Source organism: Cherax quadricarinatus, chromosome 28 (genome assembly GCF_038502225.1).
Source record: "Cherax quadricarinatus isolate ZL_2023a chromosome 28, ASM3850222v1, whole genome shotgun sequence".
Classification (NCBI taxonomy): Eukaryota; Metazoa; Arthropoda; class Malacostraca; order Decapoda; family Parastacidae; genus Cherax; species Cherax quadricarinatus.
Genome location: NC_091319.1, coordinates 9,736,146 through 9,880,324, shown reverse-complemented (window position 1 = coordinate 9,880,324; position 144,179 = coordinate 9,736,146). Strand labels below are relative to the sequence as shown.

Genomic DNA, 144,179 nt, shown 5'->3' with positions numbered 1-144,179 from the left:
ACTAAGGCCATTCAGAGAAGGTAGACTCAAATATGTTTAGCATGATTAAAAGAGAATCAGAATTTCACTATTTTTAACCTAAAATTGGCAGATGTTCATATATATATATACTGGAATTTTAATCTCCGCCAGAGTTTAATTAGGAATCACTTTTTTTTAACGTTTGAGGATTTTGGAAGTTATCGGAGTCATTCTAGGATGGTGGGAATGGGTCGTACAAGTTAGTTTTGGTCACAGGGTGCCTGCACATGCCAAGTGTTCCTAGAATGTTTTTGGCCTAGTTGCTGCACACAAACGTTGAAAATCTGAAGCCGATCGGATGAGGCAGTCTCGTGTTATGAGTGAAATAAAAACGAAAAGTTAAAGGAATAAAATTAAAAAAGGAAAAAAAATCGGGTAACTACTCTAAGGTCCTTCTTCGAGGATGAATAATAATAATAATGATAATAATAATAATAATAATAATAATAATAATAATAATAATAATAATAATAATAATAATAATAATGTATGGATGACAGTTCAATTTCTATGGAGATGTTAGTCACATTAAAGTAATACATGGACGACAGAGTATGTAGATAGTGTAGAATCCACACACTAGATAACCTAACTGAAATTTTGACGTATCCAGCGTGAGTCGACGTAGTATGCCAGACATACTGTGATATATATATATATATATACATATATATGTCGTGCCGAATATGTAAAACTGGTCAATTAGCAAGAACTCATTTAAAATTAAGTCCTTTCTAAAAATTTCTCTTATACGTTCAAAGATATATTTTTTTCATTAATGTTGATGTAAAAATTTATAATTTTGCACCAAAAGGAACTTAGAAAACTTACCTAACCTTATTATAACAAGCGCAATTTATTTTAGCCTAACCCAACTGAATATATTTTAGATTTGTTTACAATAATTTAATACTAAACAAACACAGTGAATATATTTTTTTCGTTAGGTTCAGAATGAGTTTGGTGAAATTAATGCATACACAAATTTTCACTTGTCCTATATGGATGGCAAGATGAGCGTTGCTATTTAAGCCAAGATCACAAGTTCTGCCTATTCGGCACGACATATGTATATATATATATATATATATATATATATATATATATATATATATATATATATATATATATATATATATATATATATATATATATATATATATATATATGATGGGGTCCACCTCTGGTATATATATATATATATATATATATATATATATATATATATATATATATATATATATATAAGAAGAGCAGAGTATATGGAGAGTAAAAGAAAGGTGAAGAGAGTGGTGAGTGCAAAAGGAGAGCAGATGATAGAGTGGGAGAGGCACTGTCAAGAAATTTTAATGAAAATAAGAAAAAATTTTGGAGTGAGTTAAACAAGTTAAGAAAGCCTAGGGAAAGTATAGATTTGTCAGTTAAAAACAGAGTAGGGGAGTTAGTAGATGGGGAGAGGGAGGTATTAGGTAGATGGCGAGAATATTTTGAGGAACTTTTAAATGTTAAGGAAGAAACAGAGGCAGTAATTTCATGCACTGGTCAGGGAGGTATACCATCTTTTAGGAGTGAAGAAGAGCAGAATGTAAGTGTGGTGGAGGTACGTGAGGCATTACGTAGAATGATAGGGGGTAAAGCAGCTGGAACTGATGGGATCATGACAGAAATGTTAAGAGCAGGGGGGGGGATATAGTGTTGGAGTGGTTGGTACTTTTGTTTAATAAATGTATGAAAGAGGGGAAGGTACCTAGGGATTGGCGGAGAGCATGTATAGTCCCTTTATATAAAGGGAAAGGGGACAAAAGAGACTGTAAAAATTATAGAGGAATAAGTTTACTGAGTATACCAGGAAAAGTGTACGGTAGGGTTATAATTGAAAGAATTAGAGGTAAGACAGAATGTAGGATTGCGGATGAGCAAGGAGGTTTCAGAGTGGGTAGGGGATGTGTAGATCAAGTGTTTACATTGAAGCATATATGTGAACAGTATTTAGATGAAGGTAGGGAAGTTTTTATTGCATTTATGGATTTAGAAAAGGCATGTGATAGAGTGGATAGAGGAGCAATGTGGCAGATGTTGAAAGTATATGGAATAGGTGGTAAGTTATTAAATGCTGTAAAGAGTTTTTATGAGGATAGTGAGGCTCAGGTTAGGGTGTGTAGAAGAGAGGGAGACTACTTCCCAGTAAAAGTAGGTCTTAGACAGGGATGTGTAATGTCACCATGGTTGTTTAATATATTTATAGATGGGGTTGTAAAGGAAGTAAGTGCTAGGGTGTTCGGGAGAGGGGTGGGATTAAATTTTGGGGAATCAAATTCAAAATGGGAATTGACACAGTTACTTTTTGCTGATGATACTGTGCTTATGGGAGATTCTAAAGAAAAATTGCAAAGGTTAGTGGATGAGTTTGGGAATGTGTGTAAAGGTAGAAAGTTGAAAGTGAATATAGAAAAGAGTAAGGTGATGAGGGTGTCAAATGATTTAGATAAAGAAAAATTGGATATCAAATTGGGGAGGAGAAGTATGGAAGAAGTGAATGTTTTCAGATACTTGGGAGTTGACGTGTCGGCGGATGGATTTATGAAGGATGAGGTTAATCATAGAATTGATGAGGGAAAAAAGGTGAGTGGTGTGTTGAGGTATATGTGGAGTCAAAAAACGTTATCTATGGAGGCAAAGAAGGGAATGTATGAAAGTATAGTAGTACCAACACTCTTATATGGGTATGAAGCTTGGGTGGTAAATGCAGCAGCGAGGAGACGGTTGGAGGCAGTGGAGATGTCCTGTTTAAGGGCAATGTGTGGTGTAAATATTATGCAGAAAATTCGGAGTGTGGAAATTAGGAAAAGGTGTGGAGTTAATAAAAGTATTAGTCAGAGGGCAGAAGAGGGGTTGTTGACGTGGTTTGGTCATTTAGAGAGAATGGATCAAAGTAGAATGACATGGAAAGCATATAAATCTATAGGGGAAGGAAGGCGGGGTAGGGGTCGTCCTCGAAAGGGTTGGAGAGAGGGGGTAAAGGAGGTTTTGTGGGCAAGGGGCTTGGACTTCCAGCAAGCGTGCGTGAGCGTGTTAGATAGGAGTGAATGGAGACGAATGGTACTTGGGACCTGACGATCTGTTGGAGTGTGAGCAGGGTAATATTTAGTGAAGGGATTCAGGGAAACCGGTTATTTTCATATAGTCGGACTTGAGTCCTGGAAATGGGAAGTACAATGCCTGCACTTTAAAGGAGGGGTTTGGGATATTGGCAGTTTGGAGGGATATGTTGTGTATCTTTATACGTATATGCTTCTAAACTGTTGTATTCTGAGCACCTCTGCAAAAACAGTGATAATGTGCGAGTGTGGTGAAAGTGTTGAATGATGATGAAAGCATTTTCTTTTTGTGGATTTTCTTTCTTTTTTGGGTCACCTTGCCTCAGTGGGAGACGGCCGATTTGTTGAATATATATATATATATATATATATATATATATATATATATATATATATATATATATATATATATATATATATATATATATATATATATATATATATATATATATATATATATATATATATATATATATATATATATATATATATATATATATATATATATATATATATATATTTTTATTATCACACTGGCCGATTCCCACCAAGGCAGGGTGGCCCGAAAAAGAAAAACTTTCACCATCATTCACTCCATCACTGTCTTGCCAGAAGGGTGCTTTACACTACAGTTTTTAAACTGCAACACTAACACCCCTCCTTCAGAGTGCAGGCACTGTACTTCCCATCTCCAGGACTCAAGTCCGGCCTGCCGGTTTCCTTGAACCCCTTCATAAATGTTACTTTGCTCACACTCCAACAGCACGTCAAGTATTAAAAACCATTTGTCTCCATTCACTCCTATCAAACACGCTCATGCATACCTGCTGGAAGTCCAAGCCCCTCGCACACAAAACCTCCTTTACCCCCTCTCTCCAACCTTTCCTAGGCCGACCCCTACCCCGCCTTCCTTCCACTACAGACTGATACACTCTTGAAGTCATTCTGTTTCGCTCCATTCTCTCTACATGTCCGAACCACCTCAACAACCCTTCCTCAGCCCTCTGGACAACAGTTTTGGTAATCCCGCACCTCCTCCTAACTTCCAAACTACGAATTCTCTGCATTATATTCACACCACACATTGCCCTCAGACATGACATCTCCACTGCCTCCAGCCTTCTCCTCGCTGCAACATTCATATTATATATATATATATATATATATATATATATATATATATATATATATATATATATATATATATATATATATATATATATATATATATATATATATATACATATATATGCAAAACAACCACTGTGAAAGAATAGAGAAATTCCAAGCGCTTTCGTGACTACTCACATTATCAAGGAACTATGAAAGTAAAGCATCAAAGGAAGGTACATAAGGGGTCTGGCCAACACCTCACTATCAGATTCCACAACGGTTAAACACCTGACGCGCGCCGACCCAACTGGATAGGTCCTTTGCACAACTCACCAACAAACTATTTTATCCAAGAAAATTAAAAAAATTATTATTTGTCCAGTGTATTATTAAATTCTTCCCAAATTCTATTAATTATAAATGGATCTAATTTATATAAACCAAAGGAAATATTCATATTATTGTCAAAACTGCTTTTTATGAAACAAGATTCAATTATATTCCTGTCGACCATGGACTTGCTTGATACTACTTTCTCAACTTTTTGAAAATCAATTGGATGGTTAAAATCTCTTACATGAATAAATAGAGAATTGTAATCTTGTCCAGTTCTAATGCTATATTTATGTTGTTTTAATCTTAGTTCGAGATTTTTACCAGTTTGACCCTAATAAACTTTATCGCAAATTTTACAAGGAATCTTATTGACACATCCATCAGCATTTTGGGGGGAATTCTTTATCAAAAGTTTTTTTACTGTATCAAGATTTTTGAATACAACTTTAATATTAAAAGTCTTAAGAAGAGAAGGCATATCAACCAAGTATTAAATTATTGGAATTTCTCTATTCTTTCACAGTGGTTGTTTTGCATATTCTGAAATCACCTGTTTACTGTGATCTTATTGCATACACACACACACACACACACACACACACACACACACACACACAGACACACACACACAGACACACACACACAACACACACACACACACACACACACACACACACATATATATATATATATATATATATATATATATATATATATATATATATATATATATATATTACTCACCTTATAACATAGTATTTTAATATAGCGATAGAATTATAATAATATATTTTTAGATTCTGATGATGGCTAAAGAATCATTAGTATATACACCAAGAAGTATATGCCTGTCGGTGTATACTCACTAAGAGATTTATTAATCTCTATCTGGGGAATTACTAACAATGAATTCTTCAATCTATCCCATATCTCTTCAACCCCCCGTTTTTCATTACCTGTACTCTCCGTAGCCTACCTTTCTTCTAATAGGTACCTAAATCTTACCCTACCTTCTTTAATTTATTCACTTTCACTTCCCTCTTACCCACTTATGACATTCTCTTTGTACCCCGTTTACCTCTTACTCTCACAGTGTTAGATAAAAGGATTCAGGTGCAACTAATGTGACATTTTGTTGTGGCAACGTTCTTCTCTCTAGGAGCTTGTCAAGCCGCCACATAAGTTGCATCTGTGTCCTTTTAGCTAACATTCTGTCGGTAATTCTGCCACTATTATTCTATTCTCACTGTAGCTATCACTAAATAATGATCTGATTTATCTGTTGTCCCTCTAAAAATATGCACATCAAACTTTCATCTATTACTATATTGTCTACCAAACTGCTGTCATCATATTGTGTGTACTTATTTATTCACTTTTTCTTAAAATAAGCATTGCCTATTACCTAATCTTTTTATAAACATAATTCAGTTAAAGGCCCCCATTATCATTTGCCCCCAGCAACTTCAAATTTTCCTGTTACGCCTCAACAACAGTTTCTCCCACTTTAGCATTTAAGTTCCCCATAACAATTATTTTCTCACTTGGCTCGAAACTTCCTATGCATTAGCGTAATTCTTCTTAAAATTTCTTTCTTCTCTAAAAGTCTCTCTTCCTCAGGCGCACAATACTTACTATAATCCACTTCTCACAACCCACTCTTATTGTAGTCCATAGAGTTTTGGAATTAAGCATAGCCCCTCTTTTCCTTCCATAATTGATATATTTAATATTACTGCTACCCCATCTTCACTCTAATTCTTTCCAGTACACATCTTTCACCCTTCCCCCCATTAAAATTCTCCCACCCCTTTTAGCTTTGTTTCGCTTAGTACTAGGATATCTAGCTTCTTTTCATTCACAATATTATCAGTTAACTCTTCTCATCCGTTCTACACTCACGCATATACGAACAACACCCAATTTTGCTATTCCCTAATTTTTCTCTTCTCAGGATTTGATACAGAAGAGAGTTGCTGGCCCACTGCTCCCGGCATTTATTACGTCACCTTTTACGACACGCATTACTTACGAAGAATGGAATAATTCTCTTCCACTTCCCTAAGGGACTTAAAGGAAACACCGCAAGGACAAGAACTATTAAGAAATTAGTAGGAAACTCAGATGGACGTATGTTAACTTACATATACAGTGCATGCATAACCTCGTGTAATGTACAGCATGTACTGGGTGCTCACATACTGTCAGGAACTATAATGAGATACTATAATTAAGTACATATTATACTTTATTAGTAGATAACATACGTAACTACTAGGTACTGTAATTAGTGACCAGGTTCCATATTCAGTTAACAGGTACCATACTAAACTACGAGGTACCACGGGAATAGATGGAGAGGTTGCAAGAGCTAGTATTGTTAGGAGTCACCTGGCTGTGGTGCTCGGGGTTGTAACTAAGAGTCACCTGGCTGTGGTGCTCGGGGTTGTAACTAAGAGACACCTGGCTGTCGTGCTCGGGGTTGTAACTAAGAGTCACCTGGCTGTGGTGTTCGAGGCTGTAACTAAGAGTCACCTGGCTGTGGTGCTCGAGGTTGTAACTAAGAGTCACCTGGCTGTGGTGCTTGAGGTTGTAACTAAGTCACCTGGCTGTGGTGCTCGAGGTTGTAATTAAGAGTCAACTGGCTGTGGTGCTTGAGGTTGTAACTAAGAGTCACCTGGCTGTGGTGCTTGAGGTTGTAACTAAGAGTCACCTGACTATGGTGTTCGAGGTTGTAACTAAGAGTCACCTGGCTGTAGTGCTCGGGTTGTAACTAAGAGTCACCTGGGTGTGGTGCTCTGGGTAGTAACCAAGAGTCACCTGGTTGTGGTGCTCGGGGTTGTAACTAAGAGTCCCCTGGCTGTGGTGCTCGGGGTTGTAACTAAGAGACACCTGGCTGTCGTGCTCGGGGTTGTCACTAAGAGACACCTGGCTGTGGTGCTCGGGGTTGTAACTAAGAGACACCTGGCTGTCGTGCTCGGGGTTGTAACTAAGAGTCACCTGGCTGTGGTGTTCGAGGCTGTAACTAAGAGTCACCTGGCTGTGGTGCTCGAGGTTGTAACTAAGAGTCGCCTGGCTGTGGTGCTTGAGGTTGTAACTAAGTCACCTGGCTGTGGTGCTCGAGGTTGTAATTAAGAGTCACCTGGCTGTGGTGCTTGAGGTTGTAACTAAGAGTCACCTGGCTGTGGTGCTTGAGGTTGTAACTAAGAGTCACCTGGTTGTGGTGCTTGAGGTTGTAACTAAGAGTCACCTGGCTATGGTGTTCGAGGTTGTAACTAAGAGTCACCTGGCTGTAGTGCTCGAGGTTGTAACTAAGAGTCACCTGGGTGTGGTGCTCTGGGTAGTAACCAAGAGTCACCTGGTTGTGGTGCTCAGGGTTGTAACTAAGAGTCACCTGGCTGTGGTGGTCTGGGTAGTAATTAAGAGTCACCTGGCTGTGGTGTTCGAGGTTGTAACTAAGAGTCACCTGGCTGTCATGTTCTAGGTCGTAACTAAGAGCCACCTGGCTGTGGTGCTCGGGATCGTAACTAACCCCTAACTAAACTAACTATTGAGATATTTACCCAAAGAACTTTGTCATATCCACTTGCACTCAGCAAATTTAACTCACCTTAGTTTCCTGTTTATTTCCCAGGGTGACATATTTACGGTGGCTCTCCATGCATCGCTTGTCTTACACGCTTGAGAACCTTCCCAAATATATTGTTCCTTGATCGAGGGTAGATTAGCAAACAAGCAAATATATTACTCATGGTTCCTTAGCGTGCAAGCAATGGTGTCACGTTGGGTCTATCATCAGGCATTTAAAACTCTCTCCCTCTCCTCCTGAGTACGTCACACAAGTGGGGCGGCCTCAGGTACGCTAATAATATCACAAACACAACCCATCACATAGACATAACTTGTGCTCTATGCCATCCAAAATATTAGCCGCTCCTAGCCAGGGTTGTACCACCGCCAGGAGGAAGGGGAAAAATGTTCATGGGGGCCCAGTCCCTGGACCCATTACGTACCTCTGTAATCTGTATGTATCATCCCTCCGCTCGTCTTTTTTTGCTGATGGTGTTGTTTGAAATATGATTAATTATTTTGAGTCATTTAGCTAAGTAAGAATACGCGAAGCATTAGGGAGGAGTATGTAATAGATCAATGTTTATCTGAGCGTGAATCTAGAGCAGAGTACTAAATGGTGACCTAGAAGAATACTATTCATAGCCTCTCTTCCTCCTAGAAAATGTTCGGGATTAGATGCCGTTGTGCACTACTGCAATCATGCATGAAGTATGACGTCATTGTGGTGTCACTCATGCCAGAGGGTGTCGGAGGTACCATGTACCATGCTGTGCTGAGAAATACCATCATTTTATACATCGTCGACCTTAATGATAATATCCAGCTCCATCGCCGCAGACTTCCTCAGAACTCTACAGTTTCTGCGATGCGAAGATGTCTCAGTATATTTTAACATGCATGACGTCTAGGGAACATAAGATGGTCTATATTTTGAAGTCTGGCTGGCGTGCGAGAGAGACAGCTGAGAGATGCTTGAAACTTGGGGCCAGAGACGCCAGGAAGCAGTGATATGCCTGAAGAATCTCGTAAATCATTAGCACTGAGTAAACACCGTGGCTCGTGAACCCGTGTCAACCACGTTGGTGTCGCCTTAATTCTGGAAGCATGAATATATCTCCAAGTTTTTCGAGGCTTCCTGCCAAAACTTCCGAAATCGTGAGAGATGTGGTCTATTTACATCACCAGCGCGCTGTCTGCCTCCACACTTAAGAACGATGCTTTTCTTACATCTTTAAACAAACATCTCATTAACACACACCTCACAATTCATACAGACACATATTATACACAAACACACACACGCGCACACAAATACACCTTATATAAACACGCGAGCGAGCGCCTGATACACACACACATGCATCTTACATACACACTCGTGCCTCACATATATACACCTCATACACAACTTCTACACCCTAAACTCCACTCTGCACTTCACCAACACTTCTCTAGCTCCTCTCATCCTCACTACACTTCCCACAGTAATAATTTCCACTATTTTTCTTTTGAACACCTCACGGGCAAATATATTTAGTTTCCTTCTACAGCCAAAAGTCATCCTGGTTTAATTACAGAGTTCTTTTTCAGTTCTCATGCACTATGCATAACACTCACACAACTCAACGAAGGAAATGATTGCCTCGGCATAACAATTTTCTAACGATGACCACAGTGGAAGTTTTGACCAAGCGGCTGTAGGGCAGAGTTTAACCGGGATTAATAGGAAATCTAGCAGCCCTTTCTGGCAATAGAATATTATTATTATTATTATTATTATTATTATTATTATTATTATTATTATTATTATTATTAGTATTATTATCATCATCATTCTTCTTTATTATTATTATTATTATTATTATTATTATTATTATTATTATTATTATTATTATTATTATTATTATCAAAACTAAGCGCTAAACCCAACAGGTGTTGAGTTTGTTGAGTGTGATGAGTGTACTTAACAATGTTCACTCTGAACATGCTTAATGTGTTGAGTTTGTTGAGTGTGATGAGTGTAGTTAACAATATTCACTAATCGCTCCCTGGGTTTTCCGGTGTCTAAATTTAAATATAGAATTACAAACGATGGCAGGTAATACCCAGGCTGGCTGCTGCTGCCTGGCTGTGTGCCAACACCTGTGTTAGTGTGACGGCTGTGTGCCAACACCTGTGTTAGTGTGACGGCTGTGTGCCAACACCTGTGTTAGTGTGACGGCTGTGTGCCAACACCTGTGTTAGTGTGACGGCTGTGTGCCAACACCTGTGTTAGTGTGACGGCTGTGTGCCAACACCTGTGTTAGTGTGACGGCTGTGTGCCAACAACTGTGTTAGTGTGACGGCTGTGTGTCAACACCTGTGTTAGTGTGACGGCTGTGTGCCAACACCTGTGTTAGTGTGACGGCTGTGTGCCAACACCTGTGTTAGTGTGACGGCTGTGTGCCAACACCTGTGTTAGAGTGACGGCTGTGTGCCAACACCTGTGTTAGTGTGACGGCTGTGTGCCAACACCTGTGTTAGCGTGACGGCTGTGCCAACGCATGTGTTAGTGTGACGGCTGTGTGCCAACGCATGTGTTAGTGTGACGGCTGTGTGCCAACACCTGTGTTAGTGTGACGGCTGTGTGCCAACACCTGTGCTAGTATGACGGTTGTGTGCCAACACCTGTGTTAGTGTGACGGCTGTGTGCCAACACCCGTATTAGTGTGACGGCTGTGTGCCAACACCTGTTTGTGTGACGGCTGTGCCAACACCTGTGTTAGTGTGACGGTTGTGTGCCAACACCTGCGTTAGTATGACGGCTGTGTGCCAACACCCGTGTTAGTGTGACGGCTGTTTGTCAACACCTGTGCTAGTGTGACGGTGACGGTCAACACCTGTGTGTTATCACTTAGGTGGTAACATATGTGCTGAACAAAGTGAGCTGAGAAAATTATGTGTGGGCGGCCAGTGACGTTATCCAGCATGGTTGGCGTGGCGCCCACCTTCCCACCCACGCCCACACGCCCACGCCCACTCACCCACTCAGTGTTGACGTTAATGGCAATTTGTACGCCAGCAAATTCTACTTTTCTCTTGAAATTAATAATTTTACGTAAGAAATATATATATAAATAGGCCAAGTTATGGCAAAAAAATAAGCTTTATTATTATCATTATTATTATTATTATTATTATTATTATTATTATTATTATTATTATTGTTATTATTGTTGTTATTATTATTATTAGTTATTATATTATTATTATTATTATTATTATTATTATTATTATTATTATTATTATTATTATTATTATTATTATTATTATTATTATTATTACTGAAGGTGAATATGAGCAGGCAGCTTTAGTTAATATCACCTTTCACCTGCCTCTTCTTCATCGTCTTCTTCTTCTCCTCCTTCTTATCACTACTAGTTTTAAGATTTTATCACGCTGGGCGAGTTCGCTGGACAGTGCCAGTCATCCTGTGAGTGAACATACCACCATGATGACAGTACTGGACAGTGCCAGTCATCCTGTGAGTGAACATACCACCATGATGACAGTACTGGACAGTGCCAGTCATCATGTGAGTGAACATACCACCATAATGACAGTACTGGACAGTGCCAGTCATCCTGTGAGTGAACATACCACTATGATGACAGTACTAGACAGTGCCAGTCATCCTGTGAGTGAACATACCACTATGATGACAGTACTGGACAGTGCCAGTCATCCTGTGAGTGAACATACCACCATGATGACAGTACTGGACAGTGCCAGTCATCCTGTGAGTGAACATGCCACCATGATGACAGTACTGGACAGTGCCAGTCATCCTGTGAGTGAACATACCACCATGATGACAGTACTGGACAGTGCCAGTCATCATGTGAGTGAACATACCACCATAATGACAGTACTGGACAGTGCCAGTCATCTTGTGAGTGAACATACCACCATAATGACAGTACTGGACAGTGCCAGTCATCCTGTGAGTGAACATACCACCATAATGACAGTACATTAGCGACCTTAACTCCATCCTTGACCGTGTTAGAATCCCTGCATCCCTCCCTCAAGAACTAGAGTATCTTTATCCACAACCTTCACAAGGTTGTCATCCCTCCCTCTCTTGGAAGAGTTGAATTTACGAATTGCTTTGATGTACAAGATCATTCATCTCTTTTGGTAATACCAAGGTTATACACACAGAAAGGTTGTATATCTCTCGGTGTATATGCGCTGAGAATCTAACTTGAGATTTGTTTTTTTTTAAGGATTAAAGTATTCTTTACTGATGGTGTACAGGTGACGGGCTTCCTGTGCTCGATAGGCTTTAACTTGCAATACAAATTTCGTTGAAATCGGAGTATTAGAAAATAAATATCCAAAATATTTTTAACTTCGTCCCCTGAACTTCAAATAACGTCACGTGATTGAACGTCAGTAATATCAATGAACTCCCCCTTCCTCCCTCCCTCCCTCACCCTATGATCCATCTCAGTACTGGTGATAGAACGGTGCCACAAGGGGCCCTGACACCAGCTATGGCATTCCTGACTGCCAATTCTGTCGCCAAGACATGAGCGAGGGAAGGAAGGTGGAGAATGGTGAGAGAGTTATACCGGGGATGAACAAGATGCATTACTGACGTCAAGTGATGCGATGCCTTAGTGGAGAAGCCTGTGGATGGCACTGTAAGGTGATGTAGGTGACACTGTATTAAGTGGGTGGTACTGCATGGTGATGTAGGTGACATTGTATTATGTTGGTGGGACTGTATGATGTAGGTGACATTGTATAAAGTGGATGGCACTGTATGGTGATGTAGGTGACACTGTATTAAATGAATGGCACTGTATAGCGATGTAATTGGCACGTATTAAGTGGATGATGATGTAGATGTAATTGTAGTGAGTAGTACTGTATGATTATGTAGATGTCGCTGTATGGTGATGTAAACGGCACTGTAATCAGTTATTGGCACTGTATTAATAGGGTGGCACCAAATGGTGAAATGGATGGCACTGTAGTAAGTGATACTGTGTGTTGGAAAAGATGGCGTTGAAGTGGGTGGCACTGTATTAAGTGGGTGGTACTGTATTAAGTGGGTGACACTGCAGTAAGTGGGTGACACTGCAGTAAGTGGGTGACACTGCAGTAAGTGGGTGACACTGCAGTAAGTGGGTGACACTGCAGTAAGTGGGTGACACTGCAGTAAGTGGGTGACACTGCAGTAAGTGGGTGACACTGCAGTAAGTGGGTGACACTGCAGTAAGTGGGTGACACTGCAGTAAGTGGGTGACACTGCAGTAAGTGGGTGACATTATATAATAAAACTGCCTGGCTTTACCACACATTAAGAAAAGTCAATACAAAAGTAACAAATAGAAAAAAACTAGTCATTTGATTTTTTTTAAATATATTTGCAAAAAAAAATATTTGGAGGTGGGTGATGATGGATTACCAGACACGTGAACCAAAATATACATTGACAAAAAAAAAACTCTCAAGAAGTGAGTCCAGGTGTCGGTCATAGACCGAGTCAGGCCAGACATTTTTTTTATGTAGTCACAGGGAAGGAGTTCGTAGAGTGACTGTCAGATTGTGTCTACGTCCTTTGTGCTTCTATATAAACTACGCTTCGACTAGCCAATCTCTTTTTAAACCTTAATAATGCCCTCAGTTGATGCGTATGAATGAAGTTCCTTACTGATGCGTATATTATTGTTGTGTCTTATTGATGCTTATTATCCTTGTGCCTTACTGGTGCGTATGACTGAAGTTCCTTATTGATGCGTATTACTGTTTTGTCCTACCGAGGCGCATGACTGACGTTTTTTACTGATGTATATTATTGTTTTGCCTTACTGAGGCTTATGATTAATGTACCTTATTAACAGGTATTATTGGTGCACCTTATTTAAGGATATTATTCCGTATTACTGGTCAGGGTGGGAATCTGTGTAGAGTATCTGTCCAGTGAACCTGACCTCCAACACACATTTTACTCCCTCTCTCTGCCTTCTGTTTCTTATTTGCCTCTTCTCCCCTCTTTCTCTTCTGTTCCTCTTACCCCTTTTTATTCTCTCATGCTCCTCCTTTACCCCCAGTCTCCTGTGCCATATGTTGCTACCTTCATCCTCTTCCCTTCTCTACCCCTTCCTCCTTGTCATCCATTTTCTTACCCTGTTCATACGTTTCCTCCTCCTCCCCTTCTGCTAATACTGTTGGTGGTGGAAGTTGGAACACACATACTATTTTTACATGTGGTGGGGGATGCCAGCCTTACTTGCACCCCTCCTTTACTCTTCCTCACCATATATGGCATACACACACACACACACACACACACACACACACACACACACACACACACACACACACACACACACACACACACTCCCTTGCTATCTCACCTGGCTAATTCCTCTAAACCCTTTCTACACACACAACACATGTTATACAAAGAGTAGCAGTACACTGCAGATGTACCCAAGTTTCTTGAATAAGTCCCTCCCCCTCACTCAACCTCTCATTTGCTTTACTCTTCTCATCCACACATCAAAGCACACCCTCCCTTTACCTTTCTGGATGACCTCACACGCCCACAAACACACCTTCTAATTCTCACCTAGCCTCCTGCCTAGTTAACACCAAAGTCTAACGGGAGCTCGTGGGTCATTAAGACTGTATTTCATTTGTACACCATCCGTCAAGCTCAGTTTAATATTTAGAATAGCGATTAAAGAACTCTCCCAGGGCATATACACAGAGCGATACACACTTGTTGGTGTATATACTAAGTGCTGTCTGTTCTATTCCTACCTGTGTTGGCCTGTCCTAAAACGGGTTGTGAGGGCGGTGTGGCCGGCTGGAGCAATATGACCACATAAATGGTGCGTTTTGGGGGCCCTTACCTTCACTTCTGTCATGGTATCTTATTAATAAAAATTAAGAGCTAGAAATTTTGTCTTTGCCTCTAACACATGAAATATCTGTTGCATATATATATATATATATATATATATATATATATATATATATATATATATATATATATATATATATATATATATATATATATATATATATATATACATGTATATATATATATATATATATATATATATATATATATATATATATATATATATATATATATATATACATGTATATATATATATATATATATATATATATATATATATATATATATATATATATATATATATATATATATATATATATATAATATATATATATATATATATGTGTGTGTGTGTACTCACCTATTTGTGGTTGCAGGGGTCGAGTCCTAGCTCCTGGCCCCGCCTCTTCACCGGTTGCTACTAGGCCCTCTCTCTCCCCGCTCCATGAGCTTTATCAAACCTCGTCTTAAAACTGTGTATGGTTCCTGCCTCCACTACGTCATTTTCTAGGCTATTCCACTGCCTTACAACTCTATGACTGAAGAAATACTTCCTACTATCTCTCTGACTCATTTGTGTCTTCAACTTCCAATTGTGGCCTCTTGTTTCTGTGTCCCCTCCCTGGAACATCCTGTCTTTGTCCACCTTGTCTATTCCACGCAGTATTTTATATGTCGTTATCATGTCTCCCCTGACCCTCCTGTCCTCCAGTGTGGTCAGGCCGATTTCCCTTAATCTTTCCTCATAGGACATTCCCCTTAGCTCTGGAACTAACCTTGTCGCAAACCTTTGTACTTTCTCTAGTTTCTTGACGTGCTTTATCAAGTGCGGGTTCCAAACAGGTGCTGCATACTCCAGTATGGGCCTGACATACACGGTGTACAGTGTCTTGAATGATTCCTTACTAAGGTATCGGAATGCTGTTCTCAGGTTTGCCAGGCGCCCATATGCTGCAGCAGTTATCTGATTGATGTGTGCTTCCGGAGACATGCTCGGTGTGTGTGTGTGTGTGTGTGTGTGTGTGTGTGTGTGTGTGTGTGTGTGTGTGTGTGTGTGTGTGTGTGTGTGTGTGTGTGTGTGTGTGTGTGTGTGTGTGTGTTTGTGTGTGTGTGTGTGTGTGTGTGTGTGTGTGTGTGTGTGTGTGTGTGTGTGTGTGTGTGTGTGTGTGTGTGTGTGTACTCACCTAGTTGAGGTTGCGGGGGTCGAGTCCGAGCTCCTGGCCCCGCCTCTTCACTGATCGCTATTAGGTCACTCTCCCTGAGCCGTGAGCTTTATCATACCTCTGCTTAAAGCTATGTATGGATCCTGCCTCCACTACATCGCTTCCCAAACTATTACACTTACTGACTACTCTGTGGCTGAAGAAATACTTCCTAACATCCCTGTGATTCATCTGTGTCTTCAGCTTCCAACTGTGTCCCGTTGTTACTGTGTCCAATCTCTGGAACATCCTGTCTTTGTCCACCTTGTCAATTCCTCTCAGTATTTTGTATGTCGTTATTATGTCCCCCCTATCTCTCCTGTCCTCCAGTGTCGTCAGGTTGATTTCCCTTAACAGTGACAGTGTGTGTGTGTGTGTGTGTATGTGTGTGTGTGTGTGTGTGTGTATGTGTGTGTGTGTGTGTGTGTGTGTGTGTGTGTGTGTGTGTGTGTGTGTGTGTGTGTGTGTGTGTGTGTGTGTGTGTGTGTGTGTGTGTGTGTGTGTGTGTGTGTGCTCATCTAGATGTACTCACCTAGTTGTGGTTGCAGGGGTCGAGACACAGCTCCTGGCCCCGCTTCTTCACTGGCCGCTACTAGGTCACTCTTCCTGCTCCATGAGCTTTATCATACCTCTTAAAGCTATGTATGGATCCTGCCTCTACTACATCACATCCCAGACTATTCCACTTCCTGCCAACTCTATGACTGAAAAAATACTTCCAACTGTGTCCCCTTGTTGCCGTGTCCCATCTCTGGAACATCCTGTCTCTGTCATCCCTATCATCCCTATCTCTCCTGTCTTCCAGTGTCATGAGGTTGATCTCCCTTAACCTCTCCTCGTAGGACATACCCCTTAGCTCCGGGACTAGTCTTGTTGCAAACATTTGCACTTTCTCTAGCTTCCTTACATGCTTGGCTAGGTGAGGGATTCCAAACTGGTACTGCATACTCCAATATGGGCCTAACGTACACGGTGTACAGGGTCCTGAACGAGTCCTTATTAAGATGTCGGAAGGCTGTTCTTAGGTTTGCTAGGCGCCCATGTGCGCCTCCGGAGATGTGCCCGGTGTTATACTCACCCCAAGATCCTTTTCCTTGAGTGAGGTTTGTAGTTTCTAGCCCCCCTAGACTGTACTCCGTCTGCGGTCTTCTTTTCCCTTCCCCAATGACTTTGCATTTAGTGGGGTTGAACTCCAGGAGCCAGTTGATGGACCATGCCTGCAGCCTCTCCAGATCCCTTTGTAATTCTGCCTGGCCCTTGTCCGATTGAATTCTTCTCATTAACTTCACATCATCTGCAAACAGGGACACTTCGGAGTCTATTCCTTCCATGATATGTATGCAAGGGATGGGGTTCATCTCTCTGGGGCTGGAGTGGTTGCATTAACCAATCCGATTGAGGAGGTCATTGATGACTTGTCTAGGAATTTAAACTGATATATTATAGAGGTATGGGTGTTTGTTGGAAACAATCAGGCTGCAGTATTAGGGTTGAAAACATCAGATATAACCAGGATACCTCAGGGATATGTTTAAAGGACAATATTCAAAATAAAGTTGCTAGTAAAGGCAAAACAATTGTTTATCAAACAAAGAGAGATAGTAGAGGGCAACGAGTGACTAGCTCCCTTAAGCTTTACTATACAAATAGTAGGAGTCTAAGAAATAAGATGGATGAGCTAAGATTACTTGCAAGTGCAGGTAATATAGATATTATTGCTATAACAGAGACCTGGTTCAACTTGGAAGATAGAGAAATGCCTTCTGAATGCAACATACAGGGTTATAAACTATTCCACACTGATAGGGTCAACAGGAAGGGTAGTGGTGTGGCGATGTATGTCAGAGATAACTTAAATTGTTGTGCTAGACAAGATGTAAGATTAGAAACATCGGACACAGAATCTGTTTGGCTACAGTTTCTCGAAGGTCGTGAAAAATTAATTTTGGGTGTGATTTATGAGCCTCCATACCTTGATGGGGAGTGCAGTAGGCTGCTATAGGACGAAATTCATAAGGCGTCTAAATATGAAAATGTTGTGCTAATGGGAGATTTTAACTTTAGACAAATTGATTGGAACAATGTGACAGGAAATCTTGAGTCTAGTGACTTTCTTGATACGGTTCAAAACTGCTTTTTAAAACAGTGTGTGACAGAACCAACTAGAGGAAACAATCTGCTTGACTTGGTTCTTGCCAACAAAGAATCATTAGTTAATAATCTTGAGGTTAGTGATGAACTTGGGGAAAGTGATCACAAATAACTTAGTTTCAACATATCATGGAATTACCCAGATAAGTGCAATCAAGTCGCTGTCTCAGATTTCCACTTGGCCGACTTTATGCGTATGAGAAATTGCCTGGGTGGGCTAAATTGGAATGACCTTACTATGTGTCAGGTAGGTAGGGTTGGTTGCCAATATGACGTATTTCAGAGCATAGTACTAGCTGCCCAGACTTTTGTCCCGAGTATGGAAATCAGATCTAACAAAAATGATCCCAAATGGATAAACAATTGATTAAAACATCTCACTGGTCAAAAGAGAGGCATATAAAGGCGTATCAAAAGAGGGGATGGGCAGTTAAGAAATCAATATATTCAATTCAAGAGAAATAAAAAAAGGAATAAGAAAAGCAAAAAGGGATTATGAGGCTAAAGTCGCAAGGGATTCGAAGACTAACCCAAAAGGGTTCTTTCAGGTACACAGAAGTAAGATTAGAGACAAGATAGGCCCACTTAAGAGTAACTCTGGTCAGATCACTGACAGTGATAAGGAAATGTGTGAACTTTTCAATACCAACTTCCTCTCAATTTTTACTCGGATAATACTAGCGAAATTCCAGAAATAATAAATTATGTAGAACAGGACGATAATAAACTACGCACAATTAGGGTAACTAGTGACATGGTCCTCAGACAAATAGAGAAATTAAAACCTAACAAATCCCCAGGTCCTGATGAACTGTTTGCAAGGGTGTTAAAGGAATGTAAAGAGGAACTTAGCATACCTTTGGTTAATCCTTTCAGCATATCACTACAAACTGGCATAGTGCCTGATAAGTGAAAAATGGCAAATGTGATACCTATTAACAAGGCAGGTGACAGGTTCTTAGCTTCGAACTATAGACCAATAAGCCTAACCCCCATAGTTGGTAAATTTATGGACTCAATAATTGCCGAAGCTATTCGTAGTCATCTGAAAGGCATAAATTGATTAATGAATCTCACCACAGTTTTACAAAGGGGCGTTCCTGTCTTACAAATTTACTAACTTTCTTCACTAAGGTATTTGGGGAGGTAGATCATGGTATTGAATATGATATTGTGTATATGGACTTCAGTAAGGCTTTCGATAGAGTTCCACATCAGAGGCTACTGAGGAAACTTAAGGCACACGGAATAAGAGGAGAAATTTTTTCCTGGGTAGAGGCGTGGCTGACAAATAGGCAGCAGAGAGTTTGCATAAATGGAGAGAAATCAGAGTGGGGGCACGTCACAAGCGGTGTTCCGCAGGAGTCAGTGTGGGGCCCGTTGTTGTTCACAATTTACATAAACGACATAGATGAGGGAATAAATGGCGACATAAGCAAATTTGCTGATGACACCAAAATAAGTCATCTAATTAATTCTAATGAGGACATTAGAGCACTCCAGGATGATTTGAACATACTGATGCAGTGGTCGGAGAAGTGGCAGATGCAGTTTAACACAGACAAATGCAAAGTTCTAAATGTTAGACAGGAAAATAACCATGCCACATATAAGCTAAATAATGTAGAACTTAATATTACTGATTGCGAAATGGATTTAGGAGTTCTGGTTAGCAGTAATCTGAAACCAAGACAACAGTGCATAAGTGTTTGCAATAAAGCTAACAGAATCCTTGGCTTCATAGCAAGAAGTATAAATAATAGAAGTCCTCAGATTGTTCTTCAACTCTATATATCTTTGGTTAGGCCTCATTTAGATTATGCTGCGCAGTTTTGGTCACCGTATCACAGAATGGATATAAATGCACTGGAAAACGTACAAAGGAGGATGACAAAGTTGATCCCATGTATCAGAAATCTTCCCTATGAGGATAGACTGAGAGCCCTGAATCTGCACTCTCTAGAAAGGCGTAGAATTAGGGGGGATATGACTGAGGTATATAAATGGAAAACAGAAATTAATAAAGGGGATGTAAATAGCATGCTAAAAATATCTATATAGACAGGACTCGCAGCAATGATTTTAAATTGGAAAAATTCAGATTCAGGATTGATATAAGAAGGCACTGGTTCGGTAATAGAGTTGTGTTGTGGATGAGTGGAACAAACTCCCGAGTACCGTCATAGAAGCTAAGACGTTGTGTAGTTTTAAAAATAGGTTGGATAAATACATGAGTGGGTGTGGGTGGGTGTGAGTTGGACCTGACTAGCTTGTGCTACTAGGTCAGATGCCGTGCTCCTTCCTTAAGTGACGTGACTGAACTGACTAGGTCAAGGCATTGCCTTAAGCCGGTGGGAGAATTGGACTTGCCTCACATAGGCCAGTTGCATTGTTCCTTCTTTCTTATGTTCTTATGTAGTTCACAAATACCAGAAACAGCACCGGTCCTAAGGCTGACCATTGTGGAACCCCGCTCGTCACAGGCGCCCACTCTGACACCTCACCACGCACCATGACTCGCTGTTGTCTTCCTGACAGGTATTCCCTGATCCATTGTAATGCCTTCCCTGTTATCCCTGCCTGTTCCTCTAGCTTTTGCACTAATCTCTTGTGTGGATTTGTGTCAAACACCTTCTTACAGTACAAGAAAATGCAGTCTACCCACCTCTCTTTCTCTTGTCTTACTGCTGTCACCCTGTCATAGAACTCCAGTAGGTTTGTGACACAGGATTTCCTGTCCCTGAACCCGTGCAGGCTGTCCTTGATAAGTTCGTTCCTTTCTAGGTGCTCCACCACTCTTCTCCTGATAATCTTCTCCATGACGTTGCATACTATATATGTTAAGTGACACTGGTCTGTAGTTTAATGCTTCATATATGTGTGTGTGTGTGTGTGTGTGTGTGTGTGTGTACTCACACTTATCGCTGCTAGGTCCTCTCTCTCTGCTCCTTGAGCTTTGTCATACCTCGTCTTAAAGCTGTGTATGGTTCCTGCCTCCACTGCATCACTTGCTAGACTATTCCACTTCCTGATAATTCTATGACTGAAGAAGACAGAGTATAGGCTAGGTGGCCAAAGACTGCAAACCTCACTCAAGGAGAAAGATCTTGGGGTGAACATAACACCGAGCACGTCTCCGGAAGCACACATTAACCAGATAACCGCTGCAGCATACGGGCGCCTGGCAAACCTGAGAATAGCGTTCCATTACCTTAGTAAGAAATCGTTCAAGATACTGTACACTGTGTACGTCATGCCCATACTGGAGTATGCAGCACCAGATTGGAACCCACACCTGGTCAAACATGTCAAGAAACTAGAGAAAGTGCAAAGGTTTGCAACAAAGTTAGTTCCGGAGCTCAGGGTAATGTCCTACGAAGAAAGGTTGAGGGAAATCGGCCTGACGACGCTGGAGGACAGGAGGGTCAGGGAAGACATGATAACGACATACAAAATACTGCGTGGAATAGATAAGGTGGACAGAGACAGGGCCTAGTTCCTCGGTCTTTCGTGCATCCAGATTCCAGATGCTCTTGGGTTACTGTACACAGACTGGGTATGAGGTGCACAATCAACGAGCCGCTTCGCAAAACATCTTAGCCGCTTCGGCCCAAAATCTGATCTATTTTCAGTATATTTTTTTCTGTAAGATTTTCGAGTTTTGAGAATTGCTTGGTCACATCCGCCTTTACATTCCTTATGGACTCTACTGAAGTTTGTTTTATTTGCACCACTAAGGTTTGCGTTCTTAGGAAAGCTGTTGTTTGCATGTGTGTTAGGCTCGATATTTTCAGGGTAATTGAGGACCTAGGAGGTGTTGAGTTTTCTCACAGTTCTAGGAAGTCCTGAGGTAACCCAGGGTGCTAGGAGGTCCTAAGATAACCCAGGATCTTAGAGATCCTGAGATAACCCAGGGTCCTAGAGGTCCTCAGATAACCCAGGGAGCTAGGAGGTCCTGAGATAACCCAGGGCCGTAAGAGGTCCCGAGACAACCCAGGGTCTTAGAGGTCCTGATATAACCCAGGGTCCTAGGAGTGCCTGAGGCAACTCTGGCACTGTGCCAACTCAGCCAAGCCCAGCAAGTCAGGTATGAATGACCCCATCTTTTACTTTCACCCCTTTACCACCCCTCACCTCCTCCCCTTCTCTCTCACTCAACACTCTCCCCTCTCTCTCCAACACTACCTTCTCTCTCTCTCTCTCTCTCTCTCTCTCTCTCCAACACTTCCCCTTCCCACCCCCACTTCCTTCTACATCTCAGTGGTGGTCAGCTCATCAGGAAAGAGGACAGTGTCTCCTGACACAGCTCAGTTCCATGATGTTAGTTAAAAGGATACAAATGTAACCAATATGACATTTTATTGTGGCAACGTTTCGCTCTCCAGGAGCTTTGTCAAGCTTTGATAAAACTTCTGGAGAGTAAAACGTTGCTACAACAAAATGTCACTTTAGCTGCACTTGTGTCCTTGTAACTAACATATTGTTGGTAATTCCACCAATATTATTACAGACACATGATGACCCGTGTACTGGTTAAGCTTCTCCAGTACACTCACCAGTGCTTCAGTACCCCTCACCAGTTTCCCAGTACCCCTCACCAGTTTCCAAGTACCCGTTACCAGTGCTCCAATACCCTCACCAGTGCCCCAGTACCCTCACCAGTGCCCCAGTACCATTCGCCAGTGCCCCAGTACCCTCATCAGTGTCCCAGTACCCTTCACCAGTGCCCTAGTAACCTCACCAGTGCCCTAGTACCCCTCACCAGTGCCCCAGTACCCTCACCAGTGCCTCAGTACCCTCACCAGTGCCCTAGTACCCCTCACCAGTGCCCCAGTACCCTCACCAGTGCTCCAGTACCCTCACCAGTGCCCCAGTACCCCTCACCAGTGCCTCAGTACCGTCACCAGTGCCCCAGTACCCCTCACCAGTGCCTCAGTACCCTCAACAGTGCCCCAGTACCCTCACCAGTGCCCCAGTACCCTCACCAATGCCCCAGTACCCTCACCAGTGCCCCAGTACCCTCACCAGTGCCCCAGTACCCTCACCAGTGCCCCAGTACCCTCACCAGTGCCTCAGTACCCTCACCAGTGCCCCAGTACCCCTCACCAGTGCCTCAGTACCCTCACCAGTGCCTCAGTACCCTCAACAGTGCCCCAGTACCCTCACCAGTGCCCCAGTACCCTCACCAGTGCCCCAGTACCCTCACCAGTGCCCCAGTACCCTCACCAGTGCCCCAGTACCCTCAACAGTGTCCCAGTACCCTCAACAGTGCCCCAGTACCCCTCACCAGTGCTTCAATACCCTCACCAGTGCCCCAGTACCCTCACCAGTGCCCCAGTACCCTCACCAGTGCCCCAGTACCCTCACCAGTGCTCCAGTACCCCTCACCAGTGCCTCAGTACCCTCAACAGTGCCCCAGTACCCTCACCAGTGCCCCAGTACCCTCACCAGTGCCCCAGTACCCTCACCAGTGCCCCAGTACCCTCACCAGTGCCCCAGTACCCTCACCAGTGCCCCAGTACCCTCACCAGTGCCCCAGTACCCTCACCAGTGCCCCAGTACCCTCACCAGTGCCCCAGTACCCTCACCAGTGCCCCAGTACCCTCACCAGTGCCCCAGTACCCTCACCAGTGCCCCAGTACCCTCACCAGTGCGACAGTACCCCTCACCAGTGCCTCAGTACCCTCAACAGTGCCCCAGTACCCTCAACAGTGCCCCAGTACCCTCACCAGTGCCCCAGTACCCTCACCAGTGCCCCAGTACCCTCACCAGTGCCCCAGTACCCTCACCAGTGCCCCAGTACCCTCACCAGTGCCCCAGTACCCTCACCAGTGCCCCAGTACCCTCACCAGTGCCCCAGTACCCTCACCAGTGCCCCAGTACCCTCACCAGTGCTTCAATACCCTCACCAGTGCCCCAGTACCCTCACCAGTGCCCCAGTACCCTCACCAGTGCCCCAGTACCCTCACCAGTGCCTCAGTACCCTCACCAGTGCCCCAGTACCCTCACCAGTGCCCCAGTACCCTCACCAGTGCTCCAGTACCCTCACCAGTGCCCCAGTACCCCTCACCAGTGCCTCAGTACCGTCACCAGTGCCCCAGTACCCCTCACCAGTGCCTCAGTACCCTCAACAGTGCCCCAGTACCCTCACCAGTGCCCCAGTACCCTCACCAATGCCCCAGTACCCTCACCAGTGCCCCAGTACCCTCACCAGTGCCCCAGTACCCTCACCAGTGCCCCAGTACCCTCACCAGTGCCTCAGTACCCTCACCAGTGCCCCAGTACCCCTCACCAGTGCCTCAGTACCCTCACCAGTGCCTCAGTACCCTCAACAGTGCCCCAGTACCCTCACCAGTGCCCCAGTACCCTCACCAGTGCCCCAGTACCCTCACCAGTGCCCCAGTACCCTCACCAGTGCCCCAGTACCCTCAACAGTGTCCCAGTACCCTCAACAGTGCCCCAGTACCCCTCACCAGTGCTTCAATACCCTCACCAGTGCCCCAGTACCCTCACCAGTGCCCCAGTACCCTCACCAGTGCCCCAGTACCCTCACCAGTGCTCCAGTACCCCTCACCAGTGCCTCAGTACCCTCAACAGTGCCCCAGTACCCTCACCAGTGCCCCAGTACCCTCACCAGTGCCCCAGTACCCTCACCAGTGCCCCAGCACCCTCACCAGTGCCCCAGTACCCTCACCAGTGCCCCAGTACCCTCACCAGTGCCCCAGTACCCTCACCAGTGCCCCAGTACCCTCACCAGTGCCCCAGTACCCTCACCAGTGCCCCAGTACCCTCACCAGTGCCCCAGTACCCTCACCAGTGCCCCAGTACCCTCACCAGTGCCCCAGTACCCTCACCAGTGCTCCAGTACCCCTCACCAGTGCCTCAGTACCCTCAACAGTGCCCCAGTACCCTCACCAGTGCCCCAGTACCCTCACCAGTGCCCCAGTACCCTCACCAGTGCCCCAGTACCCTCACCAGTGCCCCAGTACCCTCACCAGTGCCCCAGTACCCTCACCAGTGCCCCAGTACCCTCACCAGTGCCCCAGTACCCTCACCAGTGCCCCAGTACCCTCACCAGTGCCCCAGTACCCCTCACCAGTGCTTCAATACCCTCACCAGTGCCCCAGTACCCTCACCAGTGCCCCAGTACCCTCACCAGTGCCCCAGTACCCTCACCAGTGCCTCAGTACCCTCACCAGTGCCCCAGTACCCTCACCAGTGCCCCAGTACCCTCACCAGTGCCCCAGTACCCCTCACCAGTGCTTCAATACCCTCACCAGTGCCCCAGTACCCTCACCAGTGCCCCAGTACCCTCACCAGTGCCCCAGTACCCTCAACAGTGCCCCAGTACCCTCACCAGTGCCCCAGTACCCTCACCAGTGCCCCAGTACCCTCACCAGTGCCCCAGTACCCTCACCAGTGCCCCAGTACCCCTCACCAGTGCTTCAATACCCTCACCAGTGCCCCAGTACCCTCACCAGTGCCCCAGTACCCTCACCAGTGCCCCAGTACCCTCACCAGTGCCCCAGTATCCTCACCAGTGCCCCAGTACCCTCACCAGTGCCCCAGTACCCTCACCAGTGCCCCAGTACCCTCACCAGTGCCCCAGTACCCTCACCAGTGCCCCAGTACCCTCACCAGTGCCCCAGTACCCCTCACCAGTGCTTCAATACCCTCACCAGTGCCCCAGTACCCTCACCAGTGCCCCAGTACCCTCACCAGTGCCCCAGTACCCTCACCAGTGCCCCAGTACCCTCACCAGTGCCCCAGTACCCTCACCAGTGCCCCAGTACCCTCACAAGTGCCCCAGTACCCTCACCAGTGCCCCAGTACCCTCACCAGTGCCCCAGTACCCCTCACCAGTGCTTCAATACCCTCACCAGTGCCCCAGTACCCTCACCAGTGCCCCAGTACCCTCACCAGTGCCCCAGTACCCTCACCAGTGCCTCAGTACCCTCACCAGTGCCCCAGTACCCTCACCAGTGCCCCAGTACCCTCACCAGTGCCCCAGTACCCTCACCAGTGCCCCAGTACCCCTCACCAGTGCTTCAATACCCTCACCAGTGCCCCAGTACCCTCACCAGTGCCCCAGTACCCTCACCAGTGCCCCAGTACCCTCAACAGTGCCCCAGTACCCTCACCAGTGCCCCAGTACCCTCACCAGTGCCCCAGTACCCTCACCAGTGCCCCAGTACCCTCACCAGTGCCCCAGTACCCTCACCAGTGCCCCAGTACCCTCACCAGTGCCCCAGTACCCTCACCAGTGCCCCAGTACCCTCAACAGTGCCCCAGTACCCTCACCAGTGCCCCAGTACCCTCACCAGTGCCCCAGTACCCTCACCAGTGCCCCAGTACCCTCACCAGTGCCCCAGTACCCTCACCAGTGCCCCAGTACCCTCACCAGTGCCCCAGTACCCTCACCAGTGCCCCAGTACACTCACCAGTGCCCCAGTACCCTCGCCAGTGCCCCAGTACCCTCACCAGTGCCTCAGTACCCTCACCAGTGCCCCAGTACACTCACCACTGCGTTTACTCACAAGTGAAATATTTATCTTTGGACTTCGTTAGGCTGGGAGTCGTGGCTAACCTCCTTCCCTTCCTTCTTCCTTCCCTTCCCCCTCCCTCCCTTCCCCCTTCCCTCCCTCCCCCCTCTTCTCTCAATCATCCCCCTCCTTCCATCCCCACTTTTTCTCATGTTTGCTTTTTCATTCTACCTATTACTACCTCCCTCCTCTCTGCTTCCATCTTTGCCATTTTGCATTCCCCTTTCTCAGCCCCTTTCATTACTATTTCCATCCCTTCAACCTTCCATTCTTCATACACACACTCATACACACAGGAGGCAGGATCCATACACAGCTTCAAGAGAAGGTACGATGATGCTCTTGGAGCGGGGAGAGAGAGAGTGGGCCTAGTAGCAACCAGGAGCTATGAATCGATTCCTGCAACCACATATAGACAAGTACACACGCCTATGTATACATTAAATCGTGGTATAAACCTTGGTAATAAATACCGACAAGTTGGTTTAGAAAGACACGTAAGCAAACACTATAACATATTTATTAGAAAACGTTTCGGTCCTGGGACCTTGATCACTTCTAACATACAGAGGTAGAAAGGCATTAAATCGTAAACAGGCGATCTTAACAATGCAGAACAAGTCAAGTGGGGATGGAAATCTTTAGCTCAAGATCTTTCACACTGTCGTGCGTCGTCAGGAGCTATGTAATGTTACTATATATATATTTTTAATTCATTAGCGTCGAGGAATACTGACAGGTTACCTTGTGAGCCAGGTAAAGTAGGACCAATTTACATTATATTATAGACAGGAAAGGTAAGCTTACTAATTTTGGTACAAAGTTAGGTATTAGTATAGCACGTTAATTACCCTATAGTATATTTATTAATGAAAAAAGAGAAAATATTCCAATATGTGTACTTGATGACTGGTTCAGCTTGTTCGATCCACTTAGACAAAAGAATAAGGAACGTCCAGAGTGTAAGACCCAGGCACTGAAGCTTTAAACCTTGAAGTTTTGAAGCTTTAAACCTTCAAGCACTGAAGCTTTAAACCCACGAGCACTGAAGCTTTAAAACCTTCAAGCACTGAAGCTTTAAACCCAAGAGCAGTAAAGCTTTAAACCTTCAAGCACTGAAGCTTTAAACCCACGACCACTGAAGCTTTAAAACCTTCAAGCACTGAAGCTTTAAACCCAAGAGCAGTAAAGCTTTAGACCTTCAAGCACTGAAGCTTTAAACCCACGACCACTGAAGCTTTAAAACCTTCAAGCACTGAAGCTTTAAACCCAAGAGCAGTAAAGCTTTAGACCTTCAAGCACTGAAGCTTTAAACCCACGACCACTGAAGCTTTAAAACCTTCAAGCACTGAAGCTTTAAACCCAAGAGCAGTAAAGCTTTAGACCTTCAAGCACTGAAGCTTTAAACCCACGAGCACTGAAGCTTTAAAACCTTCAAGCACTGAAGCTTTAAACCCAAGAGCAGTAAAGCTTTAGACCTTCAAGCACTGAAGCTTTAAACCCACGAGCACTGAAGCTTTAAAACCTTCAAGCACTGAAGCTTTAAACCCAAGAGCAGTAAAGCTTTAGACCTTCAAGCACTGAAGCTTTAAACCCACGAGCACTGAAGCTTTAAAACCTTTAAGCACTGAAGTTTTAAACCCAAGAGCAGTAAAGCTTTAAAACCTTCAAGCACTGAAGCTTTAAACCCAAGAGCAGTAAAGCTTTAGACCTTCAAGCACTGAAGCTTTAAACCCACGACCACTGAAGCTTTAAACTTTCAAGCACTCAGGCTTTAAACTTTCAAGCATAGAAGCCTTAAACCTTCAAGCACTAGCAGCTCTCAGTGTCAACAGAAGAGTTGTCCTCACATGCGCCACCTGGTGTCACAAAAAATGGGAATTCCTCAAAGCGTTTTCGGAGTGTTTAATTATATAGTTCAGGAAGGGTGTGGCCGCCACATCCCCGTGGATGTGACGGCCACATCCCTGTGGATGTGAGGGGCTACATTCCTGTGGATGTGCGGGCCACATCTCTGTGGACGTGAGGGCCACATCTCTGTGGACGTGAGGGCCACATCTCTACGGATGTGACGGCCACATCCCTGTGGATGTGAGGGGCTACATTTCTGTGGATGTGAGGGCCATATTCCTGTGGATATGAGGGCCACATCCCTGTGGATGCGAGGGGCTACATTCCTGTGGATGTGCGGGCCACATCTCTACGGATGTGAAGGCCACATCCCTGCCAGAAACATTAACCAGGCGGGGAGGTGCACATAAATCTCCGTAAGTGCACACACACACATACATAACCTAAGTAAAAACATTCATTCATTCACATACGTACATACCTTCGTCAGACCAAACCCCCCCCCCCCCCACCCACACGCATCGCGAAGCTCATACACAGTGTGTACGTATTGTGTATGCCGAAACAGTGTATACGCACACACATGTTAGATACCTTGCGTGAATTTCCAAGAAAAAGTGGCTGCTAGACTTCAACCCCAGTAAGCATTTGTTCATGGAAAAGGAGGAGCCCAGAAAAATGTTATCATATGGGAGATAAAAATGACCGAATTAAGCAACTATAACTATTTAGGAAATATCTTGTGTGTGTGTGTGTGTATACTCACCTAGTTGTACTCACCTAGTTGAGGTTGCGGGGGTCGATTCCGAGCTCCTGGCCCCGCCTCTTCACTGATCGCTACTAGGTCACTCTCCCTGAGCCGTGAGCTTTATCATACCTCTGCTTAAAGCTATGTATGGATCCTGCCTCCACTACATCGCTTCCCAAACTATTCCACTTACTGACTACTCTGTGGCTGAAGAAATACTTCCTAACATCCCTGTGATTCATCTGTGTCTTCAACTTCCAACTGTGTCCCCTTGTTACTGTGTCCAATCTCTGGAACATCCTGTCTTTGTCCACCTTGTCAATTCCTCTCAGTATTTTGTATATCGTTATCATGTCCCCCCTATCTCTCCTGTCCTCCAGTGTCGTCAGGTTGATTTCCCTTAACCTCTCCTCGTAGGACATACCTCTTAGCTCTGGGACTAGTCTTGTTGCAAACCTTTGCACTTTCTCTAGTTTCTTCACGTGCTTGGCTAGGTGTGGGTTCCAAACTGGTGCCGCATACTCCAATATGGGCCTAACGTACACGGTGTACAGGGTCCTGAATGATTCCTTATTAAGATGTCGGAATGCTGTTCTGAGGTTTGCTAGGCGCCCATATGCTGCAGCAGTTATTTGGTTGATGTGCGCTTCAGGAGATGTGCCTGGTGTTATACTCACCCCAAGATCTTTTTCCTTGAGTGAGGTTTGTAGTCTCTGGCCCCCTAGACTGTACTCCGTCTACGGTCTTCTTTGCCCTTCCCCAATCTTCATGACTTTGCACTTGGTGGGATTGAACTCCAGGAGCCAATTGCTGGACCAGGTCTGCAGCCTGTCCAGATCCCTTTGTAGTTCTGCCTGGTCTTCGATCGAGTGAATTCTTCTCATCAACTTCACGTCATCTGCAAACAGGGACACCTCAGAGTCTATTCCTTCCTTCATGTCGTTCACAAATACCAGAAACAGCACTGGTCCTAGGACTGACCCCTGTGGGACCCCGCTGGTCACAGGTGCCCACTCTGACACCTCGCCACGTACCATGACTCGCTGCTGTCTTCCTGACAAGTATTCCCTGATCCATTGTAGTGCCTTCCCTGTTATCCCTGCTTGGTCCTCCAGTTTTTGCACCAATCTCTTGTGTGGAACTGTGTCAAACGCCTTCTTGCAGTCCAAGAATATGCAATCCACCCACCCCTCTCTCTCTTGTCTTACTGCTGTCACCATGTCATAGAACTCCAGTAGGTTTGTGACACAGGATTTCCCGTCCCTGAAACCATGTTGGCTGCTGTTGATGAGATCGTTCCTTTCTAGGTGTTCCACCACTCTTCTCCTGATAATCTTCTCCATGATTTTGCATACTATACATGTCAGTGACACTGGTCTGTAGTTTAATGCTTCATGTCTGTCTCATTTTTTAAAGACTGGGACTACATTTGCTGTCTTCCATGCCTCAGGCAATCTCCCTGTTTCGATAGATGTATTGAATATTGTTGTTAGGGGTACACATAGCGCCTCTGCTCCCTCTCTCAATACCCATGGGGAGATGTTATCTGGCCCCATTGCCTTTGAGGTATCTAGCTCACTCAGAAGCCTCTTCACTTCTTCCTCGGTTGTGTGCACTGTGTCCAGCACATGGTGGTGCGCCCCACCTCTCCGTCTTTCTGGAGCTCCTTCTGTCTCCTCTGTGAACACTTCTTTGAATCTCTTGTTGAGTTCCTCACATACTTCACGGTCATTTCTTGTTGTCTCTCCTCCTTCCTTCCTTAGCCTGTGTGTGTGTGTGTGTACTCACCTATTTGTACTCACCTATTTGTGGTTGCAGGGGTCGAGTCTTAGCTCCTGGCCCCGCCTCTTCACCGGTTGCTACTGGGCCCTCTCTCTCCCCGCTCCATAAGCTTTATCAAACCTCGTCTTAAAACTGTGTATGGTTCCTGCCTCCACTACGTCATTTTCTAGGCTATTCCACTGCCTTACAACTCTATGACTGAAGAAATACTTCCTAATATCTCTCTGACTCATTTGTGTCTTCAACTTCCAATTGTGGCCTCTTGTTTCTGTGTCCCCTCCCTGGAACATCCTGTCTTTGTCCACCTTGTCTATTCCACGCAGTATTTTATATGTCGTTATCATGTCTCCCCTGACCCTCCTGTCCTCCAGTGTCGTCAGGCCGATTTCCCTTAATCTTTCTTCATAGGACATTCCCCTTAGCTCTGGAACTAACCTTATGGCAAACCTTTGTACTTTCTCTAGTTTCTTGACTTGCTTTATCAAGTGCGGGTTCCAAACAGGTGCTGCATACTCCAGTATGGGCCTGACATACACGGTGTACAGTGTCTTGAACGATTCCTTACTAAGGTGTCGGAATGCTGTTCTCAGGTTTGCCAGGCGCCCATATGCTGCAGCAGTTATCTGATTGATGTGTGCTTCCGGAGACATGCTCGGTGTTATACTCACCCCAAGATCTTTCTCCTTGAGTGAGGTTTGCAGTCTTTGGCCACCTAGCCTATACTCTGTCTGTGGTCTTCTGTGCCCCTCCCCCATCTTCATGACTTTGCATTTGGCAGGATTAAATTCGAGAAGCCATTTGCTGGACCAGGTGTCCAGTCTGTCCAGGTCTCTTTGAAGTCCTGCCTGGTCCTCATCAGATTTAATTCTCCTCATTAACTTCACATCATCTGCAAACAGGGACACTTCTGAGTCTAACCCTTCCATCATGTCGTTCACATATACCAAAAATAGCACTGGTCCTAGGACCGACCCCTGTGGGACCCCGCTCGTCACAGGTGCCCACTGTGATACATCATTACGTACCATGACTCGTTGTTGCCTCCCTGTCAGGTATTCTCTGATCCATTGCAGTGCCCTTCCTGTTATATGCGCTTGATGCTCTAGCTTTTGCACTAATCTCTTGTGAGGAACTGTGTCAAAGGCCTTCTTGCAGTCCAAGAAGATGCAATCAACCCACCCCTCTCTCTCGTGTCTTACTTCTGTTATTTTATCATAAAACTCCAGAAGGTTTGTGACACAGGATTTGCCTTCCGTGAATCCGTGCTGGTTGGCATTTATACTCTTGTTCAGTTCCAGGTGCTCCACCACTCTCCTCCTGATGATCTTCTCCATAATTTTGCATACTATACACGTCAATGACACAGGTCTATAGTTTAGTGCCTCTTTTCTGTCTCCTTTTTTAAAAATGGGAACTACATTTGCCGTCTTCCATACCTCAGGTAGTTGCCCAGTTTCCAGGGACGTGGAAACTTAGCTGTGTGTGTGTGTGTGTGTGTGTGTGTGTGTGTGTGTGTGTGTGTGTGTGTGTGTGTGTGTGTGTGTGTGTGTATACTCACCCATTTGTGGTTGCAGGGGCCAAGACTCAGCTCCTGGCCCGGCCTCTTCACTGATCGCTACTAGGTCCTCTCTCTCCCTGCTCCATGAGCTTTGTCATACCTCTTCTTAAAGGTATGTATGGTTCCTGCCTCCACTACATCACTTGCCAGACTATTCCACTTCCTGACAACTCTATGAATGAAGAAATACTTCCTAACATCCCTTTGACTCATCTGAGTCTTCAACTTAAAATTGTGACCCCTTGTTTCTGTGTCCCCTCCCTGGAACATCCTGTCTTTGTCCACCTTGTCTATTCCACGCAGTATTTTATATGTCGTTATCATGTCTCCCCTGACCCTCCTGTCCTCCAGTGTCGTCAGGCCGATTTCCCTTAATCTTTCTTCATAGGACATTCCCCTTAGCTCTGGAACTAACCTTGTGGCAAACCTTTGTACTTTCTCTAGTTTCTTGACTTGCTTTATCAAGTGCGGGTTCCAAACAGGTGCTGCATACTCCAGTATGGGCCTGACATACACGGTGTACAGTGTCTTGAACGATTCCTTACTAAGGTGTCGGAATGCTGTTCTCAGGTTTGCCAGGCGCCCATATGCTGCAGCAGTTATCTGATTGATGTGTGCTTCCGGAGACATGCTCGGTGTTATACTCACCCCAAGATCTTTCTCCTTGAGTGAGGTTTGCAGTCTTTGGCCACCTAGCCTATACTCTGTCTGTGGTCTTCTGTGCCCCTCCCCCATCTTCATGACTTTGCATTTGGCAGGATTAAATTCGAGAAGCCATTTGCTGGACCAGGTGTCCAGTCTGTCCAGGTCTCTTTGAAGTCCTGCCTGGTCCTCATCAGATTTAATTCTCCTCATTAACTTCACATCATCTGCAAACAGGGACACTTCTGAGTCTAACCCTTCCATCATGTCGTTCACATATACCAAAAATAGCACTGGTCCTAGGACCGACCCCTGTGGGACCCCGCTCGTCACAGGTGCCCACTGTGATACATCATTACGTACCATGACTCGTTGTTGCCTCCCTGTCAGGTATTCTCTGATCCATTGCAGTGCCCTTCCTGTTATATGCGCTTGATGCTCTAGCTTTTGCACTAATCTCTTGTGAGGAACTGTGTCAAAGGCCTTCTTGCAGTCCAAGAAGATGCAATCAACCCACCCCTCTCTCTCGTGTCTTACTTCTGTTATTTTATCATAAAACTCCAGAAGGTTTGTGACACAGGATTTGCCTTCCGTGAATCCGTGCTGGTTGGCATTTATACTCTTGTTCAGTTCCAGGTGCTCCACCACTCTCCTCCTGATGATCTTCTCCATAATTTTGCATACTATACACGTCAATGACACAGGTCTATAGTTTAGTGCCTCTTTTCTGTCTCCTTTTTTAAAAATGGGAACTACATTTGCCGTCTTCCATACCTCAGGTAGTTGCCCAGTTTCCAGGGACGTGGAAACTTAGCTGTGTGTGTGTGTGTGTGTGTGTGTGTGTGTGTGTGTGTGTGTGTGTGTATACTCACCCATTTGTGGTTGCAGGGGCCAAGACTCAGCTCCTGGCCCGGCCTCTTCACTGATCGCTACTAGGTCCTCTCTCTCCCTGCTCCATGAGCTTTGTCATACCTCTTCTTAAAGGTATGTATGGTTCCTGCCTCCACTACATCACTTGCCAGACTATTCCACTTCCTGACAACTCTATGAATGAAGAAATACTTCCTAACATCCCTTTGACTCATCTGAGTCTTCAACTTAAAATTGTGACCCCTTGTTTCTGTGTCCCATCTTTGGATCATCCTGTCTCTGTCCACCCTGTCTATTCCTCGCAGTAATTTGTATGTCGTTATCATGTCTCCCCTAACCCTCCTGTACTCCAGTGTCGTCAGGCCGATTGTGTGTACTCACCTAGTTGTGGCTGCAGGGGTCGATTCATAGCTCCTGGCCCCGTCTCTTCACTGGCCGCTACTGGGTCACTCTCCCTGCACTATGAGCTTTATCATACCTCTGCTTAAAGCTATGAATGGATTCTGCCTCCACTACATCGCTTTCCAAACTGTTCCACTTCCTGACTACCCTGTGACTGACGAAATACTTCCTAACATCTCTGTGATTCATCTGAGTCTTCAACTCCAACTGTGTCCCCTTGTTGCTGTGTCCCATCTCTGGAACATTCTGTCTTTGTCCACCTTGTCAATTCCTCTCAGTATTTTATATGTCTTCATCATGTCTCCCTATCTCTCCTGTCTTCCAGTGTCATCAGGTCGATTTCCCTTAACCTCTCCTCGTAGGACATACCTCTTAGCTTTGGGACTAGTCTTGTTGCAAACCTTTGCACTTTCCCTAGTTTCTTTACGTGCTTGGCTAGGTGTGGGTTCCAAACTGGTGTGTGTGTGTGTGTATCTGTCTCTCTATCTATCTATCTATCTATCTATCTATCTATCTATCTATCTATATATATATATATATATATATATATATATATATATATATATATATACATATATATATATATATATATATATATATATATATATATATATATATATATATATATATATATATATATATATATATATATGTATACATACTCAGGAGTATTTCTTACAGTAGGGGAACATATTGGTAACTGCACATTCTGACACATATATTTCCCGGTAACGGCACATAGCGGCACATATGTTCCAAGAAGGTAAAAGGGAAAAGGTAACGGGTGAGTCAGTGTCTAGGAATGTTGGCAGACTGGTCTCTAATATGCGCCACTGACAATGATCTCTCTTGATGGTTTTATCTCTTATTATATTATACCAGGTGTGACAATTATTTCCTTCCTCTCCCTCAGTTACGTAACGCTGGTCACAATGAACATTCCAACAAAAAAACGTTTTATGCAAATAGAGGAATTTGCAAACCCCGATGAAATCAGAAAGCCAAGTGGCTTGTTTACGATGGGTTACTTGGGTTCAGGAGGATGCGACGATTAAGGGGACACGTATAATAACATGTTCATTATTCCACTATAATCTACCTTGTTCATAATTACTATCGCATTTGTTTTATTTCGTAAGGTGAGGTCCAGGATCTCTCCTTAATTCATGGTATAACTTAACAAATCTTTGAGGATAATTCTGTTGTAGAGGTGTGAGCACAGTTCTGCAACACAATTATCCTCAGAGATTTGTTAAGTTATAAAATAAATTAAGGAGAGATCTGGACTTCACCTTATGAAAACAGACAAAGCAAATGTGATAGTAATTATGGACAAGGTAGATTATAGTGGAATAATGAACATGTTATTAGAAGACGAGGGAACTTACGTACCTCTTAACAGCAGACTGATACACAGGTAGGTAATAACAGCTATATACATGAATGGTATACAGTATCGATAAGATGATAAATTAGATACATGTACAACATCTGGGTATCTTATTTGTAAACAGGGGTTTATCAATACAAGAACATAATGGGAAGACTGTAGAACCATATATAAAAGACGAGGTAAACAGTCCCTCAGCCTTGAGGGATTGATTACCTCAAACGTTATTCAGCGTCATTCAGAGTGCTTGAGAGAAGTGCGTGTCATCTTCAGAAAGTAGAGGAGTAGGGTAACTTTGATATTCTTAATATTTTTGTGAGACATTTGCGTGCGGCCGGTAGTAACAGCTTGGCTGATAAGGTCCTGATCCACCGCAAAGCCTGGTCATGGACCGGGCCGCGGGCTCGTTGTACCCGAAACTCCCCTCCAGGTACAATCCAGGTATACTCCATGTATACTCTAGGCACACTCCAGGGATACTTCAGTCATCACACACACACACACACACACACACACACAACGAATATGCACAGATAAGAAGGGAGGCCCAAAGACAATATGAAAATGACATAGCAGCGAAAGCCAAATCTGACCCGAAACTGTTGTACAGCCACATCAGGAGGAAAACAACAGTCAAGGACCAGGTAATCAGGCTAAGGAAGGAAGGAGGAGAGACAACAAGAAATGACCGTGAAGTATGTGAGGAACTCAACAAGAGATTCAAAGAAGTGTTCACAGAGGAGACAGAAGGGGCTCCAGAAAGACGGAGAGGTGGGGCACACCACCATGTGCTGGACACAGTGCATACAGCCGAGGAAGAAGTGAAGAGGCTTCTGAGTGAGCTAGATACCTCAAAGGCAATGGGGCCAGATAACATCTCCCCATGGGTATTGAGAGAGGGAGCAGAGGCGCTATGTGTACCCCTAACAACAATATTCAATACATCTATCGAAACAGGGAGATTGCCTGAAGAATGGAAGACAGCAAATGTAGTCCCAATCTTTTTAAAAGGAGACAGACATGAAGCATTAAACTACAGACCAGTGTCACTGACATGTATAGTATGCAAAATCATGGAAAAGATTATCAGGAGAAGAGTGGTGGAACACCTAGAAAGGAACGATCTCATCAACAGCAGCCAACATGGTTTCAGGGACGGGAAATCCTGTGTCACAAACCTACTGGAGTTCCATGACATGGTGACAGCAGTAAGACAAGAGAGAGAGGGGTGGGTGGATTGTATATTCTTGGACTGCAAGAAGGCGTTTGACACAGTTCCACACAAGAGATTGGTGCAAAAACTGGAGGACCAAGCAGGGATAACAGGGAAGGCACTACAATGGATCAGGGAATACTTGTCAGGAAGACAGCAGCGAGTCATGGTACGTGGCGAGGTGTCAGAGTGGGCACCTGTGACCAGCGGGGTCCCACAGGGGTCAGTCCTAGGACCAGTGCTGTTTCTGGTATTTGTGAACGACATGAAGGAAGGAATAGACTCTGAGGTGTCCCTGTTTGCAGATGACGTGAAGTTGATGAGAAGAATTCACTCGATCGAAGACCAGGCAGAACTACAAAGGGATCTGGACAGGCTGCAGACCTGGTCCAGCAATTGGCTCCTGGAGTTCAATCCCACCAAATGCAAAGTCATGAAGATTGGGGAAGGGCAAAGAAGACCGCAGACGGAGTACAGTCTAGGGGGTCAGAGACTACAAACCTCACTCAAGGAAAAAGATCTTGGGGTGAGTATAACACCAGGCAAATCTCCTGAAGCGCACATCAATCAAATAACTGCTGCAGCATATGGGCGCCTAGCAAACCTCAGAACAGCATTCCGACATCTTAATAAGGAATCGTTCAGGACCCTGTACACCGTGTACGTTAGGCCCATATTGGAGTATGCGGCACCAGTTTGGAACCCACACCTAGCCAAGCACGTAAAGAAACTAGAGAAAGTGCAAAGGTTTGCAACAAGACTAGTCCCAGAGCTAAGAGGTATGTCCTACGAGGAGAGGTTAAGGGAAATCAACCTGACGACACTGGAGGACAGGAGAGATAGGGGGGACATGATAACGACATACAAAATACTGAGAGGAATTGACAAGGTGGACAAAGACAGGATGTTCCAGAGATTGGACACAGTAACAAGGGGACACAGTTGGAAGTTGAAGACACAGATGAATCACAGGGATGTTAGGAAGTATTTCTTCAGCCACAGAGTAGTCAGTAAGTGGAATAGTTTGGGAAGCGATGTAGTGGAGGCAGGATCCATACATAGCTTTAAGCAGAGGTATGATAAAGCTCACGGTTCAGAGAGAGTGAGTTAGTAGCGATCAGTGAAGAGGCGGGGCCAGGAGCTCGGACTCGACCCCCGCAACCTCAACTAGGTGAGTACAACTAGGTGAGTACACACACAAACACACACACACACACACACACACACACACACACACACACACACACACACACACACACACACACACAGTGTTTGCCAAGTAGCACAGATGTTTTAACAGCCACAACACTAACCAGCTGTGTCATCCAGATAGCAAGCAACACCCGCTGGCTCCCCTGTGAGTGTTGATAAATTAACTTTACACTCCAAGAATAAGTCACAATATACCCTGAGGGACTGACCACCTCAAATGCTTTTTCTCCAAGGTTGATGGACTGATCACACCATCTTCATTACTACACCTGCTGTCTCTGTGTCTGACTGAAGAAACCTACTGTGTAGGCGAAACGTGCCTTAATCATCACACTGAACCTTGGTTGATTGGTTGACAAGGCAGAAGCAGTGTTGACTTATTTTTGTGGTAACGTTTCGCTGTGTGGAGCTTTATAAAGTTAATGACGTTTACCATCAAATATATATATGGTTTATCGCCATATCTTTAACGTTTATCGACATATTTTAACTTTATCGCCATACTTTTAACGTTTATCGCCATGTTTTTAACGTTCATCGACATTTTTTAACGTTTGTCGCCAGATTTACAGTATATACCATCACAATGATAATGTTTATCGCCTTAAAGCAAAGTTTCAATAACAATTTTGCTTTATTTATTCAAAAGGATTATTTTTTTACTTTGCGTGGTATTGAATGCCAGTGAGTGTGAAATCTAATCATGTAAACACGAGTTATTTTTAGACCGCGTCGTGAGGTAAAAATTTTGACCCGGTTCCCGTCTGAGTCATCCTGGTAAGTTATTAGTGTGTGTGTGTGTGTGTGTGTGTGTGTGTGTGTGTGTCTGTGGTCACAAGAGCTGGTCACATCGTCTTAAATATCACGGCTGGATTAATAATCAGTTATTTGAAAAATTTTGCGTAATATTCTATATCTGGCAAAGAACATAATATTACGGGAAAATGGTTAGACCACAGAGCGGCTTTACTCCAAGGTGGTGTGATCCCGTTGTGGTCACACACCGTCTTGGAATAAAGAGTAAATCAGATTTGATCCATGGAAGGGAAGGGTAGCTCTAATTCCATGGATTAAGAGCCCTCCACTGGGCTGGAAAAGTCTACATCAGACCATATGCAGGAGTCACAGAGGGATGCTCAATGTCTGCCTTCGAGCACTCAGAATTGCATTTACACAGACATATATCCTTAGGTGTATATACAACGAGAAGTATATTTCAAGGTGTATACATGGTTTGTAAACAAGGCAGCCCAGCTTTTGAGGCATCTGTGGGCGAGTGGAATAGAGCGTCACTTGGGAACCTTGCCAGCCTTCCTGTCGTGACTTCGAATCCTGTTGACTGCAATTATTCTCCGTATATATATAAATATATATCAACACTGCACTAGCCAAGGAGTCGAACCCATGCTGTCTTGGCCCGGCTCATGGTGAGAGAAAATGCATGACGCTTTAGACCACTAGACCACACATTTGAGTGCGAATTTACTATTTTCTCCTTTACTATTTCCTCCTTTATAATAATATCTTTATTTACTACACGTACATGTATAAGGTATACAGGCCTAGCTGACATCAATGACGTACTACTATATAGAAAGCCCCTTGTTATGCAGAGCATTTCGGGCAAATTAGGTCAGTTTTGTCCCAGAATACGGCCCACACCAGTCGACTAACACCCAGGTACCCATTTTACTGATGGGTGAACATAGACAACCAGTGTAAGGAAACACGTCCGATGTTTCTACCCTTTCGCCCCGGGAATCTAACCCCGACCCTCACCGTGTGAAGTGAAAGCTTTTGCCACCAGGTCCCGGGGCACCTTAATGAATCTTTGATTCTTAGCAACTGGGTGAATTGTGGCTTTAAGGATTAATGAGGCGATTACGAGGCCTGTGTGAGCCCCGGGTAGTTATATACACAGAGTACTTATACCGAGACTGATGTCTCTTAGCGTATATGATATGAGATATGACCTTTATTCTGTATATGCTAAGATTACAGCGTCTTGATGCTGGTGTTCAGAATAATTTCAGCCTTAATGATCCAGGTGTAGCTGATAAGCTTCAAGTGTAACAAACTATAAATTCTTGACATCAGTGAAGTGTTCGAGGAGAAAAAAAGGAGGAAGTTAGAATTAGAAATGTGAATGTTGATGGAGTAAGTACAACCTCCCTGGTAAACACTTCAGCCTTCCTCATGCAAGGTTCCATAAGTTTTTATTTAAGTTAGCATACATAGCATACAAATATTTGTCTTTGCCGTAGTCTTGATGGCACTTATGTGATGGGCGCGTAACAGTGCATTAAGAGCTTCCGCGATGCTACTAAAGTTTACGGGAATGTTGTCTCCAGGTGGGTCGCTGACTTACACATTCTTCCCATATTTATCTAGCAGTAAATGTGTACTTTGGAGTTGGTAGTTGTGGGTGGCATCCTGGGGAAAATGACCGGAACACCTAAAGGGAAATAAGCCACTGGATTTCTTGAGTTGTTCTGGGTTGAAAATCCTCTGGGGTTAGTAATTCAAAGAGAATCTTCGTCATTAATGAATGTTGTGTAATTTTGTGATGTGGCTCACATGGCTAGCCTCCAGTGTTTCTTGTGTTACTGACGTGTATTGTGAGCTCACTCTTCCTGGTGCCCTCTCCACCCATCTGTCCCCCCTCTCCACCTATTTGTCCCCCCTCTCCACCCATCTGTCCCCCCTCTCCACCCATGTCCCCCCTCTCCACCCATCTGTCCCCCCTCTCCACCCATCTGTCCCCCCTCTCCACCCATTTGTCCCCCCTCTCCACCCATCTGTCCCCCCTCTCCACCCATCTGTCCCCCCTCTCCACCCATCTGTCCCCCCTCTCCACCCATCTGTCCCTCCCTCTCCACCCATCTGTCCCCTCTCTCCACCCATCTGTCCCCCCTCTCCACCCATCTGTCCCCCTCTCCACCCATCTGTCCCCCCTCTCCACCCATCTGTCCCCCCTCTCCACCCATCTGTCCCTCCCTCTCCACCCATCTGTCCCCCCTCTCCACCCATCTATCTCCCTTCTCCACCCATCTATCTCCCCTCTCCGCCTAATGAATGAAGCTACAGGAAGAGAGGAGAGTGACTTCCTGTATAGTTAGCAGTCCTGTACCTATCACTGTAAGCCTAGTTTCTCTATTTAATGTTCTTGTAAATAACTCATTTCACTTTATTCCTATCATACCTCTTTTTACTATAATGATTTTCAAGCGGTTAATTTACTTAGCTGTTGAAATTTTTAATGTTATAATCAGGATGACTGTTACTGTGCCATACAGCTAGGCTTTAAATAACAAGATATCAAAAGGACCTCGGTGGAAATAAGTTACTGACTTTTCTGGACTATCCTAGTGGGTAATTTATAAATATGTACTATAAAGACCATTGTACCGTGACTGGAACAATGGAAAAATAACCAGCACATAGGAGACAGGTTACAACGACGTTTAGGTCTGATATGGATAATTGTATTCACCTAAATTTGTGTAAGTGTATTTAAGTGCACCTAAACCTAAATAAGCTTACCTACTTACTTACCTACATTTATCTCCCCTCTACACTTCTCCCCTCTCCCTCCCAGATGCCTTGCCGGTAGCTCTCCATATAGGTCACGCCCATCACCCTCAATCTCTCCCCTCCCTCCCCCTCCCCTCTCTATCCTCCTCCACCAATCACAACCCTCCAGCCTGGTGGTGTCTGGCGTTAGAGGGAAGAGGGGAGTGGGGGATGGGAGATGAGGGGAGTGTAGGTGGTGTAGGCGCGGGTATAAAGAGAGGGGTTACAGGTGGAGCCGCGCCTCTGTAGCCCTTATAGACCAAGAGGACAGGAGCCATGGTGAGTATAGGCCATGGTAGTTCTCCTTGTGTTACTGCTAAGCCGAGTGATTCTCAGAAAATCTGTGTTGAGTAGTGTTCGTTTTGGTGACCTTCCGTTACAGGGACTCAAAACCTCCGTTGCAGGATTCCAAAACCTTGTTACAGGATTTCAAAATCTCCGTTACAGGATCCAAACCTTCGTTGCAGGATTCCAAACCTCCGTTGCAGGATTCCAAATCATCGTTACAAGATTCCAAACCTCCATTACAGGATACCATAACCTCCATTACAGGATTCCGAAGACTCCTTGCTTATTAAAGTAACACATTAACCGAAGTTTGTGAGGGGCGAGGATGTCCCCTCACTCCAGCCCCGGGAAGCCAGCAGTCACTGCCGTGCCCAGCTGTAGTAGTGCCCAAAGACACCACCATCTGATCGTGCCCCCGCTACAGTGCCGGCACTGCTAGTGAGCGGGTCATTTTGTGACTTTAGATTTTGCCACCGAAGTGGTTAGCTTATTGTGCACCCCATATCCATCCTGTGGAGGGGGAGGGTCGCGCAAGATCATATGGATTCACAAAAGGTCTAGGAAGTAGGCCCCAAAATGGTTAGCAGGGGTACATCTGAATTTATATCTACAGGGCCTGTTTCAGGTGATTTTTATCCTGACGATTAAACCAATAAGAAGAAACGAAAAGATTAAACTCCTGACGCACATCGATGGAGTGGATTGCTAAACATGACGAGCGAAGCTTACGTCGTCTTCCCTAGGACACCCTACCTGACGATAGTCAGGGGAATCATAACCATCCTTGCGGCTTGATCTCAAACTAGGCCTCAAGTCAGCCAGGCTCTTCGTACTAGCTGCCCACAATCTGATGCAAGCACCACAGTGACTCTTCAGGGAAGTGGTGTTTCCAGCGAGGCCACTGACTCCTCTCTACGAACTCTCTCTCTCTCTCTCCATATATATATATATATATATAAATATATATATATATATACATATATATATATATCGCAGTATCCAGTCCGCATATATATATATATAGAGAGAGAGAGAGAGAGAGAGAGAGAGAGAGAGAGAGAGAGAGAGAGAGAAAGAAAGAGAGAAAAATAATGACGCTGCTCCTTGCAAGATCCTGCAGTGTTTTCCACACACTGTTGTACACAATGCGAAAATATTTTAATTGCAAACTTTGAAAGATTTTCTTTTGCGGTCACTCGCTGGTTGTGGTTGCGCTGGATTTATAAAGTGGTCACCTGTGTGTATAAGTGGTTACATGTATATATAAGTGGTCGCCTGTGTGTAGAAGTGGTTACCTGTGTATATAAATGATTGTCTGTGTATATAAGTGGTCGTCTGTGTTTATAAGTGGCCATCAGTATATATAAGTGATCACTTTACGTATACAGGTACGACGGACCAACCGCACACTACATTACTGAACATTAGTCACTGTCTTCCATACTTTACTGAACATTAGTCACTGTCTTCGATACATTACTAAACATTAGTCACTGTCTTCCATACATTACTAAACATTAGTCACTGTCTTCCATACATTACTGAACATTTATTTTCTCGACGGAACCTAGTTTATTAGTGAGACAGCAGGTATGGATCCACAAGCCGTTTTCTTACACTCTCAGTGTAAATAAGAGAAAATGTAACTTATTTGCATGAGTAAATTTGTCACACATACACACACACACAAACTCACAACCACAAATAGGTGAGTACAAATAGGTGAGTACACACACACACACACACATACACACACACACAAGCACACACACACACACACATACACACACACACATACACACATACACACACACACAAGCACACACACACACACACACACACACACACACACACACACACACACACACACACACACACACACACACACATATACACACACACAAACACACACACACACACACACACACACACACACACACACACACACAGTGAAGAGGCGGGGCCAGGAGCTGAGTCTCGACCCCTGCAACCACAATTAGGTGAGTACAATTAGGTGAGTACACCTAGGCGGGGCCAGGAGCTCGGACTCGACCCCCGCAACCTCAACTAGGTGAGTACACACACACACTCACACACACACACTCAGGCCAGGAGCTGAGTCTCGACCCCTGCAACCACAATTAGGTGAGTACAATTAGGTGAGTACACACACACACACATAACTGCTGCAGCATATGGGTGCCTGGCAAACCGGAGAACAGCGTTCTCAGGTTTCGTTCAAGACACTACACCGTGTACGTCAGGCCCATACTGGAGTATGCAGCACCTGTTTGGAACCCGCACTTGATCAAGCACGTCAAGAAATTAGAGAAAGTACAAAGGTTTGCGACAAGGTTAGTTCCAGAGCTAAGGGGAATGTCCTATGAAGAAAGGTTAAAGGAAATCGGCCTGACGACACTGGAGGACAGGAGGGTCAGGGGAGACATGATAAAGACATAAAATACTGCGTGGAATAGACAAGGTGGACAAAGACAGGATGTTCCAGGGAGGGGACACAGAAACAAGAGGTCACAATTGGAAGTTGAAGACTCAGATGAGTCAAAGGGATGTTAGGAAGTATTTCTTTAGTCATAGAGTTGTCAGGCAGTGGAACAGCCTAGAAAGTGACGTAGTGGAGGCGGGAACTATACATAGTTTTAAGACGAGGTTTGATAAAGCTCATGGAGCAGGGAGAGAGAGGACCCAGTAGCAACCAGTGAAGAGGCGGGGCCAGGAGCTAAGAATCGACCCCTGCAACCACAAATGGGTGAGTACACACGCACACACACACACACACACACACACACACACACACACACACACCAGAGTGAGCCCATGGTTTACCTAGAGGTGCAGAGAGGCCAAAACTAAGTGTGCTAGAACATAGAAAATGTATAAAAGGCCAAGAACTTAGGAAAACAAGTAAAACCGAAGAGCCAGAAATGAGTGTGCGTGGATAAGAAGGAAGGCTCAACGGCACTTTGAGTATGACATAGTAGCGAAAGCTAAATTTGGCCCAAAGTTGTTTACATAGCCACATCATGAGGAAAACAGTCAGGGACCACGTAATCATACTGAAGATGGAAGGTGGGGAGCTTACAAAGGATGACCTGGAAGTCTGTGAAGAGCTCAGCAGGAGATTTATAGAGGTATTTTCAGAAGAGACAGAAAAGTTTCCAGCAAACCGAGGTGGTAGAGTGCACCAGCAAGTGCTGGACACAATACACAAAACCGGGGAGTGAGTGATGAAACATTTATGTGAATCTGATACCTTGATATCTCCCCGCGTGTCTTGAGGGAGGAAGTAGAGGCATTGTGTGTGCCGCTAACAACAATCTATCGAAACTGGGCAACTGCCAGAGGTGTGGAAGTCAGCAAATGTAGTCCCAATGTTTAAGAAAGGAGACAGACAGGCAGCATTCAACTAGAGACCAGTGTCACTGACATGGGTAGTATGCAAAGTTATGGAGAAGATTATCAAAGGAAAAGAGATGGAGCACCTAGAAAGGAATGGGTTCATACACGATAAGCAGCACGGATTCAGGGATGGAAAATCCTGTGTCACAAACCTACTGGAGTTATGCAACAAGGTAACATAAATAAAACAGGACAGAGAGACAGGTAGATTGCATTTTCTTGGACTACAAGAAGGTTTTTAACACAGTACCGTACAAGAGACTGGTACAAAAGCTAGAGAAACAGACAGGAATAACAGGAAAAGCATTTCCTGACAGGAAGGAAACAACGAGTGGGGTTCCATCAACATCAGACCTAGGGCCGGTGTTGCTGTCATGTCATTCGTGAATGACATGACAGAAGCGATAGTCAGCGATATCCCTGTATGCAGATGACATGAAACTAATGAGGAGAATACAAGCGGACGAGGACCAGGAAAGGTTACAAAGGAACTAGACAGGCCGCAGGCCTGGTCTGACAAATGCCTCTTGGAGTTTAACCCCACCAAGTGTAAAGTTATGAAGCTTGGGGAAGGTCAAAGAAGACAGCAGACAGAGGACAGGCTAGGGGGCCAAAGACTGCAAACCTCACTAAGAATAGCGTTTCGACATCTAAGTAAGGATTCATTCACGACACTGTACACCGTGTACGTCAGGCCCATATTGGAGTATGCAGCACCAGTATGGAATCAACACCTTATCAAGCAAGTCAAAAAATTAGGAGTAGAAAAGTTTGCAACATGATTAATCCCAGAGCTAAAGAGTATGTCCCGTGAGGAGAGGTTAAGGGAATTCAGCCTGATGACACTGGAGGACAGGAGGGATGGAGAGGGGGGCATGATAACGGCGTATAAAATTCTGAGAGAAATTAACAATGTGAACAGTGCCTGAATGTTTCGGAGATGGGACACAGGAACAAGAGGACACAACTGGAAGTTGAAAACGCAGATGAGTCATAGGGCTGTTAGGAAATAATTCTTCATTCTTAGAGTGGCCAGGAAGTGAAACATTCTGGAGAGTTAAGTTGTAGAGGCAGGATCCATACATAACTTTAAGAGCCGGGAGAGAGTAAATCTAGTAAAGGCCAGCGAGGAGGAGAGGTTAGGAGCTGTGAATGGACCCCTGCAACCAGATATAGGTGAATACATACACACATATATCCTTTAATAACGTTCTAACACAGAAATATTGGAAGGATCTGGATATACTTCTGGTATGTTACACATTTAGATCATTCTAAAACATTTTTACTTCTATATTTTTTCCTGCATCTTTCGTTTTTTTTTTTTTTACGAATTCCTGAAAGTGAGCGCAAACAGTCATTATTCCAATTTACGAGTGATTGGCAACCACTCGCTCTCACAGCTGCAACTACGCACCTTTACATCTCATCTCCTTTTACTTTTCCTGGGAAGTAGTTACAGTTAACTGACTTGTTGCCTGAGGTTAACGATGAAGTAACCTATTGGTTGTAGGCTATTTCAACAATTTAATGTGCCCAGACTAGGCTCTGGATTATTATTATTATAATCAAAAAGAAGCGCTAAGCCACAAGGGCTATACAGCGCTGACTAGGCTCTGGAATTTTTCCAGATGTTGCTCTCTGACAAGACCTTACAATGATAAGAACTTTTAACCCAGCATACAGTGTGTATATTTTACATGATATGAGGCTATTATTATTATTATTATTGTTGTTATTATTATTATTATTATTATTATTATTATTGTTATTATTATTATTATTATTATTATTATTATTATTATTATTATTATTATTATTATTATTATTATTGTTGTTGTTGTTGTTATTGTTATTATTATTATTATTAGAATTATTATATTTTAAGTATTATTATTATTATTTAATTACTATTGTTGATTTTATGGGAAGCTCTAAATCGGTATGGGGTCATTTAGTGTAAGGAGTGCTGGAGGCTCGATCCTGTCAGCTTAAGCTACAATATCTGTAACAGATTATTTCAGCAATGATGACTTAATGCAGTGTGATTCACGCTGATTTCATGGCAAGTGGTGTGGGCGTGGGTGGCATGAGGTGTGGGCGTGGGTGGCACGAGGTGTGGGCGTGGGTGGCACGAGGTGTGAGCGTGGGTGGCACAAGGTGTGGGCGTGGGTGGGACGAGATGTGGGTGTAGGTGGACGAGGTGTGGACGTGGGTGGCACGAGGTGTGGCCGTGGGTGGCACGAGGTGTGGGCGTGGGTGGCACGAGGTGTGGGCGTGGGTGGCACGAGGTGTGGGCATGGGTGGCATGAGGTGTGGGCATGGGTGGCACGAGGTGTGGGCATGGGTGGCACGAGGTGTGGGCATGGGTGGCACGAGGTGTGGGCGTGGACAGTCACAATTCGTAATAACGAAATCTATATTTAACTCTACAGGAAACTCCGATGCTGACACACCCTCCATTTGGGCGTGAGGGAGTAGGGGGAGGGGCGGGCAGGGTAGGTGAGGAAGTGGGTGGAGGGGCGGGGGAGGGCAGGTGAGGGAGTGTGTCTGTGTTTGTATTCACCTGTGGTTGCAGTTGAATCACAGCTCATGGCCCCGCCTCCATGAGCTTTATCATACCTCTTCTATATCACTTTACAAATTATTCCCCTTCCTGACAACTCTATGGCTGAAGAAGTGCTTCCTAACAGGGGGTCTTGCAGCTCCTTAAGAATGGGGAAGGGAATCAGGTTTGATCCCAGGAAGGGGACAGTAGTTTCAGTATCTTCATTCAAGAGCCCCTTCCCTAATATCAAGGCGGTTCCCCCTTGAAGGGTTTTCCTGGGGAGAAGGAAAGGAGCATATAAATTAACCACTGAGTAAACTTTACTTAAGGCTTGTTTAGAGTCCTCAGTTACGTAGCCACAGACTGAGGAATATCTGCACACGCCGTCACTTCTTTGTTTCACATCTGGGAATCTTTTTGACTTAAACAGAGGTACTAACATATACCAGACATTTTTTTCAAAGCTGCCTCATTCAATGTTGAGATTCATACATTAGGCTTATAGTATTACTAGTCTATGCGTACGTTCAACACACATCTTGTTATTCTTTATTAAACCTTACTATAATATTCTATATGACTGCATGTCAGCTTCTGTTCTCCAGAAAAATGGCGAATTGCCGACATTATGGTGAGGAAGACATTGATTGCATAGGAGTCTTTATTGTACCTTTATTTTAAAGATTCTTCCGCAATCAGTGTCGTACTGATCAGCTACAGTACTGTTATTCCTTTTGCTGCTGTTATTTTCTGCTTCCCCTGTTATCCTTGCAGTCATTTATAGCAATTCTATTTTGTTCTCTGTTGCTGCTATCTTTCTTTTCTGTTTGTTTTTATGTCCTCTTACATAGAGCCATCGTGACCATGGTCTCGATGCACAGAAGTAACGCAGAAATATAGAGTAGTATAGGGTAGGTAAAACGATGACAGACTGACATGGTGACATACCTTGTCTGTAATACACACGGTTAAAAGTTATGCTACATGGGGAGATATGTTAACTACTGTCCAGTGTTCCTCAAACCAATAACTTCTTTACAGAACTACTGGAATAAAGTTTTGAACTAGCCCAGGGTTCGGTGCAAACTTCTAATACGCTTTTAGATATTTTTTCTTCTTTTACACTGACATACTAAAGGACACTAGTAAGTAACTTTGTATGTTGCACAACTGAATATACCATGGCATGAAGAGACGTAACGGGGTCTGTAGATACTAGATGAGGCAGGATGTACTATAACAATCATAAAACATGCGACATTTCACAATGTGTGACCAACTGAGCAAGGTTATCTATAGAAAGTTTGCTAACAAACATTGATATTCCCTCCCACAATCCAAAAGACGGACGAAAAGAAGGTCAAGAAGAAGAAGAAGAAGGAAGAGGAGCCCGCTGCCGCTCCTGCTCCTGCTCCAGCTCCTGAACCAGACCCTGAGCCTCCTGCGCCTGCGCCCACGCCAACAGTTACTCCCGCGTCGTCCAAGCCCGCCTCCAGGAAGTCCTCCTCCAGGAGGGCGAAAAAGACAGGATCCAATGTATTCGACATGTTTACACAGAGGCAGGTGGCGGAGTTCAAGGAAGGTTTCCAGATGATGGACAGAGACAAGGATGGCATCCTCGGCAAGAGTGACCTTCGACAGGTAGGTAGTATTCACAGAAAAGCACTAAAGCCGTAAGTGTCAATCAGAGCCTAGGGAGTGGGATGTGATTTAGTTTGATCCAAATTATAGCTACTCTCCGGTAGCTATAATTTCTAGGATTAAGAGACCCCTCACCAGCATCAAGGCAACTTCCCTGAAGGACATTCGACAGGTAATTCACACACTGGTGTCAGCCATGTTGGCCAGTGTTGCTGCAGTAGACACTATAAAGTTTAAGAAAGAAAAAAAAAACGCATGTTGGAGAACAAGTTTTTAATAGTACAACCTTTTGCTCTGTTTAAAGCTTTATCAAGTCAAGTTTGATAAAGCTCTATGCAGAACGAAATACTGTGCAAATGCAATCTCGTTCTGGAACGTGTTTTTCTTCACTATCGTCTGTAATACACCACTTAGACCAGCTTTTAATGTAGGAGACACTAAAGGATGGCGGAAACACTGATGATGCTAGGTACAACGCACCTATAAGGGACACTGTAAATGCTGTTGAAGAGGTTATAGGTAGAGGAGGAGGTCTCACAAGTACTTGTCACCAGTACATCTTACATTCTCAAACATCACCATTATTATTATTATTATTATTATTATTATTATTATTATTATTATGTGTTATTATTATCAGTTATTACTGAATCCCTTGGAGTCATACAGCGCTTGGGGAATGGGTAACAATTAGCCTTAATTTAAGGAAAGCATTTCTTCCCTTCCTTGCATGGACCATGCAATATAAGAATGCTAGCTTGAGAGGTGGAGAGCTTACCTTGCATCACTGTGGCAGGTGTTCGACGAAGTGGGCAGGATCGCCACAGACAAAGAGCTGGACGACATGTTAAACGAAGCGCCCCACCCCATCAACTTCACCATGCTGCTGCAGATGTTCGCTGAGAAAAACACCGGCACCTCTGACGATGATGAGGTCGTTGCTGCTGCCTTCAACGCCTTCAGTAAGGACGGCTGGATAGATGGCGACATGTAAGTGTCTGCTGGGGTAGTTATTATTATTATTATTATTATTATTATTATTATTATTATTATTATTAATTCTCCTGGAAGCGCTAAACTGATAATGATCCTTGTGTAGTCTATATTATTATTATTATTGTTATTATTATTATTATTATTATTATAAAAAAGAAGCGCTAAACGTGTAGCCTATAGGTTTTAAATCCTAGTAACTAAACAACCACTACTTCCTGCCACAATACGTATCATTACAGGCGTCCTGCCACGACCTAAACATTCTGCCACCACACCTGACATGATCTGAACTTCCCGTTATAGCCTAAATATTCCACCACAACGCCTACCTTGACAATCTTTCTACCATGAACTTCTTGCCACAGGTTCCGTCACGCCCTCATGACCTGGGGCGACAAGTATACTGCCCAGGAGGTCGAAGATGCCTTCGACCAGTTCGAAATGGACGACCAGGGTTTCATCGACACAGCGTCAGCCATTCAACTGTTGACGGGCAAGAGTGAGCTGGAGGGAGAAGCCTAGATTATGCTAGGTCAGTGTCATGGTATGGTCCTGGTCACACTAGTTCATTCATGGTGTGGGCAAGGTCCAGTTAGTTCAGTCTGGGGTTACCATTAAGGTCTGGCCTCAGGCAAAACTTCGAAAACTTAAAACACTACATGTATTGACAAATTTAAATTTAAAGTTTGTATAAAAATTTGTTCATATCATGTTAGATCACTCCGAACATTACACGTTAAAATATACTACCCAGAATATTATCGATAACAAATATAATGATGCTCTTTTAATTAGATTTTTTTTCTATTTTCAGGTTGACTGCTAACCACTTTGAGCGCTGAGGGGCGTGGTTTAGAGATGCAGCCTTTGCGCTGATTGGTTAGGACCAGCTCTTCGTCACTAGTGGACAGAGCTTAACAAAATAAAACTCCCATTTATTGTTAGTTCACTTAACACTCTGTCCTTACATTCTTCCTATGTTAAGAGACAAATTCTCAATGTACTGATACTCTCTCACTCCTGTGTTAGATGTTATGTTACATAGTCCTCTTGTTCTCTATTTTTATATGTCTAATCTAAACTTTCTTGATCTGTTTAGATTTTTGCCCCATGGGGCGAATTTAATGGGCAGCGCCACTCATTCTGTGAGTGAACATACCGCCATAAAGACAGTAGGCCTATATTACAGCCCAGATAGTTGCCACGCCACTGGCGTTATCAACTCCATCCTAGGCTCTTTCAGTATTTAGGTATCACTACCTTTAAAAATTATCCTTATTAATTGCAGCATATGCTGCAGTTTTTTGTAAAATGCGTAAAATGAAAAGCTACGCAGGAAAAGATTCTTGTGGGTGTGAATCCCGCACAAGAGAATCGCAGCCCTCAGCGAGGCAGCTCACGTGTTCTAGGGAGTATTGAAACAAATTAACATCCACATGGGCACTAAAGCAGAGACCAAAAGACTATCGACAGAGACAGCTGAGGAGAACAGTGAAATTTGGAGACTCAAGAATTCACTAAGTCACTGAGACGTTCACTGCAACACTCTCTGGGCGTTCTGCTGGTGTCGTCGACCATCTGTAAAGTCCTGTCGTAAAAATAAACATGAAAACATGTCCATTTTTTTATTTATTTCCCGAGAAAGTATACTGACATGAATTTTAAAAGAGCATACAGGAAGTCCTCACTTAACGTCGTCGACAGGTTCTTGGAAACTGCGACTTAAGTGAAACAACGTATAACGAAACCAAGTTTGCCATAGGCTAACTGATATAAACAAGATTTAAGTTCCTACGGCAAGGGAGAGCTGAAAGGAGGAGCAGTAATGCTGAAGACGCAATGACTGGAATATGTCGCTCTGGGGTGCCATAATCTTATCTACTTACTTTATTATTGACATTTTTACTATCTTATGTATCACATGTTTTCGAAATTATATAAGAAACACGCTACATATTATAAAAACCTAATACAAAACAGCTATCAGGGAGGAAATTGACATAAGCGAACATGGAGAGTTACGCTGAAGTATATCCTCCATCCAGATATTTAAAAGTCTTTCCATATTTTCCATTATTGGCCGGGAACTAATTTCTTTTTCTCATCAACGTTATAACGAAACGACATTGAAAGAAACGAAGTTAAGTGAGGACTTCCTGTATTAGTATTAAAAAAAAAAAAAACTGATCATTGGAGCGAGACTAGCCCGCGATAAGCGGAAGTAGGATCAAGCTTTCACCAACCCTTATGCTGAAATACCCATATGGGTTAACCGCCTCATGGGAGATTATCTAATAAAAGTTGTCACTGTAATGGAACAAATGAACCAATACGATAAAACAAAACCAAAGATAAACATAATAACATACATTCCCTCTTACCAATTAATTATTTAGGTGTATCTGAGTCACTAATGTGAATATTTCTTCAGTCTACCTGGTGGGTTTTCTGGGGGTCAACGCCCCTCGCTGAATCACTGCTAGAAGCTTATCTATTGTAAATCACTGCGAGAAAGTTATCTATTGTGAATCACTGCTAGAAGTTTATCTATTGTGAATCACTGCTTGAAGCTTATCCATTGTGAATCACTGTTAGAAGTTTATCTATTGCGAATCACTGCTAGAATATTATCTATTGTGAATCACTGCTAGAAGTTTATCTATTGTGAATCACTGCAAGATGTTTATCTATTGTGAATAACTGCTAGAATTTTACCTATTGTGAATCACTGCCAGAAGCTTATATATTGTGAATCACTACTTGTGAAACACTGCTAGAAGCTTATCTATTGTGAATCACTGTTAGAAACTTATCTATTGTGAACCATTGCCAGAAGCTTATCTATTATGAATCACTGCTAGAAGCTTATATATATGAATCACTGTTAGAAACTTATCTATTGTGAATCATTGCTAGAAGCTTACCTGTTGTGAAACACTGCTAGAAGCCTTCCTATTGTGAATCACTGTTACAAACTTATCTATTGTGAATCACTGTTATAAACTTATCTATTGTGAATCACTGTTAGAAACTTATCTATTGTGAATCACTGTTAGAAACTTATCTATTGTGAATCACTGTTAGAAACTTATCTATTGTGAATCACTGTTAGAAACTTATCTATTGTGAATCACTGTTAGAAACTTATCTATTGTGAATCACTGTTAGAAACTTATCTATTGTGAATCACTGTTAGAAACTTATCTATTGTGAATCACTGTTAGAAACTTATCTATTGTGAATAACTCCTGAAACATATCTATAGTGAAGAACTACTAAAACCACGAGACTGTACTAACTAATTTTTCTTAAATTTTTATTTTCACAGCGGGTGTTTTTATACACGAAAATGTTACAGTAATTATTCACTGTAGCTTCAAAAGTAAACATTACACAAGTTAAGAAACATGAAATCATTCACTTTATCCGTTGATGCCTGATGAGTAACTATTTCTGTACAGGAAATAAACTGATAATGTATACAGGAATGGAATCCATAAATGAAATAGCGTAAAGCTGAATATATTAGGGTAAAAATTTTCAGGAATATTTACGCCCCTCATTGTATACACTGAGGGGCGCATACACAGTGTATTCACTGAATTGTGTATACACAGTGTATACACTGAAGAGTGTATAGATAGGTAGCATGCAAACTAAATTATCGTACTTTAAGCCCCATTAACCAATCAACGAAAATTAATTATTCATTAATTATAGGCCTACATGTGATTAACAAGTCATTATTATTATTATTATTACTATTATTATTATTATATTTAAACAACACCAAATCTCGGTGTATCTATCTATGGGCTTATTCAACACCAATATCAAAGATACTTTAATCTCGGAAATCGTTTATCTAAACTGTATATATACATGTATATATATATATATATATATATATATATATATATATATATATATATATATATATATATATATATATATATATATATATATATATACACTCAGTGTGTTCTTATAGGAAGGGGAAAACATTTCGAAGATGAGTCTATATGGTTTATCTCAGGGATTCCAAGTATATACAAAAGGGTGTTACCATCCTAATAAATAATGATGTCTAAATCCCCAAGAAATATTTTACTGCTAGATTTTATAAGTAGCCTATTACTCTCAAGGTCTGCAAGATTTTCTTAATCCATCAATGTGTATCGATTAAATATGGAGGAACGTTACGCATTGTTTTATAAAAGCTTATGGTGAACTTTAGCACCTCAAAATAAAGAAGACGAGCCTTACAGAAATAACATTGAAAAGTTGCCTCACACCGGCAGAGCCAAGTGCCAGGTGCCACGGTGTATATTCTTGCAGCTGTTTATCTGATTAAGCTACAGGTAGGCTATATTATGTTTTTGTAGATCATACTGTGTACCCTGATGCTTTTTCCTCCCATACATGGCGGCATGAACCTCCCGAACTGTGGGGCAGCCTAATGAGTTGTATTATTACTATTATTATTATTATTATTATTATCACGAGGCAGCGCTAAGCTTGTGAGGATCATGCAGTGTTTGAGGGAATGAAAGGTAATTTGGTTTGCTCTAAAAAGGGTAGCTCTAATTCACTGGATCAAGAGCCCTTCACCAGCATTATGGGGATCAAAATTAGACACACTTTATTGGTAAGTTAATGCGGTTTAAAGCCTATCTACTACACGAGGGTCATTAAGGTTGCATGTCACATCATCACCAGTCAAGAATATTTTAATCCTTAGAATAAAAATTAAAATTCTTAAGTGTATATACTGAGAGAGACGCACCTTACAATATATATATCCAGTGTGGCTATCGTTTAGCATAATACATAAATCAAGGAGGTTGATTTCCTGTCATGGTAGTAGCTTACCTGTAATGGCCTGTGTTGGTCATGTGAGGTGCTAGTAGACTATCAGCCTCACCATCAGTATCACCATTATTCTCACCATCAGTCTTACACAGCTGCTCTGCTAGTCTCTTTGTTGATAATATTAGCTGACACTGGTGGTCATGACGTATTTGAGCCGATTCTTCACCTCTTCTCTTATATCACTCTCAATACAAACACTTTATCTAGCCGATTAAGTCCAGAAAACTACTCATTTTCGTTTAAATATCCAGGAACACATCTATCAAGAAGATGTATGTTGAGATCACTGGACTGTGTTCGTATGTGTGGCGCAAATAAATGTTGCGAACCGAACATAGTACAAGTTAAATGTTCACCGAGAAGATTTAAGGACATGAAATATAAACCTTTAAAAACTTCAACACATGTGATGGGTTAATATATATTACATCATCTCCTGAGACGTTACATTAGAATTTGTCTCCAGGGTTGGAAGGCATGGCAAGTAAATTTTGTTGTTTACATTACCTTCCATTTTACTAATGTACTACAAACATTGTGGTACCTTCTGTGTAGCTCCTCGTAAGATAGTGCACAGGGAAGATATCTTACCAGCGAGAAATTCTTACATTTAAATGCTTCTTCATTATTACCAAAAATTAGATCTGTAACATGATGCTGGTCCCCTGTTATATACTAATCTTAGTAGGTTAGAACATGTTTTTTTTTTCCAGTCATACTTCATCACACGGGATGGGGTTTTTAAATCGGGTTAAGAAATCTGTCAGCCTGTCCTTGATTTCAATAATATCTAGAAGTCTGTGGAGGCTTCAGTGAAGAAAATATTCTTACCTAAAATATGCTACACCGACTGAATATTAAGCTTCGGTTAAGCAGCCTGGAAGACTTGCCCGTCTGCAATATATGACGTAAGATAGATTATTGTCTTTTGAATTATTACAAAACCGGAAAGAAATATTAGAACTGGTTGCCACAGCTCAAGTTATCGCTCAGCGATATTTTTGAAGCTGTCCGTGAAGACACGACCGAGACAGCGGCCACTAACATAACAGTTGTGGAAAATACTGTATATATTTTCCAGAAATACAGTAGTTATATGTAAATAGATGGCCATACTGTATTTAATAAAAATTTATGTTATAAAAATGGGAAGCTGCGCCTGCGCAGACGAGACTCGCCATGTTTGAATTGAGACAACACAAACGTTAGTGAATAATGGGAAGAATTTTCGTGCTCTAGAGGTTAAAATTGGGCTGACACCTCTCAAATAGGAGCCGAAATTGTTGGATGTGCATTCCTGCATAACTTGAGATATCAGGTGACTGGACAAGACAGCTCCAGGAACCTCAGATAAGTTTGTTTATGTTGTAACTCTGGCCAGTGTTATTTTCATGGATAGACAGTGAGGTTTTCTGAGTATGATACACCTTAATCTCCAGTCAAATTGGTGAGTGATATTAAGATATATTCTCCTGTTATGTAAATGTGTATATGTATATAATCATTTATTAATTTTAATATACAGTCCACAAATTTATATATTTACCAGAATTCCTGGTGATACATATTTCATTTGTAATTAATAGGTCTAGAGCAACTTGTGGATATGACAGTGGTAGGTATCGAAGGGGGACATTTTTGCGACCTAGGTGTCCCAAATTCCTACTTGTCTAGGTAACTTTGATAAATAATAATTATCTTTGTTATCATTTACTGTTATGTACATAATGAGTTACATTCAGATTAATGCAATTTTCCACAACAGTTAAGAAATTCCAAACTGATGCTCAGCTAGTGAATTTGATGGAAATAAATCCTCATGGGATTTGAAGATACAAAGTAATGAAAGCTGTCAGCTATAGATGAGAGACTTCAGTAAGGCGATGAGAATGTCGTTAAACATTCCTCTGTAAATATCTACGACAGTTACAAAGGTTTATTTCTAGCAGGGCTGGAGTTACTTTTACATGTAAGTCTAACTTTAACAAAACAATACAAGTCAAATGTATCTCGGTAGGATTTACGTGTTAGAAGACTGTTGTGGGTCGCATCTTACGGATATAATGTCACAGATAAGAAAAAGGTTTAATTTAGAATAATCCTAGAAAGCAAAGCAACATTTTTTATTGTTACTGGGGGTCCTCGTCTTATGATGTGATTCCCTTTGGGTCGCTTTACACGTGCGTGTTTATTTAATGTTAAGTGAATAGGGGCAGCAGGTGGTAAGATTTTCCTATATTCTTTAGCCTACCCGGAGGCCAGACCCGGGCCCTGAGCTTGAGGACAACACACAGTCTGAAATGCGCGGTTGTGCCCGGTGCTAACGACCTCGCAGTTGAAGCAGTAAAAAAACAAGAGACGGAAGTTCTTTGTCTTTAAATTCACTGCGTAAAAGCCCTTAATGCACCGTAAGTCCTTGGGTAACTATGGTGCATTTAGGCGTGGGATGAGAGTTGACGTAGTGAGGCTTGGTGCCAAGTGCGTCTAGTAGGGTACCTGGCAGGGCGGTGTGGTGGCTGCCATAGTGTTAGCTCGACAGTGTACCGCGCCCACAACACCACCTGTAATTATCTCAAAACTTACTGAAATAAAAGACCCTTGCTGTAATAAAAGGAATTTGAATTTTGATAGGGTACCGGGAATGCTGACAAAAGTGACTCAAAAAGAATTATTTTTTTTCGACGTTTTGGTGATGTGTTTATGACTTGAGTGCTAAGAAGTTAATGAAGCTGTTGATATCTGATCAGGTTAGGTTAAGATTTGCCAGGAAACAGGACAAGCGTTTCCTGACGCGGGTCTTAGTTATATGATGACCCACAGCTGGAGCTTTTGGTCATCTGACCGAGGCCTTCCGCTGGCATACGGGACCACCCCTTTAAAACTCATGGTTATGATTATAACTAATTTTTTATTGATATCTGAAAATACTCTATATAAACAACTTGTGTAATCTATCCAAAAATTACGATATTCTCAATTATATATACGATAAACTAAAAAATACTCGCCATGTTTTTGGACATTCAATAAGCTGAAAATATAAAATATATAGAAAGTAATATTATAAATTTTCATAAATGAAAACGACTGATGTCTTTTGAAAATAAATGACATTCTTTATTTAATTTTACCTCTAGATGAGTTTCAGTGTAATAGAGTGGAAATGAAGTTATATTTAGAGTGATTCTCACGCGATGTTTATCACTCTTAGATATAATTAATAGTTGCAATATTATTTTTGCAAAAACATTGAGAAATCCCACTGATAATAGATGTGTATTTATACAGCAAGACAGGTTCAGCCGCTCTAAAGAAAATGAACACAGAATTGCTTCATAGAAAATGACTTCAATTTAGAAATAGCATTAAATTTATGATTTTTTCACTTATTTTAATTGCATTTTGAATTGATTTATTATGTTAAACGAAGACATAAATATGTACATTTCTCGTTTAAGAAGATGGTCTTATATATTTGTTTTACCTTGATAGCCCAACGAAGTTAAGCTGTATGGCTTTGTTCCATTAAGATATCTTCTCTGAATGAGACCTACAACAGCTGACCAAAACATAGGTCCCTGACACGAAATCTAAATAACACAGAATGGATACACACACGAAATCGTAATAACACGATTGTAAACAAACCACAGTACGGGTGGGGTTAGAGCCCAGGGCAAGTTAGTTGTAAAACCCCAGGCCAGTGGGTAAGCCTGGAGGTTAACGACTCACTTGCCATGGGTTCTAACCCCACCCGTACCCTGGAATGGATAGAATTCGAACCCATGGCAATGCAATCCTAAAATTAAATGATTATTGCCCTAGCCACTACGCCATGTCCGTCTAGTAAAATTAATCGAACAAGGTATATTTCTGTACACAAGGAATGTTAACATGGGCCCTACTGTGATGAGAAAAGTAGGTTTTCACAGACGAATATCACACCAACTTGGCTGTGGAACGAGCTACCTCAAGTCTCTTCTAAGCCATTATCAATGACTCGTGAAATCGTAAAACATGAGATCGAAGCCTGTCCGTTCCCTGAAACAAAGTTTCTCTTTCTTGATGGCTGGACATAGGCGGTATGTGCCAAAGAGTTACCTACATATCTCGCCCGGAATTTGAACCCAGGTTTCATTCGTTTATTAAGCCGAGAACTGTACCACTGACGCTTCAATAATAACTTGACAAATAAGACGTCCGAGGGAAAGATGCTCAGACCGTTTATTCCTAGACTTTCAGACGAACTTTATGAGAATGCTTCAGAAGAGTATCAGGGAAGGTAGTGCAGTAGATAAAAGATTATCTACAGTCCAGGAATGAGACATCTGACCGGCTGACTCGGGAGAGATGTGAGGCGGAGTTCAGTGTTGTCTATATCCATCAGTAACCTGACTGGAAATATAACCTGCAAGTCTCTCTTATTAATTTCAAAGCCCGAAGAATTGCATTTGCGTAATTAATAATATTAATTGAGAGATAACCGTATCATATCTGGTCAGCATGAAATAAACTGTAGCTACTTTTATTATTTATTATTATTATTATTATTATTATTATTATTATTATTATTATTATTATTATTATTATTATTATTATTATTATATTCAAGGGAAAGCCCTGAACCCCGTAAGGGCAGTACAGCGCCAAGTAACAGCATTAGGAAAGTAGCAACAGTAGCGGAAGAAAACTTAGTTAAAATCCGGTTCAGAAGTTGCTTGAGTAACAGCAGAGTATACGATTTAAGTATAAGAAGCGATATCGGCAAAGGAGCAGCAGCCGCTTCAAGCAGTTCAAGATGCCCACCGGAGTATCCCCAGTGGTGGAGCTGCTAGTGGAGACGGCAAGACAGCACTTGTGAGTATACTGTGTTCCTAACACTGTCTACCACACTCCTGAAATATGTATTTCTAACCTTGCTAAAACGGTTTACCTTGACTCGTGAAAATCGTAATAACACCACTGTAAACAACTTAGGAAATGGACAGGACCCGATCCCATAGCAAGTCTGGCTTGCCGAGGGTTCAAATCTTGCCTGTTCTCTGACTGACTTGCCGTGGTTATCTCGCCTCCTCCTGTCTTGACTTGAATTCTCCTTTCTTTCTCACTCGCGACTTGGTAATTGTTAAGGATGGGTCAAAAAAGCTACCCAGTTTTCCTTTACCAATTGTGGGTCAGTACTGAATTTACTAAATAACGATCACACGGCTTCACATCACCTCATAACTTTGAAAACTTGCTTACTCTACCTTACCAAAAAAAAAAAAAAAAAAAAAAAAAGTTATAAGACTGACTTAAAATTCTTAGCTTTATGTCAGATATTAATGAAATCTCTTATTTGCCACCATAAAGTGATGGGAAAAATCATGAAGAAACATTCCCAGAAACTCTGGCAACCAACACACCAGAACTGAGTGCATAATAGAGATTAGTCACAACTCTTCAAGGAGAGAGGATGGTGAGACTGGCCAGGGACAAGGAGTTCATCAGAGACAGGACACAAGAGGGAGGGGCCTCGGTTTAAGAACGGTATTCAAAAACACTACATAATTTTGCAAGAATAAACTGGATGGGAAGAGGTGACTGTGTGGACACTAAACAACTCTTCCTTGCAGGAACCGCGTGCAGGCTGGCAACGAAGGTCTTCACCAGGAGAACATTCAACTGATAGAAGAGATACACGACCTACGACAACACATCCAGATGAGGAGGGAGATGCTGGAGAGGAGACGGGTAGGTCACAGTTAGTGATAATGGATTTCTTTTGGCCATTGTTGAGACTTATGTGACTGCAGGAAATAATTGTGACATTGTTTATGGCTGCAAGTGACGTGGCACTCTAAGTTGATTATAGCCATCAAGACACCTCCCCTTTAGCCCCTTCCCTTGAAGGATCTAAGGGGTAATGCCAACAAACACCTTCGTGTGATTTAATTTAGTCCTGAATCATCAAGGAAAGCCCCTTTATGAGGACTTGAAGCTTCATTTTTCCTCCTCTTCTGATCAAACCTAGATTGTTCTTAAGAAATTTAGATTAGCATCAAAAGGAAGCTTAAATCCGTAGGGGTCACACAGGGGAATGGGAGTCAATCAGGTATGAGCCACACCTCTCTTTATCAGAATCAAAGCGCTTCCCTTGAAGGAAAAGAAATATAGAACGTGAATCTGATGACTTATTATGGCTTATGACGTGTGATGCGAGTAAAGGAATATGACTTAAATTATAAACTAAGATTAATGGTCTCAATTATGCATATTCTCGCAGAGACTCCAGCTGGGATTTCGCGGAGGTGTCTACAGAGTGGTTGTTGCCCCACCAGCAGCTGATGCCTGAGACTAATCAAGATGTGTAACTGCACTGTGAAACAACTCTATACACCTGTGGAGCAAGCCTATGCGCCTGCCCTGTGGAGCAAGCCTACACGCCTGCCCAGTGGAGCAAGCCTACACGCCTGCCCTGTGGAGCAAGCCTACACGCCTACCCTGTGGAGCAAGCCTGCACGCCTGCCTTTGGAGCAAACCTACACGCCTGTACTGTGGAGCAAGCTTGTACGCCTGTAGAGCAATCCTGCACGCCTGTGGAGCAAGCCTACACGCCTGCCCTGTGGAGCAAACCTGCACTGTGAAGCAAGCCTACACCTGCCAAGGATTGCATCGATTTATAAAATTCACAATACCAAGGCACGAGCACTTCAAAAACGGCAAATTAGATGGAACAGGCGACTTTGTGATCTGTTTTGGATCATTTTTTATCCAGTCGAGACCTAATCATGGTCCAGGAGAGTACGAAACAGCGACCGAGTTTAACCTTCAACGTGCGGGCTGACGGAGCAGTGATGGTGTTGTCAGCGTCCACGACACTAAAATTTGTGTTTTGAAATAAATATATGCTCTTGGGTTTTTGGATAACCACGCAGGGGGGGGGGTAATATGTCTGTGTAATATGTTCAGTGCAATGAATTGCATGGTCTGTAGTCGATTACATCATCAATGTGGGAAGAAAATGGATGTCTCTGAGGGTACAGATTAAGTACCATTTCGAGGGATGTGTATATAAAAGTGTTGTTCATATTGTGTAATTCTGTTGGGTAGCTCCAACAGGTTTGGGTTAAGTGATAGGATGAGGGAACAGCGGGGGGGGGGGGAGGTGTACCCACACGGAGTTGTAAGTGTGGTGTGTAATGTTAGCTGTAGGTAGGATTGTGTTAATTTTATAGCCCTACATGAGTTTCATATATTTTGTAATGCCATATTTTAAATAAAATAATAAAAAATATATACGCTCCCTTTGAAAAAATACAGTATAATGCTGTTGTTAGGTAAGACACATATGCAACAGTTAGGTATCTTTATTTCGAAACGTTTCGCCTACACAGTAGGCTTCTTCAGTCGAGTACAGAAAAGTTGATAGAAGCAGAAGATACTTGAAGACGATGTAATCAGTCCATCACCCTTAAAGTTTTGAGGTGGTCAGTCCCTCAGTCTGGAGAAGAGCATTGTTCCATAGTATGAAACAATATGGAACAATGCTCTTCTCCAGACTGAGGGACTGACCACCTCAAAACTTTAAGGGTGATGGACTGATTACATCGTCTTCAAGTATCTTCTGCTTCTATCAACTTTTCTGTACTCGACTGAAGAAGCCTACTGTGTAGGCGAAACGTTTCATAATAAAGATACCTAACTGTTGCATATGTGTCTTACCTAACAACCTGTCGGTACTTTATACCATTTTAATGTTCACAGTATAATGCGTTTTTTTTATTGAGGACATTTCGCCCACTTACCCACTCGCATTATCATGCGAGTGGGTAAGTCCACTGTGTGGGCGAAACGTGATCAATAAAAGATCGCAGTATATTGCATCTCTCTTTATATGTCGGTATTTTTTATTTCTCTCCAGACGTGTTCAAGGACGTCAGCATTTTTAGTTACAGGAGCAAAAGTATTTTTTCCTGGCATTTTTATAATTTTAATTCTTACGTTCATGGGGGATCGCTGATCAGTAGGAGTCATACAGCGCCTCATTACCTCTCAGTGACGACCACCTGACAACCAAGACCTGAATTTGTTTTATAGTCTTAGGTAGTTATATTATAATCAATTCAAACCCTAAACCATTGACTAATATATATATATATATATATATATATATATATATATATATATATATATATATATATATACATACACACACACACAGTTCCACACAAGAGATTGGTGCAAAAACTGGAGGACCAAGCAGGGATAACAGGGAAGGCACTACAATGGATCAGAGAATACTTGTCAGGAAGACAGCAGCGAGTCATGGTACGTGGCGAGGTGTCAGAGTGGGCACCTGTGACCAGTGGGGTCCCGCAGGGGTCAGTCCTAGGACCAGTGCTGTTTCTGGTATTTGTGAACGACATGACGGAAGGAATAGACTGAGGTGTCCCTGTTTGCAGATGACGTGAAGTTGATGAGAAGAATTCACTCGATCGAAGACCAGGCAGAACTACAAAGGGATCTGGACAGGCTGCAGACCTGGTCCTGCAATTGGCTCCTGGAGTTCAATCCCACCAAGTGCAAAGTCATGAAGATTGGGGAAGGGCAAAGAAAGCCGCAGACGGAGTACAGTCTAGGGGGTCAGAGACTACAAACCTCACTCAAGGAAAAAGATCTTGGGGCGAGTATAACACCAGGCACATCTCCTGAAGCGCACATCAACCAAATAACTGCTGCAGCATATGGGCTCCTAGCAAACCTCAGAACAGCATTCCGACATCTTAATAAGGAATCATTCAGGACCCTGTACACCGTGTACGTTAGGCCCATATTGGAGTATGCGGCACCAGTTTGGAACCCACACCTAGCCAAGCACGTGAAGAAACTAGAGAAAGTGCAAAGGTTTGCAACAAGACTAGTCCCAGAGCTAAGAGGTATGCCCTACGAGGAGAGGTTAAGGGAAATCAACCTGACGACACTGGAGGACAGGAGAGATAGGGGGGACATGATAACGACATACAAAATACTGAGAGGAATTGACAAGGTGGACAAAGACAGGATGTTCCAGAGATTGGACACAGTAACAAGGGGACACAGTTGGAAGCTGAAGACACAGATGAATCACAGGGATGTTAGGAAGTATTTCTTCAGCCACAGAGTAGTCAGTAAGTGGAATAGTTTGGGAAGCGATGTAGTGGAGGCAGGATCCATACATAGCTTTAAGCAGAGGTATGATAAAGCTCACGGCTCAGGGAGAGTGACCTAGTAGCGATCAGTGAAGAGGCGGGGCCAGGAGCTCGGACTCGACCCCCACAACCTCAACTAGGTGAGTACACACACACACACACACACACTTGTGCGCGCGCGCGCAGAACCACTTGAAAAATAGCGAAATTCCAAGCGCTTTCTTGACTTCACACATTATCAAGGAACTATATTATATTATATATATACATACATGAGGTTCATCTCTTCTGTATTGAAGTAAACTGAAACTTTACTTTAATGAATTGTTTAGGGTTTACAGTATTCTTAATTGGTGTACAGGGTATACACAGCCTTAGTGGCAATTATCGTAGTCGATAACTTGTAAATGCAAACTATGTAGGACTTTTTTGCAGCAGTGCAGTATGGCAAATGTGAAAATGGCTTAGTTACTAGCTCAGTTAATGTCCGCTGATGTTGCTGAAACATAACATTATCTGGCAAACTTTCAGTGAGGCTGTTATGTTCTTGTACAACGTTGTATGTAATATTAGCAAGCTTGTATATTATTATTATTATTATTATCAAGGGGGAAGCGCTAAACCCGGAGGATTATACAGCAACAAGCTTGTATAGACACTGACGATCTCTGCACTGTAAGCAGCTTGAGTTGAGATAGTTACGTTCATTATTTCTGAAAATAGACCAAATAGGATCCTGTGGGTCTTGCTGCGTTATATTTAGAATAAAGTTTTTTTTAATACATTTGTTAGATACTCATTAGAAGTTATATTTTTTGTATGAATAAATTATTAAGTTCGTTTTTTTTTTTCCTCAATAAATTTAATAGGTACTCTGGAAGAAAATGGTGGAATTTGCTTAGCCGGAGCGAACTATTCACCTCTACAGATTATAAAAATGAAATGTATACTGGATGCAAATACAAAACTAATTCAGAACTAAAATATCCATGACAAGCATATTATTATAATCAAAAAGAAGCGCTAAACCACAAAGGCTATACAGCCATGACAAGCATAGAACTTCAAACTTCTGTACCCATTAAATCTTGCATGCTAGTTAGGTAATGTAAGTCAGAAAACAGGACAACCGTTTCTTGACGCGGGTCTTAGTCACGTGATGACTCGCCGCTCGAGGTTTTGGTCATCTGAGAGGCCTACCGCTGGCTTACCGGTCCACCCCTTTAAAATTTAGTTATAAATATAAAACATTTGTTACCATACTAGTTTCTCCCCCCCCCCCCAAAAAAAAAATAAGTATTACAGATACATCGGACTGGCGACAACAATGGGGTGGGTGAAAAAAAAAACAGCGCCGTGAGAAACCATTTGATTACAGGGAAGAGGGCAGCTCAACCTTTATCATTAAAACTGAGCGCTAAACCCACTCCTTTATTTAGAGTTTCACCGGCGTTCAGGTACCTCCCTTGAAGGATAAAAATCCCTTCAAATAATTACATTTGGAAACGACTTAATTCATTCTGCACTGTAAGGAATGAAAGAATTAAGTCTATTCAACTCCTTGGATCAAGAGCCCATCATCGGCATCAAATAACCTCCACTGAGGGGTATATGAGAGGAATAAATACCAAAGACGCACGTCCTGGCGAACTCTAATTTTATCTCTTGTAGGACTCGCATTTACTCGAGGCAGACAGCAAAGACATTCAGGGAGGAACGCTGAAACCTGCAGGGCCCCTCAACACCTGGGGGATTTAGCGGAGTTCAGGTTCTGTTTAAGGGGAGCGCGGGTCCAGTTTAAGGGACAGGGAACTTGTAATCAACGTAAAGGAACCTCTTAGAGGTCATACTGGAGCTGTCACACTTTTCTTAGCTTCTGGAGGCGCAGATTCAATGTTATTATCAAGGGGAGGGCTAAACCCGTAGGGATTGTACAGCACCTGGGGAGAGGATGGAAAGCATTCAGGCTCAATTCAGAACTTTAACACAGATCCAATTCCTTAGATCAAGAGCCCCTCGCCAGCATCAAGGAACCTCCCTTGAGAAACCCCATTAACTGGATTTTTTTTTCAACGCTAACATACTGTCAAACACGGAAGCACTGCTACCGACCAGTAAGCATATCGTCGGTGGTAGGCTAAAGTATGGTAATATGGGTTTGAGTCATTATTACCTCCTTTCGTTAAAATTATCATGGGGAGCGCTAAACCCGTAGGGTCACGGCTCGTGTGGGGGAGATGGAAGGTATTCAGATTCAATTCAGGGAACTAGAGAACAAATCCAATTCCCCAGATCAAGAAACACTCACCAGCTCTAGTTAAAAAAAAAAAAAATTTAATATGGGTCGCTTTCCCTCGTTTACTTTTGGAGGCTTTGAAAAGGCTATCAAGGAGGATGGGCGAGTAAGAACATCCGCACTCAGGTCAACACTTCTCGTCGACTACGTTTTATTAATTTAACACGGTCGAAGATCAGGACATTAAACAGAGGTGGCTGATGTTATACTTTATTCCTTCAAACTTTATAAAAATGAACAATTTTAGGGCATAAATATTTTTTAATGCACAAAGAACTGCTACAAGACTGTCCTGGTGGTTTTAGGACTGGCATGTTACACATTAGAACCCTCCGTGAGGAGAGTTCAACCAGATTTCGTTTTAGAAAAATTTAAGGATATTCTGGCATAATGCAAACGGCAAGTGAATCAGTTTGCCAATGTACACGAGTCAGCTTCTCAAAAAAAACGGGTAAATAAGATCCTTAGTTGACCGATACTTTGAATCTTAAAACAAATTAAATGCAAATTAGTGCTTTTTAATGCATCTTTCGAGCATCTTGCTGAGCTACACCCAGAGAAAAGCATTCAAGAAACGATCTTGGTATTTTCTATAGCCTCGTGCTGGTCAGCCTCAGCTGGTCCAGCCTCTGTCAAGGGCTTCTCTTCCTTTCCAATGTTCTCGCTCCCCTCAGTTTCTCTGCTGGTGAGGATGCTGTTGTTGCTAGTATTAGTGATGGAAGTGCTGCTGGTAGTCGTGGTAGAGACGTTTCTAGTGCTGCTGCCGCCACCATCGCTACCAACAACTTTCTTGAACGTCACCTTGTTTAACTGAAATTTAGGAATGTGAAGGTTCAACAGTTATACAATTTTCACAGATACCATGGTAAGGACAGATTTATTACTAGGATGATTAGGAAATAAAATTGTCACGAAGTTAGGTCAAAGTTCAATGTCTTCATCCTTTTGAACGTCTTTATATTCTTTAAATTGCAATATTTAAAATTTTCGTTGAACTGAGTAATGCAACGTCGCTGTGCTCAGTTCAGTCTTACGAAACAGATGTTAGCGAACCGAGGTTTTGAAAACTATGGGAACATAATAATTGCCCTAAATAATGACAATCAAAAAAAGCGCTAAGCCACAAGGGCTATACAGCGCTTCAGGGTAGGGAAGGAAGCGAGGGTATGGGGCGGTAGAAGGGGGCAGGGATGATCAGTAGGTTACAGAAAACAGCGGGGCAGGGGGATAGTGCGGGGGTAGAGGGTAGCAAGAGATTGAGGTAGAAAGGGCTGAAGGTATCAGTTTGTGAAGTCAGTCAGTTGTCAAAAAGTCAACGAGAGTCCGGATGAAAGGTGGGTCCATCAGCGAGAAGGGAAGGTAGAGAGCAGCGGAGCGAAGACTACGGAGGTATATTCTGCATGCTCGTTGATAAAGTGGGCAGTAATAGAATGTGGCTAACCGATAGTGGAACCTGATTATTCTCAGAGGAGCAGGGCGCCTTTCCACGAGAACCATGAGCAAGACTAGTATGGCCAATGCGAAGACGGGAGAGAGTAGTCTCCCAACCTCCACACTGGTGACAAGAAGACGGCCAGTAACCTATACTCTGTTTAATAGATTTAAGTTTGTTACCGAGCAGAGTAGACCAACGTGTGTGAAGGTGGGTAGCTATTGCAGCAAAATAGTCCGTAAATGGAACACCTCTATGAAACTAGTAGGTCATGTACTGCTGACCGCGCAGCAGTGTGCGCCTGTTCATTGCCCTGTACGTAAACATGACCAGGGACCCAACAAAAAAAACTATGCTTGGAAGAGATGCGCCGTAGCCAAAGTTGGATACGGAGGACTAAGGGGGTGAGGTGTATCAAATTTCTGTATAGCCTGTAAAGCACTAAGGGAGCGAGAACCACAAATGATGACAGGCATAGATGCAATACGGATAAGTGCTGCAAGAATGACATACAATTCAGCAGTAAAGATACTAGCCGAAGATAGTAAATGCCCTCGTACGACGCTGTCCGGAAACACTGAATCCTACGCCGTCAGAAGACTTAGAGCCATCTGTGTACACTGCAATGGCATGAGAAAGAGTGGAAGTGGTCAAGAAAGAGCGGGAAGCTACCGTAGACGGTTGGGCTTTCGAGCAAGGGAGTGAGAGACTCGAACAGCTGGAACTTCCCAGGGGGGGGGGGGCAGGGAAAAGCGAGATGCTACATGAACAGAGGTGGTAATTGAAAAGCAGACAAGAGCAAATGTAGGCGAAGGGAGAAGGGACGGAGCAAACAGGGGCGGCGAACAAATCAAGAATGTCTACTAATATCGGTGACCATTCTATAAATGGAAGGATTGCGGAGATCATGAGAGCGTACATAGTAGCGAAGGCAATGGGCATCACGGCGATTGGATAAGGATGGAACGTTCGCTTCTGCATAGAGGCTCTAAACAGGGGAAGAGCGGAAAGCACCAAGGCATAAACTTAATCCTTGGTGATGAATGGGGTTAAGGCTAGAGTAGCAGGAGAGGCCGCTGAATAGATCTGGTCAAAATAATCAAGTTTCGATAAAATGAAGGCGGAATGTAGGCGAAGGAGAGTTCGACGATCAGCTCCCCATGAAAAATGAGCAAGGGTTTTTAAGAAGGTTCAGCCGGCTGTGACAAGTTGCCTTCAGAGAGGTAATGTGAGGTTTCCAGGATAACCTACGGTCAGAGGCGCCTAGAAACCTGACTATCACGTTCAGGTATACGGGAGCCATAGAGGTACAAAGGATGATCGGAGATGACAGAGCGTCTAGTGAAAGTAATTTGGCGAGTTTTGGTACTGGAAAATTTAAACCCATGTGTGGTGGCCCAATTGGAAACACTGTCGACCGCATGTTGGAGAGAAACTTCCACGGCAAACTACGCCACCGCCAAGAACCTCAACGGAATGGGATGGACCCCAGTACACTTTCCCCTACCTAGGAACTAGCGCGCCAGTGGGAAAAAATCCCAAAGGCCAAAAAGGAAGGGCAAAAGGGAGGGGTGGGGAGGAGGAAAAAAGGGAGGATGGGAGAGGGAAGGGGGGATTGGGGGGTAATTAGGTTCGGTCTGAGGAAGGAAACTGACAGGTCTAATTCCTCAGACCAAGAACCTCTTCACCACACCAAGGAGCCCCCCTTTGAAGAGGTATTTAGGGCAAGATTTATCAAGTCACAGTGCGGCTCCCAAAATTTTAAAAACCTAGTAAAAATGAGGATTCTTTAAAAATCAAGTCAGTAAGTACCGCAAACCAATTTTTTTTTTTTTTGCCAAGTAATAACAGTTTGGTTCTTCAATACTAGCTAGTTTTGTTGTAAACTGCCATTATCAGCTATCTTAATTAGCTATCAATATTTATTTGCTGTCTTGATTAGCAGTCCTCAAAATGCCAATTTAAACCATAACCTATTCTAACTCGCATGTTAAAAAGTCTTTTTTTTCAAGAGAAGGGGAAGTCGGCTATTTACAATGAACTGTAGGTTAAATAAAGCTATCACACAACGCTATATTCAAGTCGAAAATTGATTGCTGTGCATAAAGCGAGCTAACACTGGTCTCAAGCTTTGCCGAGATTATTACCTTAAGGAGGCCTCGGTAATTATCTCTTATGGATTTTAGTAGGACAAAGAAGGTACTTTTTTCATTACTCATTTCTGACAAAAAAGAATGTAATTTTTAAGCGTGATTAACATTTTCACTGACCGAACACTTGTAGGTTTTCACCAATTCTCGTACTGAACGGGAGGACAAAAATTAGTCTCATACTGGTCAGCTGCACTGGAAAACATGCAAATTGCTCATTTTTTGTCATTGCCGTTAAAACTCGCTAAGCAAAATTTCAACTGAATCAGTCAACCACTTTTTTACCCCGTGTTAGAGTCAAAGTGACATTTGATGGAAAATTGGGTCAGACGCCCCCAAAATATTTTTAACAAGGCCGTTTATATCTTAAACAGTTTGCTGGATCATTAAGACTAAACTTCTACCAGAGCTCGAGGACTGTCATTAAAGTTATGCCCACTAGCAAAACTGATCTGACTAATCATTTAGAATGTGGAATTTCTAAGTCGTTTCTTTAGATCTCCACGATTACATCGGATTTTAGTACAGGCCTCTGTACTTTACTGTAGATGTCTGCAACCTTTGTAAATTTATAAAGATACCTGAAAAAATCAGGGATAACACGTTAAGATTATTGGAAAGACTAAGAAATTATTGGGTAATTTCAATTCACTTCCTATACGCACAAAGCACAAACCCGCCACCGTTCACCGATACCTTTCAAGTTGTACAACGTATATTTGAGATTAGTTACCAGACAAAACCCGAGGATCAGGTTGACGACAGCAGCTGCTGTGTGACCAACAGAAGTGTCCATACAGAAGGTTGCCACAGACCCCACCAACAGCAAAGCGCACTCTAATAACAGGCAGGTTACCTGAAAAGTTAGTGCAACAATCACAGCGTAAATGCGAAATTAACACTTTAAATGCTTTGGCCTAAGATAATTTAGTGTTAGCTAAGAAAAAACAGTCATACAAGCAATAAGAGAAGTGCTACTTAAAAAAAGTAAAAAAAAAAAAAAATAACGAGGACTTCATCGAATAGGTAGAAGCCGTGGGCAGTTAAAACGAGTTCCCACAGGCAGCAAACCTGCTATGAATCACAGGGTGCGGAAACGCCTGCAAGGAGGTGGCTACTGGACAGTTTGTGCGCTTTATATGCAAGTTACAGAAAAGGTTTCTTGTGAAAGGCTAAACACCGATCTACATAACCTATCTACAGGATCCACTGCGCTCGCTACTTAGATGTTTTACTCAATTACCACGAGCCAATTATGTAAAAATTAAACACTGTACATCAGTATTACAAACATTACCTGTAAAAATCTAGCAGCCTTAATGCGAGTGAAGGCAGCTAGCTGCACCAGAAAGGATGGGAGTATCCTGGTGAGAACAGCAGCATCACCACACAACATAACTACAGTTCCCCAAGTGATGTAGAGGTTACTCCAGTCACCACTCACTGCCAGTACCGCTGCCACACACGCCTGCACCTGTACAAGCTTGAAAGTTAGAGATATTATTGACAATCACTCACTTGGTAGTTCAAGTAAAGCCGCCCACCATTCGCTAGAAGTATAACAATTTAGTCTTTCACATTTCGCAATTTAAGACCCATAATTCAGTCAGAAAAGCTGAAAATACTACCATTTATGCTGAAAAATTACTGGGCTCTTAAGCATCCTTTGGGTGATTATGGGTACCTCTTAAATGTGCCCCCTACCCATATACCTCACTGTCCTACGAGAGGAAAGTGGTGCCCTGTGAACATTTTTAAAGCAAGCATTGCAATCTTTACTGACGAATAATTAACGGTACTCACCAGTAGAAAGAAGTTACATGTAATGTCTTCATTAACAATGTTTTTCCCCGTGTCAACAGCATCTTCGACATTAGCGAGTGTTATGGACGATGGCCTGAATCCTCTTTCACTAGCAAACCTTGCCGAAGATTGTAAGCGACTGACCATCACCCTAAATACCTCTGGAGTCTCCTTTAGTACATCTGGGATGACGAAGCACAAGATGGCTTGCAAGACACTCAATATACTGGTTAATATTGCCAAAACCATTAGTGTTGGCCTTACAAAAGAGCCGATTATAATCTTCACGAAGAGTGGAGAAGTAATTACTGCAATACTGATATACAGTAATGCACAGACCGTAGCGGTACAGGCCCTCTGAAAAAAAAATTACCTTTAGTAAACATTTGTTAACATTAAAAAACTGAAGAGTCCTATTGTAATGCCATCATGATAGCCAGACTGATGTAGATACAGTGGTGAGAACCGATGTTAATATACCTTGTCATTTACTTAACCTTCGAGAAAATTTCTGCAGAGTGCTTTGAGATTTTTCCCTTGCACAGAATAAGCTACGTGTGCCCAAGTTTCCTTTATAAAACTATCATTGCCATATACTTAGCAGGTAGTGTCAAACATTGTCTTAATACTTTTATCTCACACTTGTGTAAATGTAAAAGTACGTCTGCACAAGACCACATTAATGACTGCCATGTTACTACATAACGCACATTTAAACCAAAAAGTTGAGCAGCTACAGTGACGTTGCCAGTACACTCACCAGAACGTTATTTACTGGACCCATAAAATGAGAGAACAAATCCTGAATAACAACGGTGCCACCGTAGGCACAAGCAGTGGCGCAGGGTAGGACGTACTGCTCAGGGAAGCGCAGCACAGACGATGGCCAGAAGTCTAGGTTGGTAGAAAAGTCCTGCACGCCGAATATCATCCAAGAGTTGTAGAAGTTCAGAGTAAAGTACACTGACAGGGTCTGCAGAACAGTTACCATAGTATAATGAAATTTTAACTGCACAAATCACAATCCATAAACAACTTTACCCTATTATGGACAAGTTTCAACCTGACAAACCTAATGTTAGGAATGAATACCAAGACTACTTTTCTTGAAACTATCTTTTAGCTAGAGTCGCGTGCACTTTCCTTCCGCCATCTTCCACTTACAACTTGACTGCCCATACGCTGTAATCCTTAAAACTCCAATCAATATACATACACTAACAGTGGTACCCTCTCCAAACTCACCATCCTGCCAGCTATCAGCATGGCGCCTAGAGTGAAGATCTGCCCAGGCACCAGCGTCGGCCAACCAGTCTTTTGCCTCCGTAGCTCCCATATGGTCATCACTAGCTGCAAGGGATTTTTTTCTCCATTTACCAATTTCTCTCTGTATCAGTGATGTCATATGTTAGAGGACATTAGTGGGATCAAAGAAATAATGGTATAAACAGATTAGAGGAAAATTGTAAAGAAACCAAGAGTCGACGCCAAAAAGTCTTGCTATGTTGCTATTGTGATGGAAAGTACAGTGGAGGGGGCCCACTGACGTGTCTAGTTATGCATGTTAACTAGGACCTAGCTTTATGATTTAAAAGTACAGGTGGTGTTTACCAGTGTTGACAGTAGAATATACCAGAGGTTTAATTTAAACTTCATAACTTAAGTGTGGGGGACTTCAGTTTTGGCTATCAAACTAGCACTAGTGCCTAAAAGATTAAAATTAAATTAGCCACGAAAGGATTGATAAAACAGTGCCAAGTAAAAATAAAACGGCTGCACAATGAGAAGTATAAAAGTAATGCAAACTTTGCAAGAAACCTAAAGGGCAAATATTAAAATGCACCAACATGCCTTGTATAAGGAAATTTAACGTTTTAAAGGAGCGAGCCAACTTTAGGTAAATAACTTCATACACACCTAGCAATGGAGAACAATGGTTACAAATTTGAGAAGCAAAAGGCATTAAAATTATTTCCCCCTCTCCCCCCCCAAAAAAAAAGTTTAGCTGTGCTGACAAAATTGCCTGGAAGTCTTAAAAGTTTGTAATCATTACCTGCAGACTGAGGAGGAGGAGGAGGCTGGCGTGGACACCCACCACCCAGCCAGACGCTAGCAGTGTGTTCTCACTGTAGAAGTTGACGGCATTGGCATTGTACAGAATCATAATCACTAGTACCAGTACCCACAGCACGGCAGACGTATGCAGACCCTGGTGACAACAGTTACATGAAATATTCATATTATGAAGGATACCAATTAAAATATACTTTCTAAAGAAAAAAAAAAAAAAAAAAAAGGCCCAGACTTTGAAGGTATAGTTTGTCATGGTAATTTATTTTACCATACAAAACACCCCTACAGTAGCCTCGGCATCACGCGGAATCTTCCAAAGGGAAGAGAAAATTATGGGAAAGTACTACCTCTTTACCTGGAGAGAGTTCCGGGGGTCAACGCCCCCGCGGCCCAGTCTGTGACCAGGCCTCCTGGTGGATCAGAGCCTGATCAACCAGGCTGTTACTGCTGGCTGCACGCAAACCAACGTACGAGCCACAACCCGGCTGGTCAGGTACCGACTTTAGGTGCTTGTCCAGTGCCAGTTTGAAAACTGCCAGGGGTCTTTTGGTAATACCCCTTATGTATGCTGGGAGGCAGTTGAACAGTCTCGGGCCCCTGACACTTATTGTATGGTCTCTTAACGTGCTAGTGACACCCCTGCTTTTCATTGGGGGGATGTTGCATCGTCTGCCAAGTATTTTGCTTTCGTAGCGAGTGATTTTCGTGTGCAAGTTCGGTACTAGTCCCTCTAGGATTTTCCAGGTGTATATAATCATGCCTCTCTCCCTCCTGCGTTCCAGGGAATACAGGTTTAGGAACCTCAAGCGCTCCCAGTAATTGAGGTGTTTTATCTCCGTTATGCGCGCCGTGAAGGTTCTCTGTACATTTTCTAGGTCAGCAATTTCACCTGCCTTGAAAGGTGCTGTTAGTGTGCAGCAGTATTCCAGCCTAGAGCGTAGAGATCATGCTTGGTATTAAACTAAGACGATTACGGAGGTTTTGGAAGAACCAAATATGTTATCTAGACTTCGCTAAAGCATCTGACAGCTGTTACCTTTGATGTCTCATAAGGTAACCAGTACATCCAAATTCTATCAATGCTTATAATTAGTAGAAAAAATGCAAAATGTAGCTTTAGCACATTAAAAAGTTAATTACCTTGCGCCTTTACCATTTCCTCCTAACAGCAGATAAATCAACTGACCACAACTGTCATCCTTTCCAGAAGATACCAAAAGAATAAAAGTTTCCTCAGTAGAAAATGCTGAAATTTTGAAAAGGTTTCTCATGGGCATTATTAAAATCAAGAGGGGGGGGGGGGGAAGTGCTAAGCCCGTAGGAGTATACAGTGCCTGTGGGGGCATACGGAAGGTATTCAGGCGCAATTCAGGGAACCTGAGCACAGATACAATTCCTTATATCAAGAGCCCCTCACCAGCGTCAAGGAACCTTGCTTGAGGGGTTCCGGTGGGTAACAACCACTTGTGCTCTTAGGATAGTTTGATTGTTCCGGTCACCGGAGGGAGAGCACTAGGACATTTTACTGTCTGAATAAACCAGTAATGTATTAGAACTAATAGGAACCCCAAAATTCTGAGAATGTACTCTCCGGAGCTAAGTGATGCACCCGAAAGATATACGAGGGCCAAGTCCCTCGTCTACACTGCATAACGTGTTGGTGCGAGATGGGGGAGAGGCAAAACAGACCCAGTGAAAAGCAGGGATACCACGGCCATTAAAAAAACATCCGTAAGCAAAGACTATTCAACTTAATACTAGTAAATGTTAGAAATGTTGCCGGAACAAGTGTAGGAGTAAACTGGATCACTACCACCAAGTGCCACATCAACCAGGCTGTGGTTCATGTGGGCCAGCGGGCCAGTAACAGCCTGGTTAACGACTGAGTCTTCAATAACTTACAGCAGTAGTCGAGAACAGCTTCCTGGAGAAAACTCCCCCAAGCATGATGGTCCCAGCGGCAAGTAAAGCTGTACCGCAGGGTAAGACCAAGTACAGTCTGGGATCCAAAGTGTAGTTGGCGTAGCGGTGAGTGGCAGCAATGTAGGCCCTGAACTCGCGAGTTGGTAACTGCCTTTCTTGGGAGGAATCGTGCCTGGAAGAACAGGGACAAAGAAAAAAAAAAGCAAATTTCAAGTATAGGTCTTAAGATTTCAAGAGAGTTTTTACTCGTGTAGGGTTCGCGTTCACTTACCTGTGTGCATAATAGTAAGGGTTTACATAAGGGGTTGTTGTGGAGGTTGAAATGATCTCTGGAGGGGTTGGGGGAAGTTCCAGCTCACTGCCGAAATTTAGTGCCAAAAGCCATAGTCCGAACACTGCCACACACTGCAAGGAGCTTTTTATTATTTAGGAAGTCATGGCAGTAGCAAATATTAAATTCCAAGTTTCTTGAGAACTGCTTTAGTAATCCCGCAAGAACCCATCAATACCCTGCGAATGAATGTTATAACCAAGTTACAAAGTCAACCAAAACTTACCAAGACCAGCCAGTAGGTGAAGAGCAGAACCCAGGCAACAACACTCTGGTGTACAACACCATCTGTAACTTTGTACATCAGGAAAAAGCAATTTAATAAAAACCATGAAACTGAATTATGACCTAAAGTCACGTGGGGATATTCATGCCTAGAGTGAAATTATCCCTCATTTTAATATCTCAGGTGGACAAAATCAAAGTACATCAATTTAATATAGGATTAAAGTTCCTACACTGAAGGCACATATATCTATGGTTTTTAAGTACCGTCTGGTACATTGTCAGTATTTAAGAACATAATACTAATATATACAATGTGTGTGTAAGTGCTGTAAGTAGTTCACCATGTCTCAAGACTCTACTCTACCAGCGACTGACAAAGTCATAAACTAACTTCTTGACCAACCTGGCAATCAGAACAGCTTGCTTGAACAGTAAGACGACTGATTCGCCGAACAGCAATATAACAAGCAGCAGCAACGCAGAATCAGGAACAAGGAGATAACATAACGACACTAAGTAGGGACCATCTGCAGATCCTCCACAAAAGTCACAAAACTCCCATACTACTGAATCTAAGTTCAGCATAAGAAAATCCCCGACTGTGACGGTGCACAGATACCAGTACAAATTAGGCCAGAAGCTGCAACTCAGGACCAGAGTTTCTCAGTGACAGTTACACACAACCTCATTAACGTCGAAAATCACAGTCTAGGCTATGCTCTGGGAACAGAGTTACACAGAACAAGAGCGACAGATGAAGTTCCAGCAAGGGAGAACTGGAGAGGGAGGTGTTGGAACCAGCACCAACCAAAGAGCGATCTGCAAGGCAGTCTCTTCCTATTTACACTTACCAGTCTTAGTTTCAATGAATCATTTGAGGCAAATATATTAATCCGTAATTTCAGTAACATTATATTCCTTAATATGCGCAACCCTCTAATTAGGGTGAAAACAAAAATTTATTACTTTGGATTATTATTGACTTCAGTCAAAAGGATGCATGAAACCCATAGGGTTAATATAGCACCTGGGGAATTGGAAATATTCAAGTTCGATTCAAAGAAGGGGAAGGAAAGTTTTCTTGGATCAAGAGCACCTTCCCGCCAACAAGGCACTTCCGTGTGGCGCGGTAAAAAAAAAAAAAAAAAAAAAAGAGCTAGAGAATATCTGGTGTTGTCAGAACTGGATGTCACTTTAGATCTATACAAGTTACTTGCCGTGTTGGTCTATACATATTTAAGACGTGCAGACAATTAAATACTAATAAAGTATATTATGGAAGTTTGAATAAGGTATAAAATAAAAAAAAAGTGAAGTCACTGGGTATTTTAAGTTAAAAAATTGGGGAAAAAAAAAAAAAAAAAAGGTTCCTGTTTTTTTTTTATCCTTTCAAATGAAATATTTAGAATAAGGCATTATTGTAAGGAAGAGGAAGCGCTAAACCCGTAGGATTATACAGTGTAGGGGGGAGGATGGAAAGTGTTCAGGCTTAATTCGGGGAACTGGAGCAAAGATGCAGTTTCCTAGAACAAGAGCCCCTCACCAGCGTCCAAGAACCTCCCTTGAGGGGTGAACAAGGAATTTCATTTCGCCTTAAATCTTTAGAGAACTCAGCTGTCTGAGTGGAAGCTCCAGGTGGAGGTGCTGGTTGCGAGTAATTTTCACTAGCCTAGTTTTACAGTTCTATTAACTTTATTGATGAATTCAGACTAAGACGGAAGACTAAATGGTGGTGGGATCTACTTTAATATTGTGATCAAGTCGACAGCCTAGTCGAACAGGCCAGCAGCCTGGTCTGGGACAGCCAGGGTGCGGCGACCTCTGGAAGCTGCGACAGATAACCTCCTTTCCCCAGAATTATCCAAAGGACAAGAAAAATAAAAAAAAGTGTCCCTTTAACAGGAAATTAACGTTTCCACAGTGTTACAGTTAACGAGGAATAAATATTCACCGGGTATACATTTGCTCAGAAATAAATATATAAAAAGTAAACACAAACGTACGATTAATTACCAGGAAGCAGTTTAAATAACTATAGCCTACCACAACTAGACTAGTTCCATAATCCCAACACCGATTAGCGTCATAGCTAGTGAAAAAAAGCAACAAAAACTTAATTTCTATTTCATATCAACAAGAATCAAATTCCCAGAACTTACATTGACAATCTGATGGTTCATTGTTACACTTGGGCTTATCCAGTGTTGTTGCTATGATCATCGTCATCTTCACTACTAGTAGCACCCAGTATGACACTCGTGCTCCCTGCTTCACCACTGTGGTATTCTCCTCAACAATGACTGCTGTACCGCCAGTCAGTCAGCTTACTCACAGTGGGGGTCCCAGCCTGGGCTTCGAAGTTTCACTCGCAAAAGATTTCGAAACTAAAACACGTCTTTAGTACCGCCGTTCTCATTTGTCTTGAATATACAAACAAGCAGGTTATATACACCGAGATGTATATCTCTCTCTTAGTGTATATAACGCTGATACTTCGAGCCTTTTTTTTTTTAGGCATTAACGCATTCTTCTCTGGTGGTGAAAAGGTTACGCGGAGCCGAAAGATTTTAAAACCAATTAAACAACAAACCTAGCAGACACAAGGAGGGTATATACCCCCGAGGGGCATGTCTTTTATCAAGGATATGTATATTATTATTATAATCATGGGGAGCGCTAAACCCGTAGGATTATACAGCGTATGTGGAGGGGGGATGGAAGGTATTCAGGCTAATTCAGGGAACTGGAACACAGATCCAGTTCCCTCACCAGCGCCATGGAACCTCCCTTGAGGTAAGGTTATGTAGACACACACACACTTATTTTTTAAGTAATATTTAAAAGGGATGCATAAAAAGCACTCGCTTATTAACTGGAAGTTTCAACAGGAAATGGCAGAATTAATATTTACAGCTCATCCTAATTCTTTTATTTCTGAAAATTACAAGACAATATTTATCATAAGATCTACTAAATGATATCCTAAGACAACGTAGAATAGTATACCAGTGGATGTGTAGAATCACCAGACTCCTACTGACAAGGAGAGAAGGAATCATACTAAATAAAATTAAAGAAATGTTTTCAATTTGAGACCCATATATCGATCATAGACAAAGCAATGATTATTTGCAGTCCTAGCTTTTTCTTTAAAGAGGAGAGAGGGTACCTTAATACTGGTGAAGGGCCCTTGTTCCAAGGAATTAAAGCTATCTTCCTCTTTGGATCAAATCTGATTACCTCTTATTCCCCAGGAGCCTTATGACCTTCTTGAGGAAATAAAGCTTCCTCGTGAATATATTGTTTATTTAACATTGAGGACATTGCTTGCTGGCAGTATTGAAAACACATGACAGTGATTCCTTGCCAACAACCTCAAACTTCAGCGACCTTGGTCGAAGACAACTCCAGGAGCGGCAGACTCAGGTGTTGCTTGACAGGGCAGCAAGGTGTTTCCTTTCTCTGGTGCATGGGACGATGTAATGTGAGGTCTGGGTGGAGGAGGCGGTGACGGAGGGGATGCTGGAGGCAGAAGACCTCCCACTCCTTCCTGTAGCTCTCCTCCAAAGGGCCCCACCTCTTCGACGGTTGCAGCCCAGTAGACACACGCTACAGCGAAGGTCAGGTGAGGACAGGTTAGAGAAACAGCAGTAGAGGACGAAGAGTATAAGAACAGGTACATGAATTGCATCACAACACGGGATCCCGGGACTCAAAAAAGTAAACCGGTTCAATTACCATTAATCAGTCGGACCAAACGGGAATTTATATTCACCTTACCTGCTAAACGATACTGGTGCTCACCTGCGTGAGGGTGCCCCTGGATGCGCAGGTGATGTAGTACACGAAATAGGCAGGGACGGCAACTATGGAGACAAGGGCAGAGAACCAGCCTAGAGCCTGCACCCAGCCAGGGAACACCTCCCCTCTGTAGCTGGCAGGAGCGTTGCTCACCATGATGTTGATGAAGATCAGCTGATGCACACAACACACGCGAGTTAAGTGTTACTACTGTGTATCATATTTGTTTGCATGTTAATTAAATAATTGTTAAAACTATGTATTAATGCAGGCGTGTGCATGCAGATTTCTTGTATAGCTAACGTTCGTGTACCTCTTATTGTAAGCTGATCATCGCTTTAATGTAATGCAAATAACTCCGTTTACGTTATTCCTAGTATATCTCCTTTCATTGTAACTGATTTTCACTGTTTTAATTTCTAAGGCTTGAATAATAAGATATTACAAGGACCCCAACGGAAATAAGTCACTTTGACTTTTCTGGGGTTATCCTAGGTAATTTACTTTATGTATGATAATTGTACTTATGTGTACTTCCCTATGCTGATGTTTTTGCTAATTCTTCACGTGCAGTGAGAGATTGATTTTTTGAAGCGGCTTTGGGTGTAGGATGAATTAATATATATTTTTCCTGCATTTAGTACCTCTTTGTCCTTCATTAATTTTCCGTGATTCATCTACTCTTTCCTTTGCATATAATGGATTTTTTCTTGCACTCAGTTTCACTTTCCCTATGGCCGCTAACTGTTCCAGGAGCCAGACTTACCAGCAGAACGAGGGGGGTGACCAGGAACCAGACTCACCAGCAGAACGAGGGGGGTGACCAGGAACCAGACTCACCAGCAGAACGAGGGGGGTGACCAGGAACCAGACTCACCAGCAGAACGAGGGGGGTGACCAGGAACCAGACTCACCAGCAGAACGAGGGGGGTGACCAGGAACCAGACTCACCAGCAGAAGGAGGGGGTGACCAGGAACCAGACTCACCAGCAGAACGAGGGGGGTGACCAGGAACCAGACTCACCAGCAGAACGAGGGGGGTGACCAGGAACCAGACTCACCAGCAGAAGGAGGGGGGGGACCAGGAACCAGACTCGCCAGCAGAACGAGGGGGGTGACCAGGAACCAGACTCACCAGCAGAACGAGGGGGGTGACCAGGAACCAGACTCACCAGCAGAACGAGGGGGGTGACCAGGAACCAGACTCACCAGCAGAACGAGGGGGGTGACCAGGAACCAGACTCACCAGCAGAACGAGGGGGGTGACCAGGAACCAGACTCACCAGCAGAAGGAGGGGGGTGACCAGGAACCAGACTCACCAGCAGAACGAGGGGGGTGACCAGGAACCAGACTCACCAGCAGAACGAGGGGGGTGACCAGGAACCAGACTCACCAGCAGAAGGAGGGGGGTGACCAGGAACCAGACTCACCAGCAGAAGGAGGGGGGTGACCAGGAACCAGACTCACCAGCAGAACGAGGGGGGGGACCAGGAACCAGACTCACCAGCAGAACGAGGGGGGTGACCAGGAACCAGACTCACCAGCAGAAGGAGGGGGGTGACCAGGAACCAGATTCACCAGCAGAACGAGGGGGGTGACCAGGAACCAGACTCACCAGCAGAACGAGGGGGGTGACCAGGAACCAGACTCACCAGCAGAACGAGGGGGGTGACCAGGAACCAGACTCACCAGCAGAACGAGGGGGGTGACCAGGAACCAGACTCACCAGCAGAACGAGGGGGGTGACCAGGAGCCAGACAGCATACCAGTAGTAACCAATTCTCTCAGAGGTCATCATCTGCAGATCACGCACCGTCCTGCCAGCACCTGCAGCGTACCATATTGTATCACCCATGCGGCTTTAATACTTTCTTGTGAATATAACCAATTATATTCCATGTATAAAATGTGATAGTGTAGATAGAGAAAAACTCGTAAAAGTCTATCAATACATGTAAATCCCTCAAGGGAAAATGGGGAAGATACTATCGAGGAGCTCCTAGATGCAAGTAGCATTCCCCTTTTTTTTCCTCGGATCAAACATGATTGCCTTCCATTCACTATGTTGTATGACCCCCTACGGGTCTAGCACTTCCCCGTGAATGGAATAATAATCACCATATATGAAGCTGAAGACCAGGACCTCGCAGAGGGAGTTAAGGACGAGCGTGAAGGAGGCGCTGTACCAGTCCACCAGCGTCAGCCAGTAGATTCCGCCCTGGAAATAACGATCATTATTATTTTAACCATTAACGTGAGGGTCATTTAGCGCACGTAATGCTGGAGGCTCGATCCTCCTTCCGCTAATATAGAGACATTAATAATAATGTAATGGAGTTAAGCGCTAAACCCTCGGAAACTACCGTATTTTCCGGCATATAAGTCACGCCTTTTTTTACCATAAAAAAGTATTGGAAAATCAGCCTGCGCCTTATATGCTCAAGGTCAGGGGAGGCTTTGGGTTACGCTTTGGCGTAAAGTAAGAGCGTAATTAACCCTTGAATATGATTTCTGGTTTACCGTTACAATACTTCTGTCTTGCGCCTTATATGCCGGAAAATACGGTAATTACAGATACACTGTTACAGTGAATCTGTAATTACCGTAATTTCCAGTGTATGAAGAGGTTCTCTTTTCAACGTATTGAGAGTGGTGAAAGGCTCTTGCTCCAACGAATGGGAGATATCTTTTGCCTTGTTATTGATGGAGGGCCCCTGATTCCTCTTCCTTGTATTATTATAATTGTTTAAAAACAAGCAGTAAACCCGTATGGATCAAAGGTTAATGAGAAAGGAGTAACTGGGAGGGTACAACATTTCAAGGGTGTGCTGTAACACAGGTGAAGTGCTTTTGATTCAATGAATCGGAGCTAACCTCCCCATGGATCAAATCTGATTACCTTTCACTTTCCTGGGTGCTTCATGACCAGTTCTGGTCATAAACTTTTATGCTTTATGACCAGTACCGGTCATACTGCATACAAATTATTGCACGTTAAAATATTTACGAGATGCACTCATGGGGAGGCGCTAAACCTGTAGGAATCACACAGCACCTAGGAAATGGGAGGTAATCAGATATGATCTGGTGAAAGAGTGTGTGGAGGCGTCATTAGGTAGTTACTCTGGTACAGAAGATAAGGGAGGCCAGTGCTGCCAGCACACACACAGCCAGGGTCACCAAGCCTCGGTATCTACCAAACACACGATACTTGTCCACCAGTGACATAGTTGTAGTCTCAATGTGAGCGATCTGCGGGAGAACAGAGACTGGGGTGGGGGAGGGTCGCGATGCTATTTTTTTTATCAAGTACAGAAAAAAAATACATTTTAGGTATAATGAGGTTATATACAATACCCGAAAACTTCTGCATAATCACTGACTTTCTAAATACCTTATAACACTTTATAACTATTTATTTTTGCAAATATTGTAATTTGTTTTGGGAAATCAATTTCATTTTCATTATCAGCTGAAAGTCAGCTAAATTTTCCTTGTATTTGGTGAAAATCTCCTAGGAAAACTATTATATTTTTCTGAAAGGAAAGAGTGGTAGAACTGTTAGTGTTTATCCTCGTCTATTCAGATATATCAGTTACGATGGTGCAGGGAAGTTCTGATGGTGTTTTGCGGAGTTTAGTTGTGCTGCACTGGTGTTGTGGGGAGAACTAGTGGCAATGTCAAGAAGATATGGATACTCACCAGGGAGTCAATGCCCAAGAAGAATATGGTGAGAAAAAACAAGACGGCCCAAAATGGAGCGAATGGCATGAGAGACAGGGCCTCTGGGTACGTGATGAACACTAAGGCAGGACCTGTTGGAGGAATGAACAGTAAAGAACATCAAGCAAGTCTTGTAGGAGGGGCGGTGAACATTTATGAACACTAGTTCTTCCTCCATTCATCTTCTCCTTCTCTACCCCCCCCTCCTTTTCCTCCGCTCTCCCCTCTCACCAGCTGATGTAACATCTTGTACAGAGACACCGCTGCGATGAGCAATGAAGCCCAGCACGGAGAAGACGACGAAACCAGCCAAGATGGAGGTGGCACAGTTGAGGACAGGCACGAAGATGGCATCTCGCTGGCATCTATAGCGGAACTTGTTGTAGGACCCCAGCGTGGTAAGGATGCCCCATCCTGGCCCCAGGGAGTAGAAAATCTGGCCTGCTGCCGCTGCCCATACCTGCAGGGAAGAGAAGGTGAGGGGGAGACATAGGAGGGAGAAGGGTAAGAATTTGTGATGAGAGAGTGAAAAGATATAGAGGAGAAAAAATAAAGGATAAGATACAGAGAGGGAAGAGGATAACTTAGAATCCAAGGATACGTTTGAGAGATCTTCCTCATTTGGAAACTTACCCTCAGATCCTTCAGCTTCTCGAAGTCTGGGTAGATATAGAAGTATATGCCATTCCAGGCCCCGGGCAGCGTGAGGCCTCGGATGAGCATTACAAACAGCATCACGAAGGGGAATGTCGCCGTGAACCAAACCACCTGAAGAAGTGGCGGACGGTGTGAGTGATCGAGAGAGAGAAACAAAAAAAAAAAGAAAGAGGAAGAGAATGATCCACAACACACCTTGCCGAAGACCTTGATGCCCTTGAAGACACAGAGGAAGACGAACACCCAGATAAAAACAGTAGCTGCCATCACTGGCCAGGTGAAGCCTCCCAGTTCTGTTATGCCGCCGGTGATCTCCAGGATGTAGTTACTGCAATATGAAAATATTTTCTGAATAATAAATTAATGGAAAACTAATTGACAAATGAATGACTTGTATCACAGGAAACTGGCGCCCTTCTTGACAGTAAATATTAATGCAATGCATATATGTATGTATGTATGTATGCATAGTTTACCGATTTGCAGTTACTGAAATAACGGCGTCCCTTCTTATCATATAAATGTAGAGAGAGTGGGAAAGGGGAAAGAGTAAAGGGGATGCGTAAATGAGGAATGGAAAAAGCAAGTAATGGGCGAAGAAGAGTAAAAGGAAAGGACAGGAAAGTGTACAAGGATAAGACGGAAACTTTAAAGTTTACGTCTTATCCTTCTTACCCGTCAGTTTTATCAAATCTGGATACATCAGCAGTGTGCTGCAACCCTACTGTAAATGATAATTACATAGTGGGAACAAAGGCCAGCTGTTTCCATGTCACATTCCATCACACAGGATGGGTTTCAATGTAATGAAATCAGTCAACCTGAGTTGGAGAACTTCAGCAAGGCATTGATAATATCGTCAAGTATTTCGTTAATTATTTAGCAGCTACAGAAGCTTGAATTACTTAGCAATTATGGAATTTTTGTGAAGATGTGTTCGGCATCATAGAGCGGGGAAGGGAAAGTGTAAGAAGGAGCGGCTACACGTCACTTCTACTGCTTGCCTAAAAATAAGTTTGGTTTGTATTGACTTACTGAAAGAATTCGTCGGCTGGAGAGAGTTCAGGAGCATTGCCTTTCGACGTGTTCCCGTACGTTGTCTGGTGGAGAAAAGTTAAATGTTGTAGATAAATGGTTCAGAGAACCGAAAAGTTGATAAATTAGACACATGTGCATCACTTGGCTATCTTTATTGAGGAAACGTTTCGCCACACAGTGGCTTCATCAGTCCAGTACAAAGAAGAACAGAGAACATCAGAAGGAGATTGACGTAATCAGTTCTTCAGCATGGAGTTGATGTAATCACTCCAATCTTATCAAGATTGAGAGAGGCCTACGGCCTACGTACGAAGTTCAAAAGGGTGATCAAGTGACTAGAATGATGTACAAGGGAAGCTGAAAATTATTATTATTATTATTATTATATATATATATATATATATATATATATATATATATATATATATATATATATATATATATATATATATAAACTACACAAGTATTGCAACACTGACATCCCTTTCTTTTGATTAAATCTGATTACTTCCAATTCCTGCGGATTTTGCGCTTCCCTGTGAATATAATTAATAATAATAATTAACAAGTAGTGCCAACACCATGAAGCAGGGGTGTACAGGGTACCCACAAGGGTCAGGCAGGGGTGTTACAGGGTACTCACAAGGGAGCAGGCAGGGGTGTTCCAAGGGTTGTCACAGGAAGACCAGGGCAAGTGACTATTGAAGGAGTTGTAGAGAAAGAGGAGAGGATAAGCGATGACCACGCTGTACACCGTCACGAACACTACGTTCACCAGGAACGATGATACACCAACACCTGTGTGATATACCCGAGATAGTTATGATATACCTGCGGTATACCTGTGACAACATCCTAACTCACAATATCTAAAACTCAAAATATATATATTTTTTTCATTTTGTTTATGTGTCTTTTTCTACTGAATCGTCGTGTTCAATCAAGAGTTTGTCAGTCGTTCTCTTGGCTCACTCTTTTTGTTTATATATTCAAACACTTGCTCTTACCATAAAACATGATTTTCTTTATAAATTTCACCCTTCGATTTCAGCACCTGCACATGCCTTCAAAAATGTACTTCTCTCACTAAACAAACACTTCCTTGGCTGTAAACAAATATCTGATTTCCTTTCTCTAATGCTTGTTTAACTTTGCTTGTTGATGGAGGTGAATCTTTGGCACAAATATTTACGCTCCAAACTGCCACTTTTCTGCTTCCCATCTTTCGCATCTTTCTCCATCAACTCTTGTGTTCTACAAGGCGCTGTTGTTCCTCCCCTCAGCTCTTTTTTTGTGCTATTCATTACTAATCCTCGTAAAACACTATCCACTCTTATGCTGAAGATCGATTTTTATGTTTTTATGCTTTCCTTCCGCCGTTTATATACAGTTCCGTTTCCCTTCATTAATAATAATAATAATTAGCCACTACACTTCTTTTACCCTTAAACAGTGGACAGACTTCATACAAGGTGAAGCAACTGCACGAGGAGAACTGCCCTAGGGAAGACTCCAGACGGTAGAGCGGGATGCCCACCAACACCAGCACCAGCAGGTAAGGCACCAGGAAAGCCCCTGTAATCAATATAATATATATATATGAAAAAGAGACACAGGTACCGAGGAAGCTTTTATTGAAACAACTTTTCCCTCTTTGTACAGCTTAATCAAGTCAATGACTTGAAAAAGCTGTACCAAGAGGCTCAGAATAATTTGAAAGCAACAGTTGTTGTCTCCCACTGCATCACTCACCTCCTCCATTCATGTAACACAGGTAGGGGAACCTCCACACGTTGGAGAGGCCTATGGCGAACCCAGCCAAGGAGAGGAAGTAATCACACTGGCTCTGCCAAGTTCCCCGAGCGATGTCCAAGTCATCGAAGACGGGTGACTTGTTTTCCAGAATGACCTGAAGGTGCTCGTCGGTGCCTGTCAGGTGTTCTTCCGGGTCGTCGGAGAGTGAATTCTTCTCTAGAAAGTCTTGAAGGTGTGTGTTTGTCTCTGTTAGGTACTCGCCTCCTCCTTCTTCTACTCGTCCTTCCGTTTCTCCCTTTTCTCTGTCTCTGTTGTTTCCTTTTCTTTCTTCGTCCTCAGCATTGTTGTGCGATGCGCTTTGTGCCGTTACATTCTGAGTTACATCCTGGACGGTACAAAGGAAGAGGACTATAATTTTAGTAAGTACTCACTTATTTGTGTGTGTATGTGTGTGTGTGTGTGTGTGTGCGTGTGTGTGTGTGTGTGTGTGAGTGTGTGTGTGTGTGTGTGTGTGTGTGCGTGTGTGTAAAATTACTGCCAACCTATCTAAAATACTCTTATCGGTTTTGAACCCTATAAAAAATCACTCCAACTATGTTCTTATTCAGTTCATTTCACTTGCACGAATAGCTAGATAGATAGATAGACAGATAGAGAGAGAGAGAGAGAGAGAGAGAGAGAGAGAGAGAGAGAGAGAGAGAGAGAGAGAGAGAGAGAGAGAGAGAGAGAGAGAGAGAGAGAGAGAGAGAGAGAGAGGAGGGAGGTATATATATATATATATATATATATATATATATATATATATATATATATATATTTGTGTGTGTGTGTGTGTGTGTGTGTGTGTGTGTGTGTGTGTGTGTGTGTGTGTGTGTGTGTGTGTGTGTGTGCGTGTGTGTGTGCATGTGTATTAATCACTATTTTTAAAGACTGAAGTAAGATATAAGGAAGATACTGCTGCTGTTGTTGCTGCTGATGTCTTGCCAGAAGTGTGTAAACATCACAATTTAAATGATCCTCCTTAATTTATCAAACATATACCGAGATGCACTTTGTCAATGAGATATCAAAGAGAGTGTTTCAGCACTTACATAAAATTTGGATTAGCAACTTCATTCGTGTCGGCCGATTTGCTGACAAGATTATGAGAATATAAACATTTGTCCCCGTTGACATGAATATTGTTATTGATTTTACTTATACAATATCCTCCACTATTTGTGTAGTGTGAAGTGGCAGGGAGTGAGGCGCCACTAATGGAGTGTTAGATTTTCCTGATAATCCATCAGGCACCTCGCTGATAGTAGTACTTTATCCGTCAGGAAACAGGATAAGTGCTTCCTAACACTGGTCTTAGTCATGTGATAACCCGCTAACTGGAATTTTAGGCTATGTGACCAAGGATCTCCTCTGGCTTACTGGTCCACCCGTTTAATAATTAAAGATCAGATCATGTGATTTTGTTCTAACCTCGTCTACAATACCTTTTTTTTCTTTCCAGCACTTTACATGTATACATTTCAGGGATATTAGTCTGTTGTTCAGGGCTCCCTGTTTGCTCCTCTCTTTTAATATTTTTTTTTATTGCAGTCGCTGTTCTCAGTGTGTTTGGTCTCCTTTATTCCCCCAGTGGTACTGGACCTATGGCCGGGGTACGGGAAGAGGGTATCTAAGGACATGAAGGAGAAACAGCCGGTTTTGTGTGGCTGAGGCAGCAACTGTGGAAAATACTGTATATATTTTCCAGAAATTCAGTATTTATATGTAAATAGATGGCCATACTGTATTTAATAATATTTATGTCATAGAAAACGGAAAGCCTGCGTCTGCGCAGACGAGACTCACCATCTTGGTTTTGAATTTGTACAAACGTTGGTGAATGGGAAGAATTTTTCGTGCTCTAGAGGTTAAAATTGTGCTGACACCTCTCAAATAGGAGGCGAAATTGGTGGATGTGCATTCCTGCATAACTTGAGATATCAGACGACTGGACAAGACAGCTCCAGGAACCTCAGATAAGCTCTCTAGATTTGTGTGTAATTCTGGCCAGCATTATTTTCATAGATTTAGTTAGAGTGAGGTTTTCTGAGTATGATACACATTAATCTCCAGTCAAATTGGTGAGTGATATTAAGATATATTTTCCTTCTGTTATGTAATTGTGTATATATATAACCATTTATTATTTTTAATATACAGTCCACAAATTTATATATTTACCAGTATTCCTGGTGTATGTATATTTCATTTAATTAATAGGTCCAGAGCAACTTGTGGTTATGACAGTGGTAGGTATCGAAGGGGGACATTTTTTGCGACCTAGGTGTCCCAAATTCCTACTTGTCTATGTAACATTGATAAATAATAATTATCTTTGTTATCATTTACTGTTATGTACATAATTAGTTACATTCAGATAAATGCAATTTTCCACATTTAATTTGCCCGTTGGTCCTTCTTGAACCGGAGGTAATTAGTGAAGTCATTAATTAGTTAATTACTTAATAATTATATGTGAAATGACAGAAGGAGGTGGATGTTAAGTTCACAAATTTACTTAATGTGTAGTGGATTATAATTATTACAATATTAATTTTGATAAGTCAAGTCTGGCTAAGTTTATATTAATTTGTATAATTAATTTGATAAGACAATTCTGGCCAAGATTTATATCAGTGTATGTGTAATTGATAAGCCAGGTGTGGATAAAGATTATATTAATGTGTATAATATTAATTTTACTTAATGTCTGGTGGATTATATTTGTATAATATTAATTTGATAAGACAATTCTGGCCAAGATTTATATCAGTGTATGTGTAATTGATAAGGCAAGTGTTGCTAATTATATTAATGTGTATAATATTAATTTTGCTATGCCAAATTCTGGCAAGGATTTATTAATTTGTATAATATTAATTTTGATAAGCCAAGCTGGCTAAAGGTTTGTATTAATGTACATTTAAAATTTATATTAAATTTCTTACATGTAATTGCTAAGCTCAAGTAGCTAGGATTTATTCAAAGGTAAGTTGTAGCTCAGTGTTGTAAGTTGTAATACCTTTATAAAGTGCATAATTTAATACATAATCATTGTTATTAAGTTGAATTTAATACATTGCATCATGGCTGAAAATGAGGAAATTAATGTAGAAGACAAACATGTGGAATATAGAGTAAAGAAAGCATCAATACAGGCTAGGAAAGTTCATGTAACAAAAGCATATAATAAATGTTTGGAATTAATGAATCAAGAAACTGTGAATACTGATGATTTAAAATTGTATTTAGATGCTTTAGGTAATAGATATGATTCATACAAATTATATTACAACAAATATGAAGGAGATTTGTTAGTAAACTGTGTAGATGAGACTGAAGTAGATCTCATGATTAATCAGTATTATGAATTAGAGGAAAAGATTCTTTCTTGTAAAAGTCAGGCCTTGAATAAATTAAAATGTGTAAACCAGGCAGTTGGTCAGTCTGCTCCAACAAATAATATGTCTTTGCCAAAACTCCCAGAATTGTGTTTGCCTGTGTTTAATCCTGGAGAAAATTGGGAGGAATTTTGGTCAATTTTTAAAGCAGCTGTGCATGACAGGAGTGACCTAGCCTGTGTAACTAAATTATTTTACCTCAAAGGACAGGTAAGAGGAGATGCTCACATACTCATACAAGCCTTTCCCAATGTAGATGACTCTTACAAGGAAGCAGTTGACTTGTTGAAGGTCACTTATGGTAATATAGAACAAAGTAGGTTGGATCTAGTGAATATCATTGTTAATTTAAAATCTCCAGATCACACTTACAAAGGTTTACAGCAGTTTAGAGTTAAACTGGAGAGCACTCTCAAAACTTTAAGTAATAAATATAATCTGAAGGAATCAGACTGGTTATTGAGTGCCATGGTACAGAATAAATTAAGCTGTAAAACACTTGAATGACTCTCGAATAAATATCACAAGGGTTATTTTGGTCTGGAGGAAATAAGACTAGGTCTACAAGAATTAATTGTTCAGTTGCAGACCAGCCAACTAACTCATTTTAAAGATGCAACACATAATAACTCTGAGGTATCTGTCAAGTTTCACAAAGGGAAAAATTATCCCAATAGTAATAATCAAAATTCATTTCCTGAAAATAGTTTCATAGGTGCATACCAGGTAGCAGGAATCAGAAATAGTGATTCTCCACAAGGTAAGAAGAATAAGTACCCTCCTAAGAGTAGCCCAGTTAATAAGAAACCAGTCAAAGAAAAGAGAGATTGTCTTTTCTGCAAGGGTACTCATTTTTCTAAGAATTGCAATGCATACAATTCATGGAATGATAAAGTTGAAAGATTGGAGGAACTTGACAGATGTATCAGGTGTTTGGGTAATCACAATGTAAAGGATTGTTATGCCAAATTAAACTTCTGTTATCAATGTCACAAAGGAAGACACCATATAGTCATGTGTAAGGGTCTATATGATAATGTTGATAATAATGATAATGTTGACAATCCTGACACAACAGTAGCTAATGTAAAAATTGCTGCTAATGTTAATAATGATGGTTTTGCTGAAGTAGCCTTACCTGTGTTACAGGTAAAAATTGATGATAAAAGGCATAAATCAAAAAATGTAAATGCATTATTGGACCAGGGATCCCAGCGTACTTTCATAAAACGTAAATGTCTTGATGGTATGAAAGTACAGATGGGAGATCCCACAACTTTAAAATTATCTGGTTTTCTCTCGGATAAAAGGGCTCAATTGTATGACACTGTTTATGTAACTGTCAGGTTGGGCAATGAGAAAAAACGTGTTAATGCAGTAATTGTAGATAGACTTCCAGAGAAAATATCTACAGTAGGGCTTAGTAAAGCTACAGAAAGACTTTCACATAATGTAAATTTAGCACCTTCTGGTGTAAGTGATGATTCTGTAGGCCCAATAAATATTTTGATAGGTAGTGACTATTATGCCTCCTTTGTAAAGGGTATGGTAAAGAAATGTGGTGTCACCCTTTTGAAGACTGCAGGAGGCCATGTAATGTATGGTAGGATTCCTCGTAATAATAATTCATGACTAGAGGAAACTACAAATACCATAACTGTGTGTCTTACTCATGAAATCGTACCCCAGTATAATTCTTCCATAGAGGATGGTGTTGAGCCAGTGCATAAATTGTGGGAATTAGACAGCATTGGAATAAATGTAAATGAAGAAAGTCCAGACGATTCTTTTACTCAGGAGCAATACCTGAGAGATGTAAAATTTGAATCTGGACAATACTGGGTACGACTTCCGTGGAGACTGAACCATCCAGAATTGCCCACTAATTACAGAATGGCATATGGACAGTTAAAGGCTCAGCTCCGCGAACTGAGTAAGACACCAGAATTGTTAACTGCCTATAATGATATAATTGCTGAGCAGTTAATTAATAAATTTATAGAAGAGGTACCTCCTGAGCAAGCCAAAATTTATGGTCACTATTTGCCACATCACGGAGTGAAGAAGGATTCTAAGACCACTCCTTTGAGAATTGTGTTTAATTGTAGTGCCAGGAGTAACAAAAATGTACCTAGTTTAAATGACTGTTTGATGACAGGTCCGTCGTTGACGGAAAAATTAGGAGATATCTTATTAAATTTCATTATGCCTTTACGGCTGACATAAGTAAAGCTTTCCTAAGAGTGGGTTTACAAGAGGCTGACCGGGATTGTACCCGCTTCTTATGGCCTGAGAATCCTATTGACCCACTTAGCCCTCTGAAAACCTTTCGCTTTAGGAGCGTATTATTTGGTGCTACATCCAGTCCGTTCCTACTTCAAGCGACGATAAATGCACACCTTAAATGTATGGAAAGTCCATTGAGTAAAGTAATGAGCAAACAATTTTATGTGGACAATTTCCTGGGTGTGACGTCAACTGAAGAGGAACTGTTAATGACTTATGGAGAGGCTAATAAAATAATGCAAAGTGCAAATATGCCTCTGAGAGAATGGAATAGTAATTCGTCCAAATTGAAGGACAAAATAAGTAAAGATTACCCTGGAGATGAAGTGCCAAAATGTAGTAATGTATTGGGTTTAAATTGGGATACTGAGAGAGATTTGTTAATGTTAAAACCTAATAATTACAGTATGCCCAATAAATTAACTAAGAGAGTTTTGCTTGCTGAAGTTTCCAAATGTTTTGATCCACTAGGTTTAGTGTCACCCCTTACTATAAGAGGGAAATTATTAATTCAGGAAGCATGGAAACTTAAATGTGCTTGGGATGAAATTCTACCTGAGGAATTCATTAACAGGTGGGATGAATTAATTGGTGATTATGAAAAAATTCCAATGTTGGAGTTCCCACGCCAGGTGGCCAATCCAAATGGGAAAAATGTACTCCACATTTTTTGTGATGCTTCAAAATTGGCATATGGAGCAGTTGCTTACCTTCAATGTAATAGTGTTATTTCTCTTGTTATGTCTAAGGCTAAAGTGTCTCCAATTAAATCACGTACCTTACCTCAGTTGGAATTAACAGCCATTTATGTAGGTGTCAAATTAGCTAATTATATAAGAAATAAGTTGCAGGAGATAAATATTAGCGACACTGTAATTTGGTCTGATAATGAGGTATCCTTACAATGGATTCGTAATGGAAACAGTAAAATTGTGTACGTACAAAACAGAGTCGCTGAAATTAATCAGATGCAAGAGAAGTATAATAGTTTGGGTCAGCATATGTTAACATTTAATCATATACCTGGTGAGGAGAATCCAGCTGATTTCTTGTCTCGAGGTTTACCTTATGCTAAATTTGTAAATGCTGTATCATGGTTTAAAGGACCGAGCTGGTTGGTAAATAAAGCTAATTGGCCTGTACAAAAGGCGTATATTGCTCCTGTTGAAATTACTGTGACCACCGCTCCAATAGTTTGTCCTCCCTTAGCCATTGATATAAATAGGTATTCTTCTTTACCCAAACTAATCAATGTAACTAAGTTGGTGTTTAAATTTCTAAACAAGATGAATATTTCATATAAGTTTTCACATCCTCTTGAATATTGGATAAAGAGGGTACAGGAGGAAATCTATGGAAATGAGATTAAATTGATGATGGAAAGAAAAATTGTGAAAGGTTCCATAATAGAGAAATTGGGGCTGTATTTAGAGAACAATGTAATTAGGTGCAGAGGTAGGTTACAAAATGCTGAATTGGGTGATTATGCTAAACACCCTATCTTACTGCCCAAAACTCATCATCTAACAAATTTAATTGTTCTAAATGCCCATAAAAATGTAATGCATGGTGGGGTACAAGATACCTTAAATTGTATTAGGGAAACTTTCTGGATTCCACAAGGACGGCAAAGTGTAAAAAGGGTGATTAAATCTTGTGTAATATGTCGCCGTGTGGATGCCAGATCCTATATGTACCCAGGTCCTCCACCATTGCCAAAGGAGCGTGTACAATTAGTGAAACCATTTGATGTAACAGGTGTAGACTATAGTGGTCCAATAATTTTAACAGGTACGTCAAATGGTGTTCCACTGAAAGTGTATGTTTGTTTGTTCACCTGTACTGCTACTAGGGCAGTTCATTTAGAAGTGGCACAGGACTTGTCTGCAGAACAGTTTATACAGCTGTTTCGAAAATTTGCAGCTAGGAGATCCTGTCCGAGGTTGATGATTTCGGATAATGCCACAAATTTTGTAGCAGGTGCTCAACACTTGATAGAATTAAATAATAGTAACGATGTTCAATCTCTGTTAACCCAGCGAGGGTGTACCTGGAAATTTATTACTCCTAGAGCCCCTTGGCAGGGGGGGCTGTACGAAAGACTGATAGGCACAGTGAAGAGGTGTCTCCGCAAAGTACTACACCGGAAGAGAATTAATTTGGAAGAATTCCGTGCAGTGTTAGTGGAGGCAGAAAATCGTATAAATAATAGGCCTCTCTCGTACATGAGTGATACACCTGATGCAGATGTATTAACACCTTCTCACCTAATATGTGGAAGGAAATTGGAAGCTGCCCCTGTCTATAGAGATAATCCGGAAGAAAGTGATGAAGATTACAATGATGCGGCAGTGTTGTGTAATAAATTTAAAATGTTAAATAAAGTAATTGATCATTGGTCTAATGTGTGGCGTAAGGAATATCTTCTTACACTACGTGAACACTTTTATGGTGCGACAGAGGCAGTAAATCGACAGACCATTCAACCAGGTGACATTGTGTTAATTGACACTGAACAACATCGAACATTGTGGCCTCTGGGCAAAGTATTGACATTGTACCCAGATGCACAAGGTGTTGTCAGGAATGTCAAAGTGTTGTGTCGTGGCCAGGAAAGTTTACGCACAATTAATAAATTGATTCCCTTGGAATTAGGTGTTCAATCAAACGTAAATGAAAATCTGAGGGAAAGTGACACGAGTGATATGGAAGATAACGCAGACCAAGTGATGCCGGAAGATGAAATCGTAGTAAGACCTACTAGGAGAACAGCCACTCAAGCCAGAACTGGCTGGAATCGTCTCCTAAAGGAAGGAGTAATTTGAATCGTTTAGCAACGAACTCCGGCCGGCCGCAGTGTGGAAAATACTGTATATATTTTCCAGAAATTCAGTATTTATATGTAAATAGATGGCCATACTGTATTTAATAATATTTATGTCATAGAAAACGGAAAGCCTGCGTCTGCGCAGACGAGACTCGCCATCTTGGTTTTGAATTTGTACAAACGTTGGTGTAATGGGAAGAATTTTTCGTGCTCTAGAGGTTAAAATTGTGTTGACACCTCTCAAATAGGAGGCGAAATTGGTGGATGTGCATTCCTGCATAACTTGAGATATCAGACGACTGGACAAGACAGCTCCAGGAACCTCAGATAAGCTCTCTAGATTTGTGTATAATTCTGGCCAGCATTATTTTCATAGATTTAGTTAGAGTGAGGTTTTCTGAGTATGATACACATTAATCTCCAGTCAAATTGGTGAGTGATATTAAGATATATTTTCCTTCTGTTATGTAATTGTGTATATATATAACCATTTATTATTTTTAATATACAGTCCACAAATTTATATATTTACCAGTATTCCTGGTGTATGTATATTTCATTTAATTAATAGGTCCAGAGCAACTTGTGGTTATGACAGTGGTAGGTATCGAAGGGGGACATTTTTTGCGACCTAGGTGTCCCAAATTCCTACTTGTCTATGTAACATTGATAAATAATAATTATCTTTGTTATCATTTACTGTTATGTACATAATTAGTTACATTCAGATAAATGCAATTTTCCACATTTAAATACTTTCCTATATCCTTTCGAAATCTAAATTTATCTAATTTGAATCCATTATTGCGGGTTCTCTCGGAGAGATATCCTCAAGACCTTATTTATATCCCCCTTTGTTAATACCCATCTTCCACTTGTACACTTCGATCATGTCTCCCCTCATTCTTCGTCTTACAAGTGAACGTAGTTTAAGATTTCTAATGCTATGTATTAATTTAGTCATTCTTCGCTGAATGTTTTCTAACGAATTCATATCCATTCTGCAATATGAAGACCAGAACTGAGCTGCATAATCTAGGTGAGGCCTTACTAATGATGTATAAAGCTGCAGTATAACCTCTGGACTTCTATTGCTTACACTTCTTGATATAAATCCCAATAATCTATTTGCCTTATTAGGTACGCTTAGGCATTGCTGTCTTGGGAAGCATGTATAGTTGGTTTAGAAAGACACGTAAGCAAACACTATAACATATTTATTAGAAAACGTTTCGGTCCTGGGACCTTGATCACTTCTAACATACAGAGGTAGAAAGACATTATATATATAGGCGGAGAGTGAGATGTGATGCACGTGACCTGATTATTATTATTATTATAATCAAAAAGAAGCGCTAAGCCACCACGTGACCTGAGGAATGTCATAAGAACATAAGAATGGAGGAACACTGTAGAAGGCCTACTGGCTCATGCGAGGCAGGTCCTTCTTATGTTCTTATGACATTCCTCAGGTCACGTGCATCACATCTCACTCTCCGCCTATATATATAATGTCTTTCTACCTCTGTATGTTAGAAGTGATCAAGGTCCCAGGACCGAAACGTTTTCTAATAAATATGTTATAGTGTTTGCTTACGTGTCTTTCTAAACCAACTTGTCGGTATTTATTACCAAGGTTTATACCAGCATGTATAGTGTTCAGAAAACTGTCATATTGATACCTTTCTTCGTTACCCCGGGATAAACGTTCTTTGAGCAGCATGTATAGTGTTCAGAAAACTGTCATATTGATACCTCTCTTCGTTACCGAAGAGGTATCATTGCTGTCTTGGTTTAAGGTTGCTGCTTGCCAAAACCCCCAAGTCCTTTTCGCAATCTGTATGGCTAAGTTCTACATTATTTAACTCATAAGGGTTATGGACACTCCCGAGCTTCAGAAGCTTGCATTTATCCACATTGAACTGCATCTGCCACTTTTCTGTCCAAGAATCGAGTTTGTCCAAATCCTCCTGAAGTTCCGTGACATCTACGTTTGAATCAATTATCTTACCTATCTTATATCCATCTTTGTGTCATCGGCGAATTTGCTCATATCACCAGCAATACCGTCATCAAAGTCATTGATATATATTATAAACAACAACGGTCCCAAGACTGATCCCCGTGGAACGCCACTTGTTACAGATCCCCACTCGGATTTAACCCCGGTGCGGTACTCTATCAAAAGCTTTACAGATTAGACACATGTGCAACTCTTGGGTATCTTTATTGAGGAAACGTTTCGCTACACAGTGGCTTCATCAGTCCATACAAAGGAGAATCTTGAAGAACAGAAGGAGAATGAGGTAATCAGTCCCTCAACGTTGAGTCGATGTGGTCAGTCCATCAATCTTGAGTAGAATACGGCATACGTGCGGAGAAGGAACTTATAAACCGTTGGTAGGAGAGGTGCAGCAGTCATAGGTGGTGTCACATTTGTTCAATGTGGAAGTAGGTCGTGCCCAAGAATTAGGCAAGCGAAGAATTCCCAAGTATTAAGATCCCAAGAAGTTGCAGTGTCTGACAGGTTTGTAGATGAATGGTTCAGAGAACCGACATGTTGATAAATTAGACACATGTGCAACTCTTGGGTATCTTTATTGAGGAAACGTTTCGCCACACAGTGGCTTCATCAGTCCATACAAAGGAGAATCTTGAAGAACAGGAGGAGAATGAGGTAATCGGTCCCTCAACCTTGAGTCGATGTGGTCAGTCCATCAATCTTGAGTAGAATACGGCATACGTGCGGAGAAGGAACTTATAAACGTCGACTCAACGTTGAGGGACTGATTACCTCATTCTCCTCCTGTTCTTCAAGATTCTCCTTTGTATGGACTGATGAAGCCACTGTGTGGCGAAACGTTTCCTCAATAAAGATACCCAAGAGTTGCACATGTGTCTAATTTATCAACATGTCGGTTCTCTGAACCATTCATCTACAAAAGCTTTACCAAAATCCAAATAAACAATATCGAATTGTAATGAATGGTTTGAAAAACCGACAAGTTGAAGATTGAGACACTTATGCAACATATGGGAATCTTTATTCAGGAAACGTTTCGCCACACAGTGACTTCATCAGTCCAATACAAAGTAGAAAGGCGTAAGGAGAGGAGGAGTTTGAGGTAATCAATTCGACTAGTGGATGATACCACTATGACCCCACCTCTTCCTGTTTCGCCTCACCTCACTACAGTATATAAGCCACGTCTACGGCCCTATGCTGTACATTCTACAAGATTGATGGACTGAATTATTATTATAATCAAAAAGAAGCGCTAAGCCACAAGGGCTATACAGCGCTGCAGGGTAGGGAAGGAAGCAAGGGAATTGGATGGCAGAAGGGAGGGGGGATGATCAGCAGGTTACAGAAAACAGCGGGGCAGGGGATAGTACGGGGGTAGAGGGTAGCAAGAGATACAAGTAGAAAGGGCTGAAAGTATCAGAATTTGTGAAGTAAGTCAGTCGTTGTCAAAAAGTCAATGAGAGAGTCCGGATGAAAGGTGGGTCCATCAGCGAGAAGGGAAGGTAAAGAGAGAGCAGCGGGGCGAAGACGACGACAGAGGTAAATTCTGCGTGCTCGTTGATAAAGTGGGCAGTCCAACAGAATGTGGCTGACTGATAATGGAGCTTGGCAATTCTCACAGAGAGGAGCAAGACGCCTCTCCATGAGATATCCATGAGTAAGACGAGTATGGCCAATGCGAAGACGGGAGAGAGTAGTCTCCCAACCTCGACACTGGTGATAAGAAGACGGCCAGTAACCTATACTCGGTTTAATAGACTGAAGTTTGTTGCCGAGCATAGTAGACCAACGTTGTTGCCAACGGGTGTGAAGGTGGGAAGATATTACAGCAAAATAGTCCGTACATGGAATACCTCTATAAGAAACTGGTAGGTCATGTACTGCTGACCGCGCAGCAGTGTCTGCCTGTTCATTGCCCTGTACGTCAACATGACCAGGGACCCAACAAAAAACAATATCTTTATGCTTAGTAAAGATGCGGCGTAGCCAAAGTTGGATACGGAGGACTAAGGGGTGAGGTGTATCAAATTTTTGTATAGCCTGTAAAGCACTAAGGGAGTCTGAGACAACCACAAATGATGACACAGGCATAGATGCAATACGGATAAGTGCTGTAAGGATGGCATATAATTCAGCAGTAAAAATACTAGCTGAAGATAGTAAATGCCCTTGTACGACGCTGTCCGGAAACACTGCTGCGAATCCTACGCCGTCAGAAGACTTAGAGCCATCTGTGTACACAGCAATGGCATGAGAATGAGAGTGAAAGTGGTCAAGAAAAAGAGAGCGGGAAGCGACCGTAGACAGTTGGGCTTTCGAGCAAGGGAGGGAGAAAGAACAGACTCGAACAGCTGGAACTTCCCAGGGGGGTAGGGAAAAGTGAGATGCTACATGTACATAGAAAGGTGGTAGTTGAAGAGAAGACAAGAGCGAATGAAGGCGAAGAGAGAAGGGACGGAGTAAGCAGGGGCGGCGAACAAATAAAGAATGTCTACTAATATCAGTGACCATTCTATAAATGGAAGGATTGCGGAGATCATGAGAGCGTACATAGTAGCGCAGGCAATGGGCATCACGGCGATCGGATAAGGATGGAACGTTCGCTTCTGCATAGAGGCTTTCGACAGGGGAAGAGCGAAAAGCACCAAGGCATAAACGTAATCCTTGGTGATGAATGGGGTTAAGGCTAGAGAGAGTAGCAGGAGATGCCGCTGAATAGATCTGGTCACCATAATCAAGTTTCGATAAAATAAGGGTGGAATGTAGGTGAAGGAGGGTTCGACGATCAGCTCCCCACGAAAGATGAGCAAGGGTTTTAAGAAGGTTCAGCCGGCTGTGACAAGTTGCCTTCAGAGAGGTAATGTGAGGTTTCCAGGATAACCTACGATCAAAGAGGAGGCCCAGAAACTTGACTGTATCACGTTCAGGGATACGTGAGCCATAGAGGTACAAAGGATGATCAGAGATGACAGAGCGTCTAGTGAAAGTGATTTGGTGGGTTTTAGTGCTGGAAAATTTAAACCCATGTGTGGTGGCCCAATTGGAAACACGGTCGACTGCATGCTGGAGAGAAACTGTAAGGAGGTGACAGTCAGCGCCTGCACAGGCAATAGCGAAGTCATCAACATAGAGTGATGACCAAATATTTGATGGAAGACTAGAGGCCAAATCATTAATAGCAAGGAGAAAAAGTGTTGTGCTCAGAACACATCCCTGGGGGACACCTTCAGCTTGGACAAAGTCCGGGGAGAGCACATTATTAACCCGAACACGGAAATGCCTGTCAGTTAAAAAGTTCTTAAGGAAGGATGGTAGATTGCCTCGAAGGCCTAAGGAGTGGGCTTGGGCTAAAATATTATACCTCCAAGTTGTGTCATATGCCTTCTCAAGGTCAAAAAATATGGCAATAACTGAGTGGTTATTCGCAAAGGCATTACGAACATACGTATCCAAGCGCAGTAAGGGGTCTATGGTAGAACGTCCCTTACGAAAGCCATATTGACGAGTGGAGAGACTGTTGTGTGTCTCTAAATACCACACTAAACGTCTATTTACTAGACGTTCCATTACTTTGCAAACTGCACTGGTAAGAGCAATGGGACGATAGTGGGAGGTTTCATGTCCCGTAGTGCCTGGTTTGCGGAAAGGGAGAACAATGGCGGATTTCCACAGCTGTGGAAGAACTCCTTGTGACCAAATAAGATTGTAAAGGCGTAATAGGACTGCAAGGGCTGACTGATGTAAATGTTGTAGCATACGAATATGAATGTCGTCGGGCCCAGCTGCCGATGATCGACAAGCTGAGAGTGTTGCCTCCAGTTCTTGAAGTGTAAAAGGCACATTATACTGTTCTTCTCTGAGAGAAGAAAAGTCCAAGGGTGCTAACTCTCTGGCAGACTTTGAGGAAAGAAATGAGGGGCATAGATGGAGTCCCTGAGAAATACGGACCAGATGATTGCCAATTTCATTGGCAACATCTAGTGGGTTTGCTATATCAACACCGGCAACCCGCAGAACAGGAGCCGGGTCAGGAGAATATTTACCACTCAGTTTTCGTACTTTTTTCCAGACTGCACTCATAGAGGAAGCAGAGGTGATGGTGGAGACATAATCTCGCCAGCAAGTGCGTTTAGCGTCACGGATGACACGGCGAGCGATCGCACGCTTCTGTTTAAAATCAAGGAGTCGCTCTGTGGTTCTATTGTACCGGTACCTGCCCCATGCAGCGCGTTTCAAACGTACTGCACGAGCACAAGCAGGAGACCACCAAGGCACGCATTTCTGAGAATGCCTGCCCGAAGTTTGGGGTATAGAATGAGAAGCTGCGGTGAAAACGGAGGACGAGAAGAGGTGTAAAAGCTCATCGATGGAGGACGAAGAAGGAACCTCTTTAAAAACAGTCAGGTGTGAGTAAAGGTTCCAATTTGCCCGATTAAATTGCCAGCGTGGGGTGCGAAGAGGTGGCGAATATGAAGGGGAAGTAAGAATGATTGGGAAATGATCACTGTCATGTAAGTCCGGGAGAACAGACCAAGTAAAGTCTAATGCGGCGGAGGAAGAGCAAACTGAGAGATCGATGCAAGAGAGAGTATGAGTCCGAGGATCAAAATGGGTGTGAGTACCTGTATTTAAAACATGGAGGGGGTGGGTGGCAAGAAAAGCCTCTAACTGAATTCCACGGGAATCACAGTGAGACCCTCCCCAGAGGAAATGGTGGGCATTAAAATCACCAAGTAACAGAATCGGTGGCGGTAATGACGAAACAAGGAAGGCAAAATCCGGAATAGATAATGCCCGAGAAGGAGAGAGATATAAAGAACAGAGCGTATACCACCTATGTAAGTGGATACGGGCTGCTGTGTAATGCAGCGAAGTATGAACAAATAGCTGATGGTACGGAATATCAGTGCGGAGAAGAAGGGCACTTTCATTAAAGGTCCCATCAGGAAAAGGATCTGAAGAATACAATAAATTATAGCCTGAGATGTGAGAAATAACAGCAGAGTGTAATTTTGGTTCCTGTAAGCAAACACCAACAGGGGCAAACTGGGAGAGTAACATCTGAAGCTCACCCCGATTACCCCTGAGGCCGCGTATATTCCACTGTAAAAAGGCCATGATTGGCAATGATAAAGATACTTGAAATCCGCAGGTAAGGGTTCCTACGGACTAGAAGGGTTAGAAAAGTCCACATGCGGAGGCAGTGGAAAATGTTCAAGCAGCGAAGGAACGGTGCGCTGTGAAGAAAGGAGTTGCGCAGATGGAGCAGAGGAGAGAGAAAGAGCGGAAGGTGGATCAGTGTCCATTGATGGTTTGGTCTCTGCAATATATTCAGAGATTGCTTCAAGTGTTTCGGAATTCAGAGATGTCGTATGGGAGACAATATTGGGAATGGTAGGGGGAGGATGAGTAAAGATTGGAACTGTATTGGACTGTACCAAGGTAGGGGGGGGCGAAAGGGTGGAGGGAACTGGAGAAGCGTGGCAGGGGACAGAAGAGACAGGAACCTGGGAGGTGGCAGAAGAGGAAGAAACTTGGGAGGGAACAGGGGAGGAAGGTACATTACGAGGAGGAGGGTGAACCTCTGCACTTGTAACTGAGCCAGTGAGAGGGGAAGAACTAGGGACAGAGACAGGGAGGGTAAAATGAGGAGGTGGAAGATGGGTAGGAGGTGTTACCGGACCTTTTTTTGACTTTTGAGAAGTAGAGGGACGATTGGGAAGAGGTGTCGTACGAGGTCTCGTCGATACTGAGGCTTGTAAGAGAGAACTCGAAGAAGCGAGATTAGACTGAGGCGTTGAAGTAGGGACGTCTGAGCCGAGGACAGCAAAAGGATTAGATACAGGAGTGATTATGGGAGAGGTAACCACAGAGGTGGGTGTAGAAGATGGGATACCAGAAGTGGGGGGACGTTTTGAAACACGGGAATAAGAAACACGTGGGAGTCTCCCTTGGAGGCGGAGATGAGAAACTGCCATGGCATAAGGGAGACCTTCTGTCTCTTTGAGGTAACGGATTTCCCGCTCGTTTAAATAGACCTGACAACGGCGAGAGTACGAAGGGTGAGCCTCATGACAGTTAAGGCAAGAGGGAGATCGATTGCAAGACGTATTAGAATGGTCATCGGCACCACAGACTGGGCATTCGGCGATAGATCTGCAATATTTCGCTGGATGGCCAAATCGCCAGCAATTTCTACACTGTTGTGGTGTAGGGATCACCTTTCGAACTTGTAACCGATGTCCTGCTATATAAACGGAGGATGGGAGTTCTCGGCTGTCAAAAGTTAAACGAGCCACATTGCTAGGGTATCGTCTCCGCCCACGGGCAGGAAGAACGTAAGTGTCTACCTTGAGGATTGGGAGATCTTGGAGTTCCAGCTGTTCTAGAATGTCGGTGCCACATGTCTGGAAATTTTGTTGAACTATGGTATGGGGCAGAATAACGGTACCACTACAAGAATTGAGGGAATGATGTTTTTCAAGGGTGACAGGAACAGTATCTATATGGGAAAGACGAGAGAGCTCACGAGCCTGGGTAGCATTCTGTACGGTAATGATGCGCGTACCGCTCTTAAGAGCATGAAAAGAAATATCTTTACCAACATGGCGTAGGAGTGCCTTGCCAATACTATGGTCAGAAAGATAGGCAGTAGAGGAAGTTGGTCGTAAAGTGAAGAATTTAGTCCACTGTTCAGTCTGAAACTGAGCGTGGAAAGGTAGTGAAGGACGTGTCGATCGTTTCTGAGAAGAACGAGAAGGTGAAGGTGGAGAAGTATCATCAGCAGGTAATTGTCGTTGACGTTTAGGCGTGGGACCAGAGTTGGTCCGACGTGGAACGGGTCGGCGATTTGAAAATTGCCGCACCGTAGAGGGAGAGGCCGGAAGCATAGTCAGAGGAGAGCGAAGGTCTGATAAATCGAAGGAGTCAGTCGAGGCCTCAGTACCTGAAGCGGGTGAGGAAACAGCACCGGCAATAGGTACAGAGGCATGAGGAATGTCTGAAGAGTGGTCCAAAGACGAGGCGGGGTCAGAACGGGGTGCGGTATCAAGAAGGGGCCCGGGGGTACCAGGTTCATGGACTAGGGCTGCCATGGTTAGGTTACTTCTTTCTTTTTGTTTTTAAGAAAAAAAAAGAAAGAAGAAAAGAAAATAAAAATAAAAAAAAGAAAAAAAAAGGGGGGACCGGGGAGGGATAGTTCCTAGGAGGAATGAAAGGGCCAGAAATCTCCCTCCGCGCCCAAGAGGACTCGACACCGCTAGTAGCGCAGATGCAGCATGGAACCCGTGCCATACCCTACCCTTCATGCCAGTAAACCAGCAATCTGGGATAGCAACCTCACATCTGCCGAGCTACCTCGGTGGACAAAAGAGAGGGCGGCCGGATATCCGCCACAAAGCATACCTCCTTCAGCCACCACCCCCGGAATCCGAAAGGTGGCTTCCAGAGATACACCCGTCGCCCAAAAGACACCCAAAGCTACTCCGGGATACCGGAGAGGGATCGGGACATCCCTAGGCAATCCAGATTCCACGGCAAACTACGCCACCGCCAAGAAACCTCAACGGAATGGGATGGACCCCGGTGTCCTTTCTCCTACCTAGGAACTAGCGCGCCTGTGGGAGAAATCCCAAAGGACAAAAAGAGGAAGGGCAAAAGGGAGGAGTGGGGAGGAGGAGGAGGAAAGGAAAAAGGGGAGGATGGGGAGGATGGGATAGGGGAGGGGAGATTGGGGGGTAATTAGGTTCGGTCTGAGGAAGAAGACCGATAGGTCTAATTCCTCAGACCAAGAGCCTCTTCACCACGCCAAGGAGCCCCCCTTGAAGAGGTGTATGGATCCTGCCTCTACCACTTCATTTTAGAAAGTCTTTCCAATTTCTGACTGCTTAAGGCTAAAGAAATACTTCCTATCTTTCCTGTGACTCATCCGTGTTTTCAGCTTCCAGCTGTGCCCTCGTGTTCCTGTTTCCCATCTCTCAAACAATCTGTCTCTGTTCACCCCTCAGTATTTTGCACGGTGTTATCATATCACCTTTAGTCCTTCTGTCATCCAGTGTCGTCAGGCTGAGTTCCCATAACCTCTCCTCACGGGATATACCCCTTAGCTCCGGGACTAGTATTGTTGCAAACCTCACCTAATTGTGGTTGCAAGGGTCGAGTCATAGCTCCTGGCCCCACCTCTTCATTGGTCGCTACTAGGTCCACTCTCTCCCTGCTCCATGAGCTTTATCATACCTCTTCTTAAAGCTTTGTATGATACCTACCTCCACTACCTCACTTTCCAAACTATTCCTCTTCCTGACAATGCTATGACTGAAGAAATACTTCCTAACATCCCTATGACTCATCTGAGTCTTCAACTTCCATTTGTGACCCCTTGCTGTTGTGTCCCATCTCTGGAACTACCTCTCTCTGTCCACCTTGTTGATTGCTTTCAATATTTTATACGTCGTTATCATTCCTCCCTATCCCTCCTGTCCTCCAGTGTCATCAGGTCGAGTTCCCTTAACCTCTCCTCTTAGGACATGCCCCTTAGCTCCGGGACTAGTCTCGTCTGAACTTTGTCAAATTTCCTGACGTGCTTGGTCAGGTGTGGATTCCAAAGTGGAGCTGCATACTCCAATATGGGCCTGACATACACGGTAAGTAAGTAAGTAAGTTTATTCAGGTATACACAAATACAGTTATATAGAATTATCATACATAGCAGCATATGTGTAGAGAACCTGGGATAACCCAAAAAAGTCAGACAGAGTGACTTATTTCCATTGGGGTCCTTTTACCTTATTATTATAATATAAAGGTTATAATATTTTCTTATTATTCTACAATGAAGATAACATCTTATTATCATACTAAAAAGACTATCTACTACACGAGGGTCATTAAGACTATCTACAATACGAGGGTCATTACTAGGAATAAGGTAAAATTTACACGTATGTTAGCTAAAAAATAGAAAATCATTCCCCTCCCTTTCTGTAGCTACATTCATCAGACACCTTTCGGCACTCTTCTTGAACTGGTTCATGCTGTGACTGGCTTTGACATGTGCGGGTAGTCTGTTCCATTCCTTTATTGCTGTACAATAAAAGGTGTTTGAAGCCTGGCCACTGACTGTGGGTACTACAAAGTTGTGCTCTCTCCCCCTAGTACTATGATTGCTTTGGTTCCCAACCTTGACAAAATTGACAGCAAGATATTCTGGACACTGTTTGTGAACAATTTTATAAACATGATTTAGCTTCAGTTGTTTTACTCTGTCTTCAACATTCAGCATATCCAACTGCTGTAATTCATTATGGCCTATATGTTCTCTTGGTCCCAGCCCCAGGATGAATCTTACGATTTTGTTCTGGGTGATTTGCAGTCTATCTTTCCGTTTTTTTGTCAAGGCAGAGTACCATGAAGAGCAAGCGTAATCCACATGGCATTGTATAAGGGCTAGACATAGGGTCCTGCGAGCCTCAGTAGGTAGACACTGTGCTTGTCTATACAGAAACTTCAGTCTGGCATTCGCTTTCTTTACTACACTGTTCCCTATCAATTTCCCTCCCGAAACCCAACCAACGCATAAAACTCCATAATGCATCCCTTTCTACGCTATCATAAGCCGCTCTCCAATCCAGAGCCAAAACACCCCCTCCCCCCTCCCCCCTATGCTCTATAAAAACCCTAATAGCTCCATGCCCTTCATACATTGATCTACCCGGTATGCCATATTGTCCTCTATCAATTACTTTACCTAAAACCTGTTTGATTCTGTTCCCTAATACCCTTGCAAATAACTTATAATCACCGCACATAAGCGATATTGCACGGTAATCTTCTACCGTGATCTGTCCACCCTTTGGCACTAATACAACAACAGCAGTCCTTTGCTGCTCACCCATTGCCCCATCTTCCTTCATTACATTGAACAATCTGACTAAAAATCTCAATACTTCCCAGTTCTTAACATAAAAATCATTAGGCAACCCGTCTACACCCGGTGCCTTACCTAAACTTGCACCTGCTATAGCTTGCCAAATTTCCCCTTCCGTAATCTGTCCTTCCAAAGTCTCCCTATCTCTACCATCAAGCTCGCATTGCACATAACCACCCATTTCCCTTAAAGCATCATCTCGTACACCCACATGTTGTGCATATGACCTAAACCATGCATCAATATATCCACTCATACCTTCAGTCGACATCAATACCTGCCCTTCCCTATACCCTCCCATCCCCACATGAACAGTTAATCCCATCATCTCCGTGGCTGCCCTCCTCTTCTGCTGTCCCCTTAACTCACACGCCGAAGGCCTATCCCCGTAGAGAACCTCCTCCAAGCTTCCAGCCACACGTGCACCATCAAATCGATCATTATGCAAACCCTTGATACGTTGCTTTAAATCCTCTATTTCCTCCACAGGGTATCTCGCACCATCACCCACATAACAATTGCGTAACTGTCCTTCTAAATACCCCTGAAGCCCATATAAAAATTGATTACTTTCCCTCCCAAGTCGAACATAATAATCCCGAATACGTTTCTTAGCCACCACATCCCACCACCTAACCAAGTCTCCATCCCCAGGAGCCCCTGCTAACAAACCCTCCCAAAAACACTCAAAAAATTTCCTATTCTCCTCCCCTTTTAACAATTTAACATTCAATTTCCAATAACTACAACCCCTCTTAGGTAAACCCTCCCACCCTGCGTCCATAAGAACTCCTCTATGATCAGAAAACACCACATCTAAAATACGCACACTATTAACTACGATGGTGCGTGACACGTACACTCTATCAAGTCGCGCCGCATATCCACGACGTACAAAAGTATGCTCAACCTCTCCCCCCCCACCACGTCCATTAATCCCACCCCTGACATTAAATCTCCCAATACCCCTGAAAGTACCCACTTCCCCGAGGTTCTACATCCTTACGCCGGATCACGCAATTCCAATCCCCGCCTACAATAGCTACTTCAGGGAGTGACCTCAAATAATAAATTAACACCTCTTTCACAAAGATTGCTTTTACACGCCCATCATTCTCGGCTGGACCATACACACACACAAAAGCCACCTTCACCCGTCCCCATAGTCCTTCCACCCTTATTATCCTCCCCTCCCCCCTTCACTACGTCTCACAACAAACAGGCTAGTCTCCCTGATCATGATGGCAACGCCACCTTTCAACCGAATCGCATTCTCCATGTACACGTTATATCCTTCTATCCGCAATTCACTGCCACATTTATGATTGTGTTCCTGTATGAACACAACGTCCACATTATTACGCACCAATAAATCACGTAACCATGCACACTTTCGTACAGTTCGCAAACCATTAATGTTTATTGTGAGGCACTTAAAATCGACAATGATGGTTTTCCTTTCGACACTGAATGTTTTTCACTAGATTTTTTGTTTCCAATTTTCCCTTCCCCTCCTTTTGAAGCACTCCTGATCATTCCCTGAGCTTTGGGTGCACAGGACCCTTTCTGTGCCACATCCGCCCATGATTTCTTCCCTGATCTTTGGGCTGGCGTTAACACATCATCAGAATCTGAAAGTGTAACAGAGCGTTTTCGTGTTCCACTTTCCACCTGCATTTCGTCGTCCACAGTGCAATCCTGGTGGATTTCCACCTCCACCGTTTGTTTCAGCAAGGCGTCAGTGGCGTCCACTACCAGCTGCACGTCGTGATCCACGTCCGCCGTCGCAGCCTGTCCCAAGTCTAGGGATGGTGCCGTCGCAGGACTCATGCTGTCCTCCGTAAATAATTCGTCTAACACAGAGACAATGGATGTCTCCACATCATTGGCCTGCTCTTCTCGCGAAGCCGTTTCCACCTCTGGGGCTGCCTCCAAAGGAGGCGACACTTCCGGGAGTGTAGCACACACCGTATTCAGAGACCTCTCAACCTCTTCGCTCCAAGACAATCTTGAGGGTTGCACAGGCGCATCTTGCCTTATACCTTCCTCCCCTAAATCCTTGCTCTGTTGTACAACCCTGGCACCTCGTCTCCTTTCACACTGCACCGCCAAATGATCATATGCTCCACACAACCTACAAGTGCGGCGTTGCCCTGCATAAGTCACAAATACCTGAGTCCTGAAATCTTGCAGGATCACATATGAAGGGATTGGATGTCGTAATGTCATTTTTACCGAAAAAGTTCCCTCAGGTAGTCCTTCATATGGGCCATCAGGCCACCTCCCTGCTGTAGCCATGTGTATGGTGCCGTAATTACCCAGGGCAGCACGTATATCAGTCGCATCAGCCTCAAAGGGTACGTTTCTGACTTTTACCCATGTATAATGGCGGGATACATTGTGTAGCTTCACAGACACAGCCTGGTTAACCACCAGATTAACCTCTTGATACTTGTCGACGACATTCTCGTAAACTTGCGCTGAGCAAAACTTTACAAAGATTCTCGTCACACCATTCATCGCTACACCGCACAAATCCTCGTTGGCGATACCATAGGTGTCTCGGATTATCGCTGGCAATAATATCGCCATTGATGGTCCAAGCACTGTCCCACGAGTTAATTCCAAACACACAGTGTTGACGCGGCGTCTTGCTACCTGCGCCATGTTGAGAAAATGAAACTGCCACCGAACAGCTATAGAGGGCAGCAGTGTAGAACACGTCCTCTCTACTCAATGGCTGAGAGACGAATATTATTCGGTTAATTAACCTTGATGAAAGAAGTTGTCTCCTAGCCTTGATTCAGGGTGTTCAGTCCCTTAGCCTAAAGCAGAGGCATGAGGATGGAGATATACGAGCTTGTATACTGGAACCAAAAGTGAGGTGCAGCAGTAGGAGACGGCGTCACAGAAGGGAGGGCACCGTTAGTGGAATTCATCAGCTTGTCGGTATTAGCATGGACCAGTAGGCCTACTGAAGTTTATTAGTTCTTTTATAAGGGAGCCCTTGGAGACGTGTATTAGAAGGTGGAGTTACCTGCTACTACTACTATTTATACTACCATTACTACTACTGTTACTATTTCTACTACTACTACTGCCACTAACTACTATTCACTTCTACTATTACTTACTTCCTACCTGATATACCTGGCCCGACATTTCTTCTGGTCTGTTTCTTCTCGCTCATCTGTGACTTAATAATGGTCCAGGATGAACCGAAATGTCATATTCAGTTCCTCTTCTAAGTTTGGGTTATCAGCACTTAAAGCAGAAATGATGTATTATAAGTGAATCTTTCTGAAAGGACCAACCTGTGAACTTGATGTCAGACCTCGGTCCACGACCATCACCACTTAGACGACAGTCATTCCCTGCACAACCATCGCTGTATAGGCTAAGTGGAGAGGAGGAAAAGGAATATGGGTGGGCGTTACTGGTGTTGCTCACCCATCGGGAGGAGTGTGGTACATACTGAGCCTCGTCCATGATGACACTGGACGCTAAGAGTTCCAAGAAAAATACTCTAGAAACTAGTATGACGTATGGTGGTGTGGCCAATCGTACAAAGGTGGCTCTTGCCTCATGATTCTTTATTATCTTGTCTCTGCATTCTACACCTTATCCTCATTATTCCTAACATGCCTTGGCGATACATGTTTTTTTTAATCACTGTAAGACTCGAGGAAACTCATATTTATTTATTTTTTGTTATACGAGTATTACAGCAATAGATTAAATGGCAACATCACAAATATTGATTCCATATACATTGATGGTCTGGTAGATCTACCATAGACAAGTTTACCATAGGGAAAGGGTTGAATCCCTCCCCCATCTTGATGGTACAGGCTGGCTGTTGCATAACTACCCTGACAACCCTCTCTTACCTTGCTCATTATTAGATAATATACATGCACAGTGATCGACATCTTTTTTTTATCATCTGTAACCTTGTAATCTGCTGGACTATCATCCCCCATGACATGATAAATTGCATTAATATTATAGTATTCAAGTATTATTAGGCTTCGGTGAGGTGATAAACCTACAGGGGTCATACAGCACCTGGGGAATGGAACACAATCAGATTCTGTCCTAGGAAGCAATAATTCGACCCCTGCAACAATTAGGCAAATACAAGTTCAATTCTTTATATTAGAAGACCCTCACTAGCATAAAAAGAAACTTTCTATGAGGGTTTATTATACTGAAGAGCATGCTGAGAACCTGTTTGTGTGATACAATACACAACAGTGTGCAAATTAACTAGGACAGGAGTAAATTTTGTGATTATTTAATGTCTTAGTCTCAGGTTTAATTAATGTTTACCTGGAATTTATCTGGAGAGGGTTTTGGGGGTCAACACCCCCGCAGCCCGGTCTGAAACCAGGCCTCGTGATGCATCTTGGTCTGATCAACCAGGCTGTTACTGCTGGCCACACATAAACCGATGTACTAACTACAGTTTGACTTCTTTTCAGAAGTTTGCTACTGACTTCTGGCAACCATCCAGCTATGGTGTTACCCTGTGACTCTCATCAGTGCTACAACAGCTGTTGTTCTGTAAGGCTATTCCTGAATTTGGTTTTGCCAAATTCTCCCCATTAATTCATGATTACTGCTGAAATTCATGATGGTTGTTACACCTAGGAAGTGTGTAAGTATTATAGCTCTTAGAAAACATGCTGATTTGAGTATCAGACAGATCGCCAAAAATTTGAGCCTAGTAAAATCAACTGTTGGTTGGATTTTGAAGTGAGCTGACAACATGGGTTACTGTGGAGCAGCAGTGAGGAAGATGTGGAAGAAAATGCAAGACAACACCTCGCAGTGAAAAAGTTATAAGAAATACTGTGAAGGATTCCATGAAAACCAACAAAGATCTATCGAGAGATTTGGCTTCACCTAGCGTAAATGATGATTCTTCAACTATTCAACAAAGGCTCCTTGAATTTGCAGAACTGCCAGAAAGCCAGTAAAAACAACAACTATTGGCTGCTGCCTTGAAGAAAAAAACGGTTGTAGTGGGCATTCGATCAGATGTGCATTTTGAAGTACGTGGGTACAGATCAGTGGTAGTGAGACAGAGCAAAGTGAACCTCTTCAAAATGGACACATTCTGTAAGCGACAAAACACCCACTTAAGATATTTTGGAGTAGTTTTACTGTTAAAGGCCATGGACGGCTTGTTATTGTTGAGGGAATTATGAACAGTGACAAATACAAGGCAATCCTGGCAACTCATTTGCTTCCCATTGTGGATAGAGACTTTCCTGATGGAGAAGGCATTTTCCAGCAAGATCTTGTTCCATACCACACTTCCAGAAAAATACTGATACTCTAAAGAGAGTAGGCTAAGAGTTGTAAATTGGCCTGGAAACTCTCCTTACCTCAACCCAATTGAGAATATATGGGTAATAACTAAACACAGGATTGCAAAACAGGGCTATGGACAACCTAATTGCTGCTGTTATTAGGACCTGGTACCACGACTAAGAACTTACCAAAATGTGTTCAAAATTGGTCAATTAAATAAGTCAAATGGTTAATAAAATGACAATTTTGTGCTTGTCACATATATTAAAAAAATATATTGTATGTACAGCTTAAAAGTGTAGCTGAATTTGTGTAAGAAAATTTTGAATGACTTCAAGCAAATTTGGTAAAAAACAAGAAACTTTCAGGCCACCCTTAGTGGATGACATTGTTGCTGAAGTGAGAGTTCTGTCACCCAGTAACTGCTTGCATTGCTAAATAAGTTTATAAAAGATTACTGATACATTAAATAATTTTAATGCACATGCTATATTCATTGTTTCCAAATCACTTACAAAATATTGCTGTAATTATCTCGTCTGATTATTATAAATTTCAACATACATGCCTTAGACAAGGATGTGTGATGTCACCGTGGTTGTTTAATATATTTATAGATGGGGTTGTAAGAGAAGTAAATGCGAGGGTCTTGGCAAGAGGCGTGGAGTTAACAGATAAAGAATCACACATAAAGTGGGAGTTGTCACAGTTGCTCTTTGCTGATGACACTGTGCTCTTGGGAGATTCTGAAGAGAAGTTGCAGAGATTGGTGGATGAATTTGGTAGGGTGTGCAAAAGAAGAAAACTGAAAGTGAATACAGGAAAGAGTAAGGTTATGAGGATAACAAAAAGATTAGGTGATGAAAGATTGGCTATCAGATTGGAGGGAGAGAGTATGGAGGAGGTGAATGTATTCAGATATTTGGGAGTGGACGTGTCAGCGGATGGGTCTATGAAGGATGAGGTGAATCATAGAATTGATGAGGGGAAAAGGGTGAGTGGTGCACTTAGGAGTCTGTGGAGACAAAGAACTTTGTCCTTGGAGGCAAAGAGGGGAATGTATGAGAGTATAGTTTTACCAACGCTCTTATATGGGTGTGAAGCATGGGTGATGAATGTTGCAGCGAGGAGAAGGCTGGAGGCAGTGGAGATGTCATGTCTGAGGGCAATGTGTGGTGTGAATATAATGCAGAGAATTCGTAGTTTGGAAGTTAGGAGGAGGTGCGGGATTACCAAAACTGTTGTCCGGAGGGCTGAGGAAGGCTTGTTGAGGTGGTTCGGACATGTAGAGAGAATGGAGTGAAACAGAATGACTTCAAGAGTGTATCAGTCTGTAGTGGAAGGAAGGCGGAGTAGGAGTTGGCCTAGGAAAGGTTGGAGGGAGGGGTTAAAGGAGGTTTTGTGTGCGAGGGGCTTGGACTTCCAGCAGGCATGCATGAGCGTGTTTGATAGGAGTGAATGGAGACAAATGGTTTTTAATACTTGATGTGCTGTTGGAGTGTGAGCAAAGTAACATTTATGAAGGGGTTCAGGGAAACTGGCAGGCCGGACTTGAGTCCTGGAGATGGGAAGTACAGTGCCTACACTCTGAAGGAGGGGTGTTAATGTTGTAGTTTAAAAACTGCAGTGTAAAGCACCCTTCTGGAAAGACAGTGATGGAGTGAATGATGGCGAAAGTTTTTCTTTTTCGGGCCACCCTGCCTTGGTGGGAATCGGCCAGTGTGATAAAAAATAAAATAAATAACATGCTGTGGATAAGTATTGTACAGCACTTGCGAAATTGCAGTTTACCTTGAATAAATTTATTAAATAATGAGAATAAATGACTATACACTTTGTTTAAAAATTTAAATTAGTTCAGCGATATTTAAAAAGGACTATTGAATTTCATGACCATTTGGCTTGCCTTCAAAAACAATATTTTCATGTTAAAATTTTCCTATGATCAATTACAAAACAATATATTATAATTTTAAACTGCCCTATATTAGATTATATTTTTTCCAAATCAGCTTATTAGTCATAGATACCAAAACTAAAAACAAAACTGCACTGGGATATTACACATTCACACACTGTAAATTTGAGCTCAGATGCCAAGAATGGTAAATTATCACTACAGTAGTACACTACTCTATTAATCTAATCAAGGTACATCCATGTATGTTTCTCAATAAATGTTGACATTTTTTTATTACTAGTGCTTAAATATAAATACACTAGTAATGCTTTGTATAATGAACCAAAAAAAATGTATAGCCAGACAGAACACATTATCACATATCAATGAATAAAACAGTTTTAATATACAGTAAAGTACCTAAGTGGAAACTCTAACACCAAATAGAAATTATGAAAATATTTCCTGCCATACCAGTGATGATTATTGAGAATAATTCCCTGAATTTGAAATGATCTTGTATTCCAACTAAAAGAACACTTGTAGGTATTCAGTGTTAACATTGAAAATCATTGCTGATGTTAATCAACATGAAAAATAATTATCTAATTATTGTACTGTACAGGTTTATTGTATTATGGCTGTACTTGACTATGAATTCTTCATGCAGACACTGGAACACCAGCTTATACAATGAAATATTTTGTGAAAATTTCTTGAGAAAGAAACCATGTACAGTACATTAAACTCTGTAGCAAACATCAGCCTTACTTCTAAGACTATTCTGGTTTCTACAAAATGTAATGCATACTATTGTTGAGTATAATGGCTTAATCAACTATTTTCTACGTTAATTTTGGCATATTAATTATTATTGGAATGTTCAATGCTATGCAAGTTTTTTTTATTAACTAATATTAATGTATTTATATACTGTACAGTACATAAAAAAAGTAATTAAAAAAGCAAAAACAGTAACATAAATTTTTAACTTTTCTTGAGCTGAAATACTGTATACAGCCCCAGTTAAATTGGTTAGGTGCCAGTTTTTCCCTCAACCTCCTAAGCAAGATCATTAAAAAAGTGACAAACATTAAAGTGTACACATTGAGGTGTTTACTAGTGTCATGCTTCTTCAGTCTTCTTAAGAGATTTTTCCATTTTCTGTTTATAGTATTTCAAAACATTGTCTCTCCTTTATGAATTATTGTAGTTTTTTTTAACACTCCAGCCATCTCCCACTGAGGTAGGGTGACCTAACAAAGAATAAAACACTTTAACTGTCACTCATTCAATCACTGCCTAACCAGAAGGGTACTGACACTACAGTTCAGATGACTCCACCTCTCCTTCAGGGTGCAGGCACCGTACTTCTTTCCTACAGGAGTCATGTCCACCTGACCAGTTTTCCCTGAATCCCTTCATGTCAGATTACTCGCACTCAACCAGCATGTCAAATTATAAAACCATTTGCCTCCACTCACAACTATAATGCTTCAAAATCGAAATGTTCAAATTTCATTGCTTCAAATATTCAATTGCACTTCATACTGTAAATTGTTTACGGTAATTTTTACCACTGAACCTTTCATTACTTAGTTAATTTTAAGCCTGCCCATAATGCTCTGCATAGAAGGGGCTTTTGGCATGTACACCCAACTACTATAATTCCTTGTACAACTATGTATCATGTCCAAATAAGCTATATGAATATGAATATGTAGTATACTCACACAAGCCTATGGGATGTCCAAACCCCTAGCACTCAAAACCTCTTTTATCCCCTCCTTCCAACCTTTCCTAGGATGACCCCTACCCCTCCTTCTCTCGATCCGATATAAAATTGGTTAAATTTGGTGACTGACATAACAATAACCTAAACTGCATAAATGAATTGATTCGAGTCTCTAAAGTAAAAAAACAATGTTAGCTCTACGATAGGTTGTGGCTTCAAGGACAGTTTGGAGAGACGCCTGAAAATGATGGCTTCTAGAATGATTTTTTTAGAGGTCATTGCTGTATGGTGACCTGTCTACTTACATGGAACTTTTTATTTAGTAGGAACTTAGTGTAAAGCTAACATTATTAAAATGATTTCAACTACAGGAGACATCATACAGTACTTGATCAATGTTAACAAAAATCTTGTAATATTAGGGCAACTATGTTTCATGGTTAGTTGTTAAAGAAGCATAAACTGTAATATAAAACCATACACTGCCACATCTACCTACAGGTGGTCTTTATAATGCAAAAGGCAACATAAAATATTACTGAAATTATATAAAACTCTAACCATAAAAATGTCTTAAAATGTGTTATTTCTAGCCTATTTTTACTTGACAGTACAATACAGTATTAACTCTGACTGTTACAAGCCCCTTTCTGAAGCTGTCATATTGTCGAAAATATTTTGGAAAAAAGCAAAATTATTTTTTCTTATGAAATGATAGAGAATCTTTTCCTGATGGTAATAACACCAAAAGTACGAAATTTTATCAAAAACTTACGGAATTACGCTCCTGCGAAGTTGGCGATCTCGGCGATATATGTATAAGTATCGGCCATTTCGCCGAGTTTAAGCCCTACTTTTAGCCAATTCCATTGTTCCAGTCGACCAAGCTCATAGCTATTTCTTTAGAACTCCATTTTTTTCTATTAACTGAGTACAAGAAACCACCCATTTACCAATTTCAACTACCCAATAAAGTGGTCAGAAATTGGCAATTTGGCCAATTTCACGCAAATTAAAAAAGATGCCAATTTCAAAATAGGGTCCAGAATATACAATGCAGACATTCTTGGCACTAAAATAACATATCATATGTTCATTAGTCACATCTCTAAGCCACCCTTATATTACTCTTGCTTTCTATTTTGATTCTTTATTCACACAAAAAATTGAAGATTTACTGTTATGCAGACTACTGCATTATTGTAAAAATGGTATAAATAATATCAGTGCACTAGTGAAAGAATATCAGACTCCCCAGTTGATGTGTATTGGACGTGTGGTGTGATTTGCCTTCTCTTGAACATTGGTAAAAATCGAACATTTCCTCTACTTTGTGCTCAATTTCAAGGTCGTTTTCATTGTGAAACTAATCAAAATCATCTCTATTTCTATAATATGCTTTCCATTCTATCAAATAAGACCAAGAAAACGAGAATACAACCATAAATACTATACGAAAATATACCTCAAATTCGGCGTTTTAATCCAAAAACATGGTCGGAGATTTTTTTTTGCCATTAAGCGCTGCATGCTGCAGGATTTTTTTTATATTGTGCACACTGACCACACAGACCCCTTCTCTCACATGTGGGCCTACCAGCTTTCTCCTGCTTGATTTGAACCCGCTAGAATTATTGAGTATACATATATACGTCCAAAACACTGGCTTGTAAGACGTATATATACGGCCAAAACAGTCAAAGGGTTAAGCCTACCTGAATTGTGTTGCAGATACAAACAATACCTATCAAACAATTTCTAAATTATGATTTTCCTAGAAAATAAAAGAATTTATAACTGCCAAGAACAGACAAAAACAAAAACAAAAAAGACCTGTACTAGTCTTCTGTATTATACTGTGCTAAGTTATAATTAACATTTCTTCTTTCAATAAACTGGCCATATCCTACCGAGGAAGGGTGGCCCAAAAGTAAAAATGAAAGTTTTTTCTTTTAAATTTAGTAATATGTACAGGAGAAGGGGTTACTAGCCCCTTGCTTCCAGCATTTTAGTTGCCTCTTATGACATGCATGACTTATGGAGGAAGAATTCTGTTACACTTCCCCATGGAGATAAGCAGAAATAAACAAGAACAAGAACTAGTAAGAAAGTAGAAGAAAACCCAGAGGGGTGTGTGTGTGTATATATATGCTTGTATATGTATGTGTAGTGTAACCTAAATGTAAGTAGAAGTAGCAAAATGTACCTGAAACCTTACATGTTTATGAGACAGAAAAAAAACCCAGCAATCCTACCATCATGTAAAACAATTACAGGTTTCTGCTTCACACTCACTTGGCAGGATGGTAGTACAGTACCTCCCTGGGCAGTTGCCATCTACCAACCTACTACCTAGGATAATTAACATTAAACTTATTATATCAAACTGAATAAATATACAAGGAATGGATGGTTTCTGAAAGAATGTATGCAAATCAGTATTTATTGTTTGTACACTGCACTCCACTTATCAAATATTCCAAGAATTATGAATATACAGACTGTGGTTTTTACTTGTACGTATGTAATAAAAATTTCTAGTTTGCAAAGCATTATCCCTGAAGATGAGCCACAATTTGGAGAAAGAATGTTGTCAAAAATTTCTTCTCAAAATTGTGGATGACTTGTGCTTTTTCATGAATAATACTCTGTGGCACCTTTATAACCAGACTTGCAAATTGACTCTTTAAGCTTATAAATACAATCTATGCAGTACAGTACAGAATTCTGTCATACTCTGCCCTACGTCATTGGTTCCAAGAGCCGTGATATATGTACAACATGCCTTACAAACACTGCAAAATTAGTGTAAATAACATGCGAAAGAATATAACTAAGCCTCTCCTCACTTAATGACTGAGTTCCGTTCCTAACTATACTGGTAGTGAGTCTGTGTAACCATCTTTAAATAAATGTCACCTTTGCACCATTTATAACATTTCTAGTATATTTTTAAAATACAGTAGTGTAATACTGTAATAAACAGAATTCAGCTCTAATATAGAACATTACTTAGATTTGCCTACTGGTTGGAGAGCTGGTCATAAAGTGGTTGGCGAGCATGTTGTTAAGTGAGGAGACTATATTGCTAAACCTTAAAGAACACTTAAAACACATTTTAGTCATATTTTTTAAAGAATAATTAACACAATTAAAAATAATATGACCTAGGTGACATTACTGAGTGACGTAAAGTCGGACGTAAAAGACTTTCTTCAACTTCTTGACAGCAACTGATTTATTCTTTGATAATCCTTCCTTTAGCACTCCTCACAGCCCCTCCTAACTTTACCTTTATTGTCATCTCTACCCTTATTTATCCTTAGATCCTGCATCAATTCCTACACTGCAGTGCTGTATGCTGGTAGGTTTAGCACTTTTCTGATTATAATAATAATAATCACTGAACTGAGATTTACTCTAGAAAAGTGGTGTGTGAATTTGACATAGGCCAAAATGACAAAGTGGGGTATGATTATATTGTGAAAATACATGAAAGCTAATGTAAACAAGACATGCTGCTAAAGCCGCTGGTATGCAAGGCTGGTATGCAAGGATATATTATACAAATACAATACACCATGCCATATTTAAATACAGTATCAGCAAAATTAGTGGGCCTAAAGACTGTGAACCTCATAATTATACTTGAAAATAAAATGTATAGGTATATTTTAAAAAGGGAATTTACAAAGAGCAGAAATTCTTGATACTGACAACACCACATACATATATATAAAACAAAAATTCATCCTATGTACTTTATGAACATAAGAAAAACAACTAAATAAATAACTGAAATTAAATAATTTACAAATATAAACTATGTATATGTAAAATTAAGTATTACATATACAAAACTATACAGTGCACTTATATAAAGTACAGTATATAAAATATACAGGAAAATATATATACATTAAAATATACAGTAGACTGCTTTATAAGTAAAATTTCCACGTAATACTCCAAAATATAAAGATCTTCGTATTATGTTATACACTGGATACAGAAACTATACAGAAAGCTTAAAAGCTTATGCTGACATTTTAAGCAGATTACTTACTATCAATGAAACTCAAATTTTACTACTGTGAAGAGGAACAATGTATTTTGTCTGTCTCACTGATATTATTACAAAATAGTGAACAGTAGAAAGAGCAATTATTTGTACGTACATCATTTTCTGTGTAAAAAAAAATGGTAATTTAGGATTTATGTATTTTGTAATTTAACTGTAATTAAGTGGCTAATTTGCCTAGCTACACATAAGCTGTGACTCACTCCTAGAGTATAATAGTAATTATTGTAACATATATACTGTACTCAAAAGTCAGCTGATATACATCTCCAAAATAATTTTGTATGTACTGGTACACAATTATATTACATGCATGGTGAGAGAACGCTTAACACTTAGGGGTCATACAGAAATGGGAAGCAATGAGGATTCATCCAAGGAAAGAGAAGAGGTCAAATTCCTTGGATCAAGAACCCCTCACCATCATCAGGGGACCTTTCTTGCAGGGACAGATATGTGATGTTCACTACCCGTAATACCAAGGCTCAATCCAGACACAGATTAAATCATTCTGTTTTTTTTTTTTCAAAAATCAGTCAATCCGATACATGAAAACCACAATTATGGCAATATTGTGTGAATTACCTTTATAGTAATTTACGAAGCCTGTGTAAAAGTCTGAATGTCACACAGCACATAATATAGTTTATTAAAAGTTGAGAGTTTCACTGTAAGCAAAAGCTAACTTACAATTTTCAGTAAAAGAGCTTACTATAATGATGAAATTTTTTTATAAGTTAATATGCAATCGCACAAAAAGGTGCATATCACGATACTGAAAATACAATGTCAAAAGTGAAAAAGACACTGTTGAAGCCTTAATTCAATATATAAGTTAGCTGGACATGAATGCAGAAACTTGAAGAGCTTCAGTGCCCAAGAACAGAAAAAGAAGATGCAGAACAACAACTTTCAGAGATGTCGTGAATCTCAATTCCCAGGTCTGTTTATGTATGCCAATAACTTTTTTTTTTTTTAACACACTGGTCGTCTCCCACTGAGGAAGGGTGACCTAAAAAAAAAATTATCTTTACATGTAGTAATTTATAGAGGAGAAGGGTTACCAGCCCCTTGCTCCTGGAATTTCAGTTGCCTTTTATGACAGACATGGCTTACAGAGGATTCACTAATAACTTAAATTAAATAATAAATTATAATAAATCAAATATATGCCAAACTAGGAACTTTACTTAAATATAATTCATATATTAACATTTATTAGGTGTATTTGTAAGGTTTGGGTGATTTATAAGTAAACTAAATATATAAAAATATTAATAAATAATACAGAGTATCCTGTATCAACTGCTTATTATACTATTCAATTCACTAATAATTATAAATTGCTTCTATGAGTCATAATTATATCACAATAATTTTACTATCACAGAATTGTTCCAAAACAGATGTCTTCACAATACTCTACCAAATCTTTAAGAAAGTTAAAATTTTTTATCTGACAAGTACCAATAAACATACACACAAAACTAGTTAATTATATCTACATTATTGAGACCCCTAGTTTGTTTTTATTACACTATTAGGGAGGGATGGAGGAGTAAATTTGTGTGGGTCATACAGCACCTGGGAAAATGGGAGGTAATCAGGTTTGATCTGAGGAAGAAAATAGTGGCAATTCTTTGGATCAAGAGCTTTTCACCAGCATCAAAGTATCCCTTGAACTGACTCTTGGTACAGTAAAAACTAAAACTCACAGCATACTATAACTATTCCTTCTACAATTTAAAGGCCCATATCTCATGCCCTCTCTCCTTAATGCAGTGGATACCTTTACTAATGGCAATATTTTATTCTTGTAGGGCCTTTAAATCAGTAACAAAACCTCAAGGTGGGAAAAACATTATTATTAATAAAAGTATCCACTGCTCTGAAGTCTCATGTACCTCACCTTGTTGATGTACTCAATTTTACCTTTACAAATTTCAACTACTAATATTTTTGAAACTGTTAAGGACTACAACATATGACACAATGCTAAAGCACATACCTACTAATTTTGAAGCGATTTTTCTAAGATCACGTGAGAGATCAATCTCAAACACTTCCACACTTCTATAAAAATATAAACTATTATTAGATCTTAAAACTCTAACTAGAGGACTACATGGCTAAAATTCATACAGTACTGTATATAACATTACTCTAAGGCACATACACACCAATTCTGAAATAATTTCATAAGAGTATTGTAAAAATAACCCAAATCACATTTCTCAATAAATAAATAAATAAATAAATATATATACTATATACACGAGTGAATATGGTATCACGAGGGCCACATGATAAGTAGAAAAAACAACTGAGCCCCTGTAGAAAAATAAAATCTTGGTGCGGATTGTGCAAATACAACTTTAAAGCCTTAAAAAATGTGATAGTAAAAATGCACTAGGAGGTTTGAGGCGATGTTTATGTCACAAATTGCTTGTGCCACCATATGGTTACAAGGGTGAAGAGCAAAACATTGTATAACAGTTTTAATGTAATTGCATATGCAGTATTTGAATTTTTTCTAAACACATTACAGATATTAACCATAAGCAAATCCTTCCACCCCTATACACCATATAAAAATATGCCAAACTGTATATGTAAAGTAATTGCAAAATCACATTATGCTGTATAATTCTAAGGCAGGAGACCTCAACCTGTTTTAAACTGTAAAGCCAATGTGAAAACACAAAAGCAAGTTCAGTAAATTATAAACGAACTAGAAAATGACAATATTTTTTCTATGATCACAATGCATACACAACATTTAAAAGAAACAAAATAAAAACATAATACTTATTGATAATTTACTACATGACTTTGATATTTTAAAACGAATATCTTTCCCTGATGATCATAATATAGGATAAGGAACAGTTTGCAAACAGTTCTTGAGATGGGAATCTGTAAGTCTTGACATGTAACTTGAGCAGAGACTCACAAAACTAGATTGATTTATTGTATTAATAATCTTTAGAAATGTTTAACACTGGAAATACAAATCACTACTAGTGCTGTTTTCTCTCTTGTTCAGCAGAATGCACCTCTTCATAGGTAGCATTGAGCCAGACAACAGCCAGGCGTAGAGGTGGGGTAGAAAAGATTGGATACCCAAGAGGAGGATCTGCAGCTTGAATAGTTAAATTACGTAACAGACCTGGCTGAGCCTGTAAAAAAAAAAAAATTAATTTGAAATAAAAACAATTGTCATCAACATCCTAAAGTGAAATGTCTCATGCATGATCCTCTTGTTGTAATTATTTCTCAAAAAGGTGGAGCAACTTTCACAAATCTAATTTTGGGCTCTGCATTTTCAATCACAAATTATAAAAACTGATTAACAATTACAGACTTTGGGTAAGTTAAACAACTGGTTATAATGCCTCTTATTGTTGTGATAAAGGTCTAACTTCAGGATGCAGCTACTATAAGCCTTACTGTCAAAGCAACCACCTTTAAGTTACTGGAGGAAGAGGTACTTTGATGCTGGAAAAGGGCTCTTGAGCCAAGGAATTGGAATTACTGTCCCCTTCCTTAGATCAGCCATGGTTACTTCCCCTCTCTTTCCCAGGTGCTGTATTTATCATCATTAAAGGTACAGTGCTTCCCTATGAATATAATAATAATAATAATAATAATAATAATAACAGATGGGAAACTGATTAGCCAAACTGGAATCCTGGAGGTGGTAAATACAGCATTTGCACTCTGGAGGAGTGGGAGGTTCTGCAGTTCAAAGAATCATTTGAACTGTGATGTCTATTCACTTCTGGCAAGAGAGCTAGTGAATGAATGATGGTGAATGTGTTTCTTTTTTCTTACTATCCTACTTTATTAGGAAATGGCCAGTGTGATGAATTATTTTTTATCTCAACGGCCATATACCACCAAGGCAAGTTGACCCAAAGAAGAAAACACATTCACCATCATTCATTCAATCACTGTCTTTCCAGAAGTGTGCTGACATCAAAGTTCACATTACCCTCTGACTTCCCACATATTCAATGAGGCTTCCTTGCATACAGTATTGTATATTTAACATGTGGTGCTTATAAATATGGCACAGTACCAATGAACATGAACACCTGCCACGTGTACCTGTATGGAGTATCGTTCATCATCGTCGTTGGTGAGGTATAGCAGCTCAGCAACCAGAGATGCCCACAGACCTCTTACAGTCTCACACCCCAGTCGTCCAACAGCTATATCTGCTTCCCCAAGGGTCAAAAGATGTGATGTGTATACACCCTAAAAAAAAAAAAATCTTAAGTGTCTCAAAACATAGAACTGTTGCAATAAGAATTTGTTATTCAAACTCTAAGACACACCTCCCTACACAACTGGGGCCTTTCTAATACAAATTTCAGTCTATGAATGGCTCCATATTTTAATAGTAACACTTTTTCACACACAATCCCATCAGCTTAGGAGCACTATCATAATAAAGAAGATTCATTATTAACCCCAGAGTGTCAGTAACCCAGCAGTATAGTCTATTTCCACAGGGGTCCTTAACACCCTTCCCTAGGATGTGACACAATTGCAAGCAAACACCCAGTCAAACACTCAAAGTGCTTATTCACTGCTAGAACAGGAAAATTTGCCTGTATATCTCATCCTTGCCCAGAATTAAGCCTAGGTCAATCAGATGAGTCAAACCATTACAATTTCACTATTACACAGCAGCATTACCTGAAGGTGCTCCATAGCTTCTTGCCCTCTTACATTTACTTTTTAGTGTTTGTAATTTTCTAAATCTAAATTTATGTTATTTCCTTATTACTGCATATTTATCTGATACACAGGCTTAGCAGTATAACTAAAAATATTTACAAAGCATCTTTGTGCAAGTGAACCACATTATGTAAAAAGGCAATATAGGACAAGAACAAGCACACAAAGTGCACACATTTTGTAAATATATTCTTGCTCACTAAGTAGATATCCTAGTCTTTTATCTGTTCTGAATTGTTTGTAAAGAGTAATCTGCATTTGTCTAGTGCTTAGCAGACAGAGAATTGATTCTTCACCACTCCTTGCGTTTGATGGCCCAGATGGGTCCAGTACTTCGTATAAAGCTGATGAGAACAAGAAAGATTAGATATCAGATTAAAGGGAGGGAGTATGGAAGAAGTGAGAGTACATATCTGGATATTTGGAACTGGAAGTGTAAACAGATGGGTCTACGAAAGATGAGGAGAACAACAAAATAGATGAGAAGGAAAATGGTAAATGGAGTGTTGAGGAATCTGTGGCAAGAAAGATGATTCTTTTTGGAGGCAAAAAGAAAATACCAGAGTATAGTGGTACCAACACTGTCTATATGGATGTGAGGCATCATCTTTAAACATTGCAGTAAGAAGGTGGCTGGAGGCAGTGGAGATATGTGTGAGAGCAGTGTGTAGTGTAAATATTATGAAGATAATTCAGTGCATAGACATTAGAAGGCCATGTGGGGATATGAAAGGTATAACTCAAAGAGCAGAGAAGGATATAAGTAAGTAGGCAAGTCATTTAAAAAGGATGAAGAATAGAATGACCAAAAGGGTGTATAAATAGAGGGTGAAATGAAAGAGAGGTATGGGGTTGGAGGAAGAAAAAAAGATACAATGGCAGAGAGGACCATAATTGAGACATCTTGCCTGTGGAACAGGCCTCTTCAGTTAGTGACTCAAGAAAGATCCTTCATGCAATTGTGTCTAATTTCTCTACTTGTCACCTTTGTTCCATTTGTATCCAGGGGTAGGTGTTGTCCCAGAGAGGGTTAGAGAGAGGGTGTGAGGGGTTTCAAGTGGCAAGGGGTTGAGAATCCCACAGGCATGTACGAGTGTATTAAATCGGAGTGGAGACAAGTAGCTCTTAGGATTTGACATGCTGTTGCTGTGCAAGCAAGGTGCTATTTATGAAGGGATCCAGTGACACTGGTTAGCTGGATTTGAGTCCTAGAGGTGGGAAATACAATGCCTGCACTTTGAAGGATAGGAGGGGATGTTGCTGTTCAGAGGGGTATTTAAATTGTAATATCTGAGTATTTCTGGTTCAATGAATCAGAAAGTTGGTGACTGTGTTTCCTCTTTTTTGGGGGAATCACCCTACCTCAGTGGTAAATATAAATATAATAATTTAAATAGTAATATCCTTTTTTTGTACAGTCAGTGCTGAAGAATATTAATTAACAGAATGGAAATATATGGAAGACACTTCGTTAACCCTTTCAGGGTTGAGAGGCCTCTCCTAAACATGTTCTCAGGGTCCAAAATTTTTCCAAAAAAATAAAAATTATTTTTTTCTTATGAAATGATAGAGGATCTTTTCCTGATCATAATGACACCAAAAGTATGAAATTTGATGGAAAATTTATGGAATTATGCTCTCGCGAAGTTAGTGGTCTCAACAATGTTTATGCATCGGCAATTTCACTCATTTTGAGCCCTATTTTCGGCTAATTCCAATGTACCAGTCGACAAAAATCATAGCTATTTCGTTAGAACTCCATTTGTTCTATCAAATGAGTACAAGAAACCAGCTAATTACCGATTTCAACTATCCAGTAAAGTGGTCAGAAATTGGCAATTTTGACAATTTCTCACAAATTTCAAAAATTGCCAATTGAAAAATAGAGTCCAGAATAAACAAGAAAGACATTCCTGGCACTAAAATAACATTTTCTCTGTTCATTAGTCACATCTCCAGGCCCCTCTTACATTTCTTTTGCTTTCCACTTTGAACTTTTATTCTCACAAAAATAGAAGATTTACTGTTATGCAGGCTACTGGATTAGTGTAAAAGTGGTATAAATAATATCAGTGCATTTGTGAAAGAATATTAGACTCATCAGTTGACGTGAATTGGATGCATTGCATTATTTGTTTACTTTTGAACACTGGCAAAAATCGAATATTTCTGCTACTTTGAGCTCAATTTCAAGGTACTTTTCATTGTGAAACCAATCAAAATCATCTCAGTTTCTGTAATATGTCTTCCATTCTATAAAATGAGACCATGAAAACGGGAATAAAACCATAAATACCATATGAAAATACACTGCAAAATCACTGTTTTAAACGAAAAACACAGTATGAGTTTTTTTTTCTCATTATACACTGTGTGCTGCAGGATTTTTTTTATACTGTGCACACTGACCATGCAGACCCATTCTTTCATATGTAGGCCTACCAGCTTTCTCTCGCTACATTTGAAGGTGCTAGAATTTACGCGAACTAGTATGGCACCAACCCTGGCATGCAGCTGTACTAGTACGACACCAACCCTGAAAGCGTTAAAGAAGGTAAACTGCAGTTATTGGAAATTATTTTGAGAAACAAGTGTTTAATCTTTCTTCTTTCAACACAGCAGCTGTCTTGCTAGAGAGGTGCTAATACTGTATACAGGGTCTCTGAATTGAAGGAGTCTGTGGAGACAAAGAACTTTGTCCTTGGAGGCAAAGAGGGGAATGTATGAGAGTATAGTTTTACCAACGCTCTTATATGGGTGTGAAGCATGGGTGATGAATGTTGCAGCGAGGAGAAGGCTGGAGGCAGTGGAGATGTCATGTCTGAGGGCAATGTGTGGTGTGAATATAATGCAGAGAATTCGTAGTTTGGAAGTTAGGAGGAGGTGCGGGATTACCAAAACTGTTGTCCAGAGGGCTGAGGAAGGGTTGTTGAGGTGGTTCGGACATGTAGAGAGAATGGAGCGAAAAGAATGACTTCAAGAGTGTATCAGTCTGTAGTGGAAGGAAGGCGGGGTAGGGGTCGGCCTAGGAAAGGTTGGAGAGAGGAGGTGAAGGAGGTTTTGTGTGCGAGGGGCTTGGACTTCCAGCAGGCATGCGTGAGCGTGTTTGATAGGAGTGAATGGAGACAAATGGTTTTTAATACTTGACGTGCTGTTGGAGTGTGAGCAAAGTAACATTTATGAAGGGGTTCGGGGAAACCGGCAGGCCGGACTTGAGTCCTGGAGATGGGAAGTACAGTGCCTGCACTCTGAAGGAGGGGTGTTAATGTTGCAGTTTAAAAACTGTAGTGTAAAGCACCCTTCTGGCAAGACAGTGATGGAGTGAATGATGGTGAAAGTTTTTCTTTTTCGGGCCACCCTGCCTTGGTGGGAATCGGCCAGTGTGATAACAAAATAAAATAAAATAAAAACAGAATACATAAAAAAAAATTATGCTAGACTTAAAATTATAATATAAAATAATAACACTGTCTTTCAGAAGATTCAGTTTCTTAATCTTGTATTAATGACCAAAAACATTATACATACCTTAACAGAATTGTAGCCTAAAGAAAAAAGATTTGACGTCTCCATCCTAACTGCATCTACCCATGAGTGTGGCCATTTGTTTTCCACATTATGCAAAATGTGTCTACGAGCAGCATCTGGAGACAGGCCTGAGTGAGAGTGAGTATTATCACTCACTCTGGCATCAGGTCCAAGGTACCAATTTTGGGTATAATCTTCCATAGTTGAATGAAGCTCTGCCCATCCAGTCATTCCTCCAATTAATGTATGGTCAAGTGCAAGTTTAACACCAATTCTGCAACAATATGTAGTGTTAAGAAATCTTCATTAGGCTGAAAAATGTATCAATTTAGACAAGATTCATTAGCACAGAGAATACTATTAAAAATAACATGTGAAAATTAATCAACTTTTAGTGGTCAATAATGGTTGAAACCTTACAATGTTTACAAACAAATACAACTAAGCCTACTTGTATACACTTGTACGTTGAAGTTTCAACACCAACATTTTAAGCCCAAAAAATAGGGGATCGACCTATTCATAAATAATACTTTTAAGAGGCTGAAACTGTTACATAAAGGGCCTAGTATGTGTGGTGCATGAAGGACAAAATCACACTCAGTAACCACATTCTATCTTAAATGTACAAATACAACCGATGATACCCAGTACAGTAGAAACCCCTGTATAAGTGGACTCAGTATCTGCAGTTTCAGTTATCCATGGTTTACCCTTAATTTTGCTTAATAATGGCTCCAAAGTGCAAAAGTAGTGATGCTGGCAGTTCTTCAATGCCCATCAGTGAAAAGTGCTAATTCTAGACTTTTTTTTTTCAGCAAACTGGCCGTATCCCACCGAGGCAGGGTGGCCCAAAAAGAAAAACAAATGTTTCTTTTTCAATTTAGTAATTTATACAGGAGAAGGAGTTACTAGCCCCTTGCTCCTGACATTTTAGTCACCTCTTACAACACGCATGGCTTACGGAGGAAGAATTCTGTTCCACTTCCCCATAGAGATAACAGGACATAAACAAGAACAAGAACTAGTAAGAAAATAAAAGAAAACCCAGAGGGGTGTGCACATATATATATGTGCGTACATATATGTGTAGTGTGACCTAAGTGTAAGAAGAAGTAGCAAGACGTACCTGAAATCTTGCATGTTTACGAAACAGAAAGAAGACACCAGCAATCCTATCATCATGTAAAACAATTACAGGTTTCCATTTTACACTCACTTGGCAGGACGGTAGTACCTCCCTGGGTGGTTGCTGTCTACCAATCTACTACCTAGGAATTCTAGACTTATTCTGCATAATTTTTAAATTAAACTTTATCTTAGATATGTATGTAAAAGGAAAATAACTTATATTTAGGGTTCACTACTATCCACGGTTTCAGGTATCCACGATAGGTCTCAGAACATATCCCCTCCAGATATGAGGGGGACTACTGTATATTTATTTATGCCACCCTCTTGCATTTGTTTGTTTACAAGAACAAGAGATACCTACGTAGTAGGTTGGTAGACAGCAACCACCCAGGGAGGTACTACCATCCTGCCAAGTGAGTGTAAAACGAAAGCCTGTAATTGTTTTACATGATGGTAGGATTGCTGGTGTCTTTTGTCTGGCTCATAAACATGCAAGATTTCAGGTATGTCTTGCTACTTCTACTTACACTTAGGTCACACTACACATACATATTTTTTTTTTTTTTTTTTCAACAAGTCGGCCGTCTCCCACCGAGGCAGGGTGACATATACAAGCATATATATTCACACCCCTCTGGGTTTTCTTCTATTTTCTTTCTAGTTGTTCTTCTTGTTTATTTCCTCTTATCTCCATGGGGAAGTGGAACAGAATTCTTCCTCCGTAAGCCATGCGTGTTGTAAGAGGCGACTAAAATGCCGGGAGCAAGGGGCTAGTAACTCCTCCTCCCGTATAAATTACTAAATTTAAAAAGAGAAACTTTCGTTTTTCTTTTTGGGCTACCCCGCCTCGGTGGGATACAGCCGGTGTGTTGAAAGAAGAAAGAAGAATAAGAGATAATGGCTGAAATGGTGCCAAGTTGACCACAGTTTCCATCTCAAGACTAAATACGTACGTATTTTATTTAGCATTTCAAACAGTTTATTATTATGCAATGCAAATAATTATTGCACAGGATAATGTAATAATAATAAAGGCAGAATTGCTTACAATATGTTAGATAAAAAGACACAGGTGCAACTAATGTGACATTTTACATAGGCAATATTTTGCTCTCCAGGAGCTTTGACAAGCCATTAACAGTTTGACAAAGCTCCTGGAGAGCAAAACTTTGCCACAATAGAAAGTCACATTAGTTGTGCTTGTGTCCTTTTACCGAACAGGACAATGTAAATCAATATTATTGCTTACATGTTTATTGTGGGAATGGAGTACTGAAGGTAAATGCATGAGGAGAGAGGGTAAGGAGAGGAAAAAAAAGGGTGTCACTCAACCTTACCCCTGTCCATTCAACCATGCCCTACTACCTACCAACCACTAATACCTGCTCAAAGTGCATAACTGGACTTGCTGCAGTGCACCACAATTCTTATGCTATAGTTGGGTGAGAGTTGGACCTGCCTAGCATGGGCCAGCAGGCTTATTGCAGTGTCCCTCTACTCTTAAATTCTTATGTAAATGGATGGGTATGACCAGGACCTGCTTATCAAAAGTAGGTTTAGTGCAGTACTCCTCTATTCTTATGTTTATCAAATGTTTGGGTTGACTATTGTTTTGTATTTGTCAATATTATTTTTATGGTTTTGTAATTTTTTCTAAGTTTCAGCTAAAATATTTTTGCATCTGACCCACCTGACATCTTGTAGAGTTCCTCAAAAACTAGGGCAGACTTATACTGAAGATATATGAAAAATTAAGATTTAAAAAAAAAAAAAAGCTAAGAAGGTCAACCTACATATGCTGTCATATATTATTAGAGTACATACTGTAAATGTTATTACCAGAAACTGGAACATTTCCTCACCTGAATGCTGTAAGTACTAATTCATATAAAATCTGCTTGCTTACAAGCCACTCAAGAGCCATAGACCAGGACAACTCTCCAATAAAGGTCTTGTATACTTGAGCTGTTGTTGGAGTAACACTATCAGCTCCCAGGACAATCAAGTGACAAGTACCAATAAGCAGCCTGTGGAATACAAGATATGATAATACAGTAGTAATGATAAACCTAAGGTTTATGTCAGCTTCATTGTTTTATTATTATTTTCCAAGAAGAGACGATGGGGGGCAGGGGGTTGCCATAATGCTGGGGAAGAATGCTTGATTCAAGAATTGGAACTATTAAATCTGATTACCTCCTTTTCTTCAAGCACAGTATGATTTATAGGTTTGGTGCTTCCCCATGAGTATAATAACAACATTTAAAGAAATAATACTATATTACTCACCTATAAGACTCCTCCAAAGTTTCATCGTATTGCATTCTCTGGATAACAACTTCTTTATCTCCTCCAGGTTTACCGCTAGAAGGGTCAGAATTGTTTGAAGTGCTAGAAGCTTTGCCACTAGGGGTCGAATTTTTTTCATCTAAAGTCTCCACATACAAGTGGCCAAGAGTGTTGAGAAGAAATTTGAACCATGCATGTGGAAATGTATCCTGAACCTCATCTATTACTTCCTCATCAAATGGGAGCTCAACTATCCAGTTAGGTAAAGGAGCCAAGGCAGCACTAATGGGACTCTCATAAATTGGTGAACGAATTTCGGGTTGAGCTATCATTCTCAGATTGACTCTGGCTGAGGCTTTATTTGTGGCCTTATTTTTGGCATTAGTGTTTTCTTCATCAGAGGAATCATACATGAGACCTGGAATGAAATTAACTTTCTTGTCAGTCTCTGTTAAATCTTCCAGAGAGGACAGGGAGTCCACAACTCTTGAACGTAATGGAGGAGGCTCTTCATTCTTGTTCTTGATGTTCATGGCCTCTTCATCATTTTCATTGAGTGAATCATCCTCATCATCCCAATTGGAGGTAAGTGGAGGTGTATCTCCTGTGCGCACAATTGGAATTGGGTCACTTAGTATGTGGTCCTCAACCCAGGCTACCCTGCTTCCCCTTCCACTCTGGCTTTGAGACTGTTGAGAAGCAGAAATACGACGACCAAATGAGGCTCGCTGTTCCCTTCCATGGTTGTCAACTTGAGTCCTGTTTAGAGGAAACCCTTCTTCAAAATCATATTCAGTTCTTTTGGCTACTTTCGGCAAGCTTTTCAGGTGTTCTTGACTTACATTTTTTGATGCACTCTTTAGAGATTTCCTCGGTTCTGCATCAATATTTATATCTGAAGTTTTAACAGATCTGTTTAAAATATAATTCATTACTACATACAGAAAAGCTTTATGAAAATAATCTTTAACAAGCCCACGTGTCTCTGGAGAATCTATAACCCCAGTTAAGACATTTCTTGTGTCTGAGTATCCCATAACAGTGAAGTGTGTGAGAGGAGTAAGGGTGTGAAATGCATGTGGGTTGAACACTGATGACAGGATCCCCTTCTTGGCTACTTCTTCATCATCAAATGCTCTGCTAAAGTTGGCGTCAACTCTTGATGCTTCAGTTGTATGGCAACTTGTTTCCTGCAGCTCAAGCCCTTTCACACTATAGTACTGGTAGGTGAAGCCACATTCTAAAATCTGAAATGGTAAGGTCAGTTAAACTATAAAAAAAAGATGCAACATTATTTTGAATTTATTAGATATAAATTATAAAGGCTAGATATAATTTGATTGCAATGATATGATTCATGGGGGCATCCCAGTTCTCCTATATCCCATGATAAAAACATTAAAAAATCTTCAAAAAGCCCCTTTACCTTTCTCTTTCTTCCTTTCCTTAGCTTTATATTTCTGCATCTATTTTTCCAATGAAAGCCCTCATACATGAGCCCAACATACATAAAAAGCAGACAGGCAGACACTACTACCTAGTCAATACTAAATAAGTAGATAATATAAGCATAACTTACCTGAACCCACATGAATCTGTCCTCCCAGCGCAGAAGAAAATGCTCTCCAGGCTCTGTCATCCCTAAGAGTAAAAGTATTCTCTTATATATACAAGTAAACCATAATTAAAACTTTATAAAATAATTCGAACATATAAGCAGCAAAAATACTATACACAGCGTGTGGTAATATCATGAGAATTATGAAAAAATAATTCAGTAACTGTATTTATTTCTTAAGATACTTTCTTGCTATAATATATGTAATGTCTTACCACAACTTATGCTTAAATTTAACTTTTTATTTGTTTTAATGATCAAATAAAATAAGTACAGTGGTCCCTCGTTGTTCGTAATTAATCCGTTCCTGGAGCTGTTACTATAAACGAAATTTACGATTTACGAATCAATTTTCCCCATAAGAAATAATGTAAATACAATTAATCCGTTCCTGACACCCAGAAGTATTAAAACAAAAAATTTTTTAACATGAAATATGCATGTAGTACATAAACAATACAATGGGAAATGATGAATGAAACATTAACAGCATAACACTTACCTTTATTGGAGATTCTTCTTAGTGTATGGGAGACTGGAGGAGGAGAGAGAGTGGATTGTTTATAGTTTGGAAGGGGAATCCCCTTCCATCAACACCTCAGGTACCATTTGCTTTTCTGGGGTTGCTTCTCTTCTCTGTTTCTTAATGCCACTAGGACCACCTTGAGAGCCACTGGAGTCCTGTCTTACAAAATAACTGTGGAGAGAGCTCTGTTTCTGGCGCCTCTTTAACACTTCCCTAAAATGGCCCAAGACTTTGTCACTGTACATGTTGCCAACCTGGCTTGCAACAACCTTGTTAGGGTGATGTTTCTCCATAAAGCTTTCCATCTTGCCCCACATAGTAAAAATGTCTTTAATTTCTGAAGAAGGCACCTTCTTCCATCTCTCTTCCTCCTCCTCTGCAGCAAGATTCTGAGCTGCGATGTATTGCTCTTCCTGCTGAAGCTCTTGCAGCTCCTCAGTGGTGAGCTCTTCATTGTGGTCTTCCACCAATTCTTCCACATTCTCCAAACTCACATCCAACCCCATGGAACTCCCCAGTGCCACAATTGATTTTACAACAGACATAGGCTCATTAGGGTCAGTCCCAAATTCTTCAAAATCCCTCTTGTCGACACAATCTGGCCACAATTTTCTCCAGGCAGAGTTCAAAGTCCTGGTAGTCACTCCCTCCCAAGCCATACCTATAAGGGTTATGCAGTGGAGGATGCTGAAGTGTTCTCTCCAAAATTCCCTTAGGGTCAAGTGAGTGTCTGTGGTCACAGTCAAGCACCTGTGAAACATTGCTTTTGTGTAGAGTTTTTTAAAGTTTGCAATAACCTGCTGGTCCATGGGTTGGAGGAGAGGAGTGGTATTCGGGGGCAAGAACTTTACTGTGATGAACCCAAACTCCTCGAAAATTAGGTCATCCAAGTTTGGAGGATGAGCAGGTGCACTGTCCATTACTAGCAGGCACTTGAGATCCAATTTCTTTTCCAGGAGATACTCCTTCACACTGGGGCCAAACACTTCATTGAACCACTCGACGAAAATTTCCCTCGTGACCCATGCCTTACTATTAGATTTCCAAAACACACACAATTTACTCTTCATAACATTGTTTTTCCTGAACACTCTTCGGTTTTCAGAATGGTACACTAGTAATGGCTTCACTTTGAAATCCCCACTAGCATTAGCACAGAACATTAGCGTCAGCCTGTCTTTCATAGGCTTGTGTCCTGGCATTGCCTTTTCCTCTTGTGTAATGAAGGTCCTCTTTGGCATTTTCTTCCAAAAGAGGCCTGTTTCGTCACAATTGAACACTTGTTCAGGTTTCAGTCCTTCAGCCTCTATGTACTCCTGGAATTCATGCACATATTTTTCAGCCGCCTTGTGGTCCGAACTGGCAGCCTCACCATGCCTTACCACACTGTGTATGCCAGTACGGTTCTTAAATCTCTCAAACTAGCCTTTGCTGGCCTTAAATTCACTCACTTCACCACTATTTGCAGGCAATTTCTTTACCAAATCTTCATGCAACTGCCTAGCCTTTTCACAAATAAACAAAGTCACAAGAGTATCTCCTGCTAATTGTTTCTCATTTATCCACACCAATAATAACTTCTCAACCTCTTCCAGTACTGGTGATCTCATTTTTGTCAGCATAGTTACCCCCTTTGCAACAACAGCATCCTTTATTTCATTTTTCTTGGCCACTATGGAACATAAGGTTGTGTAGGGTTTCTTGTACATCCTGGACAGTTCGGCCACACTTGTACCACTTTCATATTGTTCAATGATGGTTTTCTTAAATTCAATCGTATTTCTCACCTTCTTTACCACAGGCTTGGCACTAGGAGCTTTCTTTGGAGCCATGGTAGCTTATTTAGTACTTGCAAGCACTAAAATAAATGGAATATTATGAAATATTTCGCTGGAGCACGTGAGGGGACCTTCGCTCACTGGTAAACAATGCCAGACTGGCTGCCGCCCTGGCTCACACCGTGGGTACGCGTCCCGGATGAACTACGACTTGCGAGTCAACCTATGAAAAGCGAGTCCATGTTTATACGAAAATATCTCTGATTGGCGAATTTTACGATTGCCGGGAACTATGAAAAGCGGGGGACCACTGTACTCGCATAGCATGAACAAATAAGAAAATTGCATGTTATTTTTTCTTTTGTGTGGAGAAAATGAAACAAAAAGAAGTGAAACAGTTAAGAAAAGAAAGATAACAAGATTAGAGTGAAAGAATTACAAAGAAATAAGAGGGGTAGACCAAATAAAAAGAAGAAAATAAAAAATACAAATGTAATACATATTATCAGTTCTTTGCTTACAAAAGTGGATCAGATCAAAGCATAGGTCAAAACTGAGATCCAAATGGAAGCCCTGAAACATGAAAGAGGAAGCTTCTGGACTTGAATTTACACTTATACTTTTATACAAATTGAGAGGTAGATTAATCCCTTCACTGTTGGAAGCTCCAGAATTAATAGTGCTTACAGTGTTGGCATTTAAAAAAAAAATCGTCTTCTGAAATGGTAGAGAATCTTTTTCTGAAGGTAAAGACACCAAAAATATGAAATTTGATGGACATCTTATGGAATTGCGTAAGTGTGAAGTTAGCGGTCTGGGTACAATTTATGTATCAGTGACTTTGCCCACTTTGAATCCTATTTTAAGACAATCTGATCAAATTCTTAGCTATTTCGCTAGTATTCCTTATGTTCGATTAACTAAGTACAAAGGTAGTAGGTTGGTAGACAGCAACTGCCCAGGGAGGTACTACCGTCTTGCCAAGTGAGTGTAAAACGAAAGCCTGTAATTGTTTTATGTGATGGTAGGATTGCTGGTGTCTTTTGTCTGCCTCATAAATATGCTACGTCTTGCTACTTCTACTAACACTTAGGTCACACTACACATATGTGTACAAGCATATATACACACACCCCTCTGGGTTTTCTTCTATTTTCTTTCTAATTCTTGTTCTTGTTTATTTCCTCTTATCTCCATGGGGAAGTGGAACAGAATTCTTCCTCTGTAAGCCATGCGTGTCATAAGAGGCGAGGCGACTAAAATGCCAGGAGCAAGGGGCTAGTAACCCCTTCTCCTGTATATATTACTAAATTTAAAAGAAGAAATTTTCATTTTTTCTTTTGGGCCACCCCACCTCAGTGGGATACGGCTGGTATGTTGAAAGAAGAACAAAGTACAAGAAATTGCCAATTCAACTATCAGAACTAACCTATAAAGTGCACAGACTTTGGTAATTTGGCCAATTTTACACAGAATTTTAAAAAAATTTACACAATTTAAAAACAAATTTATGCAAATTTAAAAAAAAATCCAATTTAAAAATAGAATCCAAAATAAACAGTTTATTTTCACCAAATTTTAAACCAAACACAAGGTCAGAGGTTTGCTTTTCCTATTATGCACTGCATGGGGCTTGATATTTTTTATACTGTGTATACTTGCCACACAGACTCATTCTCTCATCTCTAGGCCAAAATTTATCACTCACAGCTTATCTGAGGTAGAGCTCAAAATGTTGATTTATGTGAGCAACCCTAGCATCAATAATATAGATCCATGTATGAGACAATGAAAGGGTTTAAGAGATATGATGACAACATGCAAAATACTCCTTGGGTACAGATGGGGGTAGGAATAAGATGGACCATTTACCACAGGATGAGGGCTTCTGAGAGAAGGTAGGTGAAGTTGAATACCTAAGAGACCCATTGTCATTAGAAAGCCTGTTTATAGTTTCAGAGTAGTAAAGGAGAGTAATGAGATTGAGAATGATAAAGCAGAGACTGATATACACAGGTCCAAAAAAATTTAACAATGCTAGGTAAGGGAGGAGGTAAAGGAGGATTTGTGGGAGAGGGGCTTGGACTTCCAGCAAGTGTGTGTGAGCGTGTTAGGTAGGAGTGAATGGAGACGAATGATTTTTGGGACATGACGAGCTATTGGAGTGTGAGCAGGGTATTATTTTGTAAAGGGATGCAGGGAAACTGGTTAGCCAGACTTGAGTCCTGGAAATGGGAAGTACAATGCATGCATTTAAAGGAGGGGTTTAGGATATTGGTAGTTTGTAGGGACATCTAAACTGTCGTATCTGAGTGCCTCTGCAAAGACAATGATTATGCATGAGTGATGGTGAGTGCTGAATGATGTTGAAAGTCTTTTCTTTCTTTTAGGGTTTTTCTTTCTTTTTGGGTCACCGTGCCTTGGTGGGAAATGGCCGACATGTTAAAACAAAAAAAAAAGGGCATATCAGTCGAAAATTAAGAAGAGTGACTGATTGAAGCTCAACCAAAACAAAATACAGCTTGGTATATACAATTCATCTATAACAAAGGTCTGCAAGACCTCTAGTGTAATTTTAAGATTTTTCTCATGATTTGTACCTCTAGAATATATTTTATTTATTTTTTACAGATTTATATGATATATATTTCTAAAACTGTGTAATACAAATAACAGATAATCTAATAAAGTGGAAAATTTCATATACAAACCTAATGATCCACACTGTAATAAATTGTGCAGAGCAAATATAACATGAGGAGTCAGCTGCTCATAATAAACTGAGTCATCACATGAATTGGAGGACCGACCCACAGGATATGACCAGAATCTCAGGGGCCGTGGGAACCCCAGTAGGAAGATGGGAAGTGTGAAGATTGGCAGGAGGGGAGCTGAAATCACTGTTGACAGTATTACAATCCCCAGAAGAATAGGTGATATTCCAATGTTGAACCCTGCAAATACGTGCTTCAATCAGAACCAAGATCAAAAAATGAAAGCATTAAGTTTTCATGTACTATTATTTTCAAAATATGCTACTTCATAATTTAAAAAATTATGCACAGCACTATTACAATGATTTAATTCAGCACTGTTTGCATTTAGTTGTACAGTCCTCCACTGGTAAACCTGATCATAAACTTCATAAATTTCAGTACTACAGTAATATGCAAAAAACCTACATAACAAGGAATTAGCAGTGCCTATAGTTGTTCTCTTCAAAATACAAACATTATTTTTTTAAAAGGTTGGTTTTTTCCACAAAGTGTATACATCTGGAGTAGAAGGCATGGCAGTGCATAATTACAATTTAAATGAAAGCAAGAGAGCATATCATAACTCACAAAATCGTAACATGATCACAAACAAACCATGAAACGGGTGAGGTGTGAACCTATGGCAAGTGAGTTTTAGGACTCAACTGCCATGGGTTCTAATCCCACCTGTTCCATTTTTTTTTTTTTGACAGTGGGCAGTGACAACACTGATAGGCAGATCTCTGCCATTAATGGTGCACAATCAGAAATGTTTTGTGAAGTGCTAGTCACCTTCACACAATATTAGATGCTCCTTTAAACATTCTCACTCCTTATTAAGAATAATAATAATAATAACACTAATATCTTTATTTCTACAAGAACATGTACAAGGTATACAGGCCTAGCTGATATCAATGCCACTACTACAGAGAGCCCCCCATTGTTATGCAGAGCATTTCAGGCAAATTAGGTCCAAGGATGTGACCCACACCAGTCAACTAACACCCAGGTACCCATTTTACTGATAGGTGAACATAGACAGCAGGTGTCTTGTAGAAACATGTCTTAATGTTTCCACTCGTACCAGGGATCAACCCCCCCGGACCTCAGTATGTGAGCAGACCAATGTAGAATTGCAATCCTAATTAGACATATTGCCTTTATAAGCTTGAATTTCACATTAAAGATTGAAAAAATAAGGCATGTTCATGCTTGGGAATTGTAACCATTATAAGTGGAATTATGTGTACAAGTCACCTACAACTAGAGAGCAATATTTAAATGAATAATACTGACCACAACAGCAAAAAATAAAAGGTCTGAGAATGAATTAAAAAAATAAATAAATTTTATGGAAATAGCTAAATAGTATAGCACTATACTGTCAACATAATCTAATTTTTGTGTTACCATGAATACTTTAAATCCTGAATACATAAAAATTACTGGATGTTACATACAAAATCTTTCCCCAATGGCTTGGTTGCTGAACACTTTAAAATGATCCATTTATAACAGATTTACCCTCTCACCTACTAAAAGCGAAGTAAACAGAATACAAAGAAAATAAATGTTAAGAAGTTGTATTATTTATATCAAATCAATATCTGTCTCCTACTCTTCCAGATACAATCTTACTCTTTTCACAAGAATCATTCATTTCATCAACTGTTTTGCACTTGTGTTTTATCTTTTATATTCATATTTCATATTCTTCCACTACATTTATGATGCCATTTCACAGAAAATGGCATCATAAATTTGGTGGAGGAATATGATAAATTTTAGCAGGAAAAGCCCTTACTGGACAACATTCCACCCAGTGAGGATTTATCAAGCATATTACATGCTAGATAAAGCCCCAGTAAGGGTGAAATACAGCACTATAAAGGTTTTTCCTGCTAAAAATGTCTGAAAGTCCCATCTGTATACTAAAAATTAACTTTTTTTTTTTTTTAATCATACTGTACTGGCCATCTCCCACCAAGGCAGGATGACCCAATAAAGAAAATTTCACCAACATTAACTCTATTACTGTCTTGCCAAAGGCGAGTAGATACTACAGTTCAGATGATCTTCCAAACTGCCAACATCCCTGCCCCCTCCTCCAATTTTCATTGAAAACTTTTATGGAGGATAAAAATTTAAAAAATCACACTAACCTAGAAGTAGAAAGCTGAAGGAATTATGTCGCTTCTTCTCTGTGAATGGTGTTATCATAAACAGCATAATACTTGTTAGTCTGTGAATCATTCTTGTACCCCATAGGTGGCCAAGACTTATAAGAAATATCCGTGTAGCTGGGGATAAATTCTCCCAAAATTCTAGAGAGAGATTGGCTTCCCGTCGGATTAACTCAACTATGTAAAACACTGAGAGCTGTAAGAATGATGCCTGAGGAAACTGCCATACCTGTCAAACATACAAAAAAATTATCATAAATATTTATACAGCATGTACTATTAAATTAACTTAGAGAGAGATGATATGAAGTCATAATGAATTATAGTGATAAAAGAACTATTTTAAATGTCATGGTTTAAAGCAATATGTGTAATGACAATTGTCAAGACTAATAATAATGATGACATTACAACAATGAGGTTAATGACATCATTCTAATGAGTAAAACAATCATATTACTAGAGTCCTATAGTAGAAGAAAAATAACAGTGACAAGATCAATCTGATTGCCAAGTGATAAAGCAAGATATTTCAGGTTCCCAGTTACCCTTGTCTGTTATTCCAGCATGTCTCAGAAGAAAAATAATTGTAGGAACTATCTTTAACTAAAATAGTTTTCCCTGTTTCCTAGGCTTCTTTTCAACAAATCAAACAAATGATGGAGCAACTTACATTTAATATGCTAATGAAACATTCACTTCTAGTTACAAGGTCAATTTAGACAGAGGCACAGTAAATAAAATAATAGCGCTACATACTGTAATTAGAGAGAGGGCAGTCTCATTTTGTAGGCAATAAAACAATAATGAATGAATGAAAATCTATCAAACTAACAAGTATTTCCTGCAGAGATGTAATTTGCTGGATGGTACGAATTGCAAAAGTCACTCACAAAAACAAAAATGAGTCATGTGGAGTCACTATCTTGGTATTACAGATCAACAACATTAGGGACTTCAGGCTGTGGGTGTACATGATGGTTTCAGATGTAAACACCTTATAAATTTATTGACTTACGGCCAATTACCCAATTTTTAAGGGAATAGTGTGTTATTTACCAATACACTGTCCTCAAAAACCTTAAAAAAAATTACTTTTACAATTCTTATGCCAATGGCTTAAGGCAGAAGGATACATTGTATAAATATACAACATTCTGCCAATCAATAATTAGGGTCAAACTATACATGATATATAAAAATAAAAATAGAATATTTTAGCAAAAAGTCATGGGTCAGAGACTGATCAACACAAAAGTATATACTATATATGGTAAAAATAATTATTTTATAGGTAGTAGGTTGGTAGACTGCAACCGAGTGTAACAGAAACCTGTAATTGTTTTACATGATGGTAGGATTGCTGGTGTCTTTCTTCTGTCTCGTAAACACGCAAGATGACAGATATATCTTGCTACTTCTACTTACACTGAGGTCACATTACACTTGCATGTACATGCATACATATTTACACACCCATCTGGGTTTTCTTCTATTTTCTTAATAGTTCTTGTTCTTCTTTATTTCCTCTTATCTCCATGCAGAAATGGAAAAGAATTCTTCCTCTGTAAGCCATGCATGTCATAAGAGGTGACCAAAATGCTGGAAGCATGTCTCGTGGGATACAGCTGGTTCCTTCAAAAAAAAAAAAAAAATATTTTAATTAAAACAGGATTTCTTCAAAAGAGCCCTGCAGCTTACCTGTCTGAATATTCTTGCAAGTGGAATTGTGAGAA

The 144,179-nt window shown here is 41.4% G+C and overlaps 3 protein-coding genes across 8 annotated transcripts in view; 1 reads left to right on the top strand and 2 right to left on the bottom strand.

The window, feature by feature from the left end:
• Positions 1–42,322: 42,322 nt before the first annotated feature.
• LOC128693274 (myosin regulatory light chain 2) lies at positions 42,323–52,706 on the top strand. Its single transcript, XM_053782858.2, has 5 exons — positions 42,323–42,479; positions 49,798–50,094; positions 50,891–51,084; positions 51,456–51,622; positions 51,905–52,706. The coding sequence occupies exons 1-4, from the start codon at positions 42,477–42,479 to the stop codon at positions 51,610–51,612; spliced, it is 651 nt and encodes a 216-aa protein (XP_053638833.1). The 5' UTR covers positions 42,323–42,476; the 3' UTR covers positions 51,613–51,622; positions 51,905–52,706.
• A 14,918-nt stretch (positions 52,707–67,624) lies between these two features.
• Positions 67,625–112,339, bottom strand: LOC128693273 (sodium- and chloride-dependent GABA transporter 1-like). 4 transcript variants are annotated; one of them, XM_070089387.1, is made up of 16 exons: positions 112,162–112,339; positions 88,341–88,728; positions 88,032–88,163; positions 87,232–87,386; positions 86,586–86,650; positions 85,746–85,878; positions 85,527–85,661; positions 85,125–85,353; positions 84,873–84,985; positions 84,294–84,422; positions 83,289–83,388; positions 82,897–82,997; positions 81,173–81,343; positions 79,528–80,977; positions 77,367–77,434; positions 77,142–77,214 (listed from the first exon to the last, which is right to left on the bottom strand). In XM_070089387.1, the coding sequence occupies exons 1-14, from the start codon at positions 112,195–112,197 to the stop codon at positions 80,744–80,746; spliced, it is 2,121 nt and encodes a 706-aa protein (XP_069945488.1). In that variant the 5' UTR covers positions 112,198–112,339; the 3' UTR covers positions 77,142–77,214; positions 77,367–77,434; positions 79,528–80,743. The 4 variants fall into 4 exon arrangements, with proteins under 4 accessions (XP_069945490.1, XP_069945489.1, XP_053638832.2 ...); XM_070089389.1 differs by lacking the exons at positions 81,173–81,343; positions 82,897–82,997; positions 83,289–83,388; ... (8 more) ...; positions 88,341–88,728; positions 112,162–112,339 and adding exons at positions 67,625–68,238; positions 71,744–71,866; positions 72,308–72,493; ... (3 more) ...; positions 74,867–75,022; positions 76,789–76,981 and having other exon boundaries at positions 77,081–77,214; positions 77,367–77,428; positions 79,528–79,691; XM_070089388.1 differs by lacking the exons at positions 81,173–81,343; positions 82,897–82,997; positions 83,289–83,388; ... (8 more) ...; positions 88,341–88,728; positions 112,162–112,339 and adding exons at positions 67,625–68,238; positions 71,744–71,866; positions 72,308–72,493; ... (3 more) ...; positions 74,867–75,022; positions 76,789–76,981 and having other exon boundaries at positions 77,081–77,214; positions 79,528–79,690.
• A 10,743-nt stretch (positions 112,340–123,082) lies between these two features.
• Positions 123,083–144,179, bottom strand: part of LOC128693154 (pecanex-like protein 4) — a 104,738-nt gene continuing 83,641 nt past the window's right edge. For all 3 annotated transcript variants that reach the window (XM_070089385.1, XM_070089384.1, XM_070089386.1), the window contains 9 exons: positions 144,145–144,179; positions 142,423–142,672; positions 140,213–140,455; positions 135,159–135,220; positions 133,580–134,826; positions 133,153–133,317; positions 130,157–130,430; positions 125,993–126,142; positions 123,083–125,061 (listed from right to left, as the gene is read on the bottom strand). The exon at positions 144,145–144,179 is cut by the window's right edge and continues 96 nt beyond it. In XM_070089385.1, coding sequence (XP_069945486.1) covers positions 124,903–125,061; positions 125,993–126,142; positions 130,157–130,430; positions 133,153–133,317; positions 133,580–134,826; positions 135,159–135,220; positions 140,213–140,455; positions 142,423–142,672; positions 144,145–144,179 — 2,585 coding nt within the window. In that variant the 3' untranslated portion in view covers positions 123,083–124,902. The remainder of the gene's footprint in view (positions 125,062–125,992; positions 126,143–130,156; positions 130,431–133,152; positions 133,318–133,579; positions 134,827–135,158; positions 135,221–140,212; positions 140,456–142,422; positions 142,673–144,144) is intronic.

What these genes read in the sequence shown, in the direction of transcription:
- LOC128693274 (XM_053782858.2), top strand. An exon ending in GCAAGAGTGACCTTCGACAG is followed by an intron (nt 50,095 to 50,890) that starts GTAGGTAGTATT and finishes TCACTGTGGCAG; the next exon opens with GTGTTCGACGAAGTGGGCAG. An exon ending in GGCTGGATAGATGGCGACAT is followed by an intron (nt 51,085 to 51,455) that starts GTAAGTGTCTGC and finishes TTCTTGCCACAG; the next exon opens with GTTCCGTCACGCCCTCATGA.
- LOC128693273 (XM_070089387.1), bottom strand. Translation starts at nt 112,197, where the DNA reads ATGGTCGTGGACCGAGGTCTGACATCAAGTTCACAG. An exon ending in GTCTGACATCAAGTTCACAG is followed by an intron (nt 88,729 to 112,161) that starts GTTGGTCCTTTC and finishes TGTACCGTCCAG; the next exon opens with GATGTAACTCAGAATGTAAC. An exon ending in CCCTTATCTTCTGTACCAGA is followed by an intron (nt 83,389 to 84,293) that starts GTAACTACCTAA and finishes CGTTATTTCCAG; the next exon opens with GGCGGAATCTACTGGCTGAC.